This window comes from Gigantopelta aegis, chromosome 12 (assembly GCF_016097555.1).
Source record: "Gigantopelta aegis isolate Gae_Host chromosome 12, Gae_host_genome, whole genome shotgun sequence".
NCBI classification, from domain to species: domain Eukaryota; kingdom Metazoa; phylum Mollusca; class Gastropoda; order Neomphalida; family Peltospiridae; genus Gigantopelta; species Gigantopelta aegis.
In genome coordinates, this window is record NC_054710.1 from 10,764,395 (window position 1) to 10,908,573 (window position 144,179).

Consider the following 144,179-nt stretch of genomic DNA (forward strand, 5'->3'; position numbering starts at 1 on the left):
CAGAGACTTTATGACGACTTAAAATCACATCTGGGGCAGGATTTAGCTCAGTCGGTTGAGTGCTCGCCTGAGGTGCTTGCGTCGAAGGATCGAACAACCTCGGTGGATCCATTCAAATGATTGGGTTTTTTTCTCTTTCCAACCAGTGCACCACAAAATTATGGTCAAAGGCCGAGGTGTGTGCTTTCCTGTCTCTGGGATGGTTCATATAAAAGATCCCTTGCTGCATTAGGAAAAATGTAGCAGGTTTCCGCTGATGACTACGAGTCAGAATTACCAAATGTTTGACATCCAATAGCAGATGATTAATAAATCAATGTGCTCTAGTGGTGTTGTTAAAAAAGAAGAAGTTTAAAAACAAACTTTGTAAGATGTTTCTAATAGTTTTTGTGGCGACTAAAATCACATATTAAATATATTTTATATTTAAAATACCAATGTCTGTATATATCTGATTTGTTAGTGGTCATGTGCTAATGTTTGTCTTTGATACGCCAGTTCACGAGAATTGGTTGGAACAAGACAAAACCCTGTGGGTCTATCAAGTGAATGTTTAGATATGATTGAATGAATGAATGAATGACGATCGAATGAATAAATGAATGACTGAATGAATGTTTAACGACACCCCGCATATATATGATTAAAGTTTGTTTTGTTTAACGACAACACTAGAGCACAATGATTTATTAATCATCAGCTATTGGATGTCAAACATTTGATAATTCTGACATATAGTCTTTGAGAGGAAACCCAGTGTTCGAGATTAACGGTATTCCGATATCCCGGGGATACCAGAATTTAATTTTGGATACCAGACTTCAATAATCCAGTATCCCACCGGGATACCATATAATGTTGTTGGAGTTTGTTTGTTGTTGTTGTTGTTTTATTTTTGTTTTTGTTTGTTTTTGTTTGGTTTTTTTGGAGGCGTGTGTTTAATCCTATGTTTTTATTTTTCGCTGAAACAATGAAAGTCGTCATTTACTGGTGAAGTTAAGTAACAGTGTCGTCCATGTTTGTTACGATGTTATTTATGAATTTCATTTAAGTGGAATACTAAATTCTCAGGTGGGATACCAGATTTTGAAATGTTAGTATCCAACTGGGATGCTGCCCAAAATATTTAATCTCGAACACTGGAAACCCGCTACATTTTTCCATTACTAGCATGGGATCTTTTATATGCACCATCCCACAAACAGGATCATAGCACATACCATGGCTTTGGATATACCAGTTGTGATGCACTGGTTGGAACAAGAAATAGCCCAATGGGCCCACCAACAGGGATCGATCCCAGACTGACTGCGCACTGGACTACGTCCCGCCACACCAGTTCATGAGAAGTTGCTGGATCAGGACAAAACCCTGTGGGTCCATCAAGTGAATGTTTAGATATGATTATGAATGAATGAATGAATGAATGAATGAATGCACGAATGAACGAATGAATGAATGAATGAATGCACGTATGTATGAATGAATGAATGCATGCATGCATGAATGAATGTTTAACGACACCCCAGCATAGATGTGGTCAAGACGTTTTACCTGTCCGATGGCCGAATTCAATCTTGCTGCTCTTATCTGAGGACTGCTGGACATACGAATCTTTGGCAGAGTCAGCTCATCACACGACTCTGTCACCATGCTGTCGGCCACAACGTCGGAGATCTGACTCGAAACCAACACTCTGTCCATTGTTTCCGATTCCTTCTCATCATCCATGTCTTGTGTCGCATTCGCGTTTCTGTCGCCGTTCGAGACATCGGAAAAACCTGCACCAGACGAACCCCGCCCCACTTTAGCGGACGGCTTCGAAGTGGATTCATCTTGAACACGATGACGAGAGTCTGAATGAATTTCTTTACCATTACGTTTATCTCGACCTTTTTTGAGACCAGTGTCGCGTGCATCAAGTCCACTACTTCTGACACGACCAGCCCTTGATTTACGAGTTTCGTCATCTTTATAATGATTATGTCTAGCTTGTTCACCACTCTCTCTACTGTCCGCAAAATTGTTGCGATTGTCTTTACGAATTTTTGTACGAGATCGTTTTTTATCTTCACTTTCTGCCTCTACACCATCTGATGACACTTCCACAAGATCTTCAGAACTGTCTTGACGAACTTTTATACTAGATCGTTTTTTATTTTCACTGGCTGACTCTACACCATCCGGCCCTTCCACAAAATTTTCGGACCTGTGTCTAAGAGTTTCTGAACGAGATCGTTTTTTATTTTCACTGTCCGGTTTCTCTGCCTGCAAGTACTGCTTATACCTGGTACCATGTGTATCACTGTCACACTCTGAATTGGACGAATTTAAATCGGAGTTAATCCGAACTGTCTGCTCGGTTCTGTGTCCAGTATTACCAGCTAATTCATGTTGATGGGAACACGGTAAGAGATCGCACATGAAGTGAAGGTGAGGGTCTACAGTGACTGCGTGAGGTTTTCCTCTCGATGTCGCTGGGCTGGCTACGACTGGCCTGGATACTAAAGCAGGTTGGTCGTAACAATGACTGTCTGCCAAATTTGTGCTTTCACTTGTTTGGGTTTGGACTTCGACCTGAAACAAAGAAACAAAGGAATGTGATGCTTAATTAAAGTAACTGTTAAAGTTTGTTTTGTTTAACGACACCACTAGAGCACATCGATTTATTAATCATCGGGGAAACAAGCATCTCAACCAACAGCTAAATCCCACACCCGAAAGAAAGGAATGCAATGCTTAATTAAAGTTAAAGTTTGTTTTTGTTTAACAACACCACTAGAGCACATCGATTTATTAATCATCGGGGAAACAAGCATCTCAACCAACAGCTAAATCCCACACCCGTAAGAAAGGAATGCAATGCTTAATTAAAGTTAAAGTTTGTTTTTGTTTAAAACCACCACTAGAGCACATTGATTAATTAACCATCAGCTATTGGATGTCAAACATTTGGTAATTACTGACTCATAGTCATCAGAGGAAACCCACTACATTTTTTTCATTAGTAGCAAGGGATCTTTTATATATGCACTTTCTCATAGACAGGATAGCACATGCCATGGCTTTGATATACCAGTTGGGGTGCACTGGTTGGAACGAGAAATAGCCCAATGGATCCACCAACAGGGATCGATCACAGACCAACCGTTGGAGCTCCATTTGATTAAATTTGATTAGGATAATTTTTGTGGACATCGTTTATATTTGTATCAGACTGCTAGTTTACTCTATGATAGTGGAGATAAAAAGACATTCCCGAGTTTGCTGCATTGTAAGATGTTTCCAACTAATAAAATATTTCTACGATTAAACTAACATATTAAATATATTTTCTTGTTTAGAAAATCAGTGTCTGTATATTCAATGTGTTTCTGGTCGTCTTAATATTTGTAAGAAGCCCAAACTGGATTTTGTCTTCAAATAATTTTGTATGTATGAAAAAACTATATTTTCGGAAATAAAATGAAATTTAACCAAGTACAAATATTAGAACGTACAGAAACACGTTTAATATACAACCACTAATATTTTATGCAGAAAAATATATTTGATATGCAATTACAATCATTAAAAAGTCTCTGTTAGTTGATAATATCTTAAAAATTGCAGCAAACTCAGGAATGTCCCTTTAATAAAAAGCATATGAGGCACACGTGTAACAACAAGTGTAATGACGTAATCTTGAAAAACAACGATATAACATGACATTGCTTTCCCAGTCTTGGCTTAGACTTTACATGTGGAATATGATGTCATTTCATCGTCTCCTTCTAGTTGTGGTTGGAATATTTTGAGAAGGTCCTTGTTATTCATGAAAAAAATAATGACAATACTATGGATAATACTAAAGAAATTATTACACTCGCGTGAGAATCGTACTAATTTTACGAAATTCATGTCAGGATTCATGTATTACCATCACTGTCGCTCGGGCAAAAAATAAATTCTGACACTCGTTTCATAAAATCAGTACGACTCACAAACTTTATACTCCAAAACTGTAAACATGTCAAGACTATCCAGTATATCGTTAATACCTGCTGGGACGTTCTGCCATGGCTTTCCGGTCTCGGGGTGAAGGTCACCTTGCCGGGATGTGGTGCCTCTGCAGACGGCAACAGAGATTTCGAAAGTCTTTGACGAAACTCTTTTAATTTACTATCTTCGTCCTGCGTCAAAACAGACATCAAGTGAGATACAAATGGTTATGGAACACTGTGCAATGTTTTAGTCATAAAAGTGGATTACGAAAACAAATATTGGTGCTCAGCTATATAGGCACACAGGCTCCCCCACCCCCCACCCCCGTCTTATACGCTTATTGGTGAGTGTACAGATATAGCAAAGAATCCATATGTATATATGGTTAAGGACCACACAGATACTGAGAGAGGAAACCCGCTGTCACCACTCCCCAGAACTAATGTGTGGAGGGGGGGGGAGGCAGTTGACCCCCTTCCCCCATCTCGTACGCTTATTGGTGAGTGTACAGATAAACGAGGAATCCATATGTACATATGGTTAAGGACCACACAGATACTAAGAGAGGAAACCCGCTGTCGCCACTGCCCCAGAACGAATGGGGGGGGGGGGGAGAGACAGTTTCACTAAATTATTTGAAGACAAAATCCAGTTTGGGCTTTTTACAAATATTAAGACAACTAGAAACACATTGAATATACAGACACTGACAGGGCTTCTAGATTATGGTAGCCCCACTCCCATGGCTAGTGATATTCAATGTTGGGCTAGTAAATAACTACTACTGCCATGCCCGACGACTAGTGAATTGTTCAAATGTTGCAGTTAAGTCTATTTTGTGAATATGAATATCCTGACCTCACATCCAACCCCACAAGTGTTAATGTTTTTAAGCTCTATCTCCCTCTTTAGGTGACATATCTGATTATTACTATTATTTTGTCAAATTGTATACACTTAAAGTAAAGCAGGGCTAGTGAATTTTTAATAGTGGCTAGTAATGTTTTTAAATCACTGATCCCATGGCTAGTGGATTTTATAAAAATTCTAGAAGCCTTGCACTGATTTTCTAAACAAGAAAATATATTTAATTTGTAAGTTTAATCGTAGAAATATTTTATTAGTCGGAAACATCTTATAATGCAGCAAACTCGGGAATGTCCCTTGAATGTCTCCATTAATTTCCAAGATTTTAGGGTACATAATTATACTCTGCGTACCCTCTGGTAGAAACTCTAGGTCTAAAAGGATGATCCCCATTTAGAATATATACATAATATCATATCATATCATATCGTAAGTTTTGGTTGGAGAATAGGATCGTTTTTTGGACATCAAGCAGAAAAAACATGGAAATGATCAAAGATAACTTAAAATACAGTATATATCCAAAAATGTTAATCTCTAATGTTAAAAAAACTTTTCCTTTAATTGTCCTCGAAAATGATGACCAGAGTCAGGGTTGAGGAAGAAGGAAGGAAATGTTTTATTTAATGACGCACTCAACACATTTTATTTATGGTTATATGGCGTCGGACATATGGTTAAGGACCACACAGATATTGAGGGAGGAAACCCGCTGTCACCACTTCATGGGCTACTCTTTTCGATTAGCAGCAATGGATCTTTTATATGCACCATCCCATAGACAGGGTAGTACATACCACGGCCTTTGATATACCAGTCATAGTGCACTGTTCTGGAATGAAAAATAGCCCAATGGGCCCACCGACGGGGATCGATCCCACACCGACTGCGCATCGAGTAAGCGTCTTACCACTGCGCTACGTCTCGCCCCCCAGGGTTGAGGAGTGCAAAGATAAAACAAGGAAACCATGTGTATGTAGTGTGTGGTCCATAAACAACAGTCTATATAAAAATCAATTGATGTGCTTCTATAGAGACGTAATGCGTGATGCATAATGTGCAATACATTAAGTTCCAAACTCCTCAGTGATCATTCCAAAACAGGCCTTGACCGTAACTTTAGGTTATAAAATCTGTCTCAGTAAAAATTGGTAGCGCATAATTTTAATAAATAAAAAAACAAAGAGATAAAAAAAGCAAAATAATTTATTTTTATTTAAACATATTGTTTTAGGTGAGGATTTTATGTGTTTTAGCATCTTGTTGATTGCGGAGTAACAGGATGTGTAAAAAAAAAAAAAAAAAAAAGCCCTTCAGACTACTGGGTTTTGACATCTAGTAACCCAAGTAACAAATCGGTAGCCAAAATACCCCTGCCTATCGCTAAGATTGATCCCTACAATATGCATTATACATCACGCACACAATGGATTCCTAGCTGTAATCTTTTAGCAATTTCTTTCTTCATAATTGCAAAAACACTAAATATTCACAAAATTCTTTAACCGAGTGTAGATATATATATTTAGTTAATTTTAGACACCATTGTTTGCACAACAGGGATATATAATTAATTTGCCGTTACCTTCCTTTCTTTGGCTACGTATAATGTGGGTAGCCCCTGTCTGGCTAGCTCTAATTTCCTCTGCAGCCTCCATCGATATAAAATGTCCTCTTCAGGGCCCGTTGTCCTGGACGGAATAACTGGCTTAATGGATTTCCTGGCTTTATTTGCACCTACAAATGGTTTGGATATGTGTTAAATCTATGCATAGCAATATACCTTTGTGTTTTTTTAAAGCACAAAACATGGGCAAATTTGGGATGGGTGTTATCCATGGTGGAATGTTTTGTCAGTTGAATTATACAGCGTGGTACTATACTGATAATACTTTTTAAACAATAACTTCAGTTACATATAGTAATAGTTGAGGGATATTCTACAAATTTTTACTTGGGAGGTAGGGGTGTTTCAATGATCAGTTATTACCCATATGGTTAAAAATATCTTGGTACATATCAAAGTGATACATCCCACTAGAACGCCAAGTAGGGCATAACACTTCGACGTCACACAACGACGTCATCGATTGGCGCACTACAACCGTACAGGAATGTCAACCAAATGAGTTGAGCGATATAAATTAAGATCGATTATGGGTAATAAATAGGATATTAAACTCGCTACCATTTCGTATCATGTTTATGTCCCTCGTGAAAATTATTTCACTCGGGACATAAACATGATAAGAAATGGAAGCTTGTTTAATATCCTATAATTATAATAGAAAATTGATCGCTATGTCTCTACCGATGTGATGATCGATTATAAAAATGCATTTTCGATTGTGTGGGAAAATGTTAACTGTATCTGTTCCTCCAGTTTAGAGGGTAAAATATATGTAAATGAGCTGGACCTTGTGTTTGCTTTCATGTGTACCCATAGAAGAAAGATATTCAATAGTTACTAAAGATAAACTTTGCTATTTGTAGGGTGTACACGATAAAAGGTGCATGGTCCTTATAATATCAACTCCTAAAATCCACATAATTCTAATCGTTTGTGTAATCGAAAGTTGATCAGTTGATGCCAACTGATTATAACCGATGATTGATGATAAAATGCAATCGATTCCCATCACTACTCGGAGGGGTGGGTTTGCAATGTGGGGAGATAACTCTATTTTTCAAAAAGTCAATACCAGTAGGTCTGTAGAATATATTTATACAGTGAAAACCCTTCTAAACCACACACCCATGGAACAAAGTAAATAGTTCGGATTTGAGGGGTATCTGGTTTACAGAGGTTCAATTGTGTACTGATATTTAAAAACGTCCAGTTTTCCGGGTGTCTAGTTTTTAGGGGTTTCACATACATATTTGTTTTTTTTTATTTAATGTATTTAAAAATGATAGTAGGTAACTGGTAACGGTCTGTACCGGGCCCTATATATCTCAGTTTACTAGCTTATTTTTTAGGGGTTTCACATACATAAATGATGGTAGGTAACTGGTAACGGTCTGTATCGGACCCTATATTTTTAAAGCTATCTCAGCTTAAAACTGTCGTAGGCTATGATGTCACTGCAACACAAGTCGTAGCCCTCCACAGGGCTTCTAGATTATGGTAGCCCCACTCCCATGGCTAGTGATATTCAATGTTGGGCTAGTAAATAACTAATATTGCCATGCCCGATGGCTAGTGAAAAAAAAAAAAGTCAAAGTTGCAGTTAAGTCTATTTTGTAAATATAAATAGCATGCCCCCAACTCCAACCCCCACCCCCAGTGTTAGTGTTTTAAAGGTATATCTCCTTCTTTAGGTGATATATCTGATTATTACTATTATTTTGTAAAATTGTATTAATTTGAAGTACAGTAGGGCTAGTGAATTTTTAATAATGGCTAGTAAACCACTGATCCCATGGCTAGTGAATTTTATAAAAATTCTAGAAGTCTTGCCTCCCAACAGTTTTACAATATCAGTGTCAAGATAGCTTCGAAAATATAGAAAACTTGGATCATTTTCTCTTTTATAAATACTTAACCTGACAACAACAAATGGCATATCCCCACACATACATTAAGTAGACCAGTCTACTTACACAGGGGATATATACCATTTTTGTTGAGGTCAGGTTAAGTTAAAAAACGAAATATGGGCCATGGTCCATGACTGAGTAAAATGTATTCTGATAACCGAGAAACAGGCATCTTACTCTCAGTCGCTGGCATTCCCTTGCGAGAGTCTGGCAGCCGATAGCGAGTGCTCGGTAGGTCACCGCTGGTAACTGGTAGGCGACTGTGGTAGTCTCTCACACTGTACACGTCACTGGAGGTCGAACTGCCGAGCCCTTCCGTACTGATGGCAGGTCCAGAAGAACCGAGGCTGCACTCACTGAAACAATATTTTGTAGAGAAATGTTTGAGAAGGTCACTGGGCCTCACAGAAGAAAAAAAGAAAGAAATGTTTTATTTAACGACGCACTCAACACATTGTATTTACGGTTATATGGCGTCAGACATATGGTTACGGACCACACAGATTAGCAGCAAGGGATCTTTTATTTGCGCTTCCCACAGGCAGGATAGCACAAAGCATGGCCTTTGTTGAACCAGTTATGGATCACTGGTCAGTGCAAGTGGTTTACATCTACCCATTGAGCCTTGCGGAGCACTCACTCAGGGTTTGGAGTCGGTATCTGGATTAAAAACTCCATGCCTCGACTGGGATTCGAACCCAGTACCTACCAGCCTGTAGACCGATGGCCTAACCATGATGCCACTGAGGCTGGTTGGCCCTCAGAAGCTTTGGCTAGTGCCCTATGTATTATAGTAAAGTTCAAGTTAAACTTTGTTTTGTTTAACGACACCACTAAAGCACACTGATTAATTAAAAAATCGGCTATTGGATGTCAAACATTTGATCATTGTGACTCATCATCATCAGTAGAAACCCAGTACATTTTTCCTAATCCAGCAAGGGATCTTTTATATGCACTTTCCAACTGACAGGAAAGCAAATACCACGACCTTTGTTCAGTTGTGGTGCACTGTTTGGAACAATAAAAACCCAGTCAGCTGAATGGATCCACCAAGGTGGTTCGATCCTGTGATGCAAGCAGCTCGAGTGAAAACTCAACCGACTGAGCTAAACCCCACCCTGTGCATTATTATTTAACAACGCACTCAACACATTTTATTTACAGTTATATGGCGTCGGACATATGGTTACGGACCACACAGATGTTGAGAGAGGAAACCCGCTGTCGCCACTACATGGGTTACTCTTTTCGATAAGCAGAAAGGGATCTTTTATATGCACCATCCCACAGACAGGGTAGCACATACCATGACCTTTGATATACCTGTCGTGGTGCACTGGCTGGAATGAGAAATAGCCCAATGGACCTACTGGCGGGGATCGATCTCACACCGATGGCACATCGAACGAGCGCTGTACCACTAGGCTACGTCCCGCCTCCATTATGTAAAGATTACTACATGATATTTTCCTACAATAGGTCATCTCTTACGTAGGTGTGTAAGAAATTTCATTTCACATTCATTCATTTAATACACAATATATTTATCTGCTTTGCAAAAAATAAAAATGGATTTCTTATGTTTAAAAAAAATTTTTTTTAGCTATAACCAATGATCAACAACACACACCTCAGCTTTCTGATCCTGACAGAGGTTCAGTGGTTAGCAGGGAACTTTCTTTTTCAAAAAATTTTGATTGGCAATATTTCTAGTCTATTAAACATTTATTAGCAGCTACTGTTTAGTGTTTTGAAATTGTGTTGCGAACTCTGAAACTTGTGTAGTGAATCGTGACGCGATACCGAACAAACTGTTGCCTAGTTAGAGTAAACAGCCTGTGTAAACAGAAATCATATAACGGATACTCCCCGAGTGTCTTGTGATATCATAATTTATCAGCACGAGTTTTATACTTTTATCAACGAGTGCTGATAAATTATGATATCACAAGACACGAGAGGGGTATTCTTTTTATCATCCATTATCATTCTTTTCATTTGCGACAGTTGTAAACAATGTCAGCAATGTGGGTTGAATGTCACTATATTTGGCAGCGGTAGACTCGTTAACTAGCAGAAAGGCAGTGGCGTGACGTCACTAATGATAGGTTTAGCACTGAAACAAACACAGTGACGTAACAAAATATTGTCTTGTGATTAAAATATGATTAAATTATAAAAGCGATAGCTCCTGCGGAGAATATTGCAGAAGATATCGCAAATTATAGTGCCAGCGAAAGCCTCTAATGGATGATAAATTATTTTATAATGTACCTGAGTTCGAGAAGTCTGTCTGCTTTTTCCTGCACTTCCGCCGTTGTCTCATCCTCAAAATCATTCATGAGCATTCTTCTCTCTATCTTTTTATCTTCATCCTAAACATTTCATTTCAACTTATTTTCATGCTTATATCCAGTTACGGTTCAAGCACGCTGTCCTGGGCACACACCTCAGCTATCCGGGCTGTCTGTCCAGGACAGTGGGTTAGTTGTTAATTGTTAGTGTGAGAGAAGAGGGTGTAGTGGCCTTACACCTACCCACTGAGTCTTTAAAACTTGCTCTGGGTCGGAGCCGGTACCGGGCTGAGAACCCAGTACCTACCAGCCTTATGTTTGATGACTTAACCATGACACCACCGAGGCTGGTCTCCTAAACAAAATACTTCTTGTATAAACAAGGGAAGTAACTCAATGTGGACAGTGTGGTTAGGCAAGCAATGTTTGAATGAATGGATGGATGGATGGATGGATGAAAAAATTACTGAATGAATGTCTGATGGCACTCCAACATGTATTTGTCATTAGAAAGTTAAAGTTTTTTAATCATCGACTATTAGATGTCAAACATTTGGTAATTTGGAGTCTTAGAGAAGAAACTCACTACATTTTCCCATTAGTAGCAAGAGATCTTTTATATGCACCATTAGCAGCAAGTGATCTTTTATATGCACCATCCCCCAGACGGGATAGCACATACCATGGCCTTTGATATACCAGTTGTGGTGCACTCTCTGGAACAAAAAATAGCCCAATGGACTCACCGATGGAGATCGAGATCCTAGATTAACAACACATCAAGTGAGTGCTTTACCACTGGGTTACGTCCCGTCCCGTATTTGCCATTAGATGCCAAAGAAAGACAGGTAGCAGTGTTTGAGATTTTAAAATTTGGGGCAGTATCCCAGCTGGATACTAACATTTCAAAATCTGGTATCCAACCTGAGAATATAGTATCCCACTTTTAGATATGGTTACCTGACATTCAAATATAGCAAGCAAGCCAATTTTAATTTTAATAAATAAAACAAAAGGCTGTATTGGTTGAAAACATTTTATAATGGCTACTTGCCTCTTCAGTGTTTTTATCGACTTTGGAATTACTAGGCCTAATTGAGGAAAACTTAGACTGGAAGGAAACATCCCAACAAAAACAATAGCGGCCTAGCAGTTCGTAGTCTTTTGCTATGCCGCTATTGCTCCAATGTAGCATTAGACTGGGTACGAACTCGAAAATACTGTCACTTAACTTCATTCGTAAATGACTTACATTGTTTCAACAAAAAAATAAACACTCAGGATTGAAAAAACACAACATTATATGGTATCCTGGTGGGATACTGGATTCTTGAAGTCTGGTACTCAAAATTAAAATCTGGTATCCCCGGGATATCGGGATATTGTTAATCTCGAACACTGGGTAGGCAATAGTGCATCACTGTCATTCAACAGATGAAAATGACTGTGAACAAATACTCTGAAACTTTGATCATCTTGAAAAAATCCGGAATTATGAAAACATCCAGACATTTTCAGGGTTTTAGATCTCAGTAATTTGAGCACAACAGGCTTTTTGTTTTTTGTTTATTCATTTTAGCACAATAATGCTATTAATAGTTGCTGATATTCAGATATGCAAGGCATGCATTTTAAATTATTTTAATCTTAATGAAAGTTTAAACTTCAGTGGTTTTGAAGTGTTTTAAGGTCAACATGTTTGTACTTAATCTGGGCTTGCTTAATCTGAGCACAGCATTTAAAGCCTTGACTTTAGTGCGAAAACTAATGCCCTTGTTTTTTATCCACCGATTCAAAATATTTATGACTGCAGATCTGATATCTGTTTGTACAATGTAATAAAAGTCTGTGAGCTACCAGACATTATACAGTGACTACAGACTAAACCCACAGCTAAAAGTTGATGGGAAATGACAGATGTGTGGCACGGATAGCCACAAGAGACAAGCACCTGTCTCGGTTGGAGAGACAAGGACTGGGATGTGAATAATGAAATGAGTCCAAAGATAGGAGGTGACTGAATGCGAAGAAATGACATAGAATTCAAAGGAGTAAAAGGAAATGGGGCAGTGGAATTGAAAAATAAAAACTCCAAAAAATACAAATTTGCACCTTGGAAAATCCTGTGAATTTTTTTGTCCTCCCATTTACATCATCTCTAGGCGTGGACGCATCGCTGGGTGTTGGGGGAGACGAGCTGAGCCACCAGAACTCCTTCAACTCTGACCTCTCATGCTGCCTTCTGTCCTCTCGACTCATTGGAGTGCCATGTCGAAACCGGTCTATGTACCTAAATACAAATACATAAATCATTGGAGCGCCATGTCGAAACCGGTCTATGTACCTAAACACAAATGCATAAATCATTGGAGCGCTATGTCGAAACCGGTCTATGTACCTAAATACAAATACATACATCATTCAACAATCTTGTAGAAACCGGTCTATGTACCTAAACACAAATACATAAATCATTGGAGCGCTATGTCGAAACCGGTCTATGTACCTAAATACAAATACATACATCATTCAACAATATTGTAGAAACCGGTCTATGTACCTAAATACAAATACATCCTGTTATGACCCAGAACGACTAAATGGGAACAACTAACAACAAGTAAGGAGTTCGCATCCTGTTATGACCCAGAACGACTCAATGGGAACAACAAACAACAGATAAGGAGTTCACATCCTGTTATGACCCAGAACAACTTAATGGGAACAACTAACCACAGATAAGGAGTTTGATCCTATTATGACCCAGAACGACTCAATGGGAACAACCAACAACAGATAAGGAGTTCGCATCCTGTTATGACCCAGAACGACTCAATGGGAAGAACCAACAACAGATAAGGAGTTCGCATCCTGTTATGACCCAGAACAACTTAATGGGAACAACTAACCACAGATAAGGAGTTTGCATCCTGTTACGACCCAGAACGACTCAATGGGAACAACAGATAAGGAGTTCGCATCCTGTTATGACATCTAACCACGAACTTGGAACAAGTTATAATGATGTTTTATTTTTATTGTATATATTCATATTGTAAAATATAGGCTACGCCTAACGCCTGTTGGCCAATCTCCAGACCACCACTGTTTTTGAACGGCAATTTATAAATATTGTTTAAACCAACTAAGCACTAACCCACTGTCCTCAACAGACAGCCCAGATAGCTGAAGTGTGTGCCCAGGAAAGCGTGCTTTAATCTTAATTGGATAGAAGCAAGAAAACTAAGTATAAATGAATGAATTAATTAATTTACCTTTGTAAAACAGATTTTCCAACGTATGTGCTGGAGCTGAGATCAGTTCTTAATTGTTCTTGTTTTCGAAGAGGGTTCAATGGTCGCAGTTTATCTTCATGTAGAAAGCTTTCTTCCGCCAGATCGGGTCTCGATGATACAAAATGATCATCTAAAAAACTAAACAAAATAAAACAAAATAAAATATCACATCTGTATGAAAAAATTACTATTTCTTGCTGTAGCCAGTGCACCATGACTGGTATACTAAGGGTCATGGTATGTGCTATCCTGTCTGTGGGATGGTGCATATAAAAGATCCCTTGCTCCTAATGGAAAAGTGGCGGGTTTCCTTTCTAAGACGATATGTCAATAGCCGATGATTAATAAATCAGTGTGCTCTAGTGGTGTCGTTAAACAAAACAAACTTTAACAATATCTGATGATTGATAAATCAGTGTGCTCTAGTGGTGTCGGTAAACAAAACAAACTTCCAATAGCCGATGATTAATAAATCAGTGCGCTCTAGTGGTATATTAAAGGCCATGGTATGTGCTATCCTGTTTGTGGAATGGTGCACATAAAAGATCCCTTGCTTCTAATGGAAAAGTGTGGCGGGTTTCCTCTCTAAAACGATATGTCAATAGCTGGTGATTAATAAATCAGTGTGCTCTAGTGGTGTCGTTAAACAAAACAAAGTTTAACAATAGCTGATGATTAATAAATCAGTGTGCTCTAGTGGTGTCGTTAAACAAAACAAACTAACAATATCTGATTAATAAATCAGTGTCATGGTTCATACAGAAATTTCCTGATCTCATTCAAGGACTTTTCAAGGGTTTTTAAAGGCTTTTTCTTATGAAATTCAAGGCTTTTACCTCTCAAATATTCAAACTTTCATCAAACAGAATAACAAACGGTCCAGTGACTTGCTTGATTAATAGCTCCTTAAAATGTTCAGCAAGCCCCAAAACACATAATACATATATATATATGCCGTTTTCCTTTCTCCACATGAGAACTTTGACGCTATAGAGCTGTCTGAAAACATCATCTTAAAGAGTTTTCCAATATCTTCATTCGATCGATAAGAAGCATGTACAGCTACGGTGTTTAGCGTCCACAAAATTTCTGCTTTAGCACAATGTTTTTCATGGCAAAACTTGAAATGTCTGGCAGAGTTCCTCCACTCGGAGGATTGGAAACGTTTTGTGTTGGCTTTTCAGTGGTATCCTTCGTTTTGTGGTTGGTCAAAGAACATCTGTAATCCTGGCGATGAAGACTTCAAAAGCTGTATATGTTTTTCACTTTTGGCATGAGATTTCAAAGCGCTTAGTGACTAAGTCCCATCTTAGAAAGATCAATACACTTGTTGCACAGCGAGCAAGACATTTTATGTCGGTCAGATTTGTGTTCTCTGACCCAAGGCAACTGGGTCAGCCATATCCGATTAAACACGCACTTGCCCATGATCACAACTCAAAGACAAATACTTCCACAAAAGCACAGCCACTTAACGTGTTCGCTGATGCGAGCGGCCATTTGCAATATAACGAAGCTTGACGAACGATCACGGAAATATACGAACGAACTTGTAGACGCTACCGGAACCGTACGATAGTTACCGAAGCCACCGAATCAACAGTAAATAATCCGCATTCGTCAAAAAACATGTACGCTCTCGCAGCTAATATTTTAAATTGTTACTATCTTTATTGAAATAATTATTTTCAAGCATAACATACAGGAATTCAAGGACTTTTCAATTACTTTTAAGACTTTTCATGACATTCTGCAGTTTTCAAGTACTTTTCAAGGTTAATTTCAAATTTATGGACTTTTCAAGACAGGGCTTAAAATTCCAGTACTTTTCAAGCCTGTGCGAACCTTGAGTGTGCTCTAGTGGTGTCGTTAAACAAAACAAAGTTTAACAATAGTCGATGATTAATAAATCAGTGTGCTCTAGTGGTGTCGTAAAACCAAACAAACTGTAACTAACCCGCAGCTAGACGGTCTTTCTGTACTCGGCCAGGACTCGTCCAAACCCTGTGATTCCCGTACGTCCGCCGTCTCATCCAATAATATATTAGTGCCTCTCAGGAAAAGCTGATCCACTGAATTCAATTCGGACTCCGTTTGAGATTTATTCGGGCTAAGGACAACCTGAAATGAAAGAAAATGGAATTACATGAACAAATGGATGGATGGATGGATGGATGAATGGATGGATGGGATGGATGGATGGATGGACGGACGGACGGACAGACAAATGGATGGATTGTTTTTAAATGTGGCAGAACTCAGGCTCGAGTGCAGGAATTTTTGCAGTGGTGTTGGGTCTAGAACGTATCGTCTGAAGTTTATAGAGGGGATTAAGTCCAGCTATGATGGAAAATATACTGTAGATCATGCGAGTGACGGTGGGCAGACTGAAATGAGACATGTCATTAATGCGAGTGGCCTCCCCTTGAAATATTACTTTTCTAACAACACACATCTGTGTACTTTTCAGATAAATTCGAGTTACAGGCATCTTCAATAAGATCAACCCACGAACATGTCCATGTACACATCAATTAACCTGTTTAGTCCCTAGTGTTTTTGGTGAGATCAACTCAAAGCATACTTTTGCAATAATTTACATGTGTATAGTTACCTAAATTTGGCTAAACATTAGCATACATGTACCATTACAACTGTATCTTCCTTATCTGTGAACTGCGATTTCAAAGTCATAATAAAAGAACAATTCACAAAGAGGTATGCCGACAAAGTTACAGCGAACTTGAACAGCGAAAAACAAAGAAACAGTCCACCTCAGGATTAGTGTGCTAAAACCCATTCACGTAACATGGATCATGTCGTCTTTTGACAGTATGGCTACAGACCCTGAATTCGTCACACGTGACTGTCATCTTGCTGGACTATTGGACAATTAGTCTGTCTCGCCTACAATGAATTGTTTTCCAGTTAATGTTTTATAAATATATTAGAATTAGAATCTTTGGGGGGGTTTTGGGGGGTGGGGGGAGTAATAATGTCGGACACATAGACAAAACAGAAATAAATGCATCATATTAACGCGAATAACAAAAACTCTCATTTTTCGCATTAATATTATGATCGCATTAATTTCAGGATCTACAATATTGAGAAGAAAAAAAAAAAATTTGCTTGAGCAGACATGGGCTTTGATCCACAAAAGATGAATCCATGTAGATGTGTGGGATTGATGGATGGGATGGATGGAATGGAAAGATGGACGTATACAGGGTATCATATATACATGTATGTACATTGTCGTATGTTGTATAATGACCAAAAAACCCAAATCCAAACCACACCTCTGAGAACTGAAAATTTGCCTAAACCATTTACGGGTTAGGCTATATATCAGTACTACGCAAAAACAAATTCAGGTAACCCATTTTGTTTTTATGAACATGTAAATGATGTTATAAATTAAATGCTCGAATGAAAAATGGGTTACATAAACTATACCTGCCGGTACGTGAGTGAAGCGTGAACGAAACTATCGCTCTCGCAATTTTTAGAGGTCTACAAACTCAACCGAAAAATAAAAAGTGTAACCGTATACATGTATAATTGGTCTCAGTCAAACCTTTTCTTCTTTTCGATTCAGTTTCCGGTGTCTGCTTGGGTAGTAAAATGCTTTCGCATTTGGCTCTTCGGCAAATGGGTTATCCCTGTAAGACAAATATACATCTTATATAGCATTATATTCACCATATATATATGTATCAAGCAACATGGGTACATGTAAGCAAAACTGTTTACAAATTAAAAAAATGGTGGGGGAAAAACAGGACCTTCAACACATTAAATAAATAAGAAGTTTTTCATTATTATTCACTGGTGTAGCCAGGAGACTCTGACTACACATATGAGGTTCATCCCACCTAATCACACCTCTTTTCCCATCACCTTCAAATAATATTAAACAGTTGAGATACGTTATATGATGATACCAATAAACAAATATTTCAGCATGTTCACAAATACATTAAACAGACACAACACTTTAACTAAGAAAAAATTATCTTGTGACCAGTACGGAATCATTTATTTATTTGTTGTTACTTTTTTACTATTATATTGTTATTACTTACCAGTTGGGCTGTCTGAGAAGATAAAATGTTAATAATGAATACTGTTAAACCATTAGAAAAGGAACAGAAAAGAAAAATTAAATTGTTTTTTTTACAATAGTTTATAATTAATTAGTTTATTGAAAATTGCAGTCGCCATACAATTTAATGCTTGTAATTAGGAGAGGCCTCGTAAGTTTGTCCACCCATCTCGGACAATTCGTCCACTTGACTACAACATTTAGACCAATAAATCTAAAATGATATTTCTTAGCCACTGAAATGGTTCATAATTTTCGTTTTGTGGTAAACTACTATAGTATATGAAACAAACTAATTTTCATGGCACCATCAACTTGTTGTTGTTTGTCTGTGTCCATTATAGTACTTTATTGATATGAACATTGTTATTCAAATTGCTCTTCAGTTACGATGTCAGAGATATAGGCATGACAAAGCTGTTCAGTAAGGTTACAATCTGCACTTCTCTGGCAATTATCTGCGTCGATATTCCACTAAAATAAACATTGTCCATACATTTATTTAGTCCGTAGATGAAATGTACGGTAAATAATTAATAAAAAAAAATTTGTAGTGGACGAATTGTCCAAGAACAATTTTTGATTGTGGACGAATCATCTCGAGTTCAACAGTGGACGAAACATCCAGAGGATGAATTATCTCATGTAACTCTAACTGGGCCATATTCATAGAAAGGAAAGAGGGAATGTTTACTTAACAATGCACTCAACACATTTTTATTATGGTTACATACATGTACAATATATACATGTACAGACATCGAAAGAAGTCGAGAACGGTCGTTCAGGTTACCGGGAGGTTACCACATCTAAGAAAAGTCGAGAACGAAACACCGTAGTTTCGTTTCTGAGTGTAAAACAGGCAATGCATTCCGGACTTCCGCGTTTCATTTTCTTGTAAGTAATTGCATCGATATTCGCGTGCACTTGCGCAATTGCAAACAATTACAGTCATTCTGCGTTTAAGCAGCGTCCACTAGACTTCCAGATTTCATTAGTCGTACCAATAACAGGAATTCAATTCTAACTTTCATATAGTTGTGGTAAGGCCAAGAGAATGAAAGTTATAGATTTGCATCCGAACAATTTAAAAAACACATGAGGCTTTTTTCCATTTTTCATTATTTTTATTGATCTATTATTTCCATAGTAGATTCAAGTCCAAATGAGGTCTTTGACATGTTTGAAGGTGGAATATAAACTATTGAACAGTTTTAATTTTATTTTAACTGAGCTCTAACTAGCTAGCTAGGGCCTATATGATTCAATGTCTCCTTTGGATTGGTGGATCAAGGCAGTCCTCGCACTGAGAATCTATAACTTTCATTCTCATGGCCTAACCTATAGCCAGTATAGGTTACCAGGCTATATTTTGTGGTAACCTGTAAATGGGTTACCAGACACAATGCTTATTCTGATGCCTGCATGTATTGTGGTAGAAATAAGCAAAACTGTTCACTAGTCCACCGGACAAGTTGTGCCCACGACAGGCACGCTTGAACAGTTATCTGATGAAAGCATGCCAATTTAGCAGCCAAACATTACCCACACCCACACAATTGCCAAAGTTTACTTTAGTGTCTTGCAATTCAAGTTCAAATTTCTCAAAACATCATTGATTCATTACCTGACAAGGAGGTGAACGTTTCATTTTGGGAGTTGATAAAATTAAAAACTAAAAAGTTAAAGAAATAAAGAAACAGGGTAGCCTAGTTTATATTACGACATCTGAGGAGGTTTATATTACAGAATCTTACCGACAAACGCCTTGTCGTTTACTTTCTAACACCATATTCGTCCATCCAAACGATATTTTAATAGTGTACGTGTTTTGACTTGTCAAAATATTTACTTCAAATCAAGCCGCCATCGTCTGGATTATTTGGTCGAGATTTCCGCCGTCTATTGGTGCAGCACCGCACATAAATCTAGACTACTTAAACACAACTCATTGACTGGTCATGCCGCCTGTCACCAACACTTGGACTGCTGGTGCTCCCTTGGGGGTGGTGTTCAGTGCTGGAGCAAATCCTCAAATGCGAGCACAAATGAGAGCTATTCCAGTGGCGTAGGAAGTTGAAAAAAAGTGAGGGGAGGAGGGGGCACATTTTTATATTTGCACACTTTTACACTACTATAAAGCAAATATAAAACAAAATATCTGAAAAGTGGAGGGGCACATGCCCTCCTCCCCCCCCCCCCCCCCGCTTCCTTCGCCAGTGTATTCGGTCAAAATGAGCGAACCTGAGACCTTTTTTACGAGGTATTTCCATCAGTCTACCCTCAAAATTAATTGTAATCCATGTAAAAATCCGTAGTGATTCGTTCGCAACTCTATACAGCTGTACCGGCCTCGGTGGCGTCGTGGCAGGCCATCGGTCTACAGGCTGGTAGGTACTGGGTTCGGATCCCAGTCGAGGCATGGGATTTTTAATCCAGATACCGACTCCAAACCCTGAGTGAGTGCTCCGCAAGGCTCAATGGGTAGGTGTAAACCACTTGCACCGACCAGTGATCCATAACTGGTTCAACAAAGGCCATGGTTTGTGCTATCCTGCCTGTGGGAAGCGCAAATAAAAGATCCCTTGCTGCCTGTCGTAAAAAGAGTAGCCTATGTGGCGACAGCGGGTTTCCTCTAAAAACAGTGTCAGAATGACCATATGTTTGACGTCCAATAGCCGATGATAAGATAAAAAAATCAATGTGCTCTAGTGGCGTCGTTAAATAAAACAAACTTTACTTTTTACTATACAGCTGTTTGACACTAAAGCAATACATGTCCCGTACCGAACTCAAATGTTTTTCGTATCTCTTAAATTCAAGGGCCATACTTCTGTGAAAAGTGGGTAAATCACCATAAAAGTTAAACTTGATCGGTAACAGTACATGATAAAGGTATATACAAAATTTCATATCAATATCCTACAGGCATTGCAAAACAAAAGTCTGGATTTTTTTTTGTATATCTCCTATGTTAAAGGGCCATAACTCCGCCCAAAATGAGTAAATCGCCATGAAAGTCAAACTTGATCTGTAACAGTACATGATAAAGTTATACACAACATTCCAGGTCAATATCTCAATTAAGGCATTCCGTAAAAAATTTCCGGAAAAGTAATTTTCACATCTCCTAAGTTCAAGGGCCATAACTCCGTCAAAAATGGGAAAATCACAATGAAAGTCAAACTTGATCTGTAACAGACGTGGTAAAGCTATACACAAAATTTCACATCAATATATCAAGCTTTCTAAAAAATAAAAATAAAAAACACACAAAAAAACCCACAACAAAAACAGACGGAAAACTATATGTGGAACAGACGGACGGTAAATGGGTAAATCACAATGAAAGTCAAACTTGATCTGTAACAGACGTGGTAAAGCTATACACAAAATTTCACATCAATATATCAAGCTTTCTAAAAAATAAAAATAAAAAACACACAAAAAAACCCACAACAAAAACAGACGGAAAACTATATGTGGAACAGACGGACAGACAGAAGGACGGATATGAAACCTATAGTCCACTCCGGTTGGACCGAAAGGGGACTAATACATGTTGTTATCCAGATTTGGGCATTTTCGTTTAGGCCTACGCCTAATTCGATCAAAAACCAGACCCAAGTTCAGCCAGCCGTTTTTCGCTAACGTTGCAAACCATTTTGACTTGTTCCAAAAGTGGTCATTTTGGTTTACTGAGTAGCGTAAAAATCAGTCTAGCGGATGTTAACGACAAGCGGTTGACTGAACGTAACCCAGCCTCACCCCCCCCCCCCCCCTCCACAACAGCCCGTACGCCTCTGTCAAGATGCACATTTCTGTTATTGCCACTCCTTCATAGCTATTATATATATATATATATATATATATATATATATATATATATTGTTCGTTGTTTATGACAGAACACATTAGAATGGGAACTCATTTAACGTGACCATACCCCAGAGACGGATCTAAGGGTGCAGGGGCCCGGCACCCCCCCCCCCCCCCTAAATTTTGCGATAGTTATAATTATATATTAATTTTCTTTTCTTTTTTACGATCCTTCTCCAAAACTCCCTCAAAGTTCCCTTAGCATTCCACCTCTGTCACTGCCCCCCCTCCCCCTAAATGGATTTTCTGGATCCGCCACTGTATCCAATGAAGGTTCAGGCACTTAGCCTCTGACATAGCCAGTGACCATTTTCTGGGCGGGAGGCAGACCACGTGTATGAGGATTCCAATGTTCTGTTATAATTATACTCAATACTTACATACGGACAGTCAGAAATGTATGGGTTTTAATATTGTAAATCTATTTAATTAGTGCAAATTAAATTTTGTAAAAGGATTATAAATGTGAAAGCAGCAAAACCTGCAGGTGCAGTTCTTGGTGAACTAGGTAGAATGCCTATTTTATTTTTAAAACAATGTATACAATATTGGCTACGTACATGTATATTACATATAAATCCCGATAGATACTCTAGAAGATGTTACGATATTTTGTTATACTTGTACAATGCTGGAAGAAAAACCTGGTTAAAAGATATAAAAACACTTCTGTGGATATATATGGTTATAATTTTCAGTGTTTTTGCCAGAATTTTTTTTTGGGGTATGGCGCTATGGAATTGAATGCAACCACAGTCAACAGGGGGTATTGGGGGCCTCCCCAAGAAAGAAAATGGGTTAAGTTTAGGGTTAGGGTTAAGAAAATCATACAGTAATGATAAGAGTCATTAATTTTGTCAAAATGTTAACTTAAAAACAAAACAGTTTTGTGTATGGCGCCATACCCATTTTATCCTCTGGCAGAAACCCTGATTATGTATGGATTTTTTCAGGAGATGGAGACGTTTTAAAATCGTTATAATATGTTTGTTTCTTCTTTTATTCAAAGAGTGACATGTATGTGAACTACCAAGAGTGGTGTGAGTTATTAAAATCATATTCAAAACTAGAATTGTATTGTAATATTAAAAGATTATTAGAACCAGAAAGCTATTTTGCATGTATAAAAAATAAATATCTCATAAGCAGTGTTTCTGCCAGAAAGAAACTTTGGGGTATGGCGCTATGAAATTGAATATTTACAATGTGTGTGCTGAATGCAACCATAGTCGATAGTGGGTATGGGGGCCCAGAAAGAAAATGGGTTAGGGTTAAGAAAAATTATACAGGAATGATAAGAGTCATTATTTTGTCAAAAGGTCAACTGAAAAAAAAAAAATCTGCAAACAAAATTGTTTTAAAAACAAACAAAACCCGTTTTACCCTCTGGCAGAAACCCTGCATTTACTAGATTGAGACTATCAAGTCATAATTTACAAATAGAAAACGGAAGAGAAAGAGCTATAGGGGCCTAACAAGAAAATTATGATAGAATATGCCAGTTTCGTAAAACACTTAAACAAATTATATATATATATAGTAGAAAATGAAGTAGACTTTCTGCATTACTGTCCATTATATAAAGCTATAAGAAATGTATGTAACTTAGACTTCTTAACAACAGCGCGGCGGGACGTAGCCCAGTGGTAAAGCGCTCGCTTGATGCGCGGTCGGTCTGGGATCGATCCCCGTCAGTGAGCCCATTGGGCTATTTATCGCTCCATCCAGTGTACCACGACTGGTACATCAAAGGCCGTGGTATGTGCTATCCTGTCTGTGGGATGGTGCATATAAAAGATCCCTTGCTGCTAATCGAAAAGAGTAGCCCATGAAGTGGCGACAGCGGGTTTCCTCTCTCAATATATCTGTGGTCCTTAACTATATGTCTGACGCCATATAACCGTAAATAAAATGTGCTGAGTGCGTCGTTCAATAAACCATTTCCTTCCTTCTTAACAACAGAAACTCAGCTATTTAGATGTATACAGTTTGGACAGAGGCGGATCCAGAGGGGGACCAGGGGGACGCTTCCCCCCAATTTTTCAAGTACCCTCAAAATGTTCAAGTGCCCTTTTTGTTTCTATAAAACTTGTTTTGCTTAAGTTGTGGGTATATGCGCAAGCTTGCAGATGTGTGTCTGTGTTACTGGGTCTTAGTGGGTTCACCACATTGCCTAACGCGAGTAATGAGCGCCTTAAAGTTGCGTGATCAAAGTTGCATAATGATAGCCTAATAGTTTTTGCTTTGAAATTGTATATACATATATTTTAAAAATTACCAATGAACAATAGGCTCTGTAATTTTTTATGTATATCTACCCGACATAGCTCTCTCTTTGCGTGGTTTTCTGAATGTATAACTGTTCTGCCTACCCAGAGCCGTCCCTAGAATTGTGCCTTTATAATTTTCAAGTGCTCCTTTATATCATGTTTATGTATAACTGCCCTACCCTAGACCAAGCCGTCCCTAGAATATTGTCTTTTAAAGTTTTAATTTACAAGTGCTACACATGTGCCCCTTTGTATCGGGTTTGGTTCTTGTTTGTTTGTTGTTGTTTGTTTGTTGTTGTTGTTTTTGTGTTGTTTTTTTTGCTTTTTTTTACTGTATTTGCCCTACCTAGACAGATCTGTCCCTAGAATAGTGCCCTTTAAAAAAACCCACCCAGTTATCAAAGTCAAATTACAATAAAATATATGATAGTCATACCTATATACAAAGCAAAGTTGATTCTATGGCTTTTCCCCGTGTTCCCCTCCCCGTTCTCCCGCCCCCAGTCAACGCTAAAATTCACGATTTAGTGATTGAGATCTAAGAATAACGGGTTTGAACTCTTCTAAATAATAATATTTGGGTTATAAAACTTCAAAAGAGGAAGTGATCACTGTCTGATAATGGGTAATTTTGCTATCAAGATTCCGACGGGGGCGGGGGGGGGGGGGGGGGGGGGGGGGGGGAGGACACATTCTTGGGTTATAATACTATGCAAAAATAATACTTAAAATAGTTTTAAAATTATTGTTTAAAAATGGCTAATTTTGCGATTCAGATGCCAAGAAAAGGCATTTAAAGCGATATAGTTTTTAAAATTTCCACAGGGGAGCATGGCCCCAGACACTCCCCTCCCTCCGCACACATCTCTTGCCATGCTCTTAAAGGAGAGGACAATTAAGGCATTTGGCCTGGTATGCATATTCAACGATAAATAATGCACATTATTGCTTAATATCAACACGTATAATGGTATAATTAATTAATAAAACGGTTAAATGTGACGGCTATTATATATAACGGGCGCGGCTATTTTGTACTATCCCAGTGAATACGCCCTCTGGCGAGCTGGTGGTTACGTAATACCTAACGTGTCACGTCAGGAATTAGTCTTCGAACTAAAGAAACAAAACATACTTGATGTTTGCAGATGCATCGCAATGTTCTGTAATAATATCCATCCCAGTAAGCCGACAACAAGTGTATATTATTTTTCAATACAAAATAAACCACCATTGTCAAAGTGTTGAAATAACTGTATTATGTTTTGTACCTAAATTAACCCACGTACTGAAATAATAATCGGAATGTTTTCTTGGTTAATTGGTCTTTTCTTTCCGCGGCCTGTTCCTGTTAGATAGATAGATAACATGTCATGTTATGTCATGTCATAGGGTTTTACGTGCACATTCAGAACAAGCTGTTGTAGCGCACGCCTGTCGTGGGCACAAGAGCCGGCCTTGGCCGGCTCCTCCGTCCATGACAGGAAAGATTGGGGAGTGGAGAGGAGGGACCGCCTGCACTGACAGGTGCAAGGGAGCACCAGCAGCCCGATCAAATCGGTAGCAGGCGGGTGGGGGTGGTGGTTGTGCTATGGAATTTGAATGGAGCAGTTAAATGCCAAAGAGAAAAGGGTGCGCAATTTTGATCGAGGGAATTTGGCGCAATTTTGAACGGTCGGTCGAAAGGTAAATGGCCGAGCTAATATAGGTTTTGATATTAGTGAATCGAGAGTAGCTCGTTAATTTTAGACCTCTACGATGCTGTGGTATCTCCCTAGGTTGCCCATAGGGCCAGATAGATAACAGTTTAAACGTGCTAATATACTACTAGGGTTTCGAACACGCCCATCCCGAGTCCGACCTCCGATAAGATCATGTGGTTCCTGATTAGCAGGTGTATATTTAGACGGTCCCCAGACACTGTCTAGACAAACAAGACGTGCCTCTTTTTATTAAGATCACAGGGTATTGTTTGATAGCACACACATTCTCAATAAATGGTTGCATTCGTGTCGCCGGCTTTTTTTACAGAAAAATACAGCGTTCATTGCTTGTCTGATGATTTGGTACAATGTGTAACCACCAGGAGTTGATTAATCACTCATTAGGTTACTCCCTGTGTGATCAACAGGGAAGCTTAGGTAGAAGAAATAGTCCAATATGTAATGTACGTTACTGTCGCCAGTCTGATCTACATTCAGTTTATGTAGCGCCGGTAAAGGTATACAGATATAGGGTATTCACCAAGATTAATTTTATAATGTTTGATTATAGAGCACTATATTTTTATACAGGGAATATTTTTTGAAGATTGTTTTTGTGTTACCATAGATGATAACGTACATGTCGTCAGTTTAAAACTAAACCAGTACACAAGATACAGAATCTTGCACACACGTATATGTAAAGCACATGCACTGTCCATATTGGATATAAGTTGAACATTACTGACATATGTATTGGTACGACAGTGAATACATTCATGTTAAAACCATGTTGTCGTATTACAGGCATTAATGTATCAGAATAATGGTGGTTATGGATAAGAATGTAATGTACAAGACAACCTAACATGATCTGATCAAAAGTACAGCAGATTTTTCTTCACATGCAATTCAGTTGTCAAGGAGGCGTATTTAGACTGTCCATACTTCTGTACAAATTTCGAAAACAAATGACTACATGTTCAATAGAGTGTGTAATTGTAATGTACGTTATTGAAATGTACGTTACCGTAATGTACGTTATTGAAATGTACGTTACCGTAATGTACGTTATTGAAATGTACGTTACCGTAATGTACGTTATTAAAATGTACGTTACTGTAATGTACGTTATTGTAATGTACGTTACCGTAAATGTACGTTATTGAAATGTACGTTACTGTAATGTACGTTATTGTAATGTACGTTACTGTAATGTACGTTATTAAAATGTACGTTATCGTAATGTACGTTATTGAAATGTACGAAACTAAAATTTTATTGAGCCAACACACCTAACTGCAGATGAGAACACATTCGGAGTTATTGTCTCTGAGGCAGCCATTATGAACACACTGTTTTAACGTCAGAAACGTGTTTTTAGTGAAGTATCAAGGATTGTCGGTAAGTCTACATGCAATATGGAGATTGTTGAGAAAGGTCGCAAGAAGAATGTGATGAGGATAGTAAAAACAGAGGTGGATAAGCCACAATTCAAAGCTTTGCTAAACACACAGGCAGAGGAGTTCCAAGGGCATGTATCAAGAGTTAAGACACAATACGACAAAGTGCGCAAGTTGAAGGAACATCTTCCACAACACCATATGATTGTTCAAATGGACTTTGCACAGAACTATGGTTGTAAATCAGTTGAAGAAATCCAAAGTGTTTACTGGAACCAGACGAGCGTCACATTGCATCCAATTGTTGCTTACTATAAGAACGATCATGAACTACTTCATCAAAGTGTTGTAGTCGTGTCAGACGAGATGTCCCATTCAGCAGCCACTGTTCACGCTATACTCCAAGCAGTCATTCCTGAACTAAAAGCCATAGACCCTCTCCTGCGCGTGCTTCACTACTGGACAGACGGACCAACTATTCAATATCGGAACAAACAGATATTCTATTCAGTAGCTAACCATAAAGATATGTATGGGGTTGATGCTCGTTGGATTTACTTTGAGGTGGGACACGGAAAGGGACCTTGCGATGGATTGGGTGGGACAACGAAAAGAATGGCAGATGAGGCAGTACGAAGTGGGAGAACAGTTATTCAGGATGCCAAAACATTCATCGATTGGGCTCTTGGTTCAAGCATGAAAGGAGTTCGATTTCTGTACGTCACGTCAGAGGAGTGTCAAACCCAAGCAGTACTACTTTCCAAACGAAATGTCAAAGTTCTAAAGGGAACATTCAAAGTCCATGCTGTTGCAGGTCTTGCTAACTCCACAGTTGCTGTGCGAGATGTGAGCTGTTACTGCAATACTTGTCTAGAAATGGATCTGTGTAACACGTGGGAAATGGAGAGCTTAGATGGCAGTCTTGCTGAAAAAGGTCCACCTGCTCAACTGGATGAAGATCCAGAAGCAGATGTTTCTGCTGTTGGTCCTGCCGAGATCAATACAGAACCGGTACAGTTGAATGCACAGATGGACCTCTCCGTTGGAGATTACGTAAGCGCTGTATACCAGAGAGAATGGTACATTGGGAAAATATTAGATGTTGATACCCAGGACGACGAAATTCAAATCACATTTCTTGAAAAAAAGAAAATGGTTTTCCAGTGGCCAATACGTCGCGATGAAATTTGGGTCGCCAGAAAAGACATTCTGTGCAAGATAGACGAGCCTCTCCCCACTGGCAAGTCGCGCAGAATGTTGAAATTTAATGGGAATGACAGAGAGTTGGTGCTTACGTCATTTGAAGACTGGCTTGCTTCTCAGTAATGTCCGTTACCGATCAATAAAGTTAATGGCCGACTTCAAGAAGTAACTATCATGTTTGCTACTAGTAACTTTCCTAGATGAAAGTAGTTGTTTATGAAGCATTTTCGGGGCGTTTAAATGCTGATTACTTCGATTTATTTCTTGTTGTGTTCATAGTAGTGTTTCCAGAGAAATGTACGTTACAGATATCGTCTCTTCAACTTACAGGATGATTACTGATATTTCTAAAACAGTGAAAAGCATAATATTTTCACACTTTGAGTTTATTTACATGTCTTCTTGAATATTTTATTTCATGACTTAAACCACTGTAATGTACGTTACATTTAACATCAACAATATTTTACCTATTACACTATAATATAATGGGACAATTTGACTTTTAATGCTGTCCATCTAGTCTACGTATGTGTCAGCTATGGATTTGAGATAATTTTGATGTCATACTTTGATGTCTCAACAGTTAACTGATTGTGTTGCACACCCAGAAAATGGGCGCGGCTGAAATATATAAAAACAAGTTAAGTTGGTGGTCATCGGATTTATTCCGCTGTAATGACAATATGGCGTCGAGACAAGCGACGCATGTGCTATGACGTCATTACTTATTGTGGTTACGTCTGCCGACGACACGTTGGAACATTTAAAGTTGTCTACTCTGTTGGTTCAATTATAAAAAATTATATATGCATGGGTAACCTAAAACTAATAAAAATACAAACAACTATTGGTCAGTTTGACCAGTTCAACAATTGCAACAATTGAAAAGCAATATTAATTAATAAAGGCCTTAGCATTCACAGTTTTAAAATAACACTTAACTATAACATTCGTACACAGTCTTTGTTATTTGCATTGCGTCGTAATCCATGTTACCTAAAGCTACAGAAGAGACTCACAATTGCAAACATGGATGCGATACGTGATAACATACATAAATTGAAGATTGTACGCAGTCACACGTCGTTGGGTATGTGTAATAACGTACATTACTTTAACAGATTTTGAGATATTTGTTCACATTTGCTTTTGAAAATTTGATAACAAAGGAATTGCATTTATATGCTGATATTGTTTTGTCTGGTTAATATAATACATTGTCTGTAAAAATTAACATGGACAGCATACATAAAGTTAAGTTTAATTTTGAGAAATGTTATATGCTAAATGCAACTATTTATTGAGAATGAGCAAGCAGCGCGGACACCCCTCCAATCGTAATGGACATTATCAGCCGTCCTGCTTTATTACTGTCAGTAATTCTGTAAAACCCTTTATTAAGTAGACTTTCCCATCTAAAATCACAAAACTGACCAATTACGTAGTCCCAAAGAAAAGAAAATTATCACTTCTTTGGATTTTTTTTTAAAGAGAAAAATACTATAACTCCATTTCGTTCTATGGATGCAAACTGAAATACATTTAATTAAATAGTTTAATAAAAGTGATTATTTCATACCATCATCAGGCTCAAATAAATATAACCTGAGATCAGCAACACATAATAATCTTGTATTGCCAAGACCCAACACTGAATTGTATAAACACTCCTTCAGATATTCTGGTGTTGAAACATGGAATACAATCCCAGATTCTATTAAAAAAAAGTGTATCCTTACTTTCATTTAAAAGACAATATAAAAAATTCATAACAACACTGGCTCTTGGTAATGTTCAGTAAAATCTTTACTCAGGAGTCTGTACGTTTAAATTATATTTGTTTATGATTATATCAAGTTGTGATAACATTTGTTTGTATATGTAAACAAAATTGTATTAATTATGTATGCATCATGCGTATTTACCTTATAGTTTCGATGCATTTAATGAAGAATAATTATGTTGTGTTTTGTTATTACATTGTTTATTTCATTATATGTTGAGTAATAATGTTTAATACTTAATAGACAGAAGGCCACAAGGGAGATTAGTGTACTACTATTTGTGTAACCTTCTTTAAATAAAGATTATTATTATTATTATTATTATTATTATTATACTAGCAAGTCATTTATGTTGTTTTACAAGTCAGGTTGATGAAAGCGAAGCGCCTTGTCGTAAATTAGAGCGTTTATTTACACTGGGCTTAGAGGAGTTGGACAGAGATGACGTCACTTCGCCCCAAGCTATCCCACCGGACGTCACAAAAACGAAACAAAATGGCTGCCCCCAGTTAGCAGGAATAATCATGTTTTTTTATAAACTCTAAAATTACGCGTTTTTCATTAGCTAAAGTGTCAGTATGTGTTGGTGGTCCGGGTATGCATCTTTCCAACACATAAGGCTCTTATTTGAGTTTACCTTCCCTTTAACAACGACTCTGATCATCAGCCCACCCCACTTTAAAAAAAATGCTTCGTCGAGCCTCACAGCTCATATATTAATCTTTTAAAATAAAGCTAGCGCTACAGAAAACCACAGCTAGTCATTTAATTTACACTTCCGTTCGTACACTGTGATATATGCACAAACGCATTCATATTAACTGCAAATATTTGAACGTTTATTATGATGCCCTTTTAACTAGCCAATGTGCCTCTCTTTTTCCTTGCCCCTCCCCCTAAAAATCTGTCCTGGATTCGACCATGTTGGAAATGATCAACAGTTGCAAAATATATGTAACTTTTCATATTTAGCTTTTAAAAAAGAGAACTAAACATTGTAACTAAAGTGTCAAGAAAATATGTTTTAAATATGTGAAATAAATGCATTAATTGTTGCCAACCAAAATTATTTCTATTTTAAATTGGTGCGAAATTTGAGGAACATTTTTGCAATACCGTCAATGAAACTATATTTGGCCTTATACTGTGACATGGAAGTTGTAGAGTCTAGTTTTTCAATAATAATAATAATAATAATAATAAAATAGCAGCTTCGCTAAATACATTGAAAAGAAATAATTATGTATGGGAATTTTTATATGTTTCTGTTTTATATTGTTATACATGTTCTCTATACACTGAAATCTAATATGCATTGATTGTAATATGGGCCGGAGACCTAGAATACTTTGAATAAAACAATTGATTAATAATAATTATTATACGGGGTTTTTTTCTTCTTCATGACAAGGCCCCATATTTTGCTAGAAAGGAAAGGAATGTTGGTTTAAAGGAAGGGACAATTAAGGCATTTGACCTGGTATGCATATTCAACGATATATAATGCACATTATTGCTTAATATCAACAAGTATAATCGTATAGTTAATTAATAAAACGGTTAAATGTGACGGCTATTATATATAACGGGCGCAGCCATTTTGTACCATCCCAGTGAATACGCCCTCTGGCGAGCTGGTGGTTACGTAATACCTAACGTGTCACGTCAGGAATTAGTCTTCGAACTGAAGAAACAAAACATACCTGATTTTTGCGAATGCATCGCAATGTTCTATAATAATAGACATCCCAGTAAGCCAGCAACAATTATATATTATATTTCAATACAAAATAAACCACCATTGTCAAAGTGTTCAAATAACTGCATTATGTTTTGTACATAAATGAATCAATGTACTGAAATAATAATCGGAGTGTTTTCTTGATTAATTGGTCTTTTTTTCCCCGTTGGCCTGTACCCGTGGTTCCTGATTGGCAGGTGTATACACTAAAAAGACCTGCCTCTTTTATTAAGATCACAGGGTATTGTATGATAACCGCACGGATACCCCTCCATTATCAGCCGTTCTGCTTTATTACTGTAAGTAATTCCGTAAAACCATTGATTAAGTAGACTTTCCCATCTAAAATCACAAAACTTACCAATTACGTCGTCCCAAAGAAAAGAAAAGTATCACTTGGGTATCGTGAGTGGTCACTTTTGCTCGAACGTACCCTACCAATAGGCCTAATAATATGCATTTTGTCTTTGGATTAAAAAAAAAGATGAAAAATACTATAACTCCATTTCGTTCTGTTGATGCAAACTGAATAGTTTATTTAGTTAAATAGTTTATTATACTATCAAGTCATTTATGTTGTTTTAAAAGTTAGGTTGATGAAAGCGAAGCGCCTTGTCGTAAATTAGAGCGTTTGTTTACACTGTGCATAGAGGAGATTGACGGAGCTGACGTCACTTCGCCCCAAGCTATACCAATGGTCATCATAAACACGAAACAAAATGGCTGCCCCCAGTTAGCAGGAATAATAATGTTTTTTTATTAACTCTAAAATTACGCGTTTTTCATTTGTTAAAGTGTCAGTGTGTGTTGGTAGTCCTGGTATGCATCTTTCCAACACATAAGGTTCTTGTTTGAGTTGACCCTACCTTTAACGAAACATCGGCACATTTACAAACAACAGCTATTTCGTGTATATATCATAGTTTATATTTCAACACTTGGTTATGTGTGTGTGTATGTGTGCGTAAGTGTGTGTGTGCGCACGTGCGTTGGCGTGTGTGTGTTTGAGAAAGAGACACACACACACACACACACACAGAGAGAGAGAGAGAGAGAGAGAGATTGAGAGAGAGAAAGGGAGAGAGAGAGTGTGTGTGTGTGTGTGAGAGAGAGAGAGAGAGAGAGAGAGAGAGAGAGAGAGAGAGAGAGAGAGAGAGAGAGAGAGAGAGAGAGAGAGAGAGAGAAAAGAGAGAGAGAAAAAGTGTGTGTGTGTGTGTGTGTGTGTGTGTGGCTTTAACATTTACCCACCGATAAAACAGAAAGGAATCTTGTATATGCTATTTTCCTAAAAATACAATATTACATGCCTAGATATTTGGGATGTAGGTTGGACGGGACCAAAAGAATCCCAAGTCAGTGGAGTGCGATCAATCCTGCGACGTCATGTCTGCACTTACCAATGATTTATGTCCGGCTCAAGAACTTCACTAAATGTAGCATTTTGTATGTGTGTAATTATAGTTATACCTTTATATGCCAATAATTCATTCATTAAAGAATTAACGTGCATATATACCACGAAGGTTTCACGCACGCCTGTCCTGGGCTTAATCTCTGGCCTTTGCCAGTGACTAAGTCCAGGACAAGGGGTGGGGGGGGGGGGGGGGGGTTGAGTTTGAAGTGGGCGGAATTTGGAATAAGTATTTAGTAGCGTCCAGCGACTGCGCGGACCGACTAGTAGACACCGAAAATGGGCCGTGTTCTGATTGGCTGAATTTCGATTCCTTCGGATCTAACTAGAAAAACCTAAGTCTACGGAGAATAACTGCACCTAACATCATGTCCGGACTAAGAGTTTAAACCCAAAAATAAGTTTGACTGCTCGGCCGAAAAGGTTTTAAGGTGATTTGAGCAATTGAACGGGCGCCAAATATATGCCAATAAGTGAAAATAATACGTATACAGTGGCAGATCTAAGGGGGGCCAGCACCCCCTCCCAATTTTTCGATAGTTATATTTTTTTTCACGTCGGAAAATCCGTGGAATCTTATTGGGAACGTTTATACTGCACCCACCCCTAAATGGATTTTCTGGACCCGCCACCGGTATCGAGGAATCCGTAATTTGTGGTCGAGAAGCAGAAAGCTGGTGAGCTTTCATCTGTTGTTGTTTTCGTGCTTATATCTCATTAAAGTTCAAACACGCTGTCTTGGGCACATATATCAGCTATCTGGAATCTGTCCAGGACAGTGGGTTAGTGGTTGGTTGTTGTAATATAACAAGATTAGTGAGAGAGATGTCGGTGTAGTGACCTTCATGGGCGTACATAGGATTTTGAAAAGGGGGGGTTCCAATACATAGGATTTGAAAAGGGGGGGGGGGTTCCAAAATAGATTGCAGAGATATTGGGCATATATTTCTATGTTGAGTAAATATAATAATGTCAGATATCAATGTCAGATATATTAAATTCTAAAAAAAAAAGCGATTTCAGGGGGGGGTTCGGTCAAACCCGTCGACCCCCCCCCCCCCCCCCCATGTACGCCCATGACCTTACACCTAACCTTTGAGTCGTTAAACTCGCTCTGGTTTGAAACCGATACGGGTGCGACGATTTACCCAATACTACCCAATACTTACCCAATACCACTAGGGCCTACTAACTATTATATCATCACGCAAGAACCCCTAAACCTGGATATTAGTTACACGTGTTTAATGATCATATTGATATTAACAACAATCATATTCATATTTGAATAATTCACGTACTATTTATCGAATGTTTGCTTAAAACGCACTCCCACTTTGCGTCTTGGGAACATAACAAGAGGGGTGTGGATTTTGAGCACAATCACAAGTAATTTCTATTTTTTCGTCAAAGTTTTAAATTTGTTAGAATATCTTTAAAAAATATTTTTAGACTTGCCCGCTCAAAAACTGCATCTAATAAACTGGTAATGTAAATATATAATATCTAATGACTAAAGGTCTTGTACCTGATTTGGCAGACGCTTCAAAAATGTATGTTTTCTGATCACAGTAATGTGATAAAAATTGTCCATATCATCAAGATTAGAATTATATATATATATTTTTTTAGTAGTTAGTAGTGGTATTGGGTAAGTATTGGGTAAGTATTGAGTAGTATTGGGTAGTATCGGGTAAGTATCGGGTAAGTATTGGGTAGTATTGGGTAAGTATTGGGTAGTATTGGTAAATCGTCGCACCGGGTGCATGTGTGGTGTCTGTAATCAGTAAGTATTCCCTTGTGCTAAAAGCTTCAGTAATATCAGTCAAATATTTATTTAGCGTCAATAAAAAAAAAAAAAAAAAAGCGCTCTACATAGGCTCGCCAACTGACGCGTGGCAGCTAATCGTATTTGTTTTCCGTGTTTTTAGCCACCCCTCATTACCCGAATATTGAACACGACTTCCGTGTACCTAGCCACTCCTGTGCCAGAGCCGAGGCAGTAGGCGAACGTGTCATATCGCAGTGATACTACCCACAATTCCCGGTTTGATGTCGGTAGGTCAAACATGTCGGACAGGAAGACGATGAAAGTGGGGTCGAGGAAAAGTCAGGTAAAATAACGCGTTAGCGGGTTGTTTTGACGTTTATTAGTGTAACTGCAGGGATACGGAAGGGATCATGATATCGACCATGTGATGATGTGTTTGACAATTTGTTTTGTTGCCACTAAAACTTAGTAAAACATGAAGGGTTCTGCGTTAGCATTTGGTTGTTTTGCTTTTGGGGCCAAGGCCTTTAGGCTTTACTAGGGTCAACATCTTGTTGATATGTTTAGCTCTTCTGTAGCTAATATTGGTTGAATAATTATATAATAAGAATGATGTAGTGATGGAATACCTTTCATAGAAGAACTTTTAAAATATATATTCCCTAAACCGCCAAAAGACGAAACATTTCTGTTGTGGCGAAATAACTCCTGGCATGATTTAGCAAAAAATTATATTATTAGTAAATATTAGTGAGTCACAGACTATCACTGTCAGGTGCTGTAAACAAATAGTTAAATAGATGATTTATTTTGGCTTAAAATAACATTAGTAGCATGGATCCTTGATGTATTATAATCCTTCCCAGAGGGAACACCTTTTTTTTATATACTACAGCCCTCTTAACTTTTTTTATCTACAGTCAACAACAGTCACTTTTCGCACCCTTGTGTTGGCTTAGTACACAATAAATATAACATATCCAACACTAATTTTTTGATATGATACATTTGACAAAAGGTACTTTTTATTTCTTTCATCTTTTAAAAATTAAACTTAAGGTTTTGTCCAGAATTATAGAAAATAAGATTTTATTAAAAACGTACCAACTTGTAAACATCGTTGTCTGCTTGTTATAGAATTTTGACAGGGGTCAAGGTTAGTAGACCAGACTGGTCACCAGTTTTTATTTTAATGTGGCGAAACATTGTAATATTATAATATAGCTAATTTTGAATTTGAATGACATCAGTAATCCAGTGATGTGACTTTGCATCTCCTAACAATAACCATACATTGGGTACATGACATTGTTCTTATTCCCAGTCTGTTGCTACGCCACAATTGAAATAGTGGAATTTGCAATCAAACGGAATCAACAAAAAGATTTGCTGCATCTATTTTGTGTAATACTGACATAAATTAATGTTTAGCAGTAATCTATCAGTGTTTCTGATATTACTAATGATAAACCTACCTGTATCAATTTTTCACAGATGTGGAATCAATATCTCAAATAAAATTTGAAGGGAGGAAACATCCAACAAAAACAGTAGTGACTTAGCGGTTCCCAGTCTATTGCTACACCGTTATTGCTCCAGTGTAGCATTAGACTGGGTACGAGTTGGGGGAGATATTGTTACAGCATATCATTAGACTGGGTACAATACTGTTACTTAACTTAACCAGTAAATGACGAATTTCATTGTTACAGCGAAAAATAAAAATGCAGGATTAAAAACCCAACAACATTATATGGTATCCCGGTGGGATACTGGGTTATTGAAGTCTGATATCCAAAATTAAATTCTGGTAAATGTTTTTGAAGAAAATGATGTGCTTAAAAAAGTGTACTGTTTAAGGATACAATATTTTTAGGGAACATTTTGTTCAGTATCGCATCACAATTCGCTATGCAAGTTTTAGAAAATTAAACCATAGTTGCTAATAAATTTTTAATAGACTAGAAATATCGCTAATTAATCAAGATTTTGAATTTGTTTTTTGCCTGATTTCAAGTGATTTCAATGCTATATTTGTGTACGAAGCCAAAACAAGGGTGCAAAAAGTGACTGTCGTCAACCTTAGGAGCTAGATGGCACCTATTTTTATATTTATATAGTATGAAATTTTTAGTTGCCAAATGAAAAAAAAATGGTTGCATATGAGAGGGCTGTACTATGGACGTTATTTTGTTTCTGAGCCGATTGTTTTCTAAACTTAGTAAAACTGCATACAAAAATAGTATTTTTTTGTTATTTTACACAGAATATTCAACATGTTACATAAATTTCTTTAATTTTTGACTGATAGTTCTGTAATCTTAATTGTTCTGTTTTAACAGCTGGCTTTGATCCAGACAAACAAAGTGATCAGCAAGTTGAAGGAACTCCATCCCGACTTTAAGTTTGAAGTTGGTAAGAACAGATTTATAATTTTCTATGGTTACATATCAGGCTGCCAATGTTACACGATTCCATGCTTTTGCAAACCCCAGAATTTGGGTCCGAACCATAAGATTAAGATATGAAATCCGACAATGTGTGAAAAACGTCTATCCAGTTGTGCTGTACAAATGGAATACTGGTTTTAAAACTATTTTTGCTCAATTCAGTTTTGGAATCTGGTGTAAAAATAGCAAAATTTGTTTGTGAAGGCTTTATTAAATTGTAATAATTATGGACATGCCATTAAGATTGTTCCAGATTAAAAGGATTTGAGATATTATTATTATTCTACATATTCATACATGTAAATACAAGCACATTACAAATGTTTATCCATTTTAAAATTATTTTTAGTGACCATGACAACAACTGGAGACCGTATTTTAGATTCTGCTCTGTCTAAGGTAAGATTTATCATAATAACATTAACACTACAGCCAGCCATTGAGAACAGTTGAGATCGTTTTTTTTGTTTGTTGAGATCTTGGTGAATGCATTGAAGCATGACGTTGTTGCCGAGCTTCGGAGATAACCGTGTGGAATTTCAGATTTGCAGGTATCCAGGGCTTGAACTTAAGAATTTTGTCACCAACAGCATATACTTTTTTTTTTATTTGCCGTAGGTGAAATGGCACACCGACGACAATTTTGAGCCTGCCTGTTGTAAATTGTTTTTTAAGTTACTTTTACAGCAAATAAATATGACTGAAAGGTTATTTTGTTGCATGTAGACATATTTCATTGTACAAATGTCAAATAGTGGCAGATAATGTACACCATATATATAAAAATGTATTATTAATTACTAAAATATACCTTTTATATCTTTTGCCATTCATTTATTAAAGCAAGCACATAAATTACATTAATGTTTATTTCAATTAATTTTTGTGTATTTTTAATGAAAAACAAGTGCCCTGAAAATGTCTCAAAAGTGTTTGGTCTACCAACCATGCCTTGCCAAATTTCTATTGGAATCACTAATATATTCATTTTGATGTCATTGAGGAGTTTTACTGACTGCAATTTATATCTTGGCAACATCAATTGCCATTGTTAAGTTCAAGCCCTAGGTGCTTTGACAAAAATATTAAACAGCAGACCTCTTACTATCATCCCATTGGGTTATTTTTCTTTCCAGTCAGTGCACCATGACTGGTATATCAAAGGCTGTGGTATGTACTATCCTGTCTGTGAGATGGAGCTGAAAAGATTAGAGAGATGATGGCCTTGTGTATTGAATTTAATTTTGTTTAGATGAAATTTGCAGGTGGGACTTAAATAGGACATTCATTTAAAGCTGAGTATACCAAAAATACTGCTCGGTATTGGTATTGTATCAGTACTGAATATCATACCGATACCAAGGTAAATCAACTCGAAAATACCGATACGGATAACGAATCTGAAATTTTAATACCGTCCAGCTGTAATGCACGGAAAACTGAGTAATTAACCATGTTATCACATTACAGAATATACCATCAGTTTATAATATTATATAAGAGTGCATGAAACTCGTACATTTTAACTGGTTGAAAATGTTGTACGGTAATGTACACAAATGTGGCTATCAGAGTTCAATTTTAAATATAAAAAGTAGGTGGAGTAATAATTTGATGGTATATTGTTTAATGTCTAATCTTTAAAGGGACATTCCTGAGTTTGCTGCAATTTTTAAGATGTTATCGACTAACAGAGACGTTTTTAATGATTGTAATTACATATCAAATATATTTTTCTGCATAATATAATTATTAGTGGCTGTATATTAAAAGTGTTTCTGATCATTCTAATATTTGTACTAGGTTAAATTTCATTTTATTTCCTAAAATATATATTTTTGTACATACGAAATCATTTGAAGACAAAATCCAGTTTGGGCTTCTTACAAATATTAAGACGACCAGAAACACATTAAATATACAGACACTGATATTCTAAACAAGAAAATATATTTAATATGTAAGTTTAATTGTAGAAATATTTGATTAATCTTACAATGCAACAAACTCAGGAATGTCCCTTTAAACTGAACTCCATGAATGACCTTGACCTAGGTAATGTGCATGTTACACCAGTCATTATCAATATCTTTATGGATTCTCTGAATTTCAAGGTACAATTAAAGTTTAAAGTCCCACAAGAAAAAAAAAAATACAACCCACACATTATTTTTTTTCTTTCCATCAATTAGACCGAAAGGAAGAAAACAGAACGAACAGAGGTATTTTCTCAAAATTACTTTACTTGTTATATTCTGTCTTTGCAGTTTTAATTCTTTGATATGTCACATATTGAAAAAATATTTTTTGTATTCTCTGAAAAAAAAAGACGAAATTGGCGGCAAAACGAAAATGGATTTGATAACCAGTTTCAGTTTCATGGGAATATATCTGTTAGCCTTTATATGAAAATAGGTAGCTTTATTTACATTTTGTTTTGTTTACCAACACCACTAGAGTACATTGAACAATTAATCATTGACTATTGGATGTCAAACATTTGGTAATTTTGACAATATAGTCTTAGAGAGAAAACCTGCTACATTTTTCCATTAGTGAAAAGGGATCTTTTATATGCTCCATTCCACAGACAAAGTAGCACATACCTCTGCCTTTGATATACCAGTCATGGTCCACTGGCTAAATCGAGAAATAGTCCAATGGGCTCACCAACCAAGATTGATCCTAGATCAACCAGTGCACCACAACTTGTCAAAGGCTGTGGTACGTGCTATCCTGTCTGTGAGAAAGTGCATATAACATATCCCTTGCTGCTAATGGAAAAATGTAACGGGTTTCCTCTGATAAATATGAGTCAGAATGACCAAACGTTTGACATCCGATAGGTGATGATTAATTAATCAATGTGGTCTAGTGGTGTCATTAAACAAAACAAACTTTTAACCGTTTGTCCTAGTGGGGGGCATCCGTGAATATGCACTGCTCCAGTAGTGTTGTTAAACAAAACAAACTTTTAACCGTTTGTGCTGGTGGGGCATCCGTGAATATGCACTGCTCCAGTAGTTTTGTGCTGGTAAACACTGCTCCAGTACTTGTTAAACAAAACAAACTTTTAACCATTTGTGCTGGTGGGGCATCCGTGAATATGCACTGCTCCAGTAGTGTTGTTAAACAAAACAAACTTTTAACCGTTTGTACTGGTGGGGCATCCGTGAATATGGGCAGCAAAAATGGAGCTATGACATCACTTTCAGGAGGAAATTAAATGATTACTCGTTGTGCACTGCTCCAGTAGTGTTGTTAAACAAAACAAACTTTTAACCGTTTGTACTGGTGGGGCATCCGTGAATATGGGCAGCAAAAATGGAGCTATGAACAGGAATTAAATGATTACTTTGTGCACTGCTCCAGTAGTGTTGTTAAACAAAACAAACTTTTAACCGTTTGTACTGGTGGGGCATCCGTGAATATGGGCAGCAAAAATGGAGCTATGACATCACTTCAGGAGGAAATTAAATGATTACTCGTTGTGCACTGCTCTAGTAGTGTTGTTAAACAAAACAAACTTTGATCCTAGGCCAACTGCACTTTAGCACTGGGCTACATCCAACCCAGGTAATGGACTGTATACTTACACAAGTAAATCTATTTTTCACAGATCGGAGAGAAGTCGCTGTTCACGAAAGAGTTGGAGGTGGCGTTGGTTGACAAAAGTGTTGACTTTGTGGTTCACTCGTTGAAAGATTTACCAACAGCACTTCCCGATGGACTGGCCATCGGCTGTGTTTACAAGTAAGACTGACATATCACCACGTATAGAGTTTGTATTACTTAGCAGGGCTAGCTCTGGGTAAGCAAAAGATTTCGCCCAATTATCTTTAACCTTCAAAAATATAATACAAGAAACAGATTATATAAATATAATACAAGAAACAGATTATATAAATATAATACAAGAAACAGATTATTTCACAGCATGGTAGCTTTTGTTTTTAGTTTTTCAGTGGAAAATACCTTGGACTTTTGAGTGTGTTGTTGGCAAGTATTTTCGCTTGACAACAATGGCGGCATGTCACTGTCATTTTCAGGGATCAATAGCTGATTGTGACAGCTAATTTGATAATAAATGTGAAAGTTTTTACCAACAACGAAAATCACCAAATATTGGGATATGAATCATAGTTCATTATTTAAAAAAAAAAATCTGATCAGCAAAATGCTGTTATCGGGAATAATGGACATAAATGGCAGCTCACTGATGTAGATATTCACGTCACAAATAAATTGGCATTTATTTTTACGGGAAAAGGTACAAAAATGTTATGTTGTTTTGCTACAGACTAAAATATAATCAAAGTATTTTATTTAAAATTTGAAGACACATAACATGTTTGGCTGGCTGTGCCATTCCCAAGATGCTTTCGGGCACCTGCTATTATCCGACATCTGGTAGTATGTTCTACACAATAATACTAATAGTTTCTATACCGCTTTTGACTAAAAACATAATACAAAAATATAGCTTGAAAGGGGTTGAATGATGTGCAGTCTTTTTAGGATCGATCCCTGTCTGTGGGCTCATTGGGCTATTTCTCGCTCAGACAGTGCACCATGACTGGTACATCGAAGGCCGTGGTATATGCTATCCTGTCTATGGGATGGTGCATATAAAAGATCCCTTGCTGCTAATTGAAAAGAGTAGCCCATGAAGTGGCGACAGCAGGTTTCCTCCCTCAATATCTGTGTGGTCCTTAACCATATATCTGACGCCATATAACAATAAATAAAATGTGCTGAGTGCGTCGTTAAATAAAACATTTCCTTTTTTGTTACAGTTGCTAGATTTTAAGAGACCTACTAACATTTGTTTACAATTTGCCGGTTGGTCATTAATCAAACATTCCTTTCTTTCAGACGAGACAGCCCATGCGATGCTGTTGTGATGCATCCGAAAAATGAAGGTGAAACATTGCAGGTGTAAACATTGCAGTTTTGTCTCTGCAAATTTTCTGACGGGAGGTAAAGGTTTGCATCTAGCTCCTTTTCTCACAAACTGTCAAGACTGGCTCTGGGTCTTTTTTCAAATTGTCTATTAAACTTCAAAAAACTTTGCAGAAACCCAGTTATTTTCTCAAAACACGTATGAAATTACTTCTAAATAAAATAAAAGCTTCACAGCCCTGGGGACAGAGATACACTGACAGAGATCAATCCTAGACTGTCCGTGTATCAAACAAGTGCTTTACCACTGGGCTACATTCTGCCCACACGCTACGTCACCACCAAATTTCACCGATGTTAGACTTAAAAGTTGTGGGGAAAGGCGATAGATGCGAAACTTTAACACTGAGCTAAAAGCAAAAGTTAATACTGTTGCTTCAATCTAATTAAAGTTAGCTCCACTATTACATGTGGATCTAACAGCAGCCCGTTGGAGCTTATGTCCAGTTGACTTTCATTCAACCAATCAAAATGTTACTTGCAAAATCATGCCAGTAATTTGAAAAGAATTTGAAAACATTCGGGATTATGCCGAGGGTATACGAAATGATTCAGGTGAATTACAAAGTATTCCGGAAATTAATTGCAATATAAAATTTTATATAAAATTTGTTTCAAGACCAAAAAAAAAAATTGGGATGGTATAGCCATAAAATCTGTTTATACCAGTATATAATCCAGAGTTTATTACTGCACTTTTCCCCCTGTTTTTTCAATGTTGAAATAGACCAACAAGTTCGCCTATTGCATAAATAGTCTCGCCCAATATTTTTAGAATCTGTATGCTCTTGAATAACACTATAAAAGGCGAAGTGTAATTGGTCGATATTTAAATTGTTATTTATAGATGAAATGTCACCTGGACATCGGAGTCCACGCAATGCTGTTAGATCTACTGGTAGATCCAGTAGAGCTAATTTTAATCAGATTGCTGTTGCTTCAGTGGATGGAACAGTAAATCCTCGGCGTATCAGAAACCATCACAATAAAAAGAAAATCTACTGGTCTTGCTCATTGCAGTCATTGGATGCATTTAATGACTGTTAATGGTAGTGTCATAATATATTTTCAGTTTCCAGTGTTAATATATTTATTGAGTAACAGTTTAACTGTTGGTATTTTATCTTTATTTTGCAGTGTTATCGGAACAAGCTCGCTACGCAGATGTGCACAGATTCGGAGACGATATCCCAAGCTGGTCATCGATGATATTGTATCTTTCTTTTGATCAATTTTAATGATAATTGTTTTTAAAACCCAACACATTACTCTTCTAAATATAGGGACGAGACGTAGCCCAGTGACAAAGCGCTCGCTTCATGTGTGGTCGGTCTGGGATTAATCCCCGTCAGTACATCAACGGCCGTGGTATGTGCTATCCTGTCTATGGGATGGTGCATATAAAAGATCCCTTGCTGCTAATTGAAAAAGAGTAGCCCATGAAGTGGCGACAGCAGTTTTCCTCTCTCAATATCTGTATGGTCCTTAACCATATGTCTGACGCCATATAACCGTAAATAAAATGTGTTGAGTGCGTCGTTAAATAAAACGTTTTCTTCTTCTTCCTTATTGTTAAATCAAGTATAGTACAGTACTATACTTGTAAAGTTAGTGATCTGCACAGTGTTCGCTTGTGAGTAGAGGTTTCCTTAACGGACTACCAGCGTGGAAATCTGAACACACGGTTCCGCAAGTTGGACTCGGAGGGAAGATACGATGCAATAATCTTGGCAGAGGCTGGGCTACACAGAATGTCGTGGTCCGAGCGCATTTCAGAAGTAAGAATTTAAGCCAGTTTGTCACGTTTCATTCTCTTGCATTTTAAAAATGTATTTTATGTTCAGTTAAGTTTGAAGTCAGTCCTCGGGCAACACCTGGCTTATAAAACTTTTATAGAGTCCAGACTCAATCTCAAATGATATCACACGCATGCAACTTGTATGGCGTTGTCGTGACATTAGTATCTCAGACTCTATTAGAGTCTTGAATCTAGACGCCAAAACTTTTATAAGCACCTGGTCCCGTGCTTATAAAACGTTTCGAGTCCAGACTCAGTCTCTAATGATGTTACATGCATACAATTTGTATGGCGTTGTCATGACATTAGTATCTCAGACTCTATTACAGTCTCGAGTCTAGACTCTAAAAATTTTATAAGCACCAGGTCTTGTCTCCAGAGGACTTTATGTAAATGTAACGTGAGATATATTTGTAGGTCTTGTATCCAGAGGACTGTATGTACATGTAACGTGAGATGTATTTGTAGATCTTGTCTCCAGAGGACTTTATGTCAATGTGACATGAGATATATTTGTAGGTCTTGTCTCCAGAGGACTTTATGTCAATGTAACGTGAGATATATTTGTAGGTCTTGTCTCCAGAGGACTATGTAAATGTGACGTGCGATATATTTGTAGGTCTTGTCTCCAGAGGACTATGTAAATGTAACGTGTGAGATATATTTGTAGGTCTTGTCTCCAGAGGACTATGTAAATGTAACGTGTGAGATATATTTGTAGGTCTTGTCTCCAGAGGACTATGTAAATGTAACGTGTGAGATATATTTGTAGGTCTTCTCTCCAGAGGACTATGTAAATGTAACGTGAGATATATTTGTAGGTCTTGTCTCCAGAGGACTATGTAAATGTAACGTGAGATATATTTGTAGGTCTTGTCTCCAGAGGACTATGTAAATGTAACGTGAGATATATTTGTAGGTCTTGTCTCCAGAGGACTATGTAAATGTAACGTGTGAGATATATTTGTAGGTCTTGTCTCCAGAGGACTATGTAAATGTAACGTGTGAGATATATTTGTAGGTCTTGTCTCCAGAGGACTGTATGTATGCTGTAAGTCAGGGAGCGATGGCCGTTGAGTGTCGAGCGGGAGACTTGGAAATAATCAACATGTTGAACGAAATTCATGACCCAGACACGGCCATCAGATGTATAGCAGAGAGAGCCTTCCTCAAGCATCTGGTAAGCACTTAAAACTCACACATTAACTCGCAAACAGCTGGTAGCCATTTAAAACACACATTAGCTCTTAAACAGCTGGTAAGCATTTAAAACTCACACTTTAACTCTCAAACAGCTGGTAAGCATTTAAAACTCACACTTTAACTCTCAAACAGCTGGTAAGCATTTGAAACTCACACTTTAACTCAAACAGCTGGTAAGCATTTAAAACTCACACTTTAACTCTCAAACAGCTGGTAAGCATTTAAAACTCACACTTTAACTCAAACAGCTGGTAAGCATTTAAAACTCACACTTTAACTCAAACAGCTGGTAAGCATTTAAAACACATTTTAGTTCTCAAACAGCTGGTAAGCACTTGAAACTCGCACATTAGCTCGCAAACAGCTGGTAAGCACTTGAAACTCACATTAGCTTGCAGACAGCTGGTAAGCACTTGAAACTCTCACATTAGCTTTCAAACAGCTGGTAAGCACTTGGAACTCGCGCATTAGCTCTTAAACAGCTGGTAAGCACTTGAAACTCACATCAGCTCGCAGACAGCTGGTAAGCACTTGAAACTCACACATTAGCTCGCAAACAGCTGGTAGGCATTTAAAACTCACATATTAGCTCGCAAACAGCTGGTAAGCACTTGAAACTCAAACATTAGCTCTCAAACAGCTGGTAAGAACTTGAAACTCACAGCATTTAAAACTCACACATTAGTTCTCAAACAGCTGGTAGGCAATTGAAACTCGTACATTAGCTCTCAAACAGCTGGTAAGCACTTGAAACTCACACATTAACTCTCAAACAGCTGGCAAGCACTTGAAACTCATATATTAACTCTCAAACAGCTGGCAAGTACTTGAAACTCACATATTAAGGCCCACTTTTATTAACCTGAGGTGCTTGATATCGTAGGATCAAATCACCTCAGTGGACCTAATCTCTGGTTGTGTTTTTCCCTGTCCCAACCAGTGCACCACGACTGGTATATAAAAGGCTGTGGTAGGTGGTGTCCTATCTGTGGGAAAATGCATATAAGAGATCACTTGCAACTAATGTGCTCTAGTGGTGTCGTTTAAACAAAACTGTTGACTGTAGACTTTCTCTCCCACTCCTCCATCACTCCCTCTTCATTGTCACTCTCTCTCTCTCTCTCTCTCTCTCTCTCTCTCTCTCTCTCTCTCTCTCTCTCTCTCCTTTTCCCCCTCCTGTATTCTCTCTTTCTCCCCCTCTCTCTGTCTATCTCCCCCATCTCCATTCTCTCTCGCGCTCTCTCTCTCTCTCTCTCTCTCTCTCTCTCTCTCTCTCTCTCTCTCTCTCTCTCTCTCTCTCTCTCTCTCTCTCTCTCTCTCTCTCTCACACACACACATATATTTTTAATAACAATTTGCTATAATTACAGGAGGGTGGATGCAGTGTTCCGGTAGCCGTGGACACACAGATCACTGATAACAAGGTACATATATCCTTCTCATTTTCACACTCTGTGTCATCTCAGCTCAGTGGTAAAGTGCTCACTTGATACGCAGTCATTGGGCTATTTCTCGTTCCAGCCAGTGCACCATGACTGGTATATGAAAGGCTGTGGGATGGTGCATATAAAAGATCATTTGCTACTAATGAAAAAAATGTAACAGGTTTCCCAGGGCTTTTAAATTTTTTATAAAATTGACTAGCCATGGGATCGATTTCAAAAATGTACTAGCCACGATTAAAGTTCACTAGCCCTACTTTACTTTATGTTAATACAATTTTACTAAATAATAGTAATAATCAGATAAATCTCCAAGAGGGTGATGGAGCTTAAAAACACTGTTATTGAAGGTTGGGGTGGGAAAGGATATTTATATTTACAAAATAGACTTAACTGCAACATTTGACTGGGGTTTTTTCACAAGCTGTCGGGCATGACAATAGTAGTTATTTACTAGCCCAACATTGAATATCACTGGCCATGGGAGTGGGGCTACCATAATCTAGAATCCATATTTCCTTTCTAAGACTATGTCAGAATTACCAAATGTTTGACATGCATTGGCCAGTGATTAAGCTCTAGTGGTGTCTTTAAACAAAACAAACTAACTCTGTCACCTCAAAAAGTGCCATGTTATTATATCTTGAAGAAATGAATCTCTATAACGTTAGAATATTTCCAGTAAATTTAGCAATAGGCATTTTGGCAAAATGATGGATTATGTGTGTGTGTGGGGGGGGGGGGGGGGGGGTCTACATGCAATCACTTAAATGAAAGTTGTATATTATTGGTGAATTGCTTTAAAATAAGTGGGGAAGAACTTAGGTTAGATAATCTTGGAATTAAACAGTGGGGGGGTGGGTGGGAGGGGGCAGGTTTTTTTGTTTATTGCTAGTTAGAGCGCTGGAAAACCACCTGTACTTTTATGTAAGCGGATGTGTTATACTAATAGAATCTTATCACCATTGTGGGGTATAGGCGGATCTAAGTGGGCGGGGGCAGGGGCCTGGGTCCCCCCCTAAATTTTGCAACATTTATAATTTTATTATATATTAATTTTTTTTTTTTTTTTACAAACCTCCCCCAGAGTTCCCTTGGCATTCCGCCTCATGTCATTAGGGCCCCTCTAAATGGATTTTCTGGATCCGACACTGTGAGGTGTATTTACACCTCACAACAATGATTGATTCTTTTTCTTGCCCATTTAATTACAGTAATAAAACATTAACTTTGTAAACTACAGTTTCTTTATTCTACAATGATTCATAAACATTTCACCTACGAATTCAGTTAATCTTAGGCGGAACTTGATAGTCCATATTAAGTAACGACATAAAAATGTAAAGACATGACTACAAATGTAAAGTTACAGTTTGTTTACTTGTGAAAATGTTGGTGACTGAAAGGCCAGATTCGTCTTATAAAAAGTGTTTTTATTTCTTCAGCTGACCATGCGTGGAGGTGTGTTCAGTGTGGACGGACGTGAAGCGGTTGAAGAATCTTCACACGTAATATTCTCCAAGGCTTCGGGTGGCAAGGTGGGTACATCCAGGTCCTAATCTAGAACTGAAAAAGTAGAAGTGACTTTTTCCTTACCAGGAGAAAGGGGAGAAGTTTGATAAAAAATAGGCGAAGTCAAAAATTATTTGTACATTTCGTAACATTTCGCCAATGTCCATTTTCAGTTATTAAAAAAATCTTAATTTTACATGTAATAATACACATTTAATCGTAATAATTAGGTGAGGTGTGTGCCCAAAATGGTGTGCTTGAACCTTACTTGGGATATAAGAACGAAAATAAGTTGAAATTAAATGAGATGTTTCTTGTAAAACACTTTCTAGATTTACAGTAGATAACTTATTCAGTAACCTCTCTTCAACCGTTAATTTCAGCTTCATAACGGCAACCAGCTGTACGCGTCTATTGTCGGATGCTTGGACCAGGATCCTGCTAAATTTGTTGCAGCTGAGAAACTGGGCACCGAGATAGCCGAGACTATGGTCAACAAGGGAGCAGACTCCATTCTGCGGGCAGCGAAGCGGAAAGCCGAGGAAGAGATCTTGGAGGAACATGCGAGAAAGCGAGCCCGGAAAGAGGCCAGTCCCACCCTGCAGCAAGCTGTCGTCTCGTAAAGTCTGCCGTCGTCTCCACTCCAGTTGGCTCTGGGTCGAGTGTTCTCTAACCCTAAACTGCCAGTGAAATTTGTATTGACAACAGTGCTGATCACTTTGCAAAGAGATCGCAGAGTTGCAAGATTTTAGTGACTTGTTGCCCCTGGGACCAGTTTCACAAAACATTGTAGACCTAGTTTTGCAGGCAAACATAAATCTACGAATGAACCGCAGTTTGTATTACTAGTAACAGTACACATTTCATCTATCGTACTTAAATAGCTCCATCTTCTGTCATGGTGTAATTTTCTGCATGAAAATAGACGCCAAACACATGTAAACATACAACAAGTTTAACTGAAAGTTGAAAACATAAACATACGATGTTTTGTTAAATTGGTTCCTAATCATTGGAAATTGACAAAAAATTTTTCACCAAGTACACTCTAGTCCTGTTTTCACATATAAACAACAGAGTTGGAGGACACTGACCTACAGACGTGTGTGTATTTTTCCAGATTGTTTATTATGTGTATGTAACCACTGGTGCTGTTCTATGCAGCCATTGTATGACAGGTGTGACTAACTCATAGCTATAATCAATGTATTCCTGGTTGTCATGCAACTTGATAGAAAGAAAAGAAAATGCTTCCATAATGTGTAAAATAACCAAGACAGGCTGCATGTTGTTAAGTAACGATGAAGCAATTCCTTAAATGGCGTTCTCGTTATATAATTAGTCGCACCGAATTGTCGGCCCTACAAAAATCGGAACGTATGTAAGGCTAAAGTCGTTCCGATTTAGGTGTTGTCACAGTATGATTTGATCGTATGCGACAAGTCAGTGCTACAGGAAGATAACGATTATATTTTGTTACTCGTTTGTTCAAGGAACAAATGAGCTTGAATTGCAGTATGAGTGTTAAAAAAATATATTATTAGTTTATAGGCGTCCAATGTTAGGGTACAGGAATTGAACAAAAAATAAAATAAAAATCTGTGTCAAAATGGTAATGAACTGTGGTTTTTTAGGTGATAATATAAAATAGACAAACACTGTAATTTTGCAATTTTGTGATTTTAAGCTAGCAGTCAATTAGAGCGCATCTTGTTTAATTAATATCTAATACATTGGTGTATCCAAAGGGATCATAGGGTGTTCCCACCCCCACCCATTTGAAGTTTCTTTTTAATGACTTTTTTTAAAATTTCATCCATGATATACAAAACTAAATTGCCCTCTGAGCATCATCATTTCAAAAATTTATGGTAGCATGCCTCTGATCACCATTGAATCCATACATACACACACACACCCCAGATCTCTGTCCCTCTTCGGCAAACTTGACTTACCCTTTTGATATTAGTGTTTCTGCCAGAAAGAAATTTTTGGGTGTGGTGCAATGGAATTGAATGCATCCACAGTCAACAGAGGTATGTAGGACCTCCCCCCAGAAAGAAAATGGGTTAAGTTTCGGGTTAGGGTCACGAAAATGATACAGTAGTGATAAGAGTAATTAATTTTGTCAAAAGGTTGACTTTAAAAACTAAATTGGGTATGGCGCCATACCTGTTTTACCCTCTGGCAGAAACTCTTGCATTTTTCTCGCATTTATTTTATCACTTAGGTTTTTGTAGACAGATCTGAGCATTCAGTAGGTTAGCCTGGTCTGCTTTTTGTCCTTTACACGACCAATTTTGTGTTTTGAAAAAAAAAAGAGAAAGAAATCAAATCAAATCAAAAAAATTAAAATGTATGTATTTAGCTGATCACTCATACCGTGATGTACAAATAATTTTATGGTTCTTGGTGCAATATATTATTATAGTTTGTAGAAACCAAGGGTTGGTGTTTGGTGAAGGTTGGAGGGGGTTTAGTTTTTTTTTTGTACACAGTAGTTGGTGATGAAACACAGCTCGAGCCAAGAACTCGATAGAGAGATGAATATTTTTAACATTACTTTTATAAAACTTTTTTTCTGAAAGGTATGAATATAAAATGTATTGTATTTCTGTGGTAATATTAAAATACACGTAGATATTGTAATATTAAAATACATGTAGATATTTCATAGTGGAAGAATGGAGTGGTATAATTAACAGTAAATAGTAGTAGTTTGTTTGTATTGTTGGCTTAAAGCTAGGTAGTAGTTTTAACAAAGTTGTTGAAAGTAATCTTGTTAGGAGTTTTTATATCATCAAGTCTTTTAAAAATAAAGAAATAAAATAACTATTGGATATACTTTTAGTTTGTTGGAGAAATAATATGTGCGTCGAACACGAGTTGAAAAGAGTTTTATAGCGATTTTTCTAGGACGGATAATGCTGTGTATAAAAATGTTTGGAAAGAAAGAAAGAAATGTTAATTAAACGACGCACTAACACATTTTATTACGGTGATATGGTCCGATCAGACATATGGTTAGGACCACACAGATTTTGAGAGGAAACCCACTGTCGCCACTACGGGGCTACTCTTCCGATAGCAGCAAGGGATCTGTTGGGGGGTTTATTTGCGCTTTCCCACAGGCAGGATAGCACAAACCATGGCCTTTGTTGAACCAGTTATGGATCAATGGTCGGGCAGTGGTTTACACCTACCCATTGAAGCATGCCCCCTTGCGGAGCACTCACTCAGGGTTTGGATGTCGGGTATTTGGATTAAAAATCCCATGCCTCGACAGGATCTGAAGCCCAGTACTTACCAGCCTGTAGACCAATGGTCAACCACGACGCCCCCCGAGGACGGTGTGAAAACGTGTTGAAAAGCAACATTCAGTTCCAACTTATTTCCGGGCTTATATCCAATAAGGTTCAAGCACGCTGTCCCTGGGACACACCAGGACGGTGGGTTAGTTGGCTAGTTGTTGTGTGATGGAGTAGAAGAGGGAGGTAGTGGCCTTACACACCTACCCACTGAGCTCTTAAGAACTCGCTCTGGGTTGGAGCCGGTACCGGGCTGCGAACCTATACCTACCAGCCTGTAGTCCGATGGCTTAACCACTGCGCCACAGAAAAGAAAAAGAAAGAAATGTTTTATTTAACGACGCACTCAACACATTATTTTACGGTTATGTGGCGTCAGACATATGGTTAAGGACCACACAGATTTTGAGAGGAAACCCACTGTCGCCACTACATGGGCTACTCTTCCGATTAGCAGCAAGGGATCTTTTATTTGCGCTTCCCACAGGCGGGATAGCACAAACCATGGCCTTTGTTGAACCAGTTATGGATCACTGGTCGGTGCAAGTGGTTTACACCTACCCATTGAGCCTTGCGGAGCACTCACTCAGGGTTTGGAGTCGGGTATTTGGATTAAAAATCCCATGCCTCGACTGGGATCTGAACCCAGTACCTACCAGCCTGTAGACCAATGGTCTAACCACGACGCCACCGAGGCCGGTGAAAACGTTTTGAAAAGCAACATTTCATTTCAACTTATTTTCGTGCTTATATCCAATTAAGGTTCAAGCACGCTGTCCTGGGCACACCAGGACGGTGGGTTAGTTGGCTAGTGGTTAGTGAGTGAGATAGAAGAGGGTGTAGTGGCCTTACACACCTACCCACTGAGCTCTTAAGAACTCGCTCTGGGTTGGAGCTGGTACCGGGCTGCGAACCTGTACCTACCAGCCTGTAGTCCGATGGCTTAACCACTGCGCCACAGAAAAGAAAAAGAAAGAAATGTTTTATTTAACGACGCACTCAACACATTATTTTACGGTTATGTGGCGTCAGACATATGGTTAAGGACCACACAGATTTTGAGAGGAAACCCGCTGTCGCCACTACATGGACTACTCTTCCGATTAGCAGCAAGGGATCTTTTATTTGCGCTTCCCACAGGCAGGATAGCACAAACCATGGCCTTTGTTGAACCAGTTATGGATCACTGGTCGGTGCAAGTGGTTTACACCTACACACTGAGCCTTGCGGAGCACTCACTCAGGGTTTGGAGTCGGGTATCTGGATTAAAAATCCCATGCCTCGACTGGGATCCTAACCCAGTACCTACCAGCCTGTAGACCGATGGCCTACCACGACGCCACAGAGGCAGGTGAAAAGAACTTCTTTTTTCTTTCTTTTTTTTTAAATAAATTTTTTGGTTTTGGGTTTTCACAATGAATTTAAAATGAGCTTTTTCTACATTTTACATCATTTAGTAATAGTAGTAAGGTGCCAGGATTTAGCTCAGTCGGTTGAGTGCTTGCATCACAGGGTCGAATCGCCTCAATGGATCCATTCAAGTGATTGGGTTTTTTTTCTCTCGTCCCGCCATGTTTGTTTGTTTTTAATGACAACACTGGAGCACATTGATATATTAATCATCAGCTATTGGATGTGAAACATTTGGTAATTCTGACATATAGTCTTAGAGAGGAAACACCCAATCTTTTTTCCCTCTGTAGCAAGGGATCTTTTATAACGCACCACCCCACAAACAGGATAGCACATACCACGGCCATTGATATGCCAGTCGTGGCTGTAACGAGAAATAGTCCAGTAGTCCACCAACGGGGATCGATCCCAGACCGACCGCGAATCAGGTGAGCGCTTCACCACTGGGCTATTTCTTAGAGAAGAAATGTGCTACAGTTTCACCTTAGTAGCAAGGGATCTGTTATAACGCACCACCCCACAGACAGGATAGCACATACCACGGCCATCGATATGCCAGTCATGACTGTAACGAGAAATAGCTCAGTAGTCCACCAACGGGGATCTATTCCAGACAAAGCGCGCATCAGGCGAACGCTTTACCACTGGGCTAACGTCCCGCCCCTTTCGTTTGACAGCTAAGCACAGATGTCAACAAATACAGGTATAGAAGCACGGCACTTGTGTCTGAACCTGTGATGTGACCTGTAGGTGGCGGTCAACAGTTGGCGATTATTCGTTCTATATGGAAATATGACGGTGTGGTGGATCTGGGTACTGCTGTGGTGTTTTTACATGCGGGGGCGTCAGGGGCAGAAAGGTGGGTGACCGTATATCAATAGCATACTTAACGAGTATTCAAGCATACTGTAGATAGCCTGATTTTGTGCATTGCTTGTAACTAACATTTAGGTATAATTACAATGTATGTAAGTATTCTGTATTTTCAGTTGTGTTTTCAATGTCAAACCCTGATCTTGGCGAAAACGGCACTAAGTGTTGTTCTGCCAGGGGCGGATTTAGAGGGTGACAGTCCTCCCTGTTTTAAAGGCGAGTTGCAGTCATATGTTCATATTCATTACCAATATTCCAGTTATCGTATATCGCCCCTTCCTTTTATAATGTATATATATATACAGACAGATAGACAGACAGAGAGAGGGAGATGGGGCAGAGGGAGAGAACACGACAGAGAAAGTAAGACAGAGAAAGTGTGTAGTCTATGCCTAATACCACAAAATACTTTTTTTCATATTTTTTTTTTAAAACGCATGAACCTGTGATTAGTAACGGTTATGGTAAAGAGCTCTCGTCTATTTTTACGGTTATTTCCCACGTCACAAACACTTTATCGAGATGTGTTACAGGTTTGTACATTATCCAAATTTACATGGTCTATTTTTTACGTGTTGAAACTAGGGTCCGTGACTTTAAATTGTGACAGAATACCTTTGTGATACGCCTAGCCGCCCATACACTCGTATACATACATGCACGTACTAGATATAAGACATATATTACACTGGTTTATCTAGGAAACGATCTGCTGTTTAATCAAGTGTAGTCCCACCTCGGTGTGTTGGGCTGTTTAGTAGCAAATTACCCATGACGGCGAACCATGTAAAATATATTATTACGTGTAATCCCCAGTCTGATGATGTCGATATAAATTTATGGACTTTAGGATTTTTCTAGGAGGGGTGTACAGGCGCAGATCCAGAAATTTATCAAGGGGTCTACATACCGCTACTTCAAGGAAGTTGTATGTTAGCGATGACCCCCCCCCCCCCCCCCCCCCCCCATCCGCTACCGACCCTGATCGGGCTGCTTGTGATCTCTTACACATGCCAAGCGCGGGCGGTCCCCTCTCCCACCCATCCCAACCCAACCACTTTCCTGTCCTGGACGGAGGAGTCGGCGTAAGTTGACACCTGCGCCCATGACAGGCGTGCGCTACAACAACTTGCTCTGAATATGTAGCCTACGTAAACCCTATGACCTGACTTGACATGTTAGCGATGAATGTCCGTATAAGAGTTCGTCGACAGACAGAGAGAGAGAGAGAGAGAGAGAGAGAGAGAGAGAGAGAGAGAGAGAGAGAGAGAGAGAGAGAGAGAGGGGGGGGGAGAGGGGGACGCACTCAACACATTTTATTTACGGTTATATGGCGTCGGATAGAGAGAGAAAAAAAGAGAGGAGAGAGAGAGAGAGAGAGAGAGCGCGGGGGGGGGGGGAGATAGAAACAATCAAGAGAAAATGAGAGAGAGAGACAGGAAGGAAGGAAATTGTTTATTTAACGACGCACTCAACACGTTTTATTTACGGTTATATGGCGTCGGATAGAGAGAGAGAGAGAGAGAGAGAGAGAGAGAGAGAGAGAGAGAGAGAGAGAGAGAGAGAGAGAGAGAGAGAGAGAGAGAGAGAGAATAACTACTCCTTACGAAAAGCAGCAGTGTATTTGTATATGTACTTTCCCACTGACAGAACAGTACATACCACGACCTTTGATTTGCCAGTTGTGAGACACGCATGGCACTGGAAAATCAGGAATCCAAGTTAAAGGAATTTAAATGCATTATATAAACACTGATTTAAAAAAAATTAAAAAATTAATAGCTCGTCGAAATTTCGAGAAGAGGAGAGCATCCAACAAACCCCACCCCACCCTACCCTCCTCCATTGAATTCATACCTGAAACAGATTTGCGTACAGGTGGCTTTGATGTGTACCTGGACGGAGCTGGCTGGTGTCAACAGGTGCTCAGTCACAGTTAAACGAAACTGTATGTATTATTGAAAGTAGGAAAACTTGAATTGCGACCGACACTATTATTTAGTGACTTGCCCTGGAGAATTGCCAGCTATTTAATACGTTATTTATGGTAGCATATCGCCTGCGATCTAATATAATGGCTAGCCTGCAAAATGCTTCGCTTGTATTATGTGATCGTCAGATTTAGGGGTGAACTGCATTCTACAAACATTGTACAAGTTATATCTTGTATACACAATTACAGAATTCTCGAACTGCCTCTGAAAACTACTTAACAGTTGTCGCCAAAGTTAAGAAAGAAATGTTTTATTTAACGACGCACTCAACACATTTTATTTACGGTTATATGGCGTCAGACATATGATTAAGGACCACACAGATTTTTGAGAGGAAACCCGCTGTCGCCACTACATGGGCTACTCTTTCCGATTAGCAGCAAGGGATCTTTTATTTGCACTTCCCACAGGCAGGATAGCACAAACCATGAACCAGTTATGGATCATTGGTCGGTGCAAGTGGTTTACACCTACCCATTGAGCCTTGCGGAGCACTCACTCGGGGTTTGGAGTCGGTATCTGGATTAAAAATCCCATGCCTCGACTGGGATCCGAACCCAGTACCTACTGGCCTGTAGACCGATGGCCTAACCACGACGCCACCGAGGCGAGTCTCATAAAAGTTAAAGTCAAAGCACATTAATTATTAATCATCGGCTATTGGATGTCAAACATTTGTTTGTTTAATCTTAACAACAATAGTAGCAAGGGATCTTTTATCACTAGACACTGGCTGGAACGAGAAATAATTTATTCTGCACCCGACGCATCGATCACACGCCAACCGCGCATCATGCGAACGCTTTACCACTGAACTACGCCCCGATGTCACCAATACCACAAGTCTATGCTCCACCTTACACTCACTCACACAAGTACACACGCAACATCACGCACATACACATTGATAATTGAGCAAAGAACACAGAATCGGGCACAAATTTTTTACATATATGTATCTTACATAGAGAGGAAACCCGCTCACACAAAAATAGTATTTCATAGCCTCCAGATTTCAAAGTTTCAACAGGGGGTGGGGGCATGCCCCCGGACCCCCACTGATTTTTTGCGCCTTCCATGCATCGTTCGTAATTTTGTCCAAATGTAACTTAAAAAAAATAAAAACGTCAGGTTAACTATACGTCACAGTGTAAATCGACTATTTCGATTGTGCTGTTTTGTTTTCTTCATTGGATGTATCGCATTGGTGACCTGGGGCCAAATTCATAAAAGGCATCTAACTTATTGCTAGATACGTAGCAAGCTTAGCCGGGGGGGGGGGGGGGGTGGGCAAAGGGGGAAAAATGCCTAGTTCATTGTTTACAGAGTGGGGGTAGCTAAAATGTAATTCATCAAAACCATGTTAAACATGCACGTGCTCCATGTGTTGCCTGTTAAGCATATTGGCACACGTCCAATCCTTGACAACACCATGTCAGTTTCTTTACACACGTCCATTTCAAATGTAATGTAAACCACGTTAAATTTTGTGATAGGATAATAGTTACATCTGTATTGAACATTCGATATGAGTTGTGAGTTAAATGTCTCAACAAAAAAAAGAGCAGAAAGTCTAATTATTCGCAAAATGAAAATTTATTTTCGGCGTAAAAGTACGAGATATTTAAAGATACACTCGACGCACCCCAGAAAGATATGTGCCATCTACACATCCGATAACACGAGGAAACTGTCCTATTTGGAAAAGCTCGTCCTTAATTCTTTGAGTCTCGGCGTTATTTGGAAATTTCACAAAGTCATCTATTTTCTGTGCTAGGGAAGAGGATACACGGTGGATCGATCTGCAAGCTGTAGATTGTGATATATGTAGAAGATCGCTAACAATGATATGAAATGTCCCAGACGCATAGTATTGCAAAGCTATGAGGACTTGCTGATAGGACAGAAGGGCGCAGTTTCGTCTTGTTTCGTGTTCAGTATCCACAGCAACTATATCCGCAATACGCATTATTCCCATGCGCGAAAATCTATAGCGTTTTATAAGTTCAGAGTCGGAAAACACATCCAAAGGGTTCTTACGATCCATCAAAATACATTCCCGTCGCATTGCTCGTCGTAACCCCACCAACTGAAACATTCTACGTGCCATCTTGTCTGACTTAGTAGCTTGCTAATGAGTTAGAGGTACTCCCGATCGACTCTAGACTTCGCAAGCAACTTAGAATCTTGCTACCATTAGAAGGGTTTTATGAATAACACTTAGCAACAAACTGGAGTTAGCAGCCAGTTTAGCACGTAACTAGGCTTAGCAAGCAACTTAGAAGCTTGCTACCATTATAAGGGTTTTGAGAATAACACTTAGCAACAAACTGGAGTTAGAAGCCAGTTTAGCAAGTAACTAGGCTTAGCAAACTTTTGTGAATTTGGCCCCTGGTCATCACCTAGGAACAGTCAGTTGTATGTCTTGAAATTGTTAACACACGTACATGTGTAAAGAAGTATGTGTTATTATAAGTAATAAATGGTGTTCTCAGCAACGGGTTTGTAAGAAAAATAATTAATACAGGGTCTGGTTTTTTTTTGCAGTGTGTATTGGAACTGATCAGGGTTTCAGCTACACTGGTGACCTGCTGCAGCATTACGAGAGACTACAGCGGCGTTACGCCGACTGTACCCACGTGAGCGGCAACCTCGAGATAACGCACATCAGCGACCCCAACATCGGCTACAACCTCACTTTCCTACAAACGATCCAATACGTGACCGGCTACGTTCTGATTGGCCTAGTCACAGAGGTCAAGATCATCCCATTGGATCGCCTGCAGGTCATACGTGGTGATGCGACCTTTAACCTCTTGGGAAAACGCTGCTCATTGGCTGTTACTTTAACCTCCACGGGAAATGACACCAAGCGTGGATTAAGAGAAATTCATTTGCCAGCTTTAACAGGTGACGTTTAAATCTGCCATCTCTAGGATATTTTTAAATATTTAACCATATAGAACAGATAATTAAATTTCGTTTGTGTACCATGATGCGCCGTTATTCGATTTCATTTAAATCCTGTTTACAATCTAGGTCAAATTTAAACGCAAGTTTAATGAAATAGACATGGATCCTGCAAAGGAAGGCGACTGACAAATTTCCACGTAAATGTATATGTGTGTGTGTGTGTGTGTGTGGGGGGGGGGGGGGGCTCTATTGTGTAACGTTAAAGACAAGCATGAGAACCCAATTATTTATTTTGAAATACAAGTACTACTTCAAAATAAGTAAAGTTCTATGTATGCAGGCCCGTAGGAACCGGGGGGCCGGGGGGTGGGCACGTGCCCTCCACTTGTGAGCCTTTAAAGCCAATGTAACCAAAATCTGATATAGTTTGTACCCGATCCGTCAGTGCCCCCCCCCCCCCCCCCTCCAACTCCCAAAGTCGTTCCTACGGGCCTGGTATAATAAAAAAAAACACACCCCAAAAACCCATTACGCATATGAGCACACATAACTCACTCACTCTCTCTCTCTCTCTCTCTCTCTCTCTCTCTCTCTCTCTCTCTCTCTCTCTCTCTCTCTCTCTCTCTCTCTCTCTATCTATATATATATATATATATATATATATATATATTCCTCCCTCTCTCTCATTTATTTATTATTTTATTATTTGTTTTTAATTGAAAGAAATTATCAGAGGAAATGTCGCATTCTTTCACAACGCCGACCTGTGTTATGTTGACACAGTTTTATGGAGCGCCATTACTGGGGACAAGAATGATGCAGTCTTTACAAAAACTGGATCGTCACCATTATGTAAGTATAGACCTTCAAATAGTACATTATTTCTGTTTGTGGTGTGTTCTCAGTGACGGATTGAGAGGGAAGCGCAACTAACACGCACCGTGTTATGTTTCCAGGGTTACGTTGGTCACTATTTTAGCTGCAATTAATAATTTTAGGCCCAGTTTACACAGCCTGTTTTTCTACAACGTTTGTAGTTAAAACACGTTTAAGACAAAAAGTTTGTTTTGTTTAACGACACCACTACAGCACATTGATTATTAATCACCAGTTATTGGATGTCAAACATTTGGTAATTCTGACATATACATGTTTAGTTTTAGAGAGGAAACCCGCTTTAAAAAATTCATTTTAGCATTACATTAGTAGCCCAGTGGTAAAGTGCTCGCTTGATGCGCGGTCGGTCTAGGATCGATCCCCGTCAGTGGGCCCGTTGGGTTATTTATCGTCCCAGTCAGTGCACCAGGCCACGACTGGTATGTTAAATACCGTGGTATGTGCTTTCCTGTCTGTGGGAAAGTGCATATAAAAGATCCCTTGCTGCATTAGTAAAAATGTAGTGGGTTTCCTCTGATAACTACGTGTCAGAATTCCAAATGTTTGACATCCAATAGCTGATGATTAATTAATCAATGTGCTCCAGTGGTGTTGTTAAACAAAACAAACTTTTCATTCATAGTAATTAATTTTAGGTAATTGCAAACATTTTGTTCTAGTTCGAAGGGACGTAGAAAGTGTGGTTAAGAAAAGTATTGACGTAAAGGGACAGACCCTAGTTTCAACCCGTGAAAATTAACACTAAGTTTAGTTAAAGGGACAGACACTAGTTTCATCCCGTGAAAATTAACACAAAGGTATTTAATCTACAAACCTATAAAACGTTTTGATAAAGTTACAATTGAGTGAAACACGAGTTTGTGACTTTGAAATGGTGAAATACCCTCTAAAAATAGACTAAAACGTGACTCCATAACTGTTACTTCTCAGACGCACGTGCGTTTTTAAAAATATGATAAATGCATTTTGTGATATTAAAAACACCAGAAAGACCAAAAACACTTCGAATGTACGGAAACTGATAATCTAAACCATAAAATCTTAAGTAAAGTATGATTTCAGTTATCAAAACCGGTTACAATAGTCAAAAATATGCCTTAGTGTTTAAAATCTAGGGTATGTCCCTTTTAATGTGCGCCCTGCACTAATTTTGTTCCTGCTGGTATGTATATATACCATCGTTTGTCCATATATTTTATTAATTAATTTTCGTTTGTTAGTTCATTATTACACATGTCTACATGTTTTTTTTAAAAAGGTAAACCTTGTTCCGTGTCTTGTTACTATGGCAACGTCAGTCGATGTTGGGGACCAAGTCGAAATCTTTGCCAGAAAGGTAAAAAACGCATTTATTATGCACAAAATTATTTTTTTAATACTATTTTAAAAGTAATACAAGCTTAAACATATATGTCGTAGAATATATATACAGAATATCATAGATGCACCATCAGAAGTTAAATAGATTTTACGTTTTCTTAGTAAGGACCGGACATAACCCAGTGGTAAAGGGCTCGCTTGATGCGCTGTCGGTCTGGGTTCGATCCCTGTCGGTGGATCCATTAGGCTATTTCTCGTTCCAGCCAGTGCACCACGACTGGTATATCATCGATTGTGGTATATGTGTTATCATGTCTGTGGGATGATGCATATAAAAGATCCCTTGCTGCTAATGGAAAAATGTAGCGGGTTTCCTCTCTAAGGCTATATGTTACCAAATAGTGCTAAATTACCAATGGAATATCAAAGGCCGTGGTATGTGCTATCCTGTCTGTGGGATGATGCATATAAAATATCCCCTGCTACTAATGGAAAACTGTAGTGGGTTTCCTCTCTAAGGCTATATGTTACGAAATAGTACCAAATTATCAAATGGAATATTAAAGGCCGTGATATCAAAGGCCGTGATATGTGCTATCTTGTCTGTGGGAAGGTGCGTATAAGAGATCCCTGGTTGCATTGGAAAAAATGTAGCGGGTTTCTTCTGATGAGTACGTGTCAGAATTACCAAATGCTTGACATCCAATAGCCGATGATTAATAAATCAATGTGATCTAGTGGTGTCGTTAAACAAAACAAACTTAGTTTTGTTGTCGTTTTCTTTCTTTATCCCTTCTTATTTACTTTCTTTCTTTTTTTCTTTCTTTCGTTATTTCTTTTTTCTTTTGATTATTTTTTTCTTTCTTTCAAGTTTAAAATGGAAAGAATGTTATAATTATACAGTTGCATTGTGAATTTGAGATAGTTGATTCAAGGAGACTTTTTATTATTTAGTGGAAGACGAAAACACAGAACCAACGGAGAAAGATAAAGGTAAGTTTCTTTCAGAAATACATTTTAAATTGCTTTGAGTAAGGGTCAGTCTCTATCTTCCTCCCCACCTCTCTCTCTCTCTCCCTCTGTTTGTCTGCCGCCCATTTCTCCCTTCTCCATCTCTCTCTCTCTCTCTCTCTCTCTCTCTCTCTCTCTCTCTCTCTCTCTCTCTCTCTCTCTCTCTCTCTCTCTCTCTCTTTTACGGCCTCGGTGGGGTCGTGGTTAGGCCATCGGTCAACAGGCTGGTAGGTACTGGGTTCGGATCCAGGTCGAGGCATGGGATTTTTAATCCAGATACCGACTCCAAACCCTGAGTGAGTGCTCCGCAAGGCTCAATGGGTAGGTGTAAACCACTTGCACCGACCAGTGATCCATAACTGGTTCAACAAAGGCCATGGTTTGTGCTATCTTGCCTTGTGCTATCTTGCCTGTGGGAAGCGCAAATACAAGATCCCTTGCTGCTAATCGAAAAGAGTAGCCCATGAAGTGGCGACAGCGGGTTTCTTCTCAAAATCTGTGTGGTCCATAACCATGTCTGACGCCATATAACCGTAAATAAAAATGTGTTGAGTGCGTCGTTAAATAAAACATTTCTTCCCTCTCTCTCTCTCTCTCTCTCTCTCTCTCTCTCTCTCTCTCTCTCTCTCTCTCTCTCTTACCGGCCTCGGTGGCGTCGTGGTTAGGCCATCGGTCAACAGGCTGGTAGGTACTGGGTTCGGATCCAGGTCGAGGCATGGGATTTTAAATCCAGATACTGACTCCAAACCCTGTGTGAGTGCTCCGCAAGGCTCAATGGGTAGGTGTAAACCACTTGCACCGACCAGTGATCCATAACTGGTTCAACAAAGGCCATGGTTTGTGCTATCTTGCCTGTGGGAAGCGCAAATAAAAGATCCCTTGCTGCTAATCGAAAAGAGTAGCCCATGAAGTGGCGACAGCGGGTTTCTTCTCAAAATCTGTGTGGTCCTTAACCATGTCTGACGCCATATAACCGTAAATAAAAATGTGTTGAGTTCGTCGTTAAATAAAACATTTCCTCTCTCTCTCTCTCTTTTCTGTGACCCTTTCTCTACGCATGTCTGTGTGCTTGTCTCTCCGTCTGTCTGTCCCTCCCAACTTTCTCTTCCCCCCTCTTTCTCTCTCTCTCTCTCTCTCTCTCTCTCTCTCTCTCTCTCTCTCTCTCTCTCTCTCCTGTGGCCCTTTCTCTATGCATGTCTGTGTGCTTGTCTCTCCGTCTGTCCCTCTCTCTCTCTCTCTCTCTCTCTCTCTCTCTCTCTCTCTCTCTCTCTCTCTCTCTCTCTCTCTCTCACACACACACACAGATACACACAGATACACACACACACACACACACACACACACACACACACAAGCACACACACACATATATACATGGGTAGTCGTAGAAGTCGTGACAGCAGAAAGGTGGCCAATAAGTCTCAGTAGCCTAGTATTAAAGGCCACCGGCCACCAAACCACACATACGGCCTAATGAATTTGTGTGCCGTCATAAACCACAAACCACACATACGGCGTAATGAATTTGTTTGCCGTCATAAACCACAAACCGCACATACGGCGTAATGAATTTGTGTGCCGTCATAAACCACAAACCGCACATACGGCGTAATGAATTTGTGTGCCGTCATAAACCACAAACCGCACATACGGCCTAATGAATTTGTTTTCCGTCATAAACCACAAAACGCACATACGGCCTAATGAATTTGTGTGCCGTCATAAACCACAAACCGCACATACGGCGTAATGAATTTATGTGCCGTCATAAATCACAAACCACACATACGGCGTAATGAATTTGTGTGCCGTCATAAACCACAAACCGCACTTACGGCGTAATGAATTTGTGTGCCGTCATAAACCGCACACACGGCGTAATGAATGTGTGTGCCGTCATAAACCACAAACCACACATATGGCGTAATGAATTTGTGTGCCGTCATAAACCACAAACCACACATATGGCGTAATGAATTTGTTTGCCGTCATAAACCACAAATATTCATTTTCTCTCATGTTTTTTTTTCTGTCAGTTTGTAGTGGAACACAAATGGGTTTCAGCTACAGCGGGTCGCTGGAACGTCATTACCAGAGATTACGTCATCGCTACACCGACTGCACGTACATAAGAGGCAACCTAGAACTGACGCATCTACGCGACCCACGCGTCCAGTACGACCTGTCGTTTCTGAAGACCATCAGATACGTCACCGGCTACGTGCTCGTTGCCATGATAACACGAGTTCCGGCGATTCCCTTAGACAGTCTGCAGACGATACGCGGAGATGAGTTGTTCCCCCTGCTGAGGTCAGAGTGCAGTCTGGCGGTGGCCCTGAACTACGACGACCACGACGGCAAACGTGGATTACGGGAACTCCGTTTATTATCACTAACAGGTGACTGTCATTAATTAAAGGGACAGACCCTAGTTTTTAAACACTAAGGCATATTGTTCACCTAGACCCTAGTTTTAACCCGTAAAAATGGATACTAAGTTGGATTAATTTACAAACCAGTAACACATTTGGATACAACAGAGTGAAACAAGAGTCTGGGACGTTGAAATACCCTTAAAAATAGACTAAAACGCAACTCCATAACCGTTACTTCTCAGACGCACGTGCGTTTTTAAAAATATGAAAAATTTTATTGTGTGGTATAAGAAACCCCAGGATGACCAGAAACACTTCGGTTGTACAAGGTTTAATTATTTACATTTCACAATAATTTTAAAAATATATATTTTGGTGATTAAGAAACTTTAACACTTATGCTATAATCAGTCTCTGATGTTGATGAAAGCGTTGTACTTGGGACATTATATTCTAGTTAACGAACCTGCAGTGAGGGTTTCGAACCATGGACAAGAGTCAGGCATTTTGCCAACTGGGATAAAAAAACCCACCCCAAAACACTCAACAAATACACTGCCCATGGGTGGATGGGAGAGGTGGTGGTGATGGTGTGTGTGTGGGGGGGGGGGGGGGGGACAACCTTTTCGACAGACACTGTATATTTATTATGAAATTCAGCAGGGATATAAATACATTGCAAACTATTTTGACTGGTTTCCGAAGTGTTAATTTGTCACTGGTGTAGGAAGCGGGTGGGTGGGGTGCGGTGGGCAAGGGGGAATGTGTCCCCCCACCCCCTTTGTAGCAGCAGCAGCAATGGTTTTTATATATTTATACATGTGTGTGCCCCCCCCCCCCCTTTGCACCTTCCTACGCCCGTGTTCGGTTTACTGTGTAGCGTAAAAATACCGTGTTTTGTTTTTGTTTAACGACACCACTGGAGCACAGTGATTAATCAATCATCGGCAATTGGATGTCAAACATTTGGTAATTCTGACACGTAGGTATCAGAGGAAACCCGCTACATTTTTCCTAATGCAGTAAGGGATCTTTTATATGCGCTTTCCCACAGACAGGATAGCACATACCACGGCCTTTGATATACCAGTCGTGGTGCACTGGCTGAAACGAGAAATAGTCGAATGGGCCTACCGATGGGGGTCGATCCCACACCGACCGTAAAATACTGTGTAGCGTAAACGTCGACTGAACTTACCCATAGTATTTATTTGTTTATTTTGATTTCTTTTTGTTGGGTTTTTGGGTTTTTTTTTTTTTAATTGTACAAATATTATCTCTGGGTGTTTTTTTCACAGACATCAGCCACGGTGAGGTCGTGTTCGTTGAAAATCCACACCTGTGTTACGTGAACACCATCAATTGGGATGACGTCATTGGAGGCAAAACCAAACCGAGGTTTACAGAAAACCATTCAGGGATTCCAGCTTTCTCGGAAACATGTACGTTGTCAGCTCAAACAACAAACACCCCCCCCCCCCCCCCCCCCCCCAAATCTGATTAAAATCAACTCAATTGGTCTATAACTAATTATATAAACCAGTAAAGCCAATTTTAATTTAGCGGGGGTCGGTTGGTGGGGGCTCAGTGGCATGTGGCCAAAGGTCACTTGTAAACGTTCCCGAAGGGATTCCTCAACGTAAACAAATACATATATAACTGTTGCAAAATTAATTTATTTATTTATAGGTTTGTTTGGGTTTTTTGGGTGGAGAGGGGGGCGGCCCCTGGAGCCCCCTTAGATCCGCCACTGGGAACAAATAAACACATTTGAAACATGGACGGCGTTACGAAACCCAACAGATTTTTTTACCTTCATTTCTTGGACTCCGGACATTGACCTTCTGAACAGTTCGCATGGTCATATTGAGGGTACTGTTTTAAACACGCCATGGGGGTCATTATGAATATAATCATATTAATAAACATGTATTGACATTTGTCTGTATTAAGTTGTGCAGGGGTGTCCTTAAACATTTATTCATTCATTCATTCTTTGTTTTTTTCTTTCTTTGTTTATTTCATTCATTCATTCTTTCTTTCTTTCATTCTTTCATCTTTCATTCATTCATTCATTCTTTCTTTCTTTCTTTCTTTCTTTCATTCATTCATTTATTCATTCATTCATCAAATAAATGTTTATGATAGCTTCGGTTTGGTAGTTTTCTTCTTTTTTTCTTTAAAAAAAGAGAAAAAAGTATAATGTTTATTTTCAGGCAATTGTGAAAGCTAAGCAATCTGATTACACTCCGATCCACTGGTCTGTAATTATAGCCACTGGTAACGACCAGTAGAGCCGCTTGTAACCTAGAGTAAATAAATAGAGGATATTTCATGTTTTTTGTCAAATATGATTTATATCTCATCGAGTGAAGTTTGAAATCATATCACACGAGTCGTGCTTACGCGACGAGTGTGATATGATTGCAAACTTCACGAGATGAGATATAAATCATATTTGACAAAAAACATGATTTTTTTTTTTTTATTATATAACTCTTGGCAATTTACCTTTATTTTTAAAGAAAGAAAGAAAGAAATGTTTTATTTAACGACGCACTCAACACATTTTTATTTACGGTTATATGGCGTCAGACATATTGTTAAGGACCACACAGAGTTTGAGAGGAAACCCGCTGTCGCCACTACATGGGTTACTCTTTTCCGATTAGCAGCAAGGGATCTTTTATTTGCGCTTCCCACAGGCAGGATAGCACAAACCATGGCTTTTGTTGAACCAGTTATGGATCACTGGTCGGTGCAAGTGGTTTACACCTACCCACTGAGCCTTGCGGAGCACTCACTCAGGGTTTGGAGTCGCATGCCTCGACTGGGATCCGAACCCAGTACCTACCATCCTGTAGACCGATGGCCTAACCACGACGCCACCGAGGCCGGTCCTTATTTTTAAAATGCCAGCAGCAAAATAGTTCCGGTTTTCTTACAGAACTGATAACACATTTTAGAGTGAAACAGTGAAATTTTCACTCTAAAATGTGGTATCGTCACTGAGTGACTGATAACGCTTTTATTTCACTGATATTTTAAGATATTTCACTAAATGTTATATAATAAATACATTTATAAAGTGGACAGTTGTCACGAAGCTCAATAGATTTACGACCATCATCTCTTGGACTCCGAATCATGTCCTCCTGGTTAGTTGACATGATGTCATTATGGATACTGTCTTGGACACTCCCATAAGCGTACGACACAGGGATGGAACAAAACCTCAAATTCGGGCAACAATTATACAGATATTCGGCCAAAATGTGCTAACCCGAGACCTTTTTACCATGTATTTCCATCATTCTACCCTCAAAATTAGTTGTAATCCATGTTTACAAAATGCGTAGTGATTCGTTTGCAGCCCTATATAGCCCTATATAGTTGTTTAGTATTAATGCGAATATGATTAAATGATTTTTTTTCCCAGATTCGGGCATTTTCATTTAATTCGGGCAAAACCCAGCCTGCCCCTGTACACAAATGGGAGCAATTAGGCCTATGGACTCTCCAGAGGCGAATCTTGCATATTATCAAACGTTTAAATGCTGGCTTGGGTCTGGTGGAGTGTCCATGCTTTTTGATGCGCGTTGTTTATTTTCAGGCAAGCCTTGTTCGCCTAGCTGTCAGAATGACAAGACACGCCGTTGTTGGGGACATCTGAACAAACACTGTCAAAAAGGTACTCGATCATTACATCGCCTGTCTGTCTGTCTCTCTGTGCCTCAGTTTACCTCTCCCTTCTTGACACCCAATATTGCCGATGTATTTTTCTTGCTGGGGTGTTGTTAAACATTCATTCATTCATTCCGTTTACCTCTCCCTATCACTTTTCTCTCCTCTCCTCTCTCCATCTGTTTGTCCCCCCCCCCCCCTCTCTTCATCGTCTCTCTCTCTCTCTCTCTCTCTCTCTCTCTCTCTCTCTCTCTCTCTCTCTCTCTCTCTCTCTCTCTCTCTCTCTCTCTGTATCTTCCCCCTCTCTCCTCCTCTGTTTGTTCCCCACCTCTCTCTCCCGTCTCTCAGTTTAAAGTTAGATATTAAATATATTATTACTTTCAGTTGCAGATTACGATAATAACTTTATAGACAATGGTGAGTACAACTTGCTTCATTTTATTGCTTATATCCAATTAAAGTTCAAGCTCGCTGTCATGGGCACACACCTCAGCTGTCTGGGCTGTCTGTCCAGGACAGTGGGTTAGTTGTTAATTGTTAGAGGTTAGTGAGAAAGAAGAGGGTGTAGTGACCTTACACCTACCCATTGAGTCGTTAAAACTCCTCTGGGTGGGAGTCGGTACCGGACTGTGAACCCCGTACCTTATGTCCGATGGCTTAACCACGACATCACCGAGGCCGGTTTGCATAACAGTTATTTCGGGTATTTGGGGTGGTAGAATTGTAGAGTTCTTAAAGAATTGCATCAGTAAGCAACGCAAAGTATCTGCTTGGTTCCTAATGAGGTCATTTGGTTTTAAATGTGAAGCTGAATCTAAATGATATAAAATAATTACCGTATTACGATCAATAACACCCATGTTGGTGCCAAAAACAGGAGGAAAAGTTTTGAATTGGTTTTGACAGCTCCTTCGTATTTAGATATCAGCATATAAAAGGCTGAACAGAGCGGGATTTAGCTCAGTCGGCTGAGTGCTCGCTTGGGGTGCTTGCGTCGCAGAATCGAATCACCTCGGTGAATCCATTCAACTGTTTTTCTCGTTCCATCCAGTACACCACAAGGTCGTGATATGTGCTTTCCTGTCTGTGGGAAAGTGTATATAAAAGATCCTTTTCTGCATTAGGAAAAATATAGCGGCCTTCCTCTGATTTACCAAATGTTTGACATCCAATAGCCGATGATTAATTAATCAAAGTGTGGTGTCGTTTAGCTGTTACAGTTAATGTCTTAAAAATGGCTTCTTTTTTCGGACAAAGCCGATATAGCTTGAACATGCCATCAGACGTGTGTAGACTAATCAGGTATCCCTAGCGTTATTCTCACATATACCAAACTAACGCTAGAGGACACTCGAGCTACACACATATATGTGTGGTATTGCCATGTGATATCATAAATATCACATGATGTACTCACATATATGTGTTATTGCCATGTGATATAAATGTCACATGATGGTCTCACATATGTGTGTTATTGTCATGTGATATAACAAATATCACATGATGTACTCACATATGTGTTATTGGCATGTGATATACATATAACCTGATTTACTCACATATATGTGTTATTGTCATGTGATATAAATATTACATGTTGGTCTCACATATGTGTGTTATTGTCATGTGATATAAAATATCACATGATGTACTCACATATATATGTTATTGCCATGTGCTATCATACATATCACATGGTGGTCTCACATATGTGTTTATTGTCATGTGATATCATAAATATCACATAGTTGTCTCACATATGTGTGTTATTGCCATGCGATATCAAAAATATCACATGGTCTCACGTGTGTGTTATTGTCATGTGATATCATAAATATCACATGATGTTCTCACACGTGTGATATTGCCATGCGATATCATAAATATCGAACGATGTATTCACGTGTGTTATTGCCATGTGATATAAATATCGCATTGTGGTCTCACATGTGTGTTATTGTCATGTGATATCATAAATATCATATGATGTACTCATATATATATATATATATATGTGTGTGTTGTTGCTATGTGACATCATAAATATCACATGGTGGTCTCACATATGTGCGTTATTGCCATGCGATATCATAAATATCACATGATGTTCTCACATATGTGTGTTATTGCCATGCGATACACAAATATCGAATGATGTTCTCACCAAACGGGCGTGTAACAAATTATTATGATAGCTTTAAACTCCATTTGCCCACAGAATGTCACGGCACCAACATGGGCCTCAGCTACGTGGGCTCATTACAGAAGCACTACGACTGGATGAAGAGCCACTACAGGTACTGCACGTACGTCCACGGTAACCTGGAAATAACCCACCTGCGAGACCCCGCCATTCACTATGACCTCAGCTTCCTCGAGCACATCCGTTACGTCACGGGCTACGTGCTGATAGCGCTGATATCGCACGTGGAGGTCGTCCCGCTAACCCGGCTGGAGATCATCCGCGGCAATACGACGTTTGACCTCTTCAACGACCGCTCCAGTCTGGCCGTGCTCGTAACCTACAGCAGAAACGAGAAGGGCTACTTCGGATTAGTAGAATTACAGATGCCAGCTTTGAAAGGTAGTATAGATGGGCGGATTTAGGGCAATCTAATTAAAATTAGCTCCACTATTACATGTGGATCTAACACCAGCCAGTTGGAGCTCATGTCCACCAATCAAAACCTTACTTGCAGAATCCTGCCAGTGATTTAAAAATAATTTGAAAACATTCCGAATTATCCTGAGGGTATACGACATGTTTCGTGTGAATTACGAATGCCTTAAAACATGTTTTATTTTATAAAATAAATAATTTATAATGTAAAACTGAAGACTGATTTATTATTTTTTTATTTTTATAAATAAATAAATAATTTTTAATGTAAAATTGAAGACTGATAACCCACCCCGTACGTATTGGTATGGTTCGCTGTACTGCGGCCACTAAAATAGACTCGCCCGATATTTTTAGAATTTGTATGCTCCCAAATAACGTTATAAAAGGCGAAGTGTGATTGGTCAATATTAAATTATTATTTACAGACGAAATGTTACCTGGACATTGGGGACTACGCAGTGTTGTTAGCAATCCGATTAAAATTAGTTCTACTGGTCTAAATAAGGCATTCGTAATTCACATGAAACATATCGTATACCCTCAGGATAATTCGGAATGTTTTCAAATTATTTTTAAATCACTGGCAGGATTCTGCAAGTAAGGTTTTGATTGGTGGACATGGGCTCCAACTGGCTGGTGTTAGATCCACATGTAATAGTGGAGCTAATTTTAATTAGATTGGATTTAGGGTGGAGAGGGTGGACAAGGCAGAAACGAGAAGGGCTCCTTTGGATTAGTGGCGCTACAGATGCCAGCTTTGATATGTAGTATAGATGGGCGGGTTTACGATTGGGGAGATGCCAGCTTTGAAAGGTGGTATAGATGGGCGGATTTGGGAGGGGGTGGACAAGACAGTGGGGGCTTCTTTAGACTAGTGGAGTTACAGATGCCAGCTTTGAAAGGGCGGATTTGGGAGGGGTGGGCAAGACAGTGGATGCTTCTTTGGACTAGTGTGGTTACAGATGCCAGCTTTGAAAGGTAGTATAGATGGGCGGATTTGGGAGAGGTGGGCAAGACAGTGGATGCTTCTTTGGACTAGTGTGGTTACAGATGCCAGCTTTTAAAGGTAGTATAGATGGGCGGATTTGGAAGGGGTGGGCAAGACAGTGGATGCTTCTTTGGACTAGTGTGGTTACAGACGCCAACTTTGAAAGGTAGTATAGATGGGCGGATTTAGGGGTGAGGTATAGACAAGGCAGGTGGTTACCTACAGAAATGAGATGGGCTACTTTGGATCAGTGGACTGACAGATCTATGCCAGCTTTGTAATACAGTATGGAGCTGTTTTGTGATGGGGTGTCATTAAACATTAATTAATTAATTCATTCATTCATTCATTTTTTACATTGATATGTAGTATGCAGCTTGGTATGTAGTGTGCAGCCTATTAAATCTCAATGTTATGTGTGATATTTTTTAACAAAATCGAAATTTAAAGTTGCAGACCCACGGTTTGAGCCTGTAAAAATGGACACTAATTTTTTTTAATGTAGAAACCTGTTACACATATGTACAAAATTACAATGGAAATTTCTTTGAAACGGGAAATGTCCCCTAAAAATAGACTAGACCTCGTCTCGGAGAAAAGTGTGTTTAGAATGAATGATGGACCAGAAAAGTTTCGATTTAAGGACATACTGTCACAGGACCTTATTTCTCTTTTAATGAATAATAAATAAAAATTACATTATAGACCAAACCAGTCACTTTGACATCATGATGGAGTAAAATCCAGAACCCTCTCAGTTTCGATTTTGAATTATGGACCATTGCCATTACTATTTTTACACAAATTTTTTTTATCTGGGGAATATTACAGTACACTTCATGCTTAGAACGAACTACTGCATAGAACGAACTGATCGTAAAGTCCCGTTTTATCTCCCTATACATTAAAGGCATACTGTCACGGATTTAAGGACCTCATTTCTCTAATAATGGATAATAACTAAAAATTACATTAATTGTTGGAAACCAAATCTAGCTATCGCATCACCTTAACTGAACCATGATGGAGTGAAATCTATGTCAACCCTCTCGGCAATTTTAGTTTTTGAATTATGGACCATTGCCATAATTCAATTATTTTTACAAAATATCATCACTAAATGGAGTATGGTGGTTACGTAGATGGTTGAATAAAGTACGTTTAGGGACAAATCAAATATATATATTTTTAAGTAATACTTTGTTAGGCCATGAAACAGGTCAGTGGTCTGTGGCAGTATGCCTTTAAGGACATGGATAATCTAAACAATACAGTGTAATTAATGTCTGATTTTAATTGTAAAATATCAAAAAACGGATCTAATAGAAAACAAATACGCGATAGTGTTTTAAAAATTGTGGTCTGTCGCTTTAATGTTTCAGCTGAAAATTATATTCGCTTTTCTTTTTGGTGTTCTGTATATTTTAGCACTTCTTAATTTCAGACATTTCATATATTTTAGCACTTCTTAATTTCAGACATTTCATATTTTACCATTTCTTAATTTCTGAAATTTCATATATTACACCACTTCTTAATTTCAGACATTTCATATATTTTAGCACTTCTTAATTTCAGACATTTCATATTTTAGCACTTCTTAATTTCAGACACTTCATATATTTTAGCACTTCTTAATTTCAGACATTTCATATTTTAGCACTTCTTAATTTTAGAAATTTCATATATTTTAGCATTTCTTAATTTCTGAAAATTGATATATTTTAGCTCTTCTTAATTTCAGACATTTCATACTTTAGCACTTCTTAATTTCAGAAAATTTAATGTTATATATTTTAGCACTTCTTAATTTCAGACATTTCATGTATTACACTTTTTAATTTCAGACATTTCATATATAAAATCACTTCTTAATTTTAGAAATTTCATATATTTTACCACTTCTTAATTTCAGAAATTTCATGTTTTACCATTTCTTAATTTCTGAAATTTCATATGTTTTACCATTTCTTAATTTCAGAAATTTCAAGGGGACGAATCATATTCTCACAAAATCCCACGTTGTGTTACGTGCACACAATACACTGGGACTCAATCACAGGAGGCAGGTACGCTGCTGTAACCATGGACACCTCAGACGGCGTCACGGCATTTTCACAGAAATGTAAGATCTTTTTCCATTGGTCAGATTTGCAGTAACCACTGAAAATGATAAGTAGGCCTACTAAAATTCAAGTGTGGTATTAATAATCAATAAAATTGTAGTCAGTGTATTTTGTTTCTTCTGGGGATAAAATTAACAGAATTAATTTACTTTGGTTGAATCCGATAGATCATCGTTAAAACAGCAGGAATCTAAGGACGTTCCAACAATTATTCATACTTGCCAATATTTTAGAATTAGAAAGTGGTAGGTGCACTGTGAGGGAGCTTGTGGGGGGGGGGGGGGGGGGGGGGGGGCGATTTTGTTAAATCAAGACTTTAAATGAATCTGGTGGCACTTTGTAGCAATTTTTTCAAAGAAAGTACATCACTGGTTTTATGTATTTATTCATAAAAAAATGCAAAAATAGGTAGAATTACAGGTATTATTAAGAAATTTGAACAACCTAACACTACTGTATACCTTGTTAATTACCTTCACTTCACTGTGACTTTACAAGTGGTGCCGAGAGTGATGTGTTTCTTGTGTTTCGATTGGTCAGTAGTTTATGTGCAGCCAACCAAAGCGCCGCTTTTAGTTGTGAATATAAAGTTTCCCGATAGAGGCCGCAAGCAGAAACTGAGGGAATCAGGTTACAATGACGTGGCGATATACTCTAGACCTAGTCATGACTCACTAGCCGGAGTGCTGTCTAGTAGCTAGGCCTACTGAAATAAGCTGGATTAATCATTATTTGATGTCCATTTAAACCAGACGCAATTATAAAGCTTAAATTTTCTTTCTTTTTTACTTTAAAAACAGAATTGATGAAAGTGGTAGGAGAGCTTTGAAAGGCGGTAAGCGGTAGAACAGTAAAGAAATCGGTAGCCAACCACGTGAAGCGGTAGGGTTGGCAAGTAAAAACGAACAGGGACGTGAATACTTGCTACTTACTATGTATGTGCTTTAGGGTATATATATATCACCAAATCGATCATTCATTTCCTTTCAACTTATTTTCGTGCTTATATCCAATTAATGTTCCAGCACGCTGTCCTGGGCACACACCTCAGCTAATTGGGCTGTCTGTCCAGGACAGTGGGTTAGTTGTTAATTGTTAGTGGTTAGTTAGAGAGAAGAGGATGTAGTGGTCTTATACCCAGGGCCGGATTTAGACCTTTGGGGGGAGGGAGGGGGGGGGGGGGGGGGCCACGGGACAGGGGCCCAGGGCACTTTAGGTTCGGGGGGTCCTCAACATAGAAATTAAATTACATGACAAATAAAAAAAAAGAACTAATTTTATAATTATTACATTTGTTTTATAAAGGAAGTCCTTAGTCGAGGGGCGTGGGGGGGGGGGGGGGGCTCTGGCAGGGGGGCCCGGGGCAATTGCCCCCTTTTCCCCCTTATAAATCCGGCACTGCTTACACCTACCCATTGAGTCATTAAAACTCGCTCTGGGTGGGAGCCGGTACCAGGCTGCGAACCCTGTACCTACCAGTCTTATATTCGATGGCTTAACCACGACACCACCGAGGCCGGTATCGATCACTGGCGTAACCAGCATTTTATAGGGATGGGGCACCAACACTCTTGTACATGTGTTATGTGACGAGAAACGGATATAAAAGGTGGTAAAAAACAAAACACAAGCTACTCTCGATTCACTAATATCAAAACCTATATTAGCTCAGCCATTTACCTTTCGACTGACCGTTCAAAATTGCGCCAAACTTCCTCAATCAAAATTGCGCACCACTTTCTCTTTGGCATTAACGGCTCCATTCAAAATTCCATAGCACCACCACCACCCCCACCCGCCTGCTACCGATTCGGTCGGGCTGCTGGTGCTCCTTTGCACCTGCCAGTGCAGGCGGTCCCTCCTCTACCCTCCCCCAACCTTTCCTGTCATGGACGGAGGAGCCGGCCAAGGCCGGCTCTTGTGCCCACGACAGGCGTGCGCTACAACAGCTTGTTCTGAATGTGCACGTAAAACCCTATGACATGACATGACAAAACACAAGCGAGATGTGATTGGGAGAGACATTTCCACCTTCGCCAGTGATTGAAATCCTATTCTACAGACGACAACTATATCATATCTACTGAGGAAGGAAATGTTTTATTTAACGACGCACTTAACACATTTTATTTACGGTTATATGGTGTCGAACTTATGGTTAAGGACCACACAGATATTGAGAAAGAAAACCCGCTGTCGCCACTTCATGGGCTACTCTTTTCGATTAGCAGCAAGGGATCTTTTATATGCACCATCCCACAGACAGGGTAGTACATACCACAACCTTTGATATACCAGTCGTGGTGCACTGACTGGAACGACAAATAGCTCAATGGGCCCACCGACTGGGACCGATACCACACCGACCGCGCATCGAGCGAGTGCCTTACCACTGGGATACGTCCCGCCCTTTTGATGCATAAATGACGCAGTGTGTATTTTATAGTCCGGAGGGACGTAGTAAGTGTGGTTTTTACTACGTCCGGATCTTGTTACATACACTATACCCTATATTTAACGACGAACTCAACGCATTTTATTTACGGTTATATGGCTTCGGACATATGGTTAAGGACCACACTGATACTGAAAGAGAAAACCCGCTGTCGCCACTTCATGGGCTACTCTTTACGATTAGCAGCAAGGGATATTTTATATACATGTATATATATATATATATATATATATATATATATATATATATATATATATAGCCTGTATTCAAAACTTGTGGCACCATGTTTCAACCGTTTCTCAACCGAAATAGTGCAACAAATGGACACACAAACCAAAAGTGTATAACCTACCATACTCACTAAATCCCGATTGAAGTACTTGCATCATCTTCAACGACAACTTGAAAATATCCCCGCCATTTTAAATTTGCTAAGTAGAGGGAAGCAACTCGACACGCGCGTTAAGAAAAGTATTGACTTAACGTGCCCCGTGCACTAGGTATTTCACTAATATTCTCTTATAGAAATTTCAAATCTTATATATTAAGCATGTTGACAAATGACATATTGGTAACAACTGGACCTGAAAGAAGAGTTTGTTCGGGAAAATATAAATCTAATAAAATGTGTTTGAAACAAACAAAACAAAAACACAACTTGTTTCTTTTTCGCAATAAAAGAGAATTAGTTCAGCATTACTTATCATGGAATATTGAAAAAAGAAGAAGAAAAAGACCCAAAAAAAAGAGAGGAAAAAAAAGGCAGCAAATAATTTTTTTTAAATGGTTGCTTTTAGAGGAAGACCAGTGCAGAAAGCCTGGATGTAATTTATGAAGTAATTATTATTATTATTATTATTATTAAAAAAATTTCAGGTGACGTCTGTCCGTCTGTGTGTGAAGTCGAGGGTGTGAAACGATGCTGGGGTCAGTCAACACGACTCTGTCAACGAGGTAAACTACATGGGGCCGAATTTACAAAGTCTGTTTTTCTTTAAACGCATGCTTATGAGCGTTGTAACTGTATGTAGTTACACGCGTGTAAGACATAAACAGGCTTCGTAAATGCGGCCCCGTGTGTGTTCGTCCATTACTTTTCAAGCGCAATGTCTTCCTTCAGTGGCCATTGGCGGATCCAGAGAAGGGTCACAGAGGTCTAGTGAACCTCTTCCCTCGCCTGTCTTTAGTGCCCCTTTTTGGTAGTACTAAACCAATTAATTTCTGGCTGGGTCAAAGTTCGAGGTGCACCGAACTTTTGATAGAGTTAACACCACAAGTCCTGTGATTGATTATAAATGTGAGTGTTTTGGTTGTAAAAAAAAAGAAAGTTTCATCTGGGCTAAAAACGTATACAATTTTATTTGATGTAGTACCACTGTCAAGTAGCCTTGTGCTTGGAACATGTATGGGGTACCTGTAAAAAAACCCAACTCAAATTTTGTGCGAAACTTATAGCGGGGTGTTATAGCGAAAATGAGCCATGAAAGGTACCATTTTCTGCAGTTAATACTTTGAGGTAGGGGTTGTAGTACTGATATTTATGGGTCATAGTTTGGTTGATATATTGCATATAGTGTTTTTAAACACAAACGTTAACATGATCGCCTATGGGAGTTTAATTGGTATAGTCTAACCTTATCAATGCCTTTGTGGAGAGCAAAAAAAAGAAGAAGAGTGTTTATCGACACTACTAGAGCACATATATTTATTAATAATCGGCTATTGAATGTCAAACATTTGATAATTCGGACATACTATAGTCTTAGAGAGGAAACCCGCTATATTTTTCCATTAGTAGCAAGGGATCTTTTATATGCACCACGGACTTTAATATACCAGTCGTGGTGCACTGGCTGCACGGGAAATAGCCCAAGGGGCCCACTGACGGGGATCGATCCTATATCAACCGCGCATCAAGTGAGCATTTTACCGCTGGGCTACATCCCGCTCCGTTTGTTGAATAGTTTTACCTCCACTCGTGAACTGTATTAGTATCTCCCCCAATTTGTTTTAAATCCTGGATCTGGCTCTGTTGTCAGTTCTTAACACACGTTGGACGAGGGCTAATCGTCACGGTGTGTGCTGGGCTTTATCTGCAGTCCAATCACAATCCGGTTGAACGATTTTGACTATTGTATTCGAGGTAAAATTGGAGCCGCAGTAGATATGGATCTGAAAAGTTCTATATATAAGATATAATTGACCATTTCTGTTAGAAAACGTCCATTGTAATATCATACAGGCAACCACACACCGAAACGTCCGTAACGAATGGACGCATGACAGCATTTAACAGGCCGTAGCTAGGACTTTTTATTTATTTATTTTTATTTATTTATTTATTTATTATTATTATTATTATTATTATTATTATTATTATTATTATATATTTTTTTTAATTTATTTATTTATCCCCCTTGACCCCCCCCCCCCCCCCCCGCTAGCTACGGTACTGCCCTTACCCTTCTTTTTGATATCTACACTGAGTCATCGGATACGATCAACAGGTAACTGTGGCAACCTGATTCCTCTAGATAGAGTGGAGGGGGGGGGGGGCGTAGTTCAGTGGTAAAGTGCTTGTTTGGTACGCGGTCGGTCTCAGATCGATCCCCGTCGATGGGCTATTTCTCTTTCCAGCCATCCAGCTATCAAAGGCCGTGGTATGTGCTATCCTGTCTGTGGGATGGTGCATATAAAAGACCTCTTGCTACTAATGGAAACAAATGTAGCGGGTTTCTTCTCTAAGACTATGTGTCAAAATTACCAAATGTTTGACATGCAATAGCCGATGATTAATAAATCAATGTGCTCTAGTGGTGTCGTTAAACAAAACAAACTTTTAACTCAAATGGAAGGCCTCTCTAGGTATAAATCAAAGAAAACTTCCATATCATCTTTATGGAAAGGTAAATTATTTCAGAAGGTGCTTAATTACTTTGCCTGTGTATGTTATCACTTGTAACACGAACTAAACATGGTGTAAAATAGGGCCTCCACGAATCCAAAACATTGGACTGAGTACTCGAGGGTCAACCTTGACCCGGACCGGAGTACCCGACACTTACTAGACCTCACTAGATACTAATGAGACTAGGGAATAAAGTGAAATAGTATTATGCATCTTAATTCCAGCACTGAACATGAATGCCAAATCATGCCATTGAATTGCATTTAGAAACCGGTTGATACGTTCAGTATTGTGACGGATGGCCAGATTAAAAAGAGAAACTAGCGCATGACCATATATACTCTTCAAAAAAAGTAGGGGAACCTGAAATATTAATGTTAATATCAACTATTAGACCGAACATACGTTTTGACCACAGACATCCTAGTAAAGAACGTTCAGGTCTGTTTATCAACACACCGAAATACATTTCATAGTTTGCACATGCATCATGCAGTTGTCGCGTACACGTGCGTGGGGTGTCATTCTCGATTTTGACAATTTCCAGGAAGGTCCATTAATCACAGTGGAACATTGTTTCTGTCAATCTTTTTCATTCTGTTGATTATACAGTTTTGTTTTGTTTTTAGTCATTTTTATTGTTTGAATTTGCTATTGATAAAAAACCCCCATCAACTTTCAAATTTCACTTCTGACCCCAATCGTCCTTCAAGATCTTCGGTGGTCATAAAACCTACTGTAATACTTTAATACCGGTTGTAATGTTTGCCCAATTAATTCACTATTATCATATAGCCATTCTCCACAGCTAATATACCTTACAATTTTAGCAATTGTCAATTCTTATTAGAGTTCCCCTACTTTTTTTTTGAAGAGTATATTTATAGTGTAACTTGTATTGCCGATTATTACTGCAAAAATTAATGCGGGTACGGGTACTCGATCCTGTTCCCGAGTAATCGTGGAGACCCTATGTCAAACTGTTAAAGACGCAGACTCAAGTTTCAGCTCGTGATAATGGACACTAAGTTTAGTTAATCTACAAACCTGCAACATATTTGGATAAAGTTATAACAGAGAGAAGCTAAAGTCTGTGATGTCTAAACAGGGAAATACCGTCTAAAAATAACTAAAGCTTGTCTCGATAACCATTACTTCTCAGATGAACGTGCGTTTTTTAGAATTATGGACAATCAAGAACGGCGAATCCAAAATATTGTTTGTTGATGCTGAGATGAATTTTACTTGTAGAATGCAGGAAATTGCATTTCAGGACATGTAGTTTTCACAATTTTACGGGGGAGCATATCCCTAAAAACTTTGCTTTACGCCCTCGATCTGTCAACCACCTACCCCAACCCACAATGTTTACTTGCTTCTGCCGTACCTGACAATGCATCTGGGGGTATTAAAAAAACCCACCATGATGACCAGAACCACTTCAGGTGTACGAAAATGAATATTCTAAATAATAAAATAAAATACTTCCAATTTAAATGACCCAAAACGGCTTTAATAGTGAAAACTATGTCGTACTGTTTAAAAATTAGGGTCTGTCAGGTCAGGTCAGGTCAGGTCAGGTCAGAGAGTTTAACGTGCACATTCAGAGCAAGCTGTTGTAGCGCACGCCTGTCCTGGGCACAGATGTTGACCTCAGCCGGCTCCTCCGTCCAGGGCCCCGTTCCACGAAGCGATTTTAGCCCTAAGATTACCTTAAGCGCATAGCTACCCTATGCACTTACGGTGATCTTAGGACTAAGATCGCTTCGTGGAACGAGGCCCAGGACAGGAAAGGATGGGGGTGGGGAGAGAAGGGACCGCCTGCACTGACAGGTGCAAGAGAGCACCGGCAGTCCGACAAAGACCGGCAATAGGCGGGGGGTAGGGTGTGTCACTTTAAGCGTGTTTAAATCTGTCCCATAAAGGCTGTTGTTTGTTCACTTTAAGCGTGTTTAAATCTGTCCCACAAAGGCTGCTGTTTGTTCACTTTAAGCGTGTTTTAATCTGTCCCACAAAGGCTGCCGTGTGTCACTTTAAGCGTGTTGAAATATGTCCCACAAAGGCTGCTGTTTGTTCACTTTAAGCGTGTTTAAATCTGTGTACAAAAGCTGCTGTTTGTTCACTTTAAGCGTGTTGAAATATGTCCCACAAGGCTGCTGTTTGTTCACTTTAAGCGTGTTTAAATCTGTCCACAAAGGCTGCTGTTTGTTCACTTTAAGCATGTTGAAATATGTCCCACAAAGGCTGTTGTTTGTTCACTTTAAGCGTGTTTAAATCTGTCCACAAAGACTGCTGTTTGTTCACTTTAAGCGTGTTGAAATATGTCCCACAAAGGTTGCTGTTTGTTCACTTTAAGCGTGTTTAAATCTGTCCACAAAAGCTGCTGTTTGTTCACTTTAAGCGTGTTGAAATATGTCCCACAAAGGCTGCTGTTTGTTCACTTTAAGCGTGTTTAAATCTGTCCACAAAGGCTGCTATTTGTTCACTTTAATCGTGTTGAAATATGTCCCACAACGGCTGCTGTTTGTTCACTTTAAGCGTGTTTAAATCTGTCCACAAAAGCTGCTGTTTGTTCACTTTAAGCATGTTGAAATATGTCCCACAAAGGCTGTTGTTTGTTCACTTTAAGCGTGTTTAAATCTGTCCACAAAGGCTGCTGTTTGTTCACTTTAAGCGTGTTGAAATATGTCCCACAAAGGTTGCTGTTTGTTCACTTTAAGCGTGTTTAAATCTGTCCACAAAAGCTGCTGTTTGTTCACTTTAAGCGTGTTGAAATATGTCCCACAAAGGCTGCTGTTTGTTCACTTTAAGCGTGTTTAAATCTGCCCACAAAGGCTGCTATTTGTTCACTTTAATCGTGTTGAAATATGTCCCACAACGGCTGCTGTTTGTTCACTTTAAGCGTGTTTAAATCTGTCCACAAAAGCTGCTGTTTGTTCACTTTAAGCATGTTGAAATATGTCCCACAAAGGCTGTTGTTTGTTCACTTTAAGCGTGTTTAAATCTGTCCACAAAGGCTGCTGTTTGTTCACTTTAAGCGTGTTGAAATCTGTCCCACAAAGGTTTCTGTTTGTTCACTTTAAGCGTGTTTAAATCTGTCCACAAAGGCTGCTGTTTGTTCACTTTAAGCGTGTTGAAATATGTCCCACAAAGGCTGCTGTTTGTTCCTTTCAGTGCTGCCGTCGAAGAAGTGCCACACGTCGTGTCCACAGCGCTGCTTCGCCCTGGGTTTGCTAGGCTGCTGCAGATCCCAGTGTGCATCCACCTGTGACGGTCCTACTACTAACGACTGCAAGGTAGAATCGAAGTTTCTTGCACACCCGTTAGTGAGAACACCATGCGTTATTTTTTATATCACATAGTTGTTTACACACGTACGTGTGTTAACAATTTCAAGACATACGACTGGCTGCTCCTATGTGATGACCAGGTCACCAATGTCATATGTCCAATAAAAAAAAACTAGCACGGTGGCGTATAGTGAACCTGACAACCATGTGTCTGTTACGCGTAAGTCAGGTAAAGGTGCAACGGGTTGTAAATATCTTTTAGTCCATAAAGATGTTAACATTTGCTTAAAACCTTGTTTTTGAGGATATGTAAGAGATAAAATAATACATTCGTTGTTTAAAAACGTATCAAACTCACTTTCGCTAGTTAGATACATTTTAAACAACTCGTGAGATGAATGATATCTAACGGCCACTCATGTATTATTCTCTATATAAACAACTCGTTGTGAGATGAATGGTATCTAACGGCCACTCATGTAGTATTCTCTATATAAACAACTCGTTGTGAGATGAATGGTATCTAACGGCCACTCATGTAGTATTCTCTATATAAACAACTCGCTGTGAGATGAATGGTATCTAACGGCCACTCATGTAGTATTCTCTATATAAACAACTCGCTGTGAGATGAATGGTATCTAACGGCCACTCATGTAGTATTCTCTATATATCTAGTGGAACTCCTCTAAACTGGACACTCTTAACACCAAGGTAAATGTCCGGTTTATGATTGATCTGGTTTGGAGAGGTTACGTTCTGTACTGGTTTTCAAAAAGGGACTGTAAAACGTCCGGGTTTTTTTTGTTGGGGGGGGGGGGGGGGGGGGGGGGGGGGGGGGGGGGGGGCGTGGGATTCCAGTTTACAGAGGGACCGGTCTTGAGAGGTTTCACTGTATAAGCATTTAGAATAGATCATCTATATTTTCTTCAAGTGAGACACCATTTTCCTATTTAAATGTAGGCTACCATCTCCAATGTAGGTCACAAGACTAAATATGGCAACGATAAATACACAGGTCAGGTCAGGTCAAGTCAGGTCATAGGGCTTCAGATGCACATTCAGAGTAAGCTGTTGCAGTGCACGCCTGTCATGGACGCAGGTGTCGACATACGCCGGCTCTTTCGTCCAGGACAGGAATAAATATACTTAAAGTTTGTTTTTATTTGAATTCTACCCTAGACCAAGTCACTAGTCATACCAGAGGCAGGGTCAGGTCATACCAGAGGCAGGGTCAGGTCATACCAGAGGCAGGGGCAGGGCGGGTCATACCAGAGGCAGGGGCAGGGCGGGTCATACCAGAGGCAGGGGCCAGGGCGGGTCATACCAGAGGCAGGGCCCAGGGCGGGTCATACCAGAGACAGGGGGTAGGGCTGGTCATACCAGAGGCAGGGGCAGGGTGGCTCATACCAGAGGCAGGGGCTGGGCGGGTCATACCAGAGGCAGGGCGGGTCATACCAGAGGCAGGGGCAGGGCGGGTCATACCAGAGGCAGGGGCAGGGCTGGTCATACCAGAGGCAGGGGCAGGGCGGGTCATACCAGAGGCAGGGGCAGGGCTGGTCATACCAGAGGCAGGGGCAGGTCATACCAGAGGCAGGAGCAGGGCTGGTCATACCAGAGGCAGGGCCAGGGCTGGTCATACCAGAGGCAGGGGCAGGGCGGGTCATACCAGAGGCAGGGCCAGGGCGGTTCATACCAGAGGCAGGGGCAGGGGCGGGTCATTCCAGAGGCAGGGGCAGGGGCTGGGCGGGTCATACCAGAGGCAGGGGCAGGGCGGGTCATATCAGAGGCAGGGGCAGGGCGGGTCATACCAGAGGCAGGGGCAGGGGCAGGGTGGGTCATACCAGAGGCAAGGCGGGTTATACCAGAGGCAGGGGCCAGAGCGGGTCATACCAGAGGCAGGGGCAGGGGCAGGGTGGGTCATACCAGAGGCAGGGCAGGGCATACCAGAGGCAGGGGCTGGGCATAGCATTGGCGGGGCATAGCAGGGGCAGGGGCGGGGCATTCCAGAGCCAGGAGCAGGGCAGGGCATACCATAGGCAGGAGCTGGGCGGGCATACCAGAGGCAGGAAGAAGCATACCAGAGGCAGGGGCCAGGGCTGGGCATATCTGAACCGTGGATGGCTATGGGATTTTACCCGTTTTTAATGTACTTGTATATTTACTTCTGATTTAATAACAATAGGTTAACTGAATGATTTTATTTTCAGCTATGCAAGGATTATCGCTTTGGGCATCAGTGCCTGTCAAGCTGTCCATATGATCGACATACATTTCCAGTCGGACAGATATGTGCTGTTGTTCCACCCTAGCTGACAGATATACTGGACAGATATGTGTCATGTTGTTCTACCCTAGCTGACAGATATACTGGACAGATGTGTGTCATGTTGTTCCACCCTAGCTGACAGATATACTGGACAGATGTGTGTCATGTTGTTCTACCCTAGCTGACAGATATACTGGACAGATGTGTGTCATGTTGTTCCACCCTAGCTGAAAGATATGTGTCATGTTGTTCCACCCTAGCTGAAAGATATGTGTCATGTTGTTCCACCCTAGCTGAAAGATATGTGTCATGTTGTTCCACCCTAGCTGACAGATATATTGGACAGATATGTGTCATGTTGTTCCACCCTAGCTGACAGATATATTGGACAGATATGTGTCATGTTGTTCCACCCTAGCTGACAGATATGTTTCATGTTGTTCCACCCTAGCTGACAGATATGTGTCATGTTGTTCCACCCTAGCTGACAGATATATTGGACAGATATGTGTCATGTTGTTCCACCCTAGCTGACAGATATGTTTCATGTTGTTCCACCCTAGCTGACAGATATGTGTCATGTTGTTCCACCCTAGCTGACAGATATGTCATGTTGTTCCACCCTAGCTGAAAGATATACTGGACAGATAAGTCCTGCTGTTCCACCCTAGCTGACAGATATACTGGACAGATATGTGTCATGTTGTTCCACCCTAGCTGACAGATGTGTGTCATGTTGTTCCACACTAGCTGACAGATATACTGGACAGATATGTGTCATGTTGTTCCACCCTAGCTGACAGATATGTGTCATGTTGTTCCACCCTAGCTTAAAGATATACTGGACAGATATGTCCTGTTGTTCCACCCTAGCTGACCGATATACTGGACAGATATGTGTCATGTTGTTCCACTCTAGCTAACAGATGTGTCATGTTGTTCCACCCTAGCTGACAGATATGTGTCATGTTGTTCCACCCTAGCGGACAGATATACTGGACAGATATGTGTCATGTTGTTCCACCCTAGCTGACAGATGTATTGGACAGATGTGTGTCATGTTGTTCCACCCTAGCTGACAGATATATTGGACAGATATGTGTCATGTTGTTCCACCCTAGCTGACAGATATACTGGGCAGATATGTCCTGTTGTTGCACCTTAGCTGAAAGATATACGGAACAAATATATATTTGTTATTCCACCGTACTGACATATATACAGGACAAATATGTGCTGTTGTTCCACCCTAGCCGACATATATACAGGACAAATATGTGCTGTTGTTCCACCCTAGCTGACCGATATATTGGACAGATGTGTGGCATGTTGTTCCACCGTAGCTGACAGATATGTGTCATGTTGTTCCACCCTAGCTTACATATATACAGGACAGATATGTGTTGTTGTTCCACCCTAGTAGAAAGATATACGGGACAAATATGTCCTGTTGTTCCACCCTCGCTGACATATATACAGGACAAATATGTGCTGTTGTTCCACCCTAGCTGACATATATACAGGGCAGATATGTGCTGTTGTTCCACCCTAGCTGACAGATATATTGGACAGATATGTGTCATGTTGTTCCACCCTAGCTGACAGATATGTGTCATGTTGTTCTACCCTAGCTGACATGTATACAGGACACATATGTGTTGTTGTTCCACCCTAGTAGAAAGATATACGGGACAAATATGTCCTGTTGTTTCATCCTAGCTGACATATATACAGGATAAATATGTGCTGTTGTTCCACCCTAGCTGAACGATATATGGGACAGATATGTGCTGTTGTTCCACCCTAGCTGACAGATATATTGGACAGATATGTGTCATGTTGTTCCACCCTAGCTGACAGATATGTGTCATGTTGTTCCACCCTAGCTGACAGATATGTGTCATGTTGTTCTACCCTAGCTGACATGTATACAGGAAACATATGTGTTGTTGTTCCACCCTAGTAGAAAGATATACGGGACAAATATGTCCTGTTGTTCCATCCTAGCTGACATATATACAGGATAAATATGTGCTGTTGTTCCACCCTAGCTGAACGATATATGGGACAGATATGTGTCATGTTGTTCTGCTCTAGCTGGGAACGTGCTATTGTTCTAGTCAGATATGTGCTGTTAGTCCACCTGAGCTGACAAGGCACATATTATGTCTTGTCGTTTCACTCTAGCTGGAAACGTGCTATTGTTCTAGTCAGATACGTGCTGTTAGTCCACCTGAGCTGACAAGGAACATATTATGTCTTGTCGTTTCACTCTAGCTGGAAACGTGCTATTGTTCTAGTCAGATACGTGCTGTTAGTCCACCTGAGCTGACAAGGCACATATTATGTCTTGTCGTTTCACTCTAGCTGGAAACGTGCTGATATTCAACTCATGTATGATGTATGTGGACAAATGACATATTGGTAACAAATGTAACTGAAAGAAGATATTGTTCAAATTGGAGGGAAAAGTAAATAAAATGAATGAAAACAACCCAACACAACTGGCCGTTTTTGCACAATTGTTTTTTTTTTCAACATTACTTCTTGTAGCAAATTGACATAATAAATAATAATAATTAAAAAAAACCCAGTTGGTTTTTACAGGGAGACAAGTTCAAGCAACATGTGCAAAACAATGTTTATATGCAATGCTGTGTTGTAATAAAGACCAAGTTATGCTTTTTACTTCAAATGCATTTTATTCAATTTCGTCTTCTAGTTCTTACCAATAAGTAATTTGTCAACATACTTAATATGTATATTACATTTCTATACAAAAATATTCAGTGAAATACTCAGTTATTTATACTTTTCGACTTTTCGGTATGTGCATGTATATGTATGTATGTATGTATATATGTATGTATGTATAGCAATATTTTCGCAAACCATATTTGTTAAACCACGAAATTAAAACTAACATTTGAAGTTTGTAAAACCTCAAAAAACCCACCTCGAAATGTTTTTAGTCCCCAAACCACGAACATTTTAGACCACGAACATTTCCGGTTATACGATATATATATATATATATATATATATATATATATATATATATATATATATATATATATATATATACTGAACAAAATAAGAAACTTCCGCTAACTTTGCTTGAACATAACTTGATGAAACCAAACCGGGGGAATAATTGTTATATATGCGTTTAAAGAGTGTTCCGTGATGCATCGTTTGGTGCAAAAATCATGGCCATAGGTTAACAGAAACTGGGAGAAATTTTGACCAAGTGTGGTAGGGGTTAAAAAAAAAATCCACCCACTTAATAACGGGTATGACCACCTCTTGAATTGACCACTCCATTCCTGAATGAGCGCTTGACGAAGTTCGTTGACGTTAGCGGGTGGGTTGGGACGACGCCTCAATCGTCTGTCCAGACTATCCCAGACATGCTCGATGGGGTTGAAATCAGGACTTTTAGCGGGCCAGTCATCAATGAAATCAATGTTATTTGTCCTAAGAAAATTTACAGTGTCTCTAGCTGTATGAGAGGTGGCATTATCATGCTGAAAAATCGAAATGTTGGCGTTGTTATGGAATAGAGGAATGACGTGATGAGCGAGAATGTCATCGCGGTAACGTTGAGCATTTAAATTGCCATCAATGACGACTAGTGGTGAACGATAACCATGGCCAATGGCTGCCCAGACCATGACAGAACCCCCATCCCCGAAACGATCTCGTTCAAGAACACAACAGTCAGCATAGCGTTCATTTCTCCTACGGTAGACGCGCACCCTGCCATCACCACGTTGTAAAGAAAATCTGGATTCATCCGAAAAAAGAACGGTATTCCAGCGTCGCCGTATCCAACGAGTGTGTGTACACGTGCCCAATTAAGACGATTTAGACGATGACGTTGCGTTAAAACGCATCCGACGTAAGGACGTCGTGCATGTAAACCGTTCTCCCGCAGACGATTACGAACAGTTTGCCCATTGATTCGGTTATTATGAAGCCCAGGTGTGTTAGCAGCAGTAGCAGTGGCAGTTTGGAATCGATGGCGCAAATGCGTGTTCATGATATAGCGGTCTTGACCACGCGTTGTAACACGTGGACGTCCACGACGTGGCAAGTCGTTGGTGCTTCTTGTCGTTCGAAATCTTACGCGAAGATTTCGTATCGCTCGACTAGAACTCCCATCATGCCTTGCAACGTCTTCTGTCGACATGCCAGCATCAAGCATGCCAATCGCCCGTTCGCGTAAATTTTTGGGTATTCTTGGCATACTAAAAATGCTACAATGTAAAAAACGTTAATTTTTTTTACAAATTTTGAAGCGTTTTCGTTCACTTGACAACAATGTCAGTAAGACAAGTAAAACAAATTGACCGAATACTACATGGGACATGTCGAACCATGCATGCACGTGCAAATTGAATTTCACGTTGTCGACGATTAACAGTGCAAAAATAATCGATAAAATTCATGCATCCTGATAACACAGCTCAAGGCTAATACTACCTAATACTATAATTTCATTACACAATGAAAAAAAAAGAGTAAAGTTTGCTTTATTTAAAGACGCCGCTAGAGCACATTGATTTTTTATCTTATCATCGGCTATTGGACGTCAAACATGGTCATTCTGACACTGTTTTTTTTAGAGGAAACCCGCTGTCGCCACATTGGCTACTCTTTTTACGACAGGCAGCAAGGGATCTTTTATTTGCGCTTCCCACAGGCAGGATAGCACAAACCATGGCCTTTGTTGAACCAGTTATGGATCACTGGTCGGTGCAAGTGGTTTACACCTACCCAATGAGCCTTGCGGAGCACTCACTCAGGGTTTGGAGTCGGTATCTCGATTAAAAATCCCATGCCTCGACTGGGATCCGAACCCATTACCTACCAGCCTGTAGACCGATGGCCTGCCACGACGCCACCGAGGCCGGTCATTACACAATGAATTCTTTAACACAACAAATACTATATGTACAAATCGAAAGTTTCTTTTTTTGTTCAGTATATATATGTGTGTGTAATGGGACAGATGTGTGGTCGGTCTAGGATCGATTCCCATGTGCTATTTCCTGTTCCAGTCACTCTTTAGGGTGGTGCACATAAAAGATCCCTTACTACTAATGGAAAAATGCTATATGTCAGAATTACCGAATGTTTGACATCCAATTGCCGCTGATTAATAAATCAATGTGCTCTAGTGGTGTTGTGAAACAAAACAAACTGTAATTTTCAACTGCTGGATTCCAATCTGTGTGTTCAGCACTCGCTTGAGGTGCTTGGATCGAAGGATCGAATCTTCTTAGTGTATCCATTCTTTTATTGAGGGGCGGGATGTAGCCCAGTGGTACAGCGCTCGCTCGAACCCTGTCGGTGGGCCCATTAGCTATTTCTCGCTCCAGCCAGTGCATCACGACTGGTATATCAAAAGCTGTGGTATGTGCTATCATGTCTATGGGATGGTGCTAATAAAAGATCCCTTGCTGTTAATCAAAAAGAGTAGCCCACGAAGTGGCGACAGTGGGTTTCCTCTCTCCATATCTGTGTGGTCCTTAACCATATGTCTGATGCCATATAACCGTAAATAAACTGTGTTGAGTGCGTCATTAAATAAAACATTTCTATCTTCTTTTTTTCCCCCAATTCTCTTATTGAGATTCTTCTATTGTTCTACCCTAGCTGAAAACAGAATTGTACAGAATAGGCATGTTGTTCCATACCAGCCGGACAGATCTGTGACATGGGTACACGGTATGTGCTGCTGATCAACACGACTGCCAAGTCAAACAGATTTATAACAAATAAAAGTTACAGTCATAATTTATTGTTCTTTTGTTAACAAAAATAAATGATACATGTGTAACAAAACTTGATAGATGCTGCTTAGGTACTATTTACATGAAACCATTTATACACTGAACGAACTAGATTACCGTGTTTGATGTGTTAAAAAAGAAAATTTAACTCGATTAGTGGCCTTCTTTGCTGTTGATTGACTTAAATTTGTCTCAATTCATTTCAATATTGCTGTTATTACATTACCAAAACCCAGAGCCGGTTTAAGGATCCGCTGGGCCTGAAGCACAAATAACAGCAGGACCCTCTTCCCAAGATATATATTTTGCGACCCCCTTGGGGACAGGGAAAAAAATTACCTGGCGAAAATAAATGTACAAATCAACATGGGGCCCCCTGAAGCACAGGGATCGTAGCATGTTCTACTAGGATAAACTGGCTCTGCCAAAACCAAATATATATTTTTTTAATTAATGTTCATCTACCCAATGTACATGCAATCTATATGATAAAATAGAGAATGGCTCACCATAGCAAAACAATTATTTTAATCCATAAAACATTTTGGAACCTATATATAACATAGCTCGATTCAGAAGCTTGAAATGTATACTGAGCACTACTGAAAATGCACCAGTCAGATTTGCAGTTGTGAAATGGATAACTAAAATGCTAAATGAGGTAACTACTTTATATACAATTTTGTAACAGTTGTCTAATTTGGCCAATGGCAGGATGAGCCCTGCAATTTATCTCAAATAATTAGTTTCCGTGGAAACAATAGATCAACCAACATCACCTGGAAAATGTCACCTTGTTTGTCACTACTTTCACAACGTTTAGAGTCTTCAACAGGAATTTTCTTGGAAGGTGGTTCATTTGAAAACTGGCTCTTGTCAACCGGTTTCATTTTGGTCACTGTCAAGGGTGACCAAGGATCAACTGTTTAATCAGCATTTCACTTTTACCATGATTATTTTAATTTTTAAAATCACTTCACCTAAGCTTCAACTTCTTGTTTTACGGGAGAAACACCATGAATGAGGTATCATGATGTATTGTGGCTTATACATCATGATAGGTATCCTATTGTAAGGTAGGTGTATCGTAGGGGGTCTATTCGAGCAACAGTTGTTCTGAGGAAAGGTGCACCACACCCCCTTCCACCACACCTCTCTACTCTCTGGATCCATCACTGCAGTGCAATCACGTGCTTTCAACAAGAGCCTCTCCCAACTCGGCCATGTCTACTTTCTCAATGTTCACCGTGGTTTCAGCGTCCATCCTATCCGACTGATGCCAGTGTTTCTTCTTCCTCCCAGTGTGCTGGAAGCCCTTTGATGTGCCCTTCCCAAAACATATAGACTTGGGAACTCTGGAAAAGAAAGAAACAAGCAAATTAAATTTAGTTTTTATGCAACTCGGCACAAAGTTTAATCAATGTCAGGACCCATATTCACAAAACATCGTAAGTCTAGTTTTACACGTAATCGTAAGTCTACGACTGAAGAGCTATTCACAAAACAACGTAAACGTAAGTTACGTATAAAGTTGGAAGTAAATATAAGAGTGCCTCCGGTTACAACTAACGCTGCACGTAATTCATGTACATATAACAAATCAAGCACGATCGCTGTTAATTACTATTATTTGCAGAAAATAGCAGTATTTCCAATAATTGAAGCAGTTCGCCATCACAAACGCCCACGGATTGAACATCTTTTTTTGGTGATCGAACAGATGTTTTCGAGTCTGCCAAATTTCTCCCGAGTTATTTTTTCCTTTTTATGAATGTCCTAAAGTTCGTACCAAAATGCTGATCCTCACCAATATCAAAATGCCACGGTTCGCCGTTCGTGATGTTATTAACAGCAGACGACAAATGAAATTAGTTTTGTGCATTTGTTATTTACCCGGTAGCCATCATTTTTAATGCTTTTCTTTTAATTTCTCCGGTGAGAGTTACAATCATAGATTTACGTCCTACTAAATTATGATTACATTTACGACCGTCTTTGAGAATAAGGTACTTCTTGCGCGTAAATGTAAATCTACGGCAGACATAAGTGCTAGCCGTAGACGTAATTTTACACCTTTTCAGGAATATCCCTTTAAGATAATACCATCCTGAGGACTGACATTTAATCCTACTGTAGTACGTTTAACGACACCACTGGAGCACATTGATTTATTAATCATCGGCATATGGATGTCAAACATTGGGTAATTGGACATAGTCTTTAGACAGGAAACCCACTACATTTTTCCATTAGTAGCAAGGAATCTTTTATCAGACAGGATAGCAGATACCACAGCCTTTGATATACCAGTCGTGGTGTACTGGCTGGAACGAGAAATAGCAAAACCGAGCCCACCGACAAGCGCTTCAAGCACCGAGTCAAGGGGAGCTAAATATTACTCAACTTGAACTAGTCTCGGGGGGGGGGGGGGGGGGGGGGGGGGTGGTGGTGGTGGTGGTGGTGGTAGTGGTGGGTAGCAACTTGAGTGATAGCTCTTCCTAAAGAGTAATGTCTGCAAATTGCCAATGATTAATCAACAAACTTTAACTTGTATCCCCAACATAACAGATGTTGACCCAGTCAGTACGGCTTACTTGTAACTGAAGACTCTCTTTGGAGTTGTTTCCCCTGGACCGGATGCTGCGGGAGTTGGATGGCTTTGACTGTCGACCTCCATGCTGTTTTGATCACCACTGGCAGATTTCTGGGAAGCAATACATCTGAAAATATATATTTTACACAATGAGGTATAACTACAAAAAAAAAAAAAAAAAAAAAGGAGAGAAAAAAAAAAAAAAAACCCCACCTAAAATACATTATTTTTGAACGAAAATTTGCTTGGATACGGGTTTATCCAAGTGAGGGTGTCTAAAAGAAAATTTATGGAGAAGGCCTAGTAAGTTGTATTACATGTGCCTGATCCATTTGTTCTTTCCAAAAAAGCAATACAATATGTTTCAATTAAAAAAGAAATTATTACTCCAGTACTCACTCATAATGAGGAAAATATTGTTCATACCTTGTCAGTGAGAAATATTCTGCATTTGTGTAACGTACAATACTATTGGTCGATTTCACACTTACTAACCAATGACCTTGTCCGTACTAAAGATGACGTCATTACGATTTGGCACAGGCACAAAATGATGTCACAAAGTTTAAACAGTGTGTTTACAGTGTTAAATTAGTATTAAAATTTTATTTTAATGAAATTCATTATAGATTTTTTTCACAGAATAATTATAGCACTTTGGTTATTATCTGTGAATGTGATTAAAATAAAGTTATAGCAATACACAGAACTGAAAGAAATGTTTTATTTAACGACGCACTCAACACACTTTATTTACGGTTATATGGCATCAGACATATGGTTAAGGACACAGAACTGAGCACATTGATTAATTAATCATCAGCTATTAGATGTCAAACTTTTGGTTATTTTGACATACATGTACATGTGTATAGTCTTAGAGAGGAAACCCGCTACATTTTTCCATTACAAACAAGGGATCTTTTATATGCGCCATCCCACAGACAGGATAACAAATACAACGGCCTTTAATATACCAGTCATCGTGCACTGGCTGGAATACAAAAATAGCCCGATGGGCCCACTGACGAAGATCGATCCCAGACTGACCATGCATCAGGCGAGTTCTTTACCACGGGACTATAGGTAGTACTAAACCAAATAACTTCCGGCACGGTCAAAGTTCGAGGTGCAGCGAACTTTTGATAGAGAAGTTACCACATCCTGCAATTGGTGATAAATGTGAGTGTGTTAGTTGTAAAATATATTTGTTTCATCCAGGCAAAAAAAGTATGAAATTTTATTTCATCTAGTACAACTGCCTTGTGCTTGAAACATGTAAAAAAAACCTACTAAACTTTTGTGTGGAACTAGGGTAGCCATAGATGCTACCTATTATCTCTGAAATGAACACCTTGACCCCCCAATTTTTTCTGATTCACTTTAAGGGTGAGGGGTGGTAGTATTTATATCCATGGTATTTATGTCGATTGATACACTGCAGTAGGAGTTTTAACCACAGATGTTACAATTGTCATCTCTGGGATTTGATTTAGTGGTATACACCCTATAGATCCAATACAGATTACAGTTCATGTCAGAATACCTTGTTTTCTTGGCCTGATCAAACCGGTAGTTTGATGGGTACTTGTGAACTTCAATCATGTGTTTGCGGCGATGTTTGGGCGTTTTAAACTTCATGGAACATGACTCTACCAGACACTGGTGCTGTAAAGCCGATAAGAAGAAGAAAAACCATTTTAATGCCACACAAAGTTAAAACAGAGAAAAATGCATTTGTTTTGGTTATTTTGGACAACAAAAATATATGGAAAATGAATTTTCCCATCTCAGTATGGGATTACTTGACAGGACTGTGCCTCATGTTTGCCTTCAGTAGGAACTATTTCAGCATCACCCGAGTCGAAAATGTTGAAAATATATTTACATTTCCTTCGGCATTCAGTACAGATGCAACCCAATAAAAATCACATCCAAACAGGGATGTTATCTGTTTTGTTATACAGTTTACATGTAAGTTGGTATTTAACTAGTGTTCAACTAGTACTAAATCAAATAACTTCCGGCTGGGTCAAAGTTTGAGATGCACCAAACTTTTTATAGAGCAGTTAATAGCACACATTGGTGATAAATGTGAGTTTGTTTATTGTAAAAAAAAAACCTTAATTTCATCTGGGCACAAAATATATGCAATTTTATTTCATCTAGTACCACTGTGTCAAGTAGCCATTTGCTTGAAACATGTACAGGGTACCTGTAAAAAAAAACACCTAAATTTTTTTGCAGAACTAGGGTAGTCACAGATGCTACCGGTTATTTCTGAAATGAGCAGCTTGACCCCTAATTTTTTCTGATTTCCTTTAAGGTATTTATATCCGTCATGTAAATGTTGAATGATAATCTGCAGGTAGGAGTTTCAGCCACATATGTATTATTGTTGTCTACGAGATTTGATTTAATAGTATACATCTAGCAGAGCTCGATCTTTCTACAACAATGCTGAGATGTCTTTGCTATTGGCAAAATGCTCACCCAACTGCAATTTCTTACCATGAAACATGGGGTCGTAAGTTGGTATTTAACGAGTCTTACCATATTGGTGTCTGAAACGTGGGTCGTAAGTTGGTATTTAACAAGTCTTACCATATCGGTGTCTGAAACGTGGGTAGTAAGTTGGTATTTAACAAGTCTTACCATATCAGATTCTGAAACATGGGTCGTGAGTTGGTATTTAACGGGTCTTACCATATCGGTGTCTGAAACATGGGTCGTAAGTTGGTATTTAACGAGTCTTACCATATCGGTGTCTGAAACATAGGTCGTAAGTTGGTATTTAACAAGTCTTACCATATCGGTGTCTGAAACATGGGTCGTAAGTCGGTATTTAACCAGTCTTACCATATCAGTTGGTGAAACATAGGTCGTAAGTTGGTATTTAACCAGTCTTACCATATCAGTTGGTGAAACATAGGTCGTAAGTTGGTATTTAACAAGTCTTACCATATCGGTGTGTTCAGCCTGAATTTCAAACATGGGGTCATGCCACTCTAGAAGGTGGATACTGAGCAGATGATTGGTCGGGAAACTTCGACTGCAGACGGAGCAGTGATGCAGGTGCAGGCTGTTGTAGTGATGTTCGTAACTGAAACCAGGAGACAGGCTAAATAACTGCCCTCAGGCTCAAAGCACACCAAAACTGGGTCTCGCGTGTATTTTCATATCAGAGTGGTCTGTAACTGTTACATGGAATCAATAAATATTAAGATGTTCGTATCTTTAGATTAACTTATAAATACCAACAATAATTATGAGAATTCAATATATACTTAGCCAAAAAAGTTTAGCAATTTGGTCAATGTGCTTAAATAGAACAAAAATTAAATCAGACACTGGATTTAATTGAGGCATCATTTGTCAGTATAAGTAGCAAAATTAAATGTGTGACTGTCACGTCGTTAAATGGTGCTTAGGGGCCCATATACAAAAATCTGAAGATTGTCAGTAATGTGTCTGAACAACGTCCATCATGCAGTGAATGTGACCAATGTGGTGGCGCTAGCGTCATGGTGTGGGCAGGAATTCATGACATCAGACAAAACAACCTCGTTTTCATCATTCATGGGAACCTGAATGCTCAGCATTACAGTGACGAAATCAGCACACCAGTTGTCATTTCGTTCATGCAGCAGCATCCAGGCATTTTGTTTCAACAGGACAATGCTCTCCAGCATTCAGTCAGACTAATGACTGGCCTTCTTCAGAGGAAAGATATTGAGGCACTAAACTGGCAAGATCGTTTGACTTGATTTCCTATTGTGCAGGTATGGGATTTGTTGGGTCGTAGGGTGCGAGAGACCCATGCACATATTCACAACCGAAAACATGTTTTTAACTCGTGAACGGATCTCTATCACTGTTCCAGATATCCACCGTCTCATCAGATGCATAAGTCGGCGTTGTATCGCTGTTAACATGTAATGCTAAAGGTGGTGGGACAGTTGCTGGTAATTTTCACATTTTTCTGTATGGATCCCCAAGCACCATTCAACGATGTGACAGTTACACATTTCATTTTGTACTGAAGCTCTTTTGTTATTTATACTAACAAATGATGCCTCAGTTACATCCAGTGACTGATTTTATTTTGTAAGTCACGAGTTTTCTTTTATTTAAGCACATATACCTAATTGCTATACTTTTTTGGCTAAGTATATATATATATATATATATATATATATATATATATATATATATATAAATTTAACTTTGATGAATGGTTTTACAAAGAGCACTCATCTTGTCAGGAGCAGTAATATTAAATAATTCCAGATGCAAACGTTTTTAACAGTATTCGTTAATATTGCCTGAAGAGTGTGGTCATTATTTGACCATATGAAACAGAGCTGTAGCAATAAAACGATGAAGAACTACTGAAGTCTGGAATTATATATATATATATATATATATAACATATATAACTTAAAGATAAATATATATTTACAACTGAATAGGCCTTTCATCTATTTTTATCTATTGCCAAATCTGTAGGCCAGTTATTAGCTTTATAGATTATAGACATGTGCCAACACGGCTCGCCTCTTCCTGGAAAATTTCTGCAGATGTGCTTGATTACATGTAGGTAATAAAAATTGTTACAAAAATGAAAAATGTTTGGTATAATTTGTTTTAATGATTTAGTGAAGGTAATGCTTATATGTAGACCATACTTCCATTATACATAATGAATACATGTACTGTAATAGGTTTCTTACAAAATAGATGATATCAAATGTTTCTGAGAAAATGTATGTATATATATATATAATATATGTATATATATGTGTATATATATATAAAACGTTTCTGAGAAAATAGATATTTAAAATGTTTTCAAACCTGACGATACTGTCAAATTCTTCTTTGCAACCACTAATGCAACATGGAAATGATGAAATTCTGCAAGAGACAACATCAAAATATATCATGACACACAAAACCCAATTTGATAATAGATTCAATTTAATTTGCTTTGTGTAAATAACAAGAGTTCCGGTGAGGTACATGATATACCCCTCAGGAGTTTGATGGAAAACCATATCTATATTAATTAATATGCTACGGGTATGTTTCCAGTCTAATTATGTGAAAAGTTTGCAATTGGATGGATGAACAGTTTTTGTGCAGCAGACCGTGAAAAGTAGGTCACAGTGACCTAATAATAGTACACGACAAACCGCCATCCCAAGTTGTTCCTACTTGTAAGGTTTGATGGTCCTGTATGCATCTGTATGCAAGATATGTTTCGGACAAGGATTTACTATTATGTGCAGTAGACCATAAAAAGTAGGTCACAGTAACCTAATAATAGTACGCAACAAACCGCCATCCCAAGTTGTTCCTACATGTGAGGTTTGATGGTCCTGTATGCAAGATATGGTCCGGACAAGGATTTACTGTTATGTGCAGTAGACCATGAAAAGTAGGTCACAGTGACCTAATAATAGTACGCAACAAACCGCCATCCCAAGTTGTTCCTACATGTGAGGTTTGATGGTCCTGTATGCAAGATATGGTCCAGACAAGAAAAAGTTACCAGACTGACGGACAACGCCATACCATAATAATGAGCATATTAAAATGTTGAGATCAATTGTAATAATTTTGTCCAAAAATCCAAACATTAAATTGTGTATCAGCTGAACATCCTTTTACCTTTAAAGGGACATGCCCTAGTTTTTAAACACTAAGGCATATTTTAAAATATTATAGCCGTTTTTGGTAACTGAAATCATACTTTACTGAGATTTTATTGTTTAGATTGTCCATTTCTGTACATTTGAAGTGTTTTTGGTCATCCTAGTGTTTTTTAATATCACAAAATGCATTTCTCATATTTTTAAAAATGCATGTGCGTCTGAGAAGTAACTGTTATGGAGTTGAGAGTTTTAGTCTATTTTTAAGGGTATTTCACCATGTCAAAGTCACAGACTCATGTTTCACTCTGTTGTAACTTTATCCAAATGTGTTACAGGTTTGTAGATTAACTAAACGTAGTGTTAATTTTCACGGGTTGAAACTAGGGTATGTGTTTTAATTTGACATTTCTAAGACAATCTTTAGAATAAAAATGCGACATTTTTTCATAAGCAGCAGTTTGTAGAGGCACTTTCCAACAGACAGGAACAATGTTTTCTTTAATGACACATTGATTTATTAATCATCGGCTACTGGGATGTCAAACATTAAGTAAATCTAACTTGTAGTCATCAGAGGAAACCCGCTACATTTTTCCATTAGCAAGGGATCTTTTATATGCACCATCCCACAGGTTTTTTCTCTCATTCCAACCAGTGCACCACAACTGGTTAAAGGTCGTGGTATGTGCTTTCCTGTCTGTGGGAAAGTGCATATAAAAGATCCCTTGCTACTAATGGAAAAATGTAGCGGGTTTTCCTCTGATGACATGTCAGAATTATCAACTTTTGACATCCAATAGCCGATGATTAATAAATCAATGTGCTTTAGTGGTGTCGTTAAACAAAACAAACTGTAAACAAACTTCACCTAGAATCAATACCAGTTTCCTCGGGCGTTTCTAAATGTGTGTGTTTCACAATAAAGTCACAAGCAAAATCCCCATCACTGAAAAATTCATCTTTTGGTGTAAATCTGCGCTTGGTATGCGACCACTGTAGAAATGATAACGTATCTAAGTCAATTGCAGTTTCATCCATGTTGTCTGCAAATAATTTCTGAAAAAGAATGGAATAGAATACATGTTTAACGACACCTCCACACGAAACAACTTCTGAAAAAAAAAAAATAATAAAAAAAAATAACACAAAAATATAACCACTAAGTTACCACACCAATTATTATTAAATGCATATATCCTGGATGAAAATAATGTTAAACTATTTAATTTTATTTTAACTTTTCACAAGATTTTCCTGTATCTTTTCACGTTATTTTTACACAAACTAGGCTGGGATTTGAACTCAAAAGGCAGAACCTTTGCTATGGTTCACTGACTCTTGTTTGCTAGTCTATTCTGCCATACCACTAGACATAGAACAGTGTCTGATTTTTGTTAAACAAATTTAATTGTCATAAGGACTCCCTGTTTGCAAATTTTGAGAGCCTGGCACCAACCCAGCAAACCCTGTCATGCGTCTCCAGTAGAACAGAAGATACACTAAATGTTTTGCATGAAACCAAGGAAAAGGTCACTATTCAAAACTGTGCTTTCCCAGGATTTTGAGATATATGCCGACTGTGTAATTTCGAAGAATCAATGTAATTTGTACAAATAATTTTTACGAGCCATGTGGGCTCGTACGCCAGCCAAGCTAGAGAGTCCTATATGATGTTTGCGAGCCTCGGGCTCCCGCACTCTCCTCAAAATTACACACTGTAGACACACCATCATTGGAATCTTTATTTTAAACATTATATGTATGATTATAAAACATATCGCAATAAGAAGGAAGGAAATGTTTTATTTAACGACGCATATCGCAATAGAACAAATTATTTATTAAAAAAATAGTTCAATACAAAACTTTTAACTGGAAGCATTACAGGTGGTAATGGAATTAAATGGTTGTTGTCTTTGAAGGAAATGGTTTATTTAAGAACGCACTCAACACATTTTATTTATGGTTATATGGCATCAGACATATGGTTATGGACCACACAGATACTGAGAGGAGAAACCCGCTGTCGCCACCTCATGGGCTACTCTTTTCGATTAGCAGCAAGGGATTTTTTATATGCACCATCCCACAGACTGGGTAGTACATACCAAAGACTTTGATATGCCAGTCGTGGTGCACTGGCTGGAGTAGGCCTAATGTAAGAGAACCATTTGAAGGGATTTAATTTTACATCCCCACCATTTTAAGTTTTTTAAATAAAGACTCGGAATGTCACCCCTAGTTTACCTTTTTGGCAATGTTGTTAGCAGTTAAATTAATACAGGGCTTCTAGATTATGGTAGCTCCACTCCCATGGCTAGTGATATTCAGTGTTGGGCTAGTAAATAACTACTATTGCCATGCCTGACGACTAGTGAAAACATATTTTGTAAATATTAATATTCTGACCCACTCCAATCCACAATGTTAGTGTTTTTTATGCTTTATCTCCCTCTTCAGGTGACATACATGCAGGTCTCATTATTACTATTATTTAGTAAAATTGTATTAACTTAAAAGTAAAGTAGGGCTAGTGGATTTTTAATCCTGGCTAGTAATTTTTTGAAATCACTGATCTCATGGCTAGTGGATTTTTAAACAATTCAAGGAGCCCTGATTAATAGTTTTAAATAAGATGAATTTAAAAAAATATAGTTCAATAAGAGCTGTAATGTAACACTACTATATTTAATACTAACACCGTAACAAGAGCAGATAACTCGCTTTTTCGCTGTTTTTAAGCCGAGTTTACTTCTCGGCCAAAGGAAAAGACAAACGGTCCATTAAATCGTCTATTTGGTCCTGTAATATGTCCATAATGTCAGCAGAAATAAATATGTGGGTGTCGTCTAAATCTTGAATGACAAACTTCTTTCCAAGAGCATTTGTTTCATCTAAATGAAGCAGAAACTGTTTCATCGCTGGGTCACATTCTACCAAGATTCCTTTCATAACATTCACCATTTTTTAAATTTTTCCTTGTATCAGTGGTGTTTCCACCACTAAGTTTGGCGCTCCTCTACACGTTTGAAAAAGTTTGTTTTGTTTAACGACACCACTAGATCACATTGATTTATTAATAATCGAATATTGGATGTCAAATCTTTGGTAATATTTAGTCTTAGTCTTAGAGAAGAAATCCACTACAATTTGTTTTCATTAGTAGCACGGAATCTGTTATATGCACAATCCCACAGACAGGATAGCACATACCACGGCCTTTGATATATCAGTCGTGGTGCACTGGCTGGAACGAGAAATATCCCAGTGGGCCAACCGACGGGGATCGATCCCATACCGACCGCGCATCAAGCGAGCGCTTAATACCACTGGGCTACGTTCAGGCCTATAATTTATTTATTTAGAAAGAAAGAAAGAAAGAAAGAAAGAATGAAATAAAGAAAGAAAGATAAAGAAATTGTTGGTAAGCGTTCACTCCCACCTCAAAGGTTACGTAACGCTTGTCAAAACACATTTTCTTTTTCTTTCATTGTGACTTAATTTGACGTGTATTACTGTAATTTACCGTATACGAATATATATTTTCGAATAAAATATACCGCGAAAATCGCGAACATGCATATAACACCGCGAATTCAGTTATGCGCTAACCTATTTCCAGTTTAGCGGTGATACAAAACACACCCAACACACTTCAATATAACAGTATTGGATTTTCGATTTGCATTTTTCTTTGATTTATTTTAGTAAATCTGATCTAACGTTAATCTATAACCAGTTACATTTTTAAATCGTATTTCTGCATAAGCAGAATCAAAAGGATGTTTTGTTAATATAACTATTCACATGAAACACACTGAGATAAATAAAAAGACTGTCACTTCCCGGGAGATATACGTAGCCTATATCGATAAGCGTACGAGACGTGGTGTGTGTGTGTGTGTGTGTGTGTGTGTGTGTGTGTGTGTGTGTGTGTGTGTCCGCCCCCCCCCCCTCCTAGTTCTGGGGCAAAACTTCAAATTCGGGCAAAAATGTTAGAGGTATTCGAGCAAAATGTGCTAATCTGAGACCTTTTTACCACGTAGGCTATTTCCATCACTCTACCCTCAAAATGTGTTGTAATCTGTGTAAAACTGTGTAGTGATTCGTTTGCAACCCTATATCAGCTATTTGGTAGTATTGCTAATATGAATAAATGTTGTTATCCAAATTCGGTCATATTTGTTTAATTCGTGCAAAATCCCGCCTGACCTCCAACAAAAATGGGATCCCGGAAACGTTTTCTGGCTGAATTTGGGGAAAGAGCTGCATTCAGCCAGATCGAGCAGGCCCCGTGTTTATAAATCTTAAAGTCTAGACTTTAATCAAGTCCAGACTTTAACGTCATGGCAACGCCATTCAAATAGCATTACGTTAAAGTCTGGACTTTATTAAAGTCTAGACTTTAAGTATTATAAGCACGGGCCCAGAACAACGTCCGTCAGACTGGTTTAGGCGCCTCGCGGTAAACCAAATGGCCACGTCGATCGGGAACCAATCAAATAGTTCGCGAACGTTAGCGAAACGTTCGTTGGCTGAACTTGAGGCAGGTGTTGGCGAAAGTTGAGAATGTCTTGTCTCACCAGTGGCATCCTGTTCTGCTACTCTCTTCTGTGTACGACTAAATTTGCCATTGTAGCCTAAAATAATAATATGTCTAGGTAATTAAATTCACCCACAACGTCTATTTGATAACTGTTATAAAACCATTTGTAATTTTCTCGCACTTTCCCTGCATTTCTAAAAATCACAGTCTTTGTCTTAGATGTATTTACAGTCAAATCCCATTTTCGAGAATAATTAGCAAATTGGCAAACACTCCCTCTAATGATATACCCCCGTCCCCCCCCCCCCCCCCCCCCCCAGCGTTACGTTGAACGGTTCCAAACCAGGTACGGAAATTTTGTTTTACTTTTTTATTATTATTATTATTTCAACAACAAAATATAAGCGACCATGACGACGAAGAAATATGGAATTGTACACTAAAGTAAACGTTTTATTAGTAGGAGTATTAATTAATTAAATAATAGTAAAGCTCGCGCATGTCACATGACGTCAAGCTTCATCCCTTTCCTACGCGACATGGACTGTTCCAAATTTTCGTCTGCTTCCCCTGGAGATGTGGTTTCCAAAGAAAAGTGAAGTTTTGAAATATAAACTTATTGCTTATATCTTTAATAATGATGCAAGCACTCAACTTGAATCAGGTGAGACTGAACTTAGACAAGTTCTTGATTGCATTAATAAGGCTACGTGTAACATATTTGACGAACAGTGTCAGATATTTTTAAGATCGAAAGACAAGACATTGTGGCATCATCCTTTTAGCATCGTACGCAATACATATGAGATATTGTAATGTAATTTCACTTCAGATCCATTTTCGGTCAATGGTACGCATTTTTACGTTACAATGTATTTTTATGTGCATGCAGATGCGTTCGTAATCGTCCAGTAAAACATTTTGAATATTTTCACATTTAAAGTGTTTCAGCGTTATGAAAATGACATCGCCATGGATTAGTTTATTATCGTCGCAGGGTTTAGAGTGACGTCATTTGAATAATCACGTCAGTGGGGTGGGGGTTGGGCGGGAAGAGATTTATACCGGTAAGATACTATATTATGTATTGTATGCTAGGTATGCTGCCATTAAAAAAGATAATTAAAAAATAGATAAAAAGTAAAAATATGGGTTAGTGTCACCCCTTTGAAAATAATTGTCAGGTCCATATGAGCAGTGTGTGTGTGTGTGTGTGTTTTTTTTGTTTTTTTTAATTTACAAAAATTAAAATTCTTTTTAAAAATAACAAAAAAAATATATATATTAAAGCACCATTCAAATATAATGTATATCACAAATGTGTTAAAGGATGAGTGGGATTCGGTGGGACCGTTCAACATTGCAGGGGCAGGATTTAGCTCAGTGGGTTGAGTGCTCGTTGGAGGTGCTTGCGTCGCAGGATCGAACCACCTTGGTGGACCCATTCAACTGACTGGGTTTTTCTCGTTCCAACCAGTGCACCACAACTGGACAAAGGCCGTAGTATGTGCTTTCCTGTCTGTGGGAAAGTGTATATAAAAGATCCCTTGCAGCATTAGGAAAAATGATGACTACGAGTCAGAATAAGCAATAGCTGATGATTAATTCATCAATGTGCTCCAGTGGTGTCGTTAAACAAAATAAATTTTATTTCTTTAACATTGCATAACTCCGAAAACACACTGAAGCTGGGTCTGGATCTGGGTCTGGGCAGTGTGGCAACATGTCTGGCGTATTTTGACGTCTATGTCTGTAACCACGGGCGTAGGAAGGTGCCAAAAGATGTGTGTGTGTGTGGGGGGGGGGGGGGGGGGCACATTGAATGAACTGGAAATATATATATATATATATATATATATATATATATATATATATATATATATATATATGTGTGTGTGTGTGTGTGTATATATATATATATATATATATATATATATATATATATATATATATATATATATATATATATATGTAAACCATCGCTGCATGCTACAAAGTGGGGGAGGAGGGGGGGGGGGCATGCCCCCTTGCGCCCTTCCCCCGCTTCCTACGCCAGTGGTAACTGTACATGTTAGTGTTTTCAATATACTTTAACTGCGTTCATATGTTTAGACATATTTTGTTCCATAAACACCAACAATAATTATGAGAATTCTACTTTGATATACTGTATATCTTTCCTGTTGTTTATTAAACAGGCTACAGGTTGCATGGTACCAACTCGGAGAGTTCCGTGTCAAAGTTGGAGGTGCACCGTGAAATATTTACGGAATAAAAACAGCTGTGGCTGTGATTGGTAGTAATATGTGACATTGATTATCTGTGCAAATACTATTATCCATTGGCAAAAAAATAAATAAATACACTTTTATTTGTTATACAGTTGTTATGCAGAATATGGCAAATGGAACTGCAATTTTCAGCAAAAATGACGATTGCTAATAAAAACATTAATTGAATCTCTTAAATGATATGTGATCCCCCATTTTCTTGCAGATAAATTAGATGTGAGATGCCACACTTTTTATTGCTGTACTTCCTGGGTGTGTCGTTACCGGCCTCGGTGGCGTCGTGGCAGGCCACCGGTCTACAGGCTGGTAGGTACTGGGTTCGGATCCCAGTCGAGGCATGGAATTTTTAATCCAGATACCGACTCCAAACCCTGAGTGAGTGCTCCGCAAGGCTCAATGGGTAGGTGTAAACCACTTACACCTACCAGTGATCCATAACTGGTTCAACAAAGGCCATGGTTTGTGCTATCCTGCCTATGGGAAGTGCAAATAAAAGATCCCTTGCTGCTAATCGGAAGAGTAGCCCATGTAGTGTTGACAGCGGGTTTCCTCTCAAAATCTGTGTGGTCCTTAACCATATGTCTGACGCCATATAACCGTAAATAAAATGTGTTGAGTGCGTCGTTAAATAAAACATTTCTTTCTTTTTCCTGGGTGTGTTGATATGCTGCTTATATCAGTTTTATTAGTAAACGTTAACGTGATCTGCAATAGGAATTGATTTGGTCTATTAGAACCTACAGCTGTCAGTCAGTTTGGTAGTGTTAAAATATAGCACATGTTCTATGACGTCTGTTGTTAGATCTGTAGTTCGCGCCATCACAGACGCACATTCCCTTCAGTGCGTTTAATTTTTGACTGATACCATACTCGCCATACCCAGATCCCGTTTTTTTTTTTTTGAATTATTATTATTATTATTTTTTTTCATTTGTTTTTTTTTTTTTTTTATATTTGTATGTGTGTGGCGTGGAGGGGGTGGGGGGTGGGGGGGGGGGGGGAGGGAGCCTTACGTAATAGAATTTGCGCTGTAATTTCACACTACCAGAATGGCAGCTGCGCAATGTTCGAGTCTTATTTTTTTTTTTTAAACTTTTTAATAAACAACAGAAAAGATCTATTTTAAGCAATGTGGAATGTTCGTAATTATTTTTGATGTTTATAGAAGAAAATATATCCAAAGATATGAACGCCGTCAGTTATATTGATAGCACGTTCAGTTACAAACCCAGTTATGGATCACTGGTCGGTGCAAGTGGTTTACACCTACCCACTGAGCCTCGCGGAGCACTCGCTCAGTGTTTGGAGTCGGTATCTAGATTAAAAATCCCATGCCTCAACTGGGATCCGAACCCAGTACCTACCAGCCTGTAGACCGATGACCTAACCACGACGCCACCGAGGCTGGTAACTTGTAAGACAAATATAAGACTAATATTAGAGTTGTTAAATACGTATTCCAAAGATGTTATCTGGAACATTGATTAATGACGATTTTAGTTTGAAATATTTCCCTTAGAAATATTTGTAAATGTTTTAAAAAATTAGGCCTGCTATAGCACGTTTTGTTAACAACAAACAAACAAACAAATAAACAAATAAACAAACAAAACTGTTTCTGGCAGAAAGAAATATTTGGGTATGGTGCTATGTTATTGAATGCAACCACAGTCAACAGTGGCTATGGGGGGGGGGGCTCCTCCACAAAGAAAATGGGTTACATTTATGGTTAGGCTTAAGAAAATCATACAATAATGATAAGAGTTATTAATTTTGTCAAAATGTTAACTTAAACAAATAAAAAATTGGGGTATGGCGCCATACCCATTTTACCCTCTGGCAGAAACCCTGCAAAACACATTTTATTAAAACACTTTGTCTTAGCTACGTAGTTTTTATTGATAAGGACGGGACGTATCCCAGTGGTAAATTGCTCGCTTGATGCGCGGTCGGTTTGGGATCGATCCCCGTCGGTATGCCCATTAGGCTATTTCTCGTTCCAGCCAGTGCACCACGACTGGTATATCAAAGGTCGTGGGATGGTGCATATTATAAAAGATCTATTTCCACTGAAGGAAAAGTGTTAAATATCCAACAGCCAATGATTAATAAATCAATGTGCTCTAGTGGTGTCGTTAAACAAAACAAACAAACTTTTACTATACCAACGTTAACGTTTGTGTTTAAAAACACTATATGCAATATTATATATCTACCAAACTATGACCCATAAATAGCAATACTACAACCCCTACCTCAAAGTATTAAGACCGGCCTCGGTGGCGTCGTGGTTAGCCATCGGTCTACAGGCTGGTAGGTACTGGGTTCGGATCCCAGTCGACGCATGGTGTTTTTAATCCAGATACCGACTCCAAACCCTGAGTGAGTGCTCCGCAAGGCTCAATGGGTAGGTGTAAACCACTTGCACCGACCAGTGATCCATAACTGGTTCAACAAAGGCCATGGTTTGTGCTATCCTGCCTGTGGGAAGTGCATATAAAAGATCCCTTGCTGCCTGTCGTAAAAGAGTAGCCTATGTGGCGATAGCGGGTTTCCTCTCAAAATCTGTGTGGTCCTTAAACATATGTCTGACGCCATATAACCGTAAATAAAATGTTTTGAGTGCGTCGTTAAATAAAACATTTCTTTCTTTCAAAGTATTAACTGAAGAAAATGGTATCTTTTATGGCTCATTATCGGTATAACCAGATGTTTTACAACACCCCTCGTTTCGCATACTTGAGTACGTTTTTTTTTACATGTTTTAAGCACAAGACTACTTGACACAGTGGTACTATTGTTTAAACCCTGGGTTTTTTTTTTGCAAATGTTACGTTTAAAGACACTCAATTGCCGTGTATAGATACTTGGCAAATGAGGGGTGGCCTACGACCAGCCAGTCGTTTTTCGTTAAACTTTTGCAAATTATTTACTGGGCACACACACACCTCAGCTATTTGGACTGTCTGTCCAGGACAGTGGGTTAGTGGGTTAGTTGTTAGTAGGTTAGTGAGAAAGAAGAGGGTGTAGTGGTCTTACACGTACCCATTGAGTCGTTAAAACTAGCTCTGGGTTGGTGCCGGTACCGGGCTGCGAACCCAGTACCTACCAGCGTTATGTCCGATGGCGTAACCACGATGCCACTGTCAACATTATTGGGTGTTGTCTAAAAGTCTTTGTCTAAAACCACCCACTTTAAAAAAGAACCCACAACTATTCTGTTTTATAATTAGTGGATCCCGTGATCACTCCAAACACACAAAGTCTTTGTCTAAACACACACCCGACTGAACTTTTTTTATAACTTTAGGACTTACACGCCCTATTGACCTGCCTCGGTCGCGTCATGGTTAGTCGAGGCATGAGATTTGTAATCCAGATACCGACTCCAAACACTGAGTGAAAGAAAGAAAGAAAGAAGTGTTTTATTTAACCACGCACTCAACACACACGGTTACACGTCAGACATATGGTAAGGACCACCGTTTGAGAGGAACCCGCTGTCGCCACTTTACTTTTTGGCATAGGGACTTTATTTGGACAGGATAGCACAAACCATGGCCTTTGTTGAACCAGTTATGGATCACTGGTCGGTGCGTTTACACCTACCCATTGAGCCTTGCGGAGCACTCACTCAGGGTTTGGAGTCATCTGGATTAAAAATCCCATTTGGGATACGAACCCAGTACCTACCAGCCTGTAGACCGATGGCCTACCACGACGCCACCGAGGCCGGTCCAAACACTGAGTGAGTGCTCTGCAAGGCTCAATGGGTAGGTGTAAACCACTTGCACCGACCAGTGATCCATAACTGGTTCAACAAAGGCCATGGTTTGTGCTATCATGCCTGTGCGGAAGCACAAATAAAAAATCCCTTGCTGCTAATCGAAAAAGAGTAGCCCATGAAGTGGCGACTGTGAGTTTCCTCTCTCAATCATTCCCAGTCTGGAGCTCCACGCGGTAAGACGTGTTTGTTTCGCTGGTGCACACTGCACGTGCTTTCGTGTGCTCGACTTGGGGATCCTTCATTTCGTTGTTTTTGTCAGCGAAATGAAGTTTTCTACTGGGATGTATGCGGCCAATGGAACTGATTGAACGCTGGAACGCTTCTCGTTTCGACAGTCTGCACCACCAGGTTGGATTCTTTTTTAGCGAGATTCCTGGCCTCCACGTCATTTCTCCATCTGACTATGTAAATTGTGTTATTTAATCAAATGTCTGTTATAATATACAAAGAAAGAAAGAAATGTTTTATTTAACGACACACTCAACACATTTTATTTACGGTTATATGGCGTCGGACATATGGTTAAGGACCACACAGATATTGAGGGAGGAAACCCGCTGTCGCCACTTCATGGGCTACTCTTTTCGATTAGCAGCAAGGGATCTTTTATATGCACCATCCTATAGACAGGATAGCACATACCACGGCCTTTGATTTACCAGTCGTGGTGCACTGGCTGGAGCGAAAAATAGCCCAATGGGGCCACTGACGGGGATCGATCCCAAACCGACCGCGCATCGAGCGAGCGCTGTACCACTGGGCTACGTCTTGCCCCCCCCCCCCCCCCCCCCAATAATATACAAAGGCGCCTGTTGTTTTCCCATATAATACATGTTATTTATTGCATACATTTACAGTGACCGGCCTCGGTGGCGTCGTGGCAGGCCATCGGTCTACAGGCTGGTAGGTACTGGGTTCGGATCCCAGTCGAGGCATGGGATTTTTAATCGAGATACCGACTCCAAACCCTGAGTGAGTGCTCCGCAAGGCTCAATGGGTAGGTGTAAACCACTTGCACCGACCAGTGATCCATAACTGGTTCAACAAAGGCCATGGTTTGTGCTATCCTGCCTGTGGGAAGCGCAAATAAAAGATCCCTTGCTGCCTGTCGTAAAAAGAGTAGCCTATGTGGCGACAGCGGGTTTCCTCTAAAAACAGTGTCAGAATGACCATATGTTTGACGTCCAATAGCCGATGATAAGATAAAAAATCAATGTGCTCTAGTGGCGTCGTTAAATAAAACAAACTTTACATTTACAGTGTGCAAAATGTATACCACTCGTAGTATAATAATCCGGCGCACTATAAAGTTGTGCTATAAACAAAATGGAAAAACAGTTGATAAAAGTTAAAATTATGTTTGTGTTTAACGACACCACTAGACCACATTAATTTATTAACCATCGGCTATTGGATGTCAAACATTTAGTAATTTTGACATATAGTTTTAGAGGAACCGGCTACATCATTGCATTAGTAATACGGTTTCCTTTTTATATACACCATCCCACAGACAGGATAGCACATACCACGGCCTTTAATATACCAGTCGGGGTACATTGGTTGGAACAAGAAATAGTCTAATAGCAGTGTTTCTGCCAGAAAGAATGTTTTGGGTATGGCGTTATTGAATTTAATGCAACCACAACCAACAGGGGGTATGGGGGTCCTCCCCAAGAAAGACATTGGGTTAAGTTTAGGGTTAGGGTTAAGAAAATCATACAGTAATGATGATAGTAATTAATTTTGTCAAAAGGTCAACCTTCTGGCAGAAACCCTGAATGGACAGACTAACAGGGATCGATCCTAGACCGACCGTGTATCAAGCGAGCGCTTTATCACTAGGTTACGTCCCACCCCAAACAACTGACGTGTGGTTCTGTGCTTTTTTTTTCAATCATATTTTATTTATCATTTCAGGTCATTCTGCTCCGATTAGAAACGATCTGAAGCTAGGCTGCTAGATCGTCGAGAGTCGAGGTCACACGGTAGTTGATTCTTAGTCCTGTCTCTATCACTCAGCTGTCAGGTGTTTGGTGTGTTTAACATTTGATGTCGTTTAACCCGTGTTAACAATGCAGACGATGGACCAAAAACAAAACCCATGCCATCCCGTCAAAGGTCAAAGAATAGATTCCTCCTGACAGTTTTTTCTAATGATATTCACTGTGACAAGCAAGCAACAGACTTTATGTAGACCACCCAAAAGAACCATGTCATCCTTTCAAAGGTCAATGAGTAGATTCCTCGTAATCCTTTATTTCTAAGGATATTCAAGGTGACAAGCAAGTAGCAGGCCTTACGTAGATCAAATAATAATTGCAAAGGTCAATGAGTAGATAACTCAAAAGCTTTATTTCTAAGGGTATTCATTGTGACAACCAAGCAACAGGCCTTACGTAGACCTACAAAACGCATGCCATCCTATCAACGGTCAAGTGGTAGATTCCTCACAATCCTTCATTTCTAAGGATATTCACTGGGACAAGCAAGTAGCAGGCCTTACGTAGATCAAATAATAATTGCAAAGGTCAACGAGTAGATACCTCACATTCTTTAGTTCTAAGGATATCCACTGTGACAAGCAAGTAACAAAACTTACGTAGACCTCCAAAACCATGCCATCCTTTCAACGGTCAAAGGGTAGATTCGAAACAATGCTTCATTTATAGGGATGTTTACAGTGACAAGCAAGTAACGGGCCTTACGTAGACCTCCAAACGCATGCCATCCTTTCAACTGTCAAAGGGAAGATTCCCCACAATCCTTTAATTCTAAGGATATTCACTGTGACAATCAAGCAACAGACCTTACTCAGCAAAATGACCGCGCACGAATGCCCCGTGTGTTTAAAACTTTTTATTTCGGAGCCAGTGCTGACAACACATCTGCATGACCATGGACTATTTTCCCATCCTTACAAGTGTATGTTCTGTCACAATCGATACAATACGCAGGGCGACGTAGACGAACACACCAAGGGTCACCTGGAGTCACTGAAGCTGCGACTGGACGAGAAGGGACGAATAGTGGACGATTCGGAGGACAACTCTGGGATGGAGTACACCTGCATGTACTGTCAGCTGTGTTTTGACGATGTCGCCGATCTACAAATGCACCACAAGACGCATTTCAGCACAGTGCAGTCGCTGATCAAACTGAAACAGAACAACTGGGTATCTCCGAGACTGTTGACAGCAAAGGATTTTGCTTATAGCAACAACCTTCTTGGTATGTTGGGAGAACCACCGTCACAAAGGTCCGGTCCATCAGCGTTCAGAGATCCACCACCACGAGAGGTCATGTACTCCTCATCTAAGTCCAAAGGCCCTTCAGTAAGGTTCATAGATCCACCGTCAAAGTCAGATTACCCATCAGAGTCAATAGATTACCCACCAGAGTCCACAAGTCCATCATTAGAGTCCATATATTCATCATTAGAATCCATAGATTCATCATTAGAATTCACAGATGACCCACCAGAGTCGATTGATGAAAATGATGTGGAAAATGCTAAAAATATTTTGTTGGATCACGATTACGGTTTCAACACAATTATGCCACCAAGTTCCAAAAAGAGCGATAAAATTGTTCCAGATCATAATTACACTAGCAAATATTTTATGCAAAGAAGGTCATCATCACCGGAAGTGATCGGTACGTCGTCTGCTGCTCTGGTTTCCAGCCGTCGTGGTATCACTGACTTGACGGCAAAGGTACACAAACTGTTAACTACTGGCGTTAATTTTACAGCACACAACTGTAGATTCTGCCAAAGCAGTAAGAGGATAAGTACTTCGTCCAGTAGCCTGTCGGCGACGATTCCTTCCAAGGACGGTTTTCAGAGCAATATTGATCAGTGTAACACTAAGACACACAGTCATGGATCAAATACAGAAATCTTTAATCATGGATCAAATACTGAAATGTTGAGTCATGGATCAAATACAGAAATGTTGAGTCATGGATCAAATACAGAAATATTGAATCGTGGAACAAATACAGAAATGTTGAGTTGTGGATCAAATACTGAAATGTTGAGACACGAATCTAATGCAGACATATGTAATCGTGGATCTAATACAGAATCACTGCATCGGGGGTCAAATACTGAAACTTGCACACGTGGATCCAATACTGAAACGTTGAGTCATGGATCTAATACTGAAATGTGTAGTTGTGGAACAAATTCAGAAACACGGAGTCATGAAGCCAATACTGAAATGTTGAGTCATGGGTCTCATACAGGAGTGTGTAGTCATGGATCTACTAAAATTCCGAGTCATGGGTCTGATACTGAATTGTGTAGTCATTTGTCTAATACGGAAAGGTTGAGTCACGAGGCTAACACTGAAAAGAGTTGTCTTAGATCTAACGGAGAAACATGTGAAAATATGAATCGTGGATCTAATATTGAAACGTGTAGTGGATCTAATACAGATTCACGTAGTCTTGGATCTGGTCAGTCACGTGGTTCCGGATCTACATCTGAACGTGCACCATGCAATAAATGTTCAGCTATTCCAACTAATACACCTCTGGGTGACACTTCCTCTGGAAATCACAACGTCTTTGCTTCAAAATGTGATAATACGAAACGTCTGAAACTGGATGTGCCAGACAGACCCACTATAATTGAGAATAGAGTCCCATCTCACGCAGAACACACAAGTAAAGAATCGCACGACACTTCTGCCATGAATGAATTAAAAGATAATTCGGTGGGGAGTACGCTAGATCTTCCTCCAGCAACACGTGGCGGTGACGACCCGAGTGGCTTTTCCAGATCGGAGAGTCCGACCATGTCATCGGATGACGAGATGGCCGACTCGCCGGAACCCAACAAGCTGTGCATCGATGAGGGTTCTGAAGACGAATACGATGACGCACTGTCGGATTGTCACACGAGTTCGGAGGACGAGGACGAACAGCAGCACAGCGCGGAACCATTTCCAACAGGGTTGTTTATCAATCAACAATGTAAAATCTTGAAAAAATCAGCCTAATATTGATAAATATTGTCTCTAAAGGTTGATACAATTTTCTGGTGTCTTGTTCTGGTATTGATAAATAGTGGCATTAAAGGTTGGTATAATATTTTTCTTCCTAACTAAATTCTTCCTGACTAAAATGGTGGATAACATATTCCAGAAACATTCCCAACAGGGTTGTTTATTAATCAACAATGTAATTATTTTTTTTTCTTTAAATCAGTCTAGTATAGATAAATAGTGGTATTAAAGGTTGATACACTTTTCTTCCTAACTAAAATGGTGGATAACATGTCATGTTATAAAACAATTTCCAACTGTGCTATTTATTAATATCAACAATGTAAAATCTTTTTAAAATTCAGCCTAGTGTTGATAAGTAGTGTCAATAAAGGTTGATAGAATTCCATTATTAAGTTTCCTAACCAAAATGATGGATAACATATTCCAGACTTTTTTTTCCAACAGGGTTGTTTATTAATCAACAATGTCAAATTGTTTTTAAAATCAGCCCAGTATTGATAAATAGTGTCAATAAAAGCTGACACACTTTCATATTCTTCCTGACAAAAAAGACGGATAACATATTCCAGAACCGTTTCCAACTGGGTTGTTGTTTAATTGACGTAAAATTTTGCAAAATCAGGGGCCTAATTTTCAAAGGTCTCTTAGGCTCTGCTGGACAACAAAGCATCCTCTTTGTAAGTCTTTTTAGCATTGGCATTGCACTGCGAGATCGCAAAGTTGCGAGAGTTTAGTGAATTGATAACTAGTGTTGTTAAAGGTTGATACAATTTCACATATTTCAGAACCATTTCCAACTGGGATGTTTATTAAATATCAACAATGTAAAATTTGGAATAAATCAGCCAAGTATTGATAAATAGTGTCATTAAAGGTTGATACATAGAGGATATTTCATGTTTTTTTTGTCAAATAAGATTTATATCTCACCGAGTGAAGTTTGCAAGCATATATGCTTGCAAACTTCACGAGATGAGATATAAATGATATTTGACAAAAAGATGAAATGTTCTATTTATTATATAATTTTTGGCAATTTACCTTTATTTTTAAAATGTCAGCAGCAAAATAGTTCCGGCTTTCTCACAGTAAAGATAACACTTTCTACAGTAGCGATAACACACTTTAGAGTGAAATAGTGACATTTTCACTCTAAAATGTGTTATCGTCACTGAGTGACTGATAACACTTTTATTTCACTGATATTTAAGATCTTTCACTAAATGTTATACAATAACATTTCTGCCACAAAATAATTTAAGGATGTGTAATAAAAATCGAAACATACCATAAGTGCATCTATAGGTGATTATGGGTTTGAACTCTTTTTGAAATTGGACACTGCATTCCAGGTTCTTTGATAAATTTGAAAGAGCATTTCTCTTACAATAATATTTCTTAAAAAGAGAAAAAAGAAAGAAAAAAAAGTATCCATTGATTTCCAAGACTTTAGGGTACGTAACTATACCCTTCTTACCCTCTAATAGAAATATTGCTTCTGATCTTGCAGAAACATTGCTTCTGAACGTCAAGATATGGAGTGAAGGACAACACAGACCCATTCCTAACTGGCTTATTTCTTTAAAGGGATGTTGATGTAAAATAACAGTTTAGAATAATAGCATTACGGTGTTCATAAAATTGTTTACTGTTACACTTATTTTAATTATGATTTTAATGGTGCTTTTACGATTATTGAATTTTTGTTCAACGTTAAAAAAGGAAAGAAAGACAAAAAAAAAAAAAGAAGTTTTTTCAAGGTACTTTATTGCATTAACGTTTTTTGCAAATCGACCATTTTTGTGTGACCTTTTGTGGTTGGTGTTGGTGTTTTTAAAGAACCTATTACAGACCCGAGTTCTTCCTCGCTATTCCTAGTTTAATCATAATTAATGATGTTTTCACGATTATCCAAGGGCGGATCCAAAGAAACCAACCGGGGGGGGGGGGGGGGGGGGGGGGGGGGGGGGGGGGGGGGGGGGGGGGGGGGGGGGGGGGGGGGGGGGGGGGGGGGGGGGGGGGCTGCCCATCCCCAAAAGATTGAAGTACCTCTTTTTAACAATTTGTTTACAAATTTCATTGAAGTACCCATTTCAGGGAGTGGGCCCACGTGCCATTTTGCCCTTCATCCCCTCCCTAAAGTATTTTCTGGGTCCACCCTTGTTATTAAATTGTGTTTTTAGGCTCCTACCGGTCCAACTGGAGGGACCTATAGGTTTCATATCCGTCCTTCTGTCTGTCTGTCCGTCCCTCTGTTCCACATATAGTTTTCCGGATGTTTTTTTTTTTTTACAATGTCTCGAGATATTGAGATGAAATTTTATGTATGGCTTTACCATGTACTGTTACAGATCAAGTTTGTCATTCATGGCGAATAGACCTCTTTCACATTCCACTGCGCATGTGCCCGTTGCGGAGTAATTTGAGGACGCAAACCGCTAACTCACGCGAGATCTCGCAAAAATAGACATGTGGACAAGTTGGGGGGCATAGACAATGGGAAGCCACGCAATAGGAATGTGAATATCTCCATGATTAATTATTCTGTCAGTAGGGAACCCGAAAATTCTGTCGACATCCAACAAGACTTATTGGAGACATTTGTGAATTATTGCTTATCACGAAATAAAAACATATTTGGTTGTTAACGCCCGACAAACCATCGGTTCGGATTCGTACGCAGTAAATATCGGATATAGGCTGAAATAATATTAATGTGTGCGCGCGTGTATGTATGCAGATATTTATTGTATTTAACATGATTTAAATATTTATAAAGCATTATACAGATAAATACATTCAGGATTCTTGTCGGGATTTCTTTTCATCAAGTTATTTAAAATTTTGTTTGGTATTTGGAATAAAATTAAATGATACATATGAAATTTGAGCTATGGTATATAAAACATTAGAATCAGGCCCGTAGGAACGATATCTGGAGTTGGGGGAGGGGAGGGGGCACAATCTGTAGTGGAGGGACACAGTTTAGTTGGTGGGGTGGGGTGGGGGTGGGGGAAAAGCCATATTTTAAACCGGGTTTATAAAAGTGGGGCTATAGTCACCCCCCCCCCCCCCCCCCCCCCCCCCCCGACGTCTCGGTTGCTACTGACCTAAGAATGGTCAGAAATGTAACTGTATTGCATATACAGCTATTTAAATTCGAAGCAAGATTATTTAACCTAAGAAAGATGTAAGTTTTATTTAGCCTATAACATATTAGACTAGCCGACAGCTTGATAATATAGCTACAAACTCAGGATGGTCTCTTTATTATAAACTCATGAGGGTTTATTATGCCTAGTCATAAGGTACCAGTCATAAGATACTTCGTTTGAATGTTTGAAGTACATATTAAGTACCATGTCAGGCCCGTAGCCGGGGGGTGGGGGGGGGGGGGGGGGGTCGGGGTATCGGACAGTCCCCCCACGCAGGATTGAGAGTTCCGCTCAAATGAAAAACAATAATCGGATTTTACATATAAAAGTCATTGTCCCCAAATAACCGGGATAACGTAGAAAGAACGTCTGTCTGAGGTTCCATTGTCTGAAGGTTCGATCCTCCTCAGTGGGTCCGTTTGATTATTTCCCGCCCCAACCAATGATCCATCAAAGGACGTCGTGTATGCTATCCTGTTTGTGGGATGTAAGAAGTATGCCATGTATCATTTATTATAAATACATTGGTACGACTGAAAACAAACAGTTTCTTGTCGTGGCTCTGTGACCAGGCCATTTTACATGCATACCACAACTTAATGTAACTTGTTAACGTATATTTCGCAACTCAACTCATTGTTTGGCAAGGGGTTCTATATAAGGCGCGGAGCCGTAGACGGGGGGTAAGGGGGTTTCGCCAGATATATATATCCCCCTTACCCCCTGTCTACGGCTCCGCGCCTTTTGCGCTCGCGTTTGATGAGTTCCGTTTACATAAAATTTCGATTCCCCAACCCCACTAATCATGCTGGCGTTATATACAATATTCATAAGTTAAACCAAACATCAAATTAGGATCGTATCGGGTTGCATGGATCTACCACTCTAGAAAAGTTGCCGAACTTTATGTTATGTATAATCATGTACGTTATAAAAACGTGTGATACTTGCATACCATATCGATATATAGGACTTCTCCCTATACTTGTAAATGTGTATCAAAGTACTGATGGCATCGCCAACGATCTCGACCAATGTTCTCAGGTACAAAATACCAAATAGTAACCAAACACTATTGTACATACAAATATATATTTACTTCAAACTGATCTTCATGTAAAGAAGAAGATGACATCTAAATTCTTCAAAACAAACAACGCAAACAGCCGCGTTTACTCGGTTTCTGACGTCATGCTAAGTTGTAGGTTTTCGCGTGTGACAGCTAATATATGTTTTACAACTTCGTAAATATCAAATATTATTTCAAGTGAAGTTGTATGTATCTGATATAAATGATAGTGAAAATACAATAAAATAAAATAAGATAAATAAATAAGTAAATAAATAAATACTTTAATAAATAATTTGTGGATGGACATGTAACATTGATTAGTAGTTGTACGACTGTCTTTTTTTAATGAAACGATAAAGGGGAAAATGGAACTGTGATAAAGGTCTATGTGAGTTAGTTTTTTTTTTTTTTTTTTTTGGGGGGGGGGGGGGGGGGGGGGGGAAGGGGAGGCATATTTTATTAAATTTTAAATACTGATACATGTGAAGAATTGGTAAACTGGTAAATCCGCGTGCATATTTAACTATAATTCTAATTGTTAAAAGTAGCAAACACATTCCACTAAAGTTAATTTTATTGTATGAATCTTTTAATTTTACGCTGTTAAAATACCCTTGACAGGTGGCTCCAGAGACTTCGTCTATGTTAATGTTTCACTGCTTTTGTTCTTAAACCATTCCGATGTAAACTTTAGTAGATCGTTTTTCGCAGCCATTTTAACATCTTATGCGAAATATGTACGTTAGTCGCTAGAGATTCACAGCTCCTACGAAGCTACTCACGACGCTCATGACAACTGTTGATCATGCCCCCCAATTTGTATATAGCCTCGATACCGTCCAATTCGGCAAGGGATGGTACTCTTCGCGCACATGCGCAATGGGAATGTGAAAGAGGTATATTACCTATTTTTGACAGAGTTATAGCCCTTGAACTTATGAGATGCAAACATTTATTTTTCAGATTTTTTTTTAATTATTATTATTATTATATATTATCAAAATAATGAGCAGAAATTTTATGTATAGCTTTATAATGTTATGTTACAGATCAAGTTTGACTTTCTTGGCAATTTACCCATTTGTTTTTTCACATAGTTATGGCCCTTGAAATTAGGAGATAGGAAAACTTGTTGGGTCCGGTAGGGGACAAATATATTCATGTTTCTTTTAAAATATTTCTTCTTCAACTTTTAGAAAGGTTTATTAGTCATACTTAACGGTCGTAATCACTAATGCTGTGGGAGTATGGACATTGTTAGAAAGTGCTGACAAAACATTAGATTTCACATTGCATGTTAGAAAGTGCTGACAAAGCATTAGATTTCACATTGCATGTTAGAATGCGCTGAAAAATGATTAGACTTCACACTGCATTGTGCTGTATTGATCGTTAAAAGAATAACCGTGTTGGATTCAGCATAGTTGATTTCGATCGTAGTTGGTTTTCATCGAAGTATGTTTTCATCTATTGTTAATTGATTCTAGTGCGGTGTTTCACAATAAACACAAGTGGTATGCCATCTCATGTGTGTTTGATGTTATTGACTTTCTGTAAATTACGTTTTAACCCAGAAATTGGAAGTAAATCGTTGTTTTTTTAAAACCGTGACATTAAAGCATTTCAGTTTAGTTGAGTTTTGTATTTATATCCATTTAATGTTCAGAAATGCTTTTCTGCAAGGAAAGTTAAAGTTTGTTTCGTTTAACGACACCACTAGAGCACATTAATTAATTAATCATCGGCTATTGGATGTCAAACATATGGTAATTCTGATACTTCGTTTTCAGTTAAAATTGATTAATTAATCATCGGCTGTTGGATGTTGAACGTTTGGTCTATTTAACACATGTCTGTGTATATCCCTGCACCCACCTGGCATCCTCGTCCTCTGCCGCTAATAAAGCTGATCTGACCCACGGCACTAACTAACGACCGCCGTTAGTAGGGGTGCATAGTAGGTGGTTACAAGTGCCTCTTAACAATGCCAGAAGTAACTACTGAACACTCCCCGAAGTGGTCAGACTAAGCCCACAGCTAAAAGCTGACGGGGAACAGGTGTTTGGCACAGATAGCCACAAGAGACAAGCACCTGTCGCGGTTGGAGAGACAAGGACTGGGATGTGGAGATGGACAGCGAAAGAATTTGAAAGATAGGAGGAGTTGCCAGATCGGGAAGAAATGAGATGGAAGTCAAAGGAGAGAAAGGAAAGGGGGCAGTGGGATAAAAAAATAAAAAATAAAAAATAACACGTCTTCAGTTAAAGTTTGTTTTGTTTAATGACACCACTAGAACACATTGATTAATCAATCATCGACTATTGGATGTCAAACGTGGTAATTCTGACAGGTAGTCGGTACTCTGTTGGTTTATTTTGCAAGCTGACAATAGTCTGTTGCTTACTATAGTAAAACCGGCCTCGGTGGAGTCGTGGTTAGGCCATCGTCTACAGGCTGGTAGGTACTGGGTTCGGATCCCAGTCGAGGCATGGGATTTTTAATCCAGATACCGACTCCAAATCCTGAGTGAGTGCTCCGCAATGCTCAATGGGTAGGTGTAAACCACTTGCACCGACCAGTGATCCATAACTGGTTCAACAAAGGCCATGGTTTGTGCTATCCTGCCTGTAGGAAGTGCAACTAAAATATCCCTTGCTGCCTGTCGTAAAAGAGTAGCCTATGTGGCGACAGCGGGTTACCTCTAAAAAACAGTATTAGAATGACCATATGTTTGACGTCCAATAGCCGATGATAAGATAAAAAAAATCAATGTGCTCTAGTGGCGTCGTTAAATAAAACAAACTTTACTTTTTTTTCTTTAATATGCACTTCCCAGACACTCCAGTACGTTCTCCAATCGATCGTGAATCATATGACTAGATGCATTGAATATGAGGGTATCAATCACTTATAATTAGTCACACCATACACCAACTAACTTTAGGTAGCAGTATACCACATTACATAATGTGTTTTGTTTTGTTTAACGACGCCACTAGAGCACATTGATTTATTAATCATCGGCTATCGGGCGTCAAACTTGGTAATTCTGACAGTCTTAGAGAAGAAACCAACTACATTTTTCCATTAGTAGCAAGATATATTTTATATGCACCTTCCCACAGACAGGACAGCAATGCCTTTGATATACCAGTTGTATGCACTGGCTGGAACGAGGAATAGCCCAATGGGCCCACCGACGGGGTCGATCCTAGACCGACCGCACAGGACAGCACATACCACAGCCTTTGATATACCAGTCGTATGCACTGGCTGAAACGAGGAATAGCCCAATGGGCCCACCGACGGGGATCGATCCTAGACCGACCGCACATCAAGCGAGCGCTTTACCGCTGGGCTACGCCCCGTCCCAAAATCCTACCGGGTCAAAGTTCGAAGTGCATATAACTAAATATCGCATTAAATGTGACCACGCCTTTCATTGGCGATATATGTAATAGGACCTGTCACACAATAGTTTTTTGTTTTTTTTTGATCTGGGGAATATTCAATAAATTCCTTTATACAGTACACTTACAACGAACATGCTTAGAACGAACTACTGCATAGAACGAACTGATCGTAAAGTCCCGTTTTATCTCCCTATACATTAAAGGCATACTGTCACGGATTTAAGGACCTCATTTCTCTAATAATGGATAATAACTAAAAATTACATTAATTGTTGGAAACCAAATCTAGCTATCGCATCACCTTAACTGAACCATGATGGAGTGAAATCTATGTCAACCCTCTCGGCAATTTTAGTTTTTGAATTATGGACCATTGCCATAATTCAATTATTTTTTACAAAATATCATTAATAAATGGAGTATGGTGGTTATAAAGATGGTTGAATAAAGTACATTTAGGGACAAATCGAATTATTTTTGTTCAGGTAATATTTTGTTAGACCATTAAATAGGTCAGAGGTCTGTGACAATATGCCTTTAATAACCAACTTGTGCAGCTGTGTACAACAAACTACGGATATGACAAACTAGCTATCATGGTCCCTTCCGGTTCGTTATAAGAGTATTTCACTGTAGTATAAATTTACCAAATTTAAATTTAAAGTATAAATGTACCAAAAATTAATAAAATATATGTGCGGAGTACTTAGTATAATTGTTGTGCCGAACTAGGGTAGTCAAAGTCAAAGTTTGTTTTCTTTAACAATGATTAATTAATCATCAGCTATTGGATGTCAAACATGTGGTAATTCGGACACGTAACCATCAGAGGAAACCCGCTACATTTTGCCTAATGCAGCAAGGGATATTTTATATGCACTTTCTCACAGACAGGAAAGCACATACCACGGCCTTTGACCAGTTGTGGTGCACTGGTTGAAACGAGGAAAAAAAAAATGAGTTGAATGGATCCACCGAGGTGGTTCGATCCTGCGACGCAAGTACCTCAAGCGAGCACTCAACTGACTGAGCTGAATCCCTCCCCAAGGTGGTCTAAGATACTTCCCGTTGTCTGAAACTAGCAGCTTACCCCCCCCCCCCCCCCTCCCATTTTTTTCTGGTGTGTAGCAGTTTTAGCTTCATATGTTACTATTGTCATATATGAGATTTTATTTACATGCGTACACTGAACTCCAGCGAAACGTCATCAAAGAACCTTTTGGAAATCAGAACACATTAAATAACCATAATATATATATATATATATATATACACATGTAGTTTTATCTTCAAAAAAAAAAAAAAAAAAAAAAAAAAAAAAATAATAATAATAATAAATAAATAAATAATAAATAATAATAATAATAAAAATAATAATATAAAATATTTAAAAAAAAAAAAAAAAAAAAAAAAAAAAAATTAATAATAATAATAATAATAATAATAATAATAATAATAAAAAATCATCCTCCCTCCCAAAGGATCAAAAAGAAAAGAAAAGAAATTTAAAATTAAATATTAAAAAAAAAAATATATATATATATATATATTTTTTTTTAAAGAAATACATTAATCATTTGCCTACTTTGGGTGACACTACAACGAGGCTGTCCCTCGGGGGGATTCAATCAGCATATCGAGCAGACGAGACTGATATATTCAAAAATCTTTTGAGTACAGTCATTAAATATCAACTCAGAAAAATGAAGAAATGTACTTTCTTACTTATGGTAATTCTTATTACCGAATTTGGTAAGTAACAATGTTTTAAAATTTCATTTTCCTTTCTTCTTTTCATTTTCTATTTTATAAGTGAAATACAAACGTAATTTTTGGGGGCATATTTGATCATTCTTACACACTAGTGTAACATATTGTTCATATCATAACAATCACTCGATATGTAACTAGTGTAATATTGGCGTGACGTGAGCGTAACGTAGATCACTTGCTGACAAATTCGTAGAAAAAAACATAACATGTAGTAGGTCTCGACATCTGCTGAATTCTGCGTTGCGGCTTGTTTGCAATTGGTTTGTAATAAATAAAATACTAAACTACATTTGTAGGTTGCCTGTCATACCATTTTTATGAAACTCGTGAACAGTGTTGGTATCTTACTCGCTTTCTATATTTATGTACAGGTCTGTACAGGCCTGGAGAAATGAGAAACATTCAGATATTTGATAATTACGTACAAGTCTAAATTAGTCTTTAAAAAAACCCCGTAAAATATTCAAATATTTGATAATTATGTACACGCCCGGAGAAATGAGAAATATTCACATACTTGATAATTATGTACAGGCCTGGAGAAATGAGAAACATTCAGATATTTGATAATTACGTACAAGTCTAAGTAAGTTTAAAAAAAAACCCCGTAAAATATTCAAATATTTGATAATTATGTACACGCCCGGAGAAATGAGAAATATTCACATATTTGATAATTATGTACAGGCCCGAAGAAATGAGAAATATTCACATACTTGATAATTATGTACAGGCCTGGAGAAATGAGAAACATTCAGATATTTGATAATTACGTACAAGTCTAAGCAAGTCTTTAAAAAACCCGTAAAATATTCAAATATTTGATAATTATGTACAGGCCTGGTGAAATGAGAAATATTCACATATTTGATAATTATGTACACGCCTGGAGAAATGAAAAACATTCAGATATTTGATAATTATGTACAGGCCCGAAGAAATGAGAAATATTCACATACTTGATAATTATGTACAGGCCTGGAGAAATGAGAAACATTCAGATATTTGATAATTACGTACAAGTCTAAGCAAGTCTTTAAAAAAAACCCGTAAAATATTCATATATTTGATAATTATGTACAGGCCTGGTGAAATGAGAAATATTCACATATTTGATAATTATGTACACGCCTGGAGAAATGAAAAACATTCAGATATTTGATAATTATGTACAGGCCTGGTGAAATGAGAAACATTCAGATATTTGATAATTATGTACACGCCCGGAGAAATGAAAAACATTCAAATATTTGATAATTATGTACAGGCCTGGAGAAATGAGAAATATTCACATATTTGATAATTATGTACAGGCCTGGAGAAATGTGAAATATTCACATATTTGATAATTATGTACAGGCCTGGTGAAATGAGAAATATTCACATATTTGATAATTATGTACAGGCCCGGAGAAATGAGAAATATTCACATATTTGATAATTATGTACAGGTCCGGAGAAATGAGAAATATTCACATATTTGATAATTATATGCAGGCCTGGAGAAATGAGAAATATTCACATATTTCATAATTATGTACAGGCCCGGAGAAATGAGAAATATTCACATATTTGATAATTATATGCAGGCCTTGCGAAATGAGAAATATTCACATATTTGATAATTATGTATAGGCACGGTGGTTAATAACTGTATAAAACGATACACACTTGGTTGCTCATAATAATACATTTTTATATATTTACAACGCAAATCTTTGTATTGTGGACACTCTATTATAAAGTGATATTCATCTTCTATGGCATTAGCGTTACACAGAGTACATATTCTTTCTGATCGTTCAATGTTTCGATACTTGCCAGATTCTACATTTAATTTATGAGCGCATATTCTAATCTTACATATTTCTTTTATATAACGCGTTTCCATTGACAATCTTAAATATGTTTGTAATCTAAATTCATTTAATAAATGTTGATATAAAAGTCCTCTAGACGTTGTCATTGTTTTGCTGTAACAAAAGTAAAATTAAGTTTCAAATGTAAAGTTAAAAAATATCTAATATTCTTTCTTTGATTATAATGTAGATACTGTCGTCAATATACAAGAAATACAAGAAAGATCCATATATTTGATAATTATTACGTACATTCCTGGAGAAATGCTATATAATATAAAACACAAACATGAGAAACATTTACATATTTGACAATTTTTTTCTCGTAATTTGATGTTACTGATATCGTGTAGAAATTATAACATGTATGAATAAAATGTTTCTAAAACGGGAACTCTTCGGCTCATGTGTAAAAGGGCGTGGTTGACTATTGATCTGCACAGTATTTTCATGCCCCCCCCCCCCCTCCTCCGCCCCAAGTCCCATCACACCTTAATTTTGCCTACAACCTTTTATATTTATCTGTCACCGCAAAATGTGTAAAACATGTAAAATACACTGAAAGTGACACTTCCCCAGTGTGCCCCCACCCCACCCCACTCCCACCCACCACATAAACCTGCTACGTCAGTGCGTTCTATCCTGTTACAAACATTTGTTATTTTTATCTGAAACATAAATACGATACATGTATATATATATATATATATATATATATATATATACACTTATAGTTATAGTTATCATACATATCTATGATATAAAAGTAATGATAATTATATATACCCGTTTAATTTAAACATTTTACAATAATATTTGTAATTCGATTTTCTTTAGGAACATAAAAGTTTACAGTTGGGAAAGGGTGATGTTTTCTTCTTCTTCTTTTAAGTACGTGCACTTTAAATACTGTTTGATAGTAGTATACAAAGAATAAAAGATAACAAAATTCAACTGTATATACTTAATTTAATTAATTAAGGACTTAAGTAAATATTTTGGCAATTCTTTGCTAGTGTCAAAAAACTGTTCGCGAGCTCCCCCTACACCCGTATCCCCAACACACCACGGATATGGATTAGAAAAAACCCAATGTAAGTTCTCTTTAATAAAGTTAAAATTTGTCTTATTTAACGACACCACTAGAGCACATTGATTTAATAATCATCGGCTATTGGATGTCAAGCGTATGTTATTTTGACAGTCTTAGACCGCTATATTTTCCCATTAGAAGCAAGGGATCTTTTGTATTCACCAGGATAGCACATACCACGGTCTTTGATATACCAGTCGCGGTGTACTGGCTGTAACCATAAATACCCCAATGGGCCCACAGACGGGGATCGATCCTAGGCCGACCGCCCAACAGGTGATCTCTTTTCACCACTGATCTACGTTCGCTCCGATTCATTGCACTAAATTCACGAATATGTTTCAAAGTCGACACCTTACGACGGAAAAAGCTACATTAAAAAATAGAAAAATAAACTGGCCGTTAATTACTTTTGTTGAGTATACTTAAAATAAAGTTAATTACTAATTTACGGAATAGCTGCAAGCCGTAAACACAAACAGTCGCCCATTTAGAGTATATGATTGATTGCTTGTAACGTAAACAAGATTTTAGGTGAACCCTACACATTTTGCTTTGCCCTCGGCGTTGTATTAGTATCACCGAAATCTGTCGCCTGAAACAGAATATAATTTCAATGAAATTGGGATAATAATATTAATATAGGTCTACTTTTAAAAACTAATTTTAAAATTTAAATATGTTTAAGTCTGTTTCATGCACGGCTGAACAGGGAGGGGCTGAATGAAAAATATTATTGGTAGTAAATCTTAAGGCAAAGATAACTTTTACTTGTAGAATGCAGGAAATTGCATTTCAGGACATCTAGTTTTCAAAATGTTACGGGGGAGCATACCCTAAGAAACCCTTAGAACCTTTGTTTTGCGCCCTCAGTCTCCATCAGCGCCCCCCCCCCCCCCCCCCCCCCCCCCCCCGATCGACCTCGCATTAAGCGATCTCTTTATTATACTTGATTTTATACTGTAGAATGGTTTGTTTTTTGGACTCGACTTCTAATAGGTAAAATTACAAAATTATCTCTGTGTATTTATAAACTAATGTTTTATGACTTTATTCAATATGGCACAGAATATAAATAGATTGTACATATTAGACATTCTTTACAGATTTGGTTATAACAAGGTACGAGGGATGCACAATGTTTTGTGTCTACGTCACATTTAAAAAGAACTGTTAAATTACGACTAGAAGACCAGTTTACTCAAAACTGGCAGAGTAACATTACCGAATCAGGAAAATGTTCCACATACATACTCTTTAAAGGGAAAATAGAATTTGAAAGTTATTTTAACATCTTAAATAAGAAAAATTATATTACTTCTCCGATTTCGTCTATTTAGTCATTTCTTACCAAATGAGAAAGGTATAAGATCAAGTGTACCGAGAGAACAAAGGACATGCACATTATGCAATACAGACGATATCGGAGATGAGTTTCATTATCTATTTATATGTAATAAACTCAAAGATGCGCTAAACTGTTAACAAATATTATTTTGTGAGACCTAATGTGATCAAAATGAAATTATTATTTTTAACTGCAAACGTGTCAGTACTCTTACAAATCTGTGAAATTATTAATATTATAAACGGTAACTTTTCCTCCTTAAAATCTATTTCATTTTGTTTAATTTTCTGTTATTGATTTCTTAAACTTGTATCTATTTATGTTTATATTTATACTATAGAGATGTATATATACTATACTATATATGTATATATATATATATGTGTGTGTGTGTGTGTGTATATATATATATATATATATATATATATATATATATATATATATACGTGTGTGTGTGTGTGTGTGTGTGTATATATATATATATATATATATATATATATATATATATATATATATATATATACGTGTGTGTGTATATATACATACACACACATACATATATACATATATATCTACACACACACATATATATATATATATATATATATATATATATATATATATATATATATATATATATATATATATATATATATATACACACACACACACACACACACATATATATATATATATATGTTTATATGTATATAATCCTCTGTTGCTACCGATTGGTGGCCTTAAGCGAAGAAAAGATCTCTTCTGTTCTGTTTACCACAGGGCTACGTCCTGGCCCACGCCCTCCATCATATCCCAAGTTTTACTCTGTTTTTGCTTTGCTTTGCTTTGAGTAGCACTGGCAAATCACATTGGTTTTATCTTTATGTGTAATACATTGTTATTTAATTGTTTTGTTAGACTTGCTGAATAGCAATTTCAATAGAAATTAAATTTAAAAAAAAGGAAATAAAATAAATTAACTCTCTTGTATTAAACAATTCACACACACACCCTCCTCTTCTCCCCTAACCTTTTTCTGTCCTGGACAGAAGAGTCGGTGTAAGGCAACACCTGCGCCCATTAAAAGGCGTTGCTACATCAGGTTGTTCTGAATGTGCACATTAAAACCTATGACCTGATCTGACCTAAAAATAGTTTCAAATTAAACATAAAAAAATCCAAATGGACCATTCATTCACTCACCCATCTACATCCAATGTTTATGAGTAGATTAATATTTATTGGAATTGTTTTTATATTTACAAAACCCCTTACGTCATGTTATTATTTTTCATTCCACAGGATTAACAACTGGTATTTATGTTCCGGAAGAAGTTCCGACAGAAATCGGTCAGACGGCTTATATTGATATTTCTCATGGTGCCCGCCTCATGGATGACGTCATTTCCGTCAGTATCAGCAGAGTGTCATGGCTGGGTGCGAGTCAACTGGCCGCCATCACAGTGAACGGATCTGACGTGCCAAACTCCGTATTCGCTGCTGATTGGTTGACGAGAGCGGAAGTTAACGTGAACGGAAGTAGAATAGCAATCTCCTTGAGAAACGTCACCTTGCAGGATGATGGGACTTACTCGGTCAACGTCACGGTCAATGACGTTACGGTCGTGAAGCATATGACGTTGACAGTTGTTTGTAAGTATTAAAATTCATACTTTGTTTTATTTAACGACAAACTAGAATAAGTGGAGGGGGATGGGACGTAAATCACTCGCTTGATGCACGGTCGGTCTCGGGTTTCCTCTCCGATAGTCGATGATTAATAAATCAGTGTGCTCCAGTGAACAAAACAAACTTTGACTTTTTTGTTTAGAATACAATGATTAAAGGGACATTCCTGAGTTTGCTGCATTGTAAGATGTTTCCGACTAATAAAATATTTCTATGGTTAAACTTACATATTAAATATATTTTCTTGTTTAGAATATCAGTGTCTGTATATTCAATGTGTTTCTGGTCGTCTTAATATTTGTAAGAAGCCCAAACTGGATTTTGTCTTCAATAATTTCGTACGTATGAAAAAATCTTTTTTAGGAAATAAAATGAAATTTAACCTAGTACAAATATTAGAACGATCAGAAACACGTTTAATATACAGCCACTAATATTTTATGCAGAAAGATATATTTGATATGTAATTAGTCGTCAAAAAGTTTCTGTTAGTCGATAATATCTTAAAAATAGCAGCAAACTCAGGAATGTCCCTTTAATTAATCATCGGTTATTGGAAGTCAAACGTGTGGTACTTCTGACACATAGTCTTTAGAGGAAACACGGTTTTTTGTTCCCATTAGCAGCAAGGGATCTTTTATATGCACTTTCCCACGAACAGGACAGCACATACCACGACCTATAATATGCCACGTGCGAGTACTGGTTAAAAGCTTCCAAAGTTGCAAAGTTATTTTTTATTCTGAACAGACAATAATTTTATTAATTTAAAAACTGATGGTCTTAAGTGTGTGTGTGTGTGTGTGTGTGTGTGTGTGTGTGTGTGTGTGCATATATATATCTGCTATGAACTCTCTCTCTCTCTCTCTCTCTCTCTCTCTCTCTCTTGTATCTCTCTCTCTCTCTCTCTCTCTCTCTCTCTCTCTCTCTCTCTCTCTCTCTCTCTCTCCCCCCCCCCTCCCCCTCCCCCTCCCCTAGTGTCTTCTTCCGTAAGACTACAACATTGTAGGTTTGATTTGACAGTTTTAACAACTTTTGGGGAGTGTGATATTTAGAATGTTGACAGTTTTAAAGTAGCCTATTGCCAGGAACATTGGATGATGATATTAACCTCATTTGGCCACACAGAAGGTTTTTAAAACAGGTCATGCGAAGACTTCTTTCGTAGCTTATTAGGAAAATATCGAAATGGAACTGCAGGGTTGCGGCAAGTCTATAAACAAAGAAAACAAGAACATAATTCATAATAAGAAATTATATATAAAAAAAAAAAAAACTGCATATAAAATGTTCATATAAATATCATCGCGGGATGAGTTTTGAAGCGGATAAGCAACGCCCTCGCGTCATATGTAAACTATATAGTCCAGTTGAAACATTTATACATTGATAGGGTAGGGTAAATTTGGTAGCCCTTCAAGTTTTTTTTGTTTTGTTTGTTGATTACTATTACTATTATTCAACACACATTGTCGGGTGAAAAAGTGATTTTATCTCATGGAATGGAGCACAAATGAGTGAATGAAAAATGTTTGAAGATACCCCAGCACACAAATACACATCGGCTGTTGGGTGTCACAAGAATGGACCAAACTCAAGCGTAATGAATATGATTAACATACATTTTAGCAGTATAAGTTAATGCGACATTACAGTCACACACAGGATATGACTATTGTCATGTTTGATGACACCCCAGCACACAAATACACATCGGCTGTTGGGTGTCACAAGAATGGACCAAACTCAAGCGTAATGAATATGATTAACATACATTTTAGCAGTATAAGTTAATGCGACATTACAGTCACACACAGGATATGACTATTGTCATTATTTTGTATTTTTATCAATATCTGCTCAGAACAATTTGCGATCAAACATCGTCCACCTTCATAAGACATGCCTTTGACTTTGAACTATTTTAACACGCCCCTATACCACTAAGGTTTCAGGCATGTCCGTCCCGGGTCCTGTCTCTGGATACTAGTAGCCAGGGACTTGACCCGGAGACATGAATGACATTTAAAAATATACACGTGTATTTCTCACATGGCATTAATGGTGTAGAAGACGACCATAAACGTTGACGCCGAGTGGATACCCGCCGATGAACTTTTAGCCGCATCTGTAACACAATATATATATATATATAGTATCAGTGGCGGATCCACAGAAAATCCAGGGGGGGGGGGGGCACTGAGTATTTCTACTGAATTCCACTGAAAACGCACCAGTCATTTCATTTCATCTTATTTTCGTGCTTACTAGTATATCTAATTAAGGTTCAAACTTGCTGTCCTAGGCACACACCTCTCAGCTATCTGGGCTGTTTGTCCAGGACAGTGGGTAAGTGGAGAGAGAGAGAGAGAGAGAGAGAGAGAGAGAGAGAGAGAGAGAGAGAGAGAGAGAGAGAGAGAGAGAGAGAGAGAGAGAGAGAGAGAGAGAGAGAGAGAGAGAGAGAGAGGTGTATAGTGCCCTTACGTTTACCCACTGAGTCGTTAAAACTCGCTTTGGGTGGGGACCGGTACTGGGCTGCGAACGGTTCAACCCTGACCCTACCAGCCTTAAAGGGACAGTCCTGAGTTTACAACCATTGTAAAATGTTTAAAGGGACAGTCCTGAGTTTACAACCATTGTACAAATTTAATGTTTAAAGGAACAGTCCTGAGTTTACAACCATTGTAAAATGTTTAAAGGGACAATCTTGAGTTTACAACCATTGTAAAATGTTTAAAAGGACAATCTTGAGTTCACAACCATTGTAAAATGTTTAAAGGGACAGTCCTGAGTTTACAACCATTGTAAAATGTTTAAAGGGACACTCCTGAGTTTACAACCATTGTAAAATGTTTAAAGGGACAATCTTGAGTTTACAACCATTGTAAAATGTTTAAAGGGACACTCCTGAGTTCACAACCATTGTAAAATGTTTAAAGGGACAGTTCTGAGTTTACAACCATTGTAAAATGTTTAAAGGGACACTCTTGAGTTTACAACCATTGTAAAATGTTTAAAGGAACAGTCCTGAGTTTACAACCATTGTAAAATGTTTCCGACCAATAGAGCCTTTTCGATGATGTAACATACAAATTAAATACATTTTCTTATTTAGAATATCAGTGTCTGTATTTACAAGGTGTTTGAAATAGTAGTCGCCAACAAGGCTCTGTTATCAGAAACATCTTACAATGGCTGCAAACTCAGGACAGTGCCTTTAAGTCCGATGGTTTAACCATACACCACCGAGGCAGGTCAGCACTAGTTAGATTTGTTATTTCATTTTATCATGCAACCATGCCTTCTATTGACCTGATAACCCCTACCTGATAATTCAAAGTGTTATCATGTACTAGGAATGAGTTGTGCGCATGACGGATGTTTGCTCAATTTTCAGGTAGATCGTTTTCTAATTTTTCAAACATCCATTTACAGCAATAATTGTTGAAAACTGCATAAATAAATATAACATCAAATTACCTCTTATTATTCAATTCTCCATTATTCGCTTCCATTCGGAACTAGCCAGCGTTTTGAATTGAATATTTTGAAACAAAAAAAGCAAATAGCTTCCTGCAAAGAATGTTTACATTAGAACAGCGTCTGACGTCACAGTCACTAGCAGCCAGTGATGTAGATCTTCTTCAGATCACACATAAACTTGAGTTTATTTTCACAGAAAAATGATACAAAAAATTGTAATGTTGTCACACAACAGACTTTGAAATATAATCAAAGCATTTTATTTAAAATTTGGAAGCACATAACGTTTAGGCTGGCTATACCATTCCCAATATACCTTTCGGGCAACTGCCATTGTCCGACTTCCGGAAGTAGTTTCTACACGATAAAACTAATAGTTTCTATACCGCTTTTGACTGAAACATATTACACAAATATAACTTGAAAGGGGTTGCATGATAAACAAAAATATCAAGTCACTGACGGCTCGCCTGTTACACCGTTATCTAAACCTCGCCAAATAACCACGAGATCAAAACGTAGAAACCTGATATTTTATATTTATTCAATTAAGGTTCAAGCTTGCTGTCCTGGGCACACACCTCAGCTATCTGAGCTGTCTGTCAGGACAGTGGTTTAGTGGTTAGTTGTTTGTAGTTAGTGAGAGAAGACTCGGTTTAGTGGCATTACAGGCATCTAAAAGTTTGTTTTGTTTAACGACACCACTAAAGCACATTGATTTATTAATAATCGACTATTGGATGTCAAACATTTGGTAATTTGACATATAGTCCTAGAGAGGAAACCCGCTAGATTGTCCCTTTGGTAGTAAGGGATCTTTTATATGCATCATCCCAGACAGGATAGCACATACCACTGCCTTTGATATACTAGTCGTGGTGCACTGTTTGGAACGGGAAATAACTCAATGGGCCCACCGACGGGGGTCGATCCTAGACCGACCGCGCATCACCTCTCATGTATAAAAACTAATATTTATAAGATACATACTAAAGACGTATCCATGTAGTAATATATAGTTATCGTTGTTTACTGGCGCCGTTCTCTAACTGTTCTCACGTTTACCACCCACCCCCCACCCCCCCAAAAAAAACAAAAAAAAAACATTAATAATAATAAAACAAAATAATAATAATAATAATAATAAAATAATAATAATAATAACTGTTATGCAAGACACACTAAAATGAAGCAAGTTGTACTTACCAACGCTTTTAAAGGTATTCTTTAACTGGATGTAATCTACCACTGAAAGTAAGAAATCGTTTTAAAATGTAACAGTAAAAACTTCTGATACTATACTTGGTTATGAGAGAGAGAGAGAGAGAGAGAGAGAGAGAGAGAGAGAGAGAGAGAGAGAGAGAGAGAGAGAGAGAGAGAGAGAGAGAGAATTAGATAGACAGAGATATTGTGATATGATGTAATGATCTAGTACCTTTCTCACATTCTTGGTTCTGTCCCACACAACGACGAGTTTGGTCGATCTGACAGTAAGGCGAACAGGGAATACCTGAAAACAAACATCGTACATCCACAAACATGAACAATTCACCAAACCCATGACCGTATAAACAGTTGTTTGTCAAAATCCAAGAATCGCCCCTGGAGTGTCTAAAACAGGACTCTTAAAGGGACATTCCTGAGTTTGGTGCACGTTTTAAGATGTTATCGACTATCAGAGACTTCTTAACGACTGTAATTACATATCAAATATATTTTTCTGCATAAAATATTAGTGGCTGTATATTAAACGTGTTTCTGATCGTTCTAATATTTGTACTAGGTTAAATTTCATTTTTATTTCCTAAAAAAGATTTTTTCATACGTACGAAGTTATTTGAAGACAAAATCCAGTTTGGGCTTCTTACAAATATTAAGACGACCAGAAACACATTGAATATACAGACACTGATATTCTAAACAAGAAAATATATTTAATATGTAAGTTTAATCGTAGAAATATTTTATTAGTCGGAAACATCTTACAATGCAACAAACTCAGGAATGTCCCTTTAATCATTGTATTCTAAACAAAAAAGGTCAAAGTTTGTTTTGTTCACTGGAGCACACTGATTTATTAATCATCGGCTATTAAATTTAATTTTATTTCCTAAAACTAAAAATTATTTGAAGAAAAAATTCAGTTTGGGCTTCTTACAAGTATTAAGACGACCAGAAACACACTGAATATACAGACACTGATATTCTAAACAAGAAAATATATTTAATATGTAAGTTTAATCGTAGAAATCTTACAATGCAGCAAGCTTAGGAATGTCCCTTTAATAAATTAAGACTATAAAGAAGTGTAGTAGTACAAATCAAATTATATTTGTTCAGGTAATACTTTGTTAGACCATTAAATAGGTCAGTGGTCTGTGGCAGGTCAAAAGAAAAATGGCGTGCTAAGAATTATAGGATATTAAACGAGCTTCCATTTCATATCATGTTTATGTCCCGAGTGAAAAAATTTCAATTGTCACGAGCTTTAGCGATTGACAATGAAAATTATTTCACGAGGGACATAAACATGATACGAAATGGTAGCGAGTTTAATATCCTATTTATTACCCATAATCGATCTTAATTTATATCACTCATCTCGTTTCGTTGGCGTTCCTGTAAGGTCTCACTACACAGATCACTTCCTAATTGTGACACAAGTTATGGCTCACATATTCACTTCTAGAAAATGGTGAAGAATTAAAACAATATGTATGTTTAATGGTAAGCCTTCTGGCTGTATTTTGCCCATGCTATTTTGTAATATTGTGCATTGACCTTTTGGGACATGGCCATATAGCGTAAGAGACAGCCGGAGTGAATTGGTTAATGAACCACCTGTTCGGACCGGTATTACAGCCAGATGCGGTCAAATAGAAAAAAAACTGAGACGGAAATGTTCTCAATTTTGGAGTGAAAATAAATGCTTAAATAATTTATATTCGCAATAGTGTATGTTGTTAGTGCCAACGAGAACCCGTTCTATAAGCAAATCTTCATCTGAAGTTGGGCAATTTGACATGGGTTTCAATGGCAGATGACATCTATGTTGTGAGACCTAAGGTTGTGCGCCATTTGATGACGTCATTGTGTGACGTCAAAAGTGTTACGTCCCACTCGGCGTTCTAGTGGGACGTATCACTTTGATATGTACCAAGATATTTTTAACCATACTTCATATTTAGTACCGACAATGTCATTGGTTTGTAAGCTTCAAATTATCCAATAGTATTGTTCGTTAGACCAATGTAGAATATTTCTCACTGAAAAAATATGGAAAATATTTTCCCTGTTATGAGTGACCGCTGGGGTAATAAAAATAAATATTGCCTAAAAATAACAGTTAAAGTTTGTTTTGTTTAACGACACCACTAGAGCACATTGATTAATTAATCATCGGCTACTGGGTGTCAAACATTTGGTAATTCTGACACGTAGTCATCAGAGGAAACCCGCTACATTTTTCCTAATGCAGCAAGGGGTATTTTATATGCACTTTCCCATAGACAAGGAACGCACATACTACGGCTTTTGACCAGTTGTGGTGCACTGGTAGAAACGAGAAAAAACCCAATCAATTGAATGGATCATTTCAGAGAAAGCTGGAACCCCAGATTCGGTTACTTGAAACATCGGTTTGCTTTTGTCTTCAGTCATGATGCCATCCCATTTAACGGAGTTCACGTGAAATACGTGAGGAGTTTGGGCCTCCATGAGTACTCGGTCACGGGCCCGAGTCTAGCAACACTGGAGTCCGTTCACAGGACTCGAGTACCCGTGCAAGGTAGAGCACTCTCATTTAATTATAGAGTTTATTTCATCTGAACTTATATGAGCATATCCAATTACGGTTCAAGCATGCTGTCCTGGGCACACACCTCAACTATCTGGGCTTTCTGTCCTGGAAAGAGGGTTAGTTGTTGGAGGTTAGTGGGAGAGAGAAGAAGGTGTAGTGGTCTTACACCAACCCACTGAGTCACTGAGTTGCCCTAGTGTTTTTGAAGAGTATATACATGTACATATAAAACAAACCTATATATCTGCTGTGTGTGTCTCTCTCTCTCTCTCTTCTCTCTCTCTCTCTCTCTCTCTCTCTCTCTCTCTCTCTCTCTCTGTGTGTGTGTGTATATCCCTGTATCTGTCTCTCTGTCTGTCTCTCGTCTATCTCTCTCTGTCTCGTCTATCTATTTCTTTGCTTTGTCTCTCGCTCTCTCTTTGCTGTGTGTCTCTCTCTTTGCTGTCTCTCTGTTGTCTCTCTCTCTCTCTCTCTCTCTCTCTCTCTCTCTCTCTCTCTCTCTCTCTTCTCTTTTCTCTGCTCTCTCTCTCTCTCTCTCTCTGCTCTCTCTATCTCTCTCTCTCGCTCTCTGTCTGTCTCTCTCTCTCTCTCTGTGTGTGTGTGTGTGTGCGTGTGTGTGTGCGTGTGTGTTTGTCTGCCTACAACTTACATCTGTCAGAGAGAGGTGGATCTCCTAAGTGGGAGTTTTTAAAGTTTAGTTTGGTTTTGTCTCCAGTGATGTCTTCCCACCTATTTCTGTTCACGTAACACAGGAGGGGATTCCCCAAAAACATGACATCGCCGCCACTGATATCTACGAACAAAAGAGAAGAAGATACCGTAAATTATGAAATGAATGCGAACAAGATATTAAAGGTCCTATGCCAAAGATAAAACTACACATATTTTGTTATTTTTAGATTTATTTGTAAGTTGCATTTGTCAGACGCGTCAATAAAAATTCGCATTTTAGTGTATACCTTTAGTGTGTGTCTTTAACATGACGCACCGGCCTCGGTGGCGTCGTGGTTAGGCCATCGGTCTACAGGCTGGTAGGTACTGGGTTCGGATCTCAGTCGAGGCATGGGATTTTTAATCCAGATACCGACTCCAAACCCTGAGTGAGTGCTCCGCAAGGCTCAATGGGTAGGTGGAAACCACTTGCACCGACCAGTGATCCATAACTGGTTCAACAAAGGCCATGGTTTGTGCTATCCTGCCTATGGGAAGTGCAAATAAAAGATCCCTTGCTGCTAATCGGAAGAGTAGCCCATGTAGTGGCGACAGCGGGTTTCCTCTCAAAATCTGTGTGGTCCGTAACCATATGTCTGACGCCATATAACCGTAAATAAAATGTGTTGAGTGCGTCGTTAAATAAAACACTTCTTTCTTTCTTTCTTTAACATGACGCAATTTCATGATTTACACTACTACTACTACTACTACTACTACTACTACTACTTGAACTAATAATAATAAAGTTAAAGTTTGTTTTGTTCAATGACACTACTAGAGCACATTGATTTATTAAGCATCGGCTATTGGATGTCAAACATTTGGTAATTTTGATATATATAATCTTAGAGGGGAAACCCGCTACATTTTTCCTTTAGTAGTAAGGGATATTTAATATGCACCACCCCACAGACAGGATACCACATACTCCGGCCTTTGCTATACTAGTCATGGTGCACAGACTGGGACGAGAAATAGCCCAATGGACTCACGAACGGGGATCGATCCTAGATCGACCGTGCATCATAAATAACCACAAATTAATCGATCACACGCATGATCTTTCCATAATTAACTTAATAATAATAATATTTTTAAAACATCTTGCAGTCGACGACAAGAGGGGGTTCCCAAATAATGTTTGGCTGAAGACAGCATGGCCACCATTTTTGTTTCTTTTGTCCGTTGACTACAAAGAATTCTGAGTAAACTTAAAGTATGGAATGTATACACATAAAACAGTGACGTCACTGGTTAATGCGTATGACACACTCTCAAGATTTTTCTCTTAAAATTACTTCTTTTTTTCTACTATTGAATTACTACGTAATAACACTACTGGCTTAAAGGCATACTGTCACGGATGTAAGGACCTTATTTCACTAAAAGTGGATAATAAATGACAATTACATTAATTTTTTAAAACCAAATCTGGCTATCGCATCATCCTAACTGAACTATGATGGAGTGAAATCCATGTCAACTCTCTCGCCAATTGTAGTTTTTTAATTATGGACCATTGCCATAATTCATTTATTTTTACAAAATATCTTTAAAAAGTGGAGTATGGTGGTTATGTAGATGGTTGAATAAAGTACATTTAGGGACAAATCAAATTTGTATTGTTTCAGGTAATACTTTGATAGGCCATTTAATAGGTCAATGGTCTGTGACAATATGCCTTTAACGGTCAAAACAAATGTCAACTGTGAGCTAAAAAACCCGAAAGACATGTTTTATTTAACGACGCACTCAACACACATTTTATTTACGGTTATATGACGTCAGACATATAGCCTCTATTAGAAAGAGAGAAAAAAGGCAGAGTTACGTCCCCTAACCACTCTCTACTTCTGGCGCGTTCCGGTTTGAACAAACATGGACGATCATGATATAAATTCCTGGATCAGTGATGAAAATGTGCCTCCAAAAAAGATTACAAAGGTTAGGTTGCAGGAATATTTACGAAAAAGGGAGCTTCCTACAACAGGAACAAAACCACAGCTGGAAAAACGATGGTCACAGTTGTTTGTGAATCTTTAGCTAAGATGTATGCATGCCAATCCCTGGTATCATAAATGTCCCCACCTATGCTTTAAAAATAAAGAATGATACAGGTAAAAATTAAGTTGATGAAATTGCGTTTTGTTGTAACTGATCATGTGTTAAATATAGGAGATGAATCTAGCGAGATGTCACACACCCTGATTGTTTTGGTTTTCTTGCATGGAAATTGTTTGTTTTTTTTGCTTCTCGCCTCACATTAATTATCATAATTTCATTTAAACATACAAACACCTGCAGTTTTAATGAATTGTGTGTGACAGTAACACCGTTGTAATAGATAAAAGAAACATTATGTTTATAGTGCGTCCCACGGGGAACGCATTTTTTCATACTATGGAATTTATAAGTTATTTATTAGACACAAAAATAGTATATTTTTGTTATTTAAAAAAAAAATCCTTTTATTTTTATTTTTACGTCAAACCAAACTTAAATTATTTACAAAAACAACATTTTTGTAGGATGGGACGGACTATATTATGTAATATTCCGATCAGAACAGTCCCCTTCACCACGTGCTATATTATGTTTGTTTTGGGTTTTTTCAGTGTATTTCTGGGGACGGGTGACCCGACCCCTCCCCTAAAAACACCACTAGCCAGTTACACAATTTCCTGCACATGCGCCTGTTTGACTAAATATTTCGTTTACTGTAAATTGATTAAGCCTATATACATTGCATTATAAAGTGTAAATTTTGCTGTAATAACAGCTAAATATATAGTTTAACCTAAAAACATCTACCTATAATAACAGTACTTGTTTTGTTTACATCAAAATATCTGTGTGAAAATATCTATGTTAGTCTTGCATGACGATTATTTAAGGTTAAATGTTAAAATGAAGACATTGTTCTATACATGATTATAAGCGTAAGTGGCAGGCAAAACAAAACACCTAATATTTTAAAAATACCCCCATCAACAATTTTACCTCCCCCCAAAAAACAAATAAACAACAACAAAAACAACCCAGTAACAACAACAAATCTGCCCCCAAATAAACAATAGCCTACAAAACAAGCCCACACACCAGTACACACGCACAACCAAAACACAAACTAACACGCACATTTGAAAAAAAAAAGTTTTGTCTATGTACATATATTATAGCAGTGGCGTATGAAGGTGGCAAGGCAGGGGGATGTACGCGCGCGCGCGCACACACACACACACACACACACACACACACATAGCCAACACGAGTGGGGAGCGGGCCACACTTTTATATTTACACTTTTACAAAGCAAAATATCTGAAAAGTAGGGAGGGGGGGCACTTGCCCCCCTGCTTCCTACGCCAGTGAATATACACAAATATATATGTATGTATACATGTATGTATACACACACACACACACACACACACACACACACACACACACACACACACACAATGGAATGCTTAATGGTTGTGCATAATATTAATAATTGCAGGTAGATAGTCGATCTAACTATTAAATTACACATGACACTGGACTCACTGTTCGATTTGTTTGCGAATCGGGCAGTAGAAACCTTATCGTTAGGCGAGGAAGTGAATTTCTGTATCGTTAGTTTCATTATTAACTACTGCATAGGTCGTAGTTAATAACGCAGCTAGCGGTACAGAAAATCGCAGCTAGTCATTTAGTCAAATTAATGCACTTCCATTCGTACACAGTGATATATATACACAAACACATGCATATAACTTGCAAATATCAAAACTTTATTAAGGTGCCGTTTTAACGTGTTCGTGAGTGTTTTTGTTGAGCACAAAACATATTGTACATTTCTTTTCTGCAAAAGAAGATTGCACACAATCTGAGGAACAATAGTAATAGAAAACTTTATTAACGTCAAAAAATAAAAGAACAAGTCGACAACTACTCCACAATTCAGTAGTAACAAAGGGCCTTTGTTGCAAGCGACTGGAGCGTAACGCGCCGGAAATAATTTAGTGGCTAATTGGGACCGCTTAGCACAATGAAAATAAAGGGCAAATAAGTATGTTTCTAATAGAGGCTATGGTTAAGGATCACACAGATATTGAGAGAGAAAACCCGCTGTCGCCACTTCATGGGCTACTCTTTCCGATTAGCAGTAAGGGATCTTTTATATGCACCATTCCATAGACAGGGTAGTACATATCACGGCCTTTGATATACCACTCGTGGTGCACTGGCTGGAACGAGAAATAGCCCAATGGGCCCACCGACGGAGATCGATCAACTGTAAGCTAAGACTAAAAGTAAATTCAGTGAAAACAACTCATCGTGTTTTCGTTTGGCATCTGTGATCGTTAAAAGTTGCATTTGCCAGACGCATTAATAAAAATATTCATTTAGTGTGTACCTGTCCAAACGCAATAATAAGACGCATTTTCATGATTTACACTACTACTACTACCACTACTATTACTACTACTACTACCACTACTACTATCACTACTACTACCACTACTATTACTACTACTACTACTACTATTATTACTACTACTACTACTACTACTACTACTACTACTACTACTACTACTACTACTATTACTACTACTACTACTACTACTACTAAAACTAATAATAATGATAATAATAAAGTTAAAGTTTGGTTTGTTCACTGACACCATTAGAGCACATTAATTTATTAACCATCGGCTACTAGATGTAAAAAAAATTGTAGAAAGGAATCTTTATATGCACCATCCCACAGACAGGATAGCACATACCACGGCTTTTGATATACCAGTCATGATGCACTGGATGGAACAAGAAATTGCCCAATTGGCCCACCGACAGGGATCGATCCTAGACTGACCGTTTTTTCTGCATTTGATGACAATCACTCGTTCCAGCCAGTGGATCACGACTGGCGTATCAAAGACCGTGGTATGTGCTATCCTGTCTGTGGGATGGTCCTTTAAGATCTAATGGGGAAAATGTAGTGGTCCAAGACTAGACGTCAAAATTACCCAATGTTTGACACCCAACAGCCGATGATTAATAAATCAATGTGCTCTAGTGATGTCGTTAAACAGAACAACCTTTGAGGACAATTACCTGTTAGTGATGACAGACGGAGTTCCCGTAATCCGCGTTTTTTGTCCTGGGCATCGTAGTTCAAGGCCACAAGCAGACTGTACCCGGATCCTGTCATGGGAAATAACTCGTCTCCGCGTATCGTCTGCAGACTGTCCAATGGAACGGCGTCAACTTGCGTAACGATGACAACGATCACGTACCCGGTGACGTATCTGATGTTACTAAGAAACGACAGGTCGTACTCGACGTTAGGGTCGATTAGATGCGTCAGTTCTAGGTTACCCTCGATGTACGTACAACCCGTGAAGATCCGCTGTATTCTCTTGTAGTGATATGCCGGGGACCCGATAAGATTCAGACCATTGTGCGTTCCTTTACAAACTGACGAAAAAGAACCAAAAAATACGCTTTTTTTTTTCTTCTTTTTTTTTTCCTTATTTATTTCATGAATTGCCCGATTTACAGCCACAAGTTCAGCGAGCAAACGTTTCGCTAACGTTCGCGAACTATTTTATTGGGTCCCGACGTAGCCGTTTGATTTACCGTGAAGCGCATAAATCAGTCTTGCGGACGTTTTTCTGCTCGGTGTCGCTGAACTCAACCCAAATGGCACTACATATACCGCAGTATATCAATAATTACATGACAGTGTTTCTGCCAGAAATAAATTTTTGGGTATGGCGCTACATATGGAATAGAATATTTACAATGTGTGTGCTGCATGCACCTTCCTGTCCCCCAGAAAGAAAATGGTTAAAGGGTTATGGTTCAGGCCTCCATGGGTACTCGGTCACGGGCCCGAGTCTAGCAACACTCGAGTCCGTTCACAGGACTCGAGTACCCGTGCAAGGTAGAGCACTCTCATTTAATTATATACTTTATTTCATTTGAACTTATTTTCGTGCTTATATCCAATAAAGGTTCAAGCACGC

General features: G+C 38.6%; 6 protein-coding genes across 8 annotated transcripts in view; 3 read left to right on the top strand and 3 right to left on the bottom strand.

The window, feature by feature from the left end:
• Nucleotides 1–19,970, bottom strand: part of LOC121386291 — a 24,894-nt gene extending 4,924 nt beyond the window's left edge. The window contains exons 1-10 of the mRNA XM_041517143.1: nt 19,850–19,970; nt 17,565–17,649; nt 15,942–16,105; nt 13,964–14,122; nt 12,801–12,978; nt 10,669–10,769; nt 8,569–8,747; nt 6,437–6,588; nt 4,041–4,172; nt 1,555–2,577 (exon numbers count right to left, since the gene is read on the bottom strand). Coding sequence (XP_041373077.1) covers nt 1,555–2,577; nt 4,041–4,172; nt 6,437–6,588; nt 8,569–8,747; nt 10,669–10,769; nt 12,801–12,978; nt 13,964–14,122; nt 15,942–16,105; nt 17,565–17,649; nt 19,850–19,884 — 2,208 coding nt within the window. The 5' untranslated portion in view covers nt 19,885–19,970. The remainder of the gene's footprint in view (nt 1–1,554; nt 2,578–4,040; nt 4,173–6,436; nt 6,589–8,568; nt 8,748–10,668; nt 10,770–12,800; nt 12,979–13,963; nt 14,123–15,941; nt 16,106–17,564; nt 17,650–19,849) is intronic.
• A 15,549-nt stretch (nt 19,971–35,519) lies between these two features.
• LOC121386271 (porphobilinogen deaminase-like) lies at nt 35,520–50,439 on the top strand. The gene is made up of 11 exons (XM_041517114.1): nt 35,520–35,603; nt 37,603–37,675; nt 38,060–38,109; nt 41,330–41,463; nt 42,586–42,648; nt 43,777–43,885; nt 44,337–44,450; nt 45,492–45,650; nt 47,044–47,097; nt 48,561–48,653; nt 49,011–50,439. Exons 1-11 carry the CDS (start codon nt 35,559–35,561, stop codon nt 49,248–49,250), a joined length of 1,134 nt encoding a protein of 377 aa, XP_041373048.1. The 5' UTR covers nt 35,520–35,558; the 3' UTR covers nt 49,251–50,439.
• Nucleotides 50,440–54,063: 3,624 nt separating this feature from the next.
• Nucleotides 54,064–87,971, top strand: LOC121386549 (epidermal growth factor receptor-like). Its single transcript, XM_041517488.1, has 14 exons — nt 54,064–54,207; nt 58,763–59,125; nt 59,852–59,980; nt 61,284–61,361; nt 62,300–62,338; nt 64,393–64,755; nt 66,030–66,173; nt 68,345–68,422; nt 68,800–68,832; nt 70,637–71,002; nt 74,011–74,154; nt 77,487–77,564; nt 82,693–82,814; nt 85,019–87,971. The coding sequence occupies exons 1-14, from the start codon at nt 54,141–54,143 to the stop codon at nt 85,118–85,120; spliced, it is 2,106 nt and encodes a 701-aa protein (XP_041373422.1). The 5' UTR covers nt 54,064–54,140; the 3' UTR covers nt 85,121–87,971.
• A 2,896-nt stretch (nt 87,972–90,867) lies between these two features.
• Nucleotides 90,868–101,962, bottom strand: LOC121386599 (zinc finger protein 511-like). The gene is made up of 7 exons (XM_041517550.1): nt 101,825–101,962; nt 99,994–100,181; nt 98,326–98,385; nt 96,430–96,571; nt 95,015–95,136; nt 93,470–93,595; nt 90,868–92,230 (listed from the first exon to the last, which is right to left on the bottom strand). Exons 2-7 carry the CDS (start codon nt 100,161–100,163, stop codon nt 92,062–92,064), a joined length of 789 nt encoding a protein of 262 aa, XP_041373484.1. The 5' UTR covers nt 100,164–100,181; nt 101,825–101,962; the 3' UTR covers nt 90,868–92,061.
• A 2,262-nt stretch (nt 101,963–104,224) lies between these two features.
• Nucleotides 104,225–116,718, top strand: LOC121385777. 2 transcript variants are annotated; one of them, XR_005959582.1, is made up of 3 exons: nt 104,225–104,335; nt 111,670–114,834; nt 116,275–116,718. XR_005959582.1 is itself a non-coding variant. In XM_041516556.1 (2 exons), the coding sequence occupies exon 2, from the start codon at nt 112,572–112,574 to the stop codon at nt 114,753–114,755; it is 2,184 nt and encodes a 727-aa protein (XP_041372490.1). In that variant the 5' UTR covers nt 104,225–104,335; nt 111,670–112,571; the 3' UTR covers nt 114,756–115,722. The 2 variants fall into 2 exon arrangements, 1 of the variants encoding a protein (XP_041372490.1); XM_041516556.1 differs by lacking the exon at nt 116,275–116,718 and having other exon boundaries at nt 111,670–115,722.
• Nucleotides 116,719–131,064: 14,346 nt separating this feature from the next.
• Nucleotides 131,065–144,179, bottom strand: part of LOC121386645 (epidermal growth factor receptor-like) — a 17,815-nt gene continuing 4,700 nt past the window's right edge. For both annotated transcript variants that reach the window (XM_041517617.1, XM_041517618.1), the window contains exons 4-9: nt 143,266–143,628; nt 138,098–138,241; nt 135,085–135,159; nt 134,856–134,897; nt 132,219–132,294; nt 131,065–131,379 (exon numbers count right to left, since the gene is read on the bottom strand). In XM_041517617.1, the coding sequence (XP_041373551.1) occupies nt 131,235–131,379; nt 132,219–132,294; nt 134,856–134,897; nt 135,085–135,159; nt 138,098–138,241; nt 143,266–143,628 (845 nt within the window). In that variant the 3' untranslated portion in view covers nt 131,065–131,234. The remainder of the gene's footprint in view (nt 131,380–132,218; nt 132,295–134,855; nt 134,898–135,084; nt 135,160–138,097; nt 138,242–143,265; nt 143,629–144,179) is intronic.

Excerpts from the sequence above, each read along its gene's own strand:
- LOC121386599 (XM_041517550.1), bottom strand. The coding sequence starts at position 100,163 with ATGGATGAAACTGCAATTGACTTAGATACGTTATCATTTCTACAGTGG. Across the intron at positions 96,572-98,325 it reads GAATTTGACAGTATCGTCAG|TTACGAACATCACTACAACA; the intron begins GTTTGAAAACAT and ends TCCTGGTTTCAG. Across the intron at positions 93,596-95,014 it reads GATCAGGCCAAGAAAACAAG|ATGTATTGCTTCCCAGAAAT; the intron begins GTATTCTGACAT and ends ATATATTTTCAG.
- LOC121386271 (XM_041517114.1), top strand. The coding sequence starts at position 35,559 with ATGTCGGACAGGAAGACGATGAAAGTGGGGTCGAGGAAAAGTCAG. Across the intron at positions 41,464-42,585 it reads GCCATCGGCTGTGTTTACAA|ACGAGACAGCCCATGCGATG; the intron begins GTAAGACTGACA and ends CCTTTCTTTCAG. Across the intron at positions 45,651-47,043 it reads GAGCCTTCCTCAAGCATCTG|GAGGGTGGATGCAGTGTTCC; the intron begins GTAAGCACTTAA and ends CTATAATTACAG.
- LOC121385777 (XM_041516556.1), top strand. The coding sequence starts at position 112,572 with ATGACCGCGCACGAATGCCCCGTGTGTTTAAAACTTTTTATTTCGGAG.
- LOC121386549 (XM_041517488.1), top strand. The coding sequence starts at position 54,141 with ATGACGGTGTGGTGGATCTGGGTACTGCTGTGGTGTTTTTACATGCGG. Across the intron at positions 64,756-66,029 it reads CCGTTTATTATCACTAACAG|ACATCAGCCACGGTGAGGTC; the intron begins GTGACTGTCATT and ends TTTTTTTCACAG. Across the intron at positions 82,815-85,018 it reads CTACTACTAACGACTGCAAG|CTATGCAAGGATTATCGCTT; the intron begins GTAGAATCGAAG and ends TTTTATTTTCAG.